The 144,179-nt window shown below is 42.5% G+C and overlaps 1 protein-coding gene across 1 annotated transcript; it reads left to right on the top strand.

Annotated features, from left to right (window-relative positions):
* Positions 1–43,628: 43,628 nt before the first annotated feature.
* Positions 43,629–131,966, top strand: LOC110486320 (heparan sulfate glucosamine 3-O-sulfotransferase 4-like). Its single transcript, XM_021557832.2, has 2 exons — positions 43,629–44,929; positions 129,752–131,966. Exons 1-2 carry the CDS (start codon positions 44,310–44,312, stop codon positions 130,404–130,406), a joined length of 1,275 nt encoding a protein of 424 aa, XP_021413507.2. The 5' UTR covers positions 43,629–44,309; the 3' UTR covers positions 130,407–131,966.
* The last annotated feature ends 12,213 nt before the right edge of the window (positions 131,967–144,179 follow it).

Raw genomic sequence — 144,179 nt, 5'->3', positions numbered from 1 at the left:
TCCGGGCTCTGACTGGGCCACTCAAGGACATTCAGAGACTTGTCCCAATGCCACTCCTGCGTTGAACTCTAGAGCTCTGTCAGAGTGACCATCAGGTTCTTGTTCACCTCCCTGACCAAGGCCCTTCTCCCCTGATTGCTCAGTTTGGCTGGCCGGCCAGCTCTAGGAAGAGTCTTGGTGGTTCCAAACTTTTTCCATTTAAGAATGATGGAGGCCACTGTGTTCTTGGGGACCTTCAATGCTGCAGAAATGTTTTGGTACCCTTCCACAGATCTGTGGTTCGACACAATTCTGTCTCGGAGCTCTATGGACAATTCCATCGACCTCATGGCTTGGTTTTTGCTCTGACATACACGGTCAATTGTGGGACCTTATATGGACAGATGTGTGCCTTTCTAAATCATGTCCAATAAAATGAATTTACCACAGGTGTAATCCAATCAAGTTGGAGAAACATCTCAAGGATGACAAAACAAAACAACGGAGATGATCGTGGACCTCAGGAAACAGCAGAGCGTGCACCCCCCATCTACATCGACAGGACCGCAGTGGAGAAGGTGGAAAGCTTCAAGTTCCTCGGCATACTGACTATCAAGGCACAAGGCAAGATCCAGATGCAGACACAGGAGGCAGATGGTTGGAGTCTTACAATGTTTATTAATCCAACGGGGTAGGCAAGAGAATGGTTGTGGACAGGGAAAAAGTTCAAAACCAGATCAGAGTCCAATAGGTACCGAAGGGCAAGCAGAATCAAGGTCAGAGCAGGCAGGATGATCAGGCAGACAGGAAAGTAGTCCAGAGTCAGGCAGGGGTCAGAACCGGGAGGACTAGAAAAAGAGACTAGAAAGTAGTACGGGAAAAACACGCTGGTTGACTTGACTAAACATACAAAACGAACTGGCACAGAGAGACAGGAAACACAGGGATAACTGGGGATAACATACACTGGGGAAAATAAGCGACCACTGGAGGGGGTGGAGACAATCACAGGAACAGGTGAAACAGATCAGGGCGTGACACTGACAAACTGAAATGGACCACCCACACAGACAGTGTGGTGAAGAAGGTGCAACAGAACCTCTTCAACCTCAGGAGGCTAACGAAATTTGGCTTGTCACCTAAAACCCTCACTAATTTTTACAGATCCACAATTGAAAGCATCCTGTCGGGCTGTATCACTGCCTGGTACGGCAACTGCACCCCCCGCAAACGCAAAGCTCTCCAGAGGGTGGTGCGGTCTGCCCAACGTATTTCCGGGGGCAAACTACCCGCCCTCCAGGACACCTACAGCACCTGTTGTCACAGGAAGGCCAAAAATATCATCAAGGACATCAACCACCCGAGCCGCTGCCTGTTCACCCCGCTATCATCCAGAAGGGGAGGTCAGTACAGGTGCATCAAAGCTGGGACCGAGAGACTGAAAAACAGCTTCTATCTCAAGGCCATCAGACTGTTACATAGCCATCGCTGGCAGATTAGAGGCTGCTGCCTATATGCATAGATTTGGAATCACAGGCCACGTTAAGGAATGGTACACTAGTCACTTTAATAATGTTTACATATCTGGCATTACTCATCTCATCTGTATATACTGTATTCTATACTACTCTACGGTATCTTAGTCTGTTCCGCTCTGACATTGCTCGTCCATATGTGTATATAGTCTTAATTCATTCCTACTTAGATTTGTGTGTATTGGGTATATGTTGTGTAATTTGTTAGATATTACTTGTTAGATATTACTGCACTGTCGTAGCTATAAGCACAAGCTACACCTGCAATAACATCTGCTAATCACGTGTATGTGACCAATACAATTTGATTTGATTTGATTTGGAAACAGGATGCACCTGAGCTCAATTTCGAGTCTCAAAGCAAAGGGTCTGAATAATTATGTAAATGTTTTTTTTATACATTTGCAAAAAATTCAAAAAAACTGTTTTTGCTTTGTCATTTTGAGGTATTGTGCGTAGATTTCTGAAGGAAAAAATAATTTAATCAATTTTAGAATAAGGCTGTAAGGTAACAAAATGTGGAAAAAGTCAAGGGGTCTGAATACTTTCCAAATGTACCGTAGATAGGTGGGACATCCACATATCACAGTCATACTAAGTCAATTTTTCCTCAATAAAGTAGCCATCAGCAAAATCAGATCTAGCAAGAGGGGGGAAAAGTAAAGTGCAAGTTTTAGTTCACCACTCATTTATTTGTAGTAATGTTTTCTCTGCTGATGCTCCACTGTAAGCCTCTTTTAACCAACATTTTGGTTAGAAGACCGTCAGGGTATTCGATTAGCCTATTAAGAAGCACTTAAGACAACTTTGTTTCTCAAATCAGTGTCCTGTCACTGTCATTACAGTATGGCAGGTAGTAGCATTCAGGTCTAGTGTTTCTTGGATATCACAGCTCTTTTTCAGACAGCACTCAGAAAGGTTGAGAAGGGAGACACTCAGTGGATAAAAACTGAACATAATCTTGCTGGATCAGAGGAAGAAGAAGAGAAAACAACCAGTAAAGGCCCTAAGCAGACATTTTTATGGGTAACAATTAAGTCCCTTACTGTAACAGTTTCCCATTAACTGTAACAGTTTTCCATTTTAGCAAAACTATTTCTCAATACAGATTTTTGCTAGGACTTTCTGGGAGTGGTCTGAGTGGCGAGGAAAACTGAAAATTATCTGTTATTGGTAGAGAAGTTAATGAACTCTCTTTCTGATTGGTCTATTAGCCTGGTGATGTCACCAGGTAAGATGAAACTCCACCCATGCAAAACCTGCTGATTAGAAGGCCCTATGTAGACTATGGTGAACTGTCATTACAATTGCTTCGTGGGAACTGGTCAAATTAAGTTTGTAGTGTGGCTAACCACTGGATGGATCTGAATGCACTGTGCATGCAGTCAAAGCTACAAAACACTTTTGGAGCTAACAACTGCTCTCAAATAGTTTGCTGATGTCGACAGCAGATGAGAGTTATATTCCTAATATAGCCAACGTAGATACATTTGGAGAAAACAAGTTATATTAACTAACTGGTAAGCTAGCTATCTAGCGTTAGCAACGTTTTCAATGAATGCTAGCAAACCAGCTAGCTAGCAAACAATGCAACAGTGTAATTTTGATTCAAAACACTCTCCAACAGTCTCTGTATGTCAGGTATCGTACCCCTGGTGTACTATTGAAAATATTTAGCCATTTAAACACTACATTTTTTTTATAAAAACATTGTTTTTGCCATTGCCTCATTGGGTTCCATTGGTTTGAGGTGTCAGACTCGTCGACAGTTGCTTTCCACCGAAGTGCTACAATTAGTTGCTCAAAACTCTGGGGCGGGGCTTAGCAAAGGGTCAATTGTTAGGTCTGAATCTTGCATATAATCATGGAAATGTGTCGTGCTATGCAGAGATTGCCTCCTTTCTGAGGCATGTGTTGCTAGGCATCCCCCTGTACATGCCCAGACAGGCCTGCGCCTCCCCTGGCTAAAACCAGTGTGAGAAACTTGCTAGCAAACGTTTGGCCTATGAAACTAAATAAATACTGCACTCTGAACCACAATACGCATTTGCTAGTTTCATTGTAGTGTTGTTAGACAAAGCAAGGAAAGTAAACTTCAAAACATTATGCAGTTTTATTGGGATTTGCAGCTGTTGTTGGTAAGTAATGCATCCTGAAATCTTCTAAAATAACTTACTCAACCTTTACCAGTGTTGCCAACAAATGTTCAGTGAAAATCACTATTGGCTCCTTGATTTATCGCTAGAAGTGGCTAGATGAAGTTGCGCACTTTTGCTTTGACTTCTGTTGCACAGACAGCTTCTCTCACTCTAGTTTATGGCAGAATTGATTGGAATTGATCAGTAATGCCCACAGCATGCCCTGCCGGCGAACGATGAACTGAAAACTCAAAAGAGTCATGATTCTACAAGCCTCTCGTTCACATCTCATTCACCATAGGCGGCAGGCAAGACCCCCTAACGGCGAACGATGAACTTAAACATCTAAATAGCCATTCTACAAGCCTCTAGCTCACATGTTGTTCACCATACGGGGTTTATTGAAGCTGGAATTTGTGACAGAGACTTGTAAAAGTGTGATTTAAACAATGGACATTTGTTGATTGCTAGGCATACAAATATGATCATTTTTTTAAATACATTTGAAACGAGGTCTAGTTGGGGCTGCAACCGGACTAGCTGCAGGATGACATTTCATGTTAATTAACCAGCTACCTGTCTCAGCTTGCACATTTAAATATATGGGCTCATGTTGATAGAGTTCCCCCTACAGACCAGCAGAGATATCACATCTTGAATCAGTGAAATGCTGACTAAAGGTATCAAACACTTCACATGTTGGTATAGTCGACAGGATTACTTTAGGAAAGTAAAATTGTAGTTGTATATGTAAATGTACATTATTTGAGTTTAAAATGATGCTATTCTGCTGAAGGTATGTTTAGAGCCCTAAACACTGCTAGAGGAGAAACCCCTTTGGATGAATGGTTATAGCCATCAACATATCTAGCATGCACTGCAAGTCCCTTAGTCTCCCTCTGAGTTCCACGGCATTGGTTTCTCTTGATGGAAGATGTCATGAAATCCCACACAACAGCACACTTTTGGATGAAGGATGGCAAATTGAATTTCTTCTCAATTTGCCGAATGCCCTTGGAAATGGATGCTTATTGACATCTGTACCGGAGAGCCCAAACGTCCAAACCTCAAGTCAAATCAATAATATCTATCAGCACGCCTATGCAACCAGTCTAGGTGAATTAATAATATAACCCAAACTAAATCTGTGCAAAAAAATAGATTTATTGTAAGTTCTTTGTCATATTACTTGACTCCCATTCATCTTTGTCCTTTCGACAACATTGTCTATCAATCAATAACTGTGGGCCATAGTAGTCAAGATGAACAATGCTCTAAATTTGGATTCCTAACTGTTATTGATTATGAATTTGTCCCTGTCCTTGAACTCATTCACTGGGCCTAAATGCTTTTATGTGAAGGGAGTGCTTCAATCTCTTTATTTGCCAACTTTTTTTAACAAACAATATCTATCCCTTGCCCATCATGTATACTGATATGCAGTTTGTTAACATTACTGTATGTGTAGTGTGAGATTCCTTAACATTGCCCTTCAGAACAGAGCGAGCCAGTATTGCTGATGAATCATGGCTGCAGTGGTTATCTGCATCTGATAACCTGGTAAGGGATGTAACTTGGAGAGTGCCAGAGAGAAAGGCCTGACAGCTGTGAAAATCAGCCCAGAATATTTCCCAGGAAACAGGCTTTGTTGCATCATGGCATGAGGCCTTGGCAAAGTACAAGCCAGAAACATGGAGTCTGAAATTATGTCTCTGTCTCTCTGGGTAAACAAGCCAGCACACATTCATTACACAGCTCTTGACTGGGCCTCAAATGTGTATTGAACAGCTGGGGGCAAATGGGAACAATTTCCTTCTATGAATTGAGCCCATTTGTTATATTTTAGGATTGATTATTTGTCATGGGAACCATCAATACCAGTATGTGGATGTGAAATACGAAATTATGTTATCTCAACAAAATGGATTCCCACAAAAATGTCATCTCTCTCTGACAGATTGAAAATCCTTATCAAGATGCCACCCAGTTGTGACCGTAAACATCAAAAGAATGTGGCTGTATTTTTTTAGACATAACATTTGCATTTTCATGCATTTAACAGTGTAGTCGTGAGCCTTGGCCTGTCCAGCAGCAACAGTCTTTGCCTCCCCCAATACCCTGTAGAGAGCTATCCAACAAAGCAACTCTGACATGGCATCAGTGTTACATGTAACTGATGTTTGAGAAGCCATTACCTTGGCACATAGTAGACAGCTTTATTTAATCTACAAGCTGCCAGGACTGTCACCTTCGCAGACTGGCACAGCAGGTGCTTGTTCCTCCAATCTGCAGGGGTTGGCACGAGCCAGGTCATTTTATTCAATCTGGGGGCGGGCTGGAAAATCAGGCAAGGAACAAAGTTCAAAGCTGACTTCCAGGTAAATGTATAATTATTGGTACCGACCATACGCTTTCAATCTTCCAGTATACACCAGACAGAGGACTGCAATGGAGTCAATTAAGAGTTCAAAATGAATGCATTGCTCTGGTGGAATTTTGGCCAAATGCAGCATTTGATATACCTGATTATGTATGTAAACCTTTTTTAATGTATTTTTTTCCCACATCTAAGCAAAGGAGGATTGACCAAGTTATAATAGATATGTGTAGATATTGAGATGGTAAAATACCTCCCATATTGAATAGGTATTCCCCATCTCTTTTTCATATCATCTAGATTCAGGATCAGGGGAGCATTGCCCAAGAAGACTGTCATTCAGAGTGGACAACTACCTCATCTCATACAGGGATCATTTTTTAAATTAGGGAGAGTAGGGCCAGGTGCTGAATGTAATGTTAAGCTGTCAGAGCCACAGTATGTCTGGGAGCAAAGGTCGGTGGGATCCTCTGTCTTCAGTCTGGAGTTTGGGATTACATGTGGAAAAATAGCTTCTCCCCAGGATCTACCAGGCCAGAGGGGTTAAAGGCACAGCTACAGGACTTGTCAGAGATGCCATGTTGGTGTCCCGATGTCAGGATTAGACCATGACCATGACATACATGTATGGTAGCTATGTACACTCAGGGAACTACTACCTTAGATACTTAAAGCAAAGGGGAGCTGTGGTCATGGTGGAAATTCGGGCCGAGCATTTGAGTCATATTTCATTGTGAAGTTAATTGTGCATAAATGGACTTTGTAGACACTTCCAATTGAATATGACTCATATATTCATGTAGCTCATACAAGTGGTTGTGTGCCCACAATCATTTTGGATAAAAGCATCAACATCACAGACATCAGAAACAGACCTTTTGTTGCACCTCAATGGAAACATTACCATTGGACAATCTGCTAACAAAGGTTGACATGTTTTGTTTTATTTCGTTTGACAAGGCCTTCATAGTATCATTGTTTCGTTAACCTCCCCCATGACATTCCACCCCCCCCCTCCCCCACACACACAGACACACACTTTTTAACAAAGCACATTTTATGTTCTTTTTACACAGCATTGTCTTTTATTTTCAAAAAACATTTTGTTCTAATTTTTTGTAAAGTTCAGTTATTCCGACTCATGTCTCCCTTTAGTGGTGCTGCACCTCTCCATTTCAATTGTTCTGATAGACAGAATATAAATTGAACATTTATATTGTCTTACATTTCTCATGACTCTTGAAGAAGAGAGGATGCGCCACTGTCATCTGCTATCTGAGCCTGTTAGTTTTTCCCAGATGAAATGTGATTTGTCCGCACCAAATCTCCGACCATTTAATGTGGGATGTGATCAAGTGTGCAGGCCGTATCTATAATGCATCACCGTGTTGCTCTGCACAAGGAAAGGCCTATAATAAGTCCTCTTTCACCACACCATTAGAGAGCATGTCTCTTTTCATTTCAGTGTACACTGATAATTTACACAGGGCCTGACACAGTAAATGAGAAAAACCGGGGTTATTTGTTGTTTTTACTCTCCTTTTCCAGTCTCATCAACATAATGGTGGTTAACGCTTTTCTTCTTCATATGCATGGTCTGAAAACGAGTTATTTTATTCTGTAATTGTTGAGCGGTAAACACAATGCTTGTTGACATTTGCAGAAAATAGGTGTTGATCACTGAGCTAGAGCAGATTCACAAAGCCAGGAATTGAATAGCGAGGAGTGCAGTGAGGGAGGGAAAGATGTGGCGAAGCCTGCTGTGAACAGCAGATGGCACTGGCGGAGCAGGAATGAGTGTGAGAGCTGAGCTTGGTCTATCTATGCTTTCCTCTCCTTGAGGCTGGCTGGTCCATCCACTCCACCCAAGGTGAATAATGACGGTGTATAACCCACCCGAACACTAGAGTAGCACTTTTTAATCTAGTTCAGATTTATGATGTCAACAGCGTGAAAATGCCCCCTGCTTCTTGTTCGGGATGAAATAGAATGTATGTGTGGGCATTTAATAAGAGGAGGGTGTTTTGAAAGGTGATAGAAAAAGGCCTTTGCCTCGGCTCTCACTGAAGTGAGTGGAGTTGTGAGTCATCTCTCAACCTTTTAGATGTGCGAGTGAGGAGGAAAAGCATGAGGTGAACTGATAACCAAGGACTACATCAGACAGGAATGAATTGAAAGACGAAGTGTAAATTGCAGCAACTCCAAGAGAGATGAAAGGCAGAAGCGAAGAATGTTGAAATTGGAACTCAAAACAGGGCCAGAAAAAAAAGATGATGAATAACAAATATAGATTGACTGTATCTAGTGCCTCATTCACCATGTGCACCCCTGTGGCAGAGTTCCTCATTTCCATAAAAGTCTACTTCCTCCGTCTGACAAGAGAGAAAACACTAGCTGCTGCTTTACAAGAACACTGGGCGTACCATTAAGAATTCTCCATTACATGGCGGTAAATGTACTGTGCGTCTAGGTACGCTTGTACTTCATTGATTTATTCATGAATTTATTAACTCACTCATTCATTTCCGAACGATACCCATGGTAGCAGTTCAATATGAAATCCAACACGAGAATATATGGAAATACAATGCAATGTTGCAATTGGGAGTATAATTTTGAGATACAGAGTAACTCTGCAATTGTCAACAATTAACAACAAAGAACGGATTCATTGTATTGCAAAGGATGTATGAACTGAAGACCCGATACTCCAACTCCAGCGACAAATAAGGGGTCAACCAACGAATAGACAGATTGCGAAATAAAAATTTACAAGCCAGAGTGCGAGATATTAATGTGATAGATCAATCTAAAAATGTATTTCTTCCCAGCCAAAGGTCTCCATTTCTGTCAAACGCCTCCTCACCATAGACACAGGGCCATATCATTATCTCCCTAAAATAATTGTTTTGTTGGCTGGCAAACAGATGACCTTAATTATCATGTGCCAGCAATGCTGGGTTTTAGGTTACTGAGTTACTTGAGCAGCCTGCTTCAGTAAAGTATGCTGCATGTTATATTGTGATTGTGTGGGCAGGAGCCGATAGCCCCTCTCCTTTCCCCTGTATGGAACCTGATGCCAGCACAGGGCACTCTGGGGAAGGTTTCAGCAGGACAAGGCATTCAGCCAAATAGCACTGCTGCTCCCACACAGGTCTACAATTTGTCTTGCTGCTCCCCTGGATACACCTCATGAAAACAGATGAACTCTCACCTGTGTTGCTACGGCAAGGAAGTACACAACGTTGTTAGTGACAACAATTCATTACCGAATGCTCGGGGTTATTATGGGATTGTTGAACGCCACCCCCTCAGGGTCCAGATGCCCTACTGTACGGCTGCAACTGAGATATGACTGTGGTGGAAATTGGATGGGGGAGAAATAAAAGTGAAGGATATTTAGTGACCTCAGTTGTCCGGTGATGTTTTGTCCAAAAGGGTTGCCAGGACTACATCAAAGACAAGAGCAGAGAGCAAGTGTAGAAAATTCAGTCCAGGGTCAGAGGTCATGTGCTGTATAAGCACTCCTGGTGAGGGAAGATCATAAACCATGGGGTGTTAAATCGATTTTCAGAGTTCCTGTGTGGCCCGTGGCTGAAACAGTGGGGGATAGAAATGTCCGTCATCTTTATGTGTACCTTTATAGTGCCTATGAGAAAGTGTGACCATCTAAACCTCGTATATCAATATATTTTAGACCAAGTAAAAATAGTACAGTAGTTGACTTTCAGTAGACTGAGCCTAATAACAACATTTTCTCCTTGCCATACAGCGATGAGAAAAATAAAGACAGTGATTGTAATGCACTGTAATCATGAAATAGATTTATGAAATTAATGAATATCTCAAATGAATCTTGTGTTTTACCGTCATAACAGAAGAATGATCAAGTAGATTATGGATCGTTGTGACATTGTCATCATGTTGGCTTAGTTTAATCACAGTGAAATCCAATGCCATAGCCGTACCCCAAATGACCTTTTCACATATGCTGAGACGTTCATTGGGTTGTGCTTCACATGAAGGTACAGAAAGGTCAGCGTGGGATCGAGGGTAAAACACGGTAATCCCTGATTTTATGGGATTTCAATGGAAATGAGCTTTGTCTTTCATCCCATAATCAAAATTATAGTGGATTTTTTTAAGCGATTGACTGGCTTCTGTGGCGCATCCTTCCAACCATGCATGAATGCCTCATTGTTTAGTAAGACAGAATGAGTTCAAGAATTCAAGCTCAGATTCGGGCTAATTGAGTTTGTGTATTCAAATAAATGCAGATAGTGGTCTTTGTAGACCAAGCCTATTGCCACTACTGCCCATGATTGACTTCAATTATAGGCTTTGGGGATTAGGTTGACCCAGGGTGGAAGTAAATCGTCTGGCTCTGCATATATACATGAGTGATTATCAATTCTTGATCTGTGGGTAGCATCCCAACGCAATACGCTGAGTGCGTCAATAGAAATGCTGTCCCTTTTATGGAGCTATTAAATGTTAGGATGTATTTTCCTGCCTTAGAGCCGAACCGTCAGACTGGGTTTCATACGCCACCGTTACTATGCCGTCATCGTTTTCCATCCGTCACCCCTACAAGTGTCCTCCTTTAATGCCCTTTCATAGCAAGACATCCGATGTTATATCATTAGAATCGTGTTCAGAAGTCAGTAGGATTGCCTGTGCATAGCGCTAAGTATAGGTATGAACCACATTGCCTCAGTGATCACACTGCTTGGACAGATTCCAAGACTCACTTGCTGCCTACTGAGCAGTCATGGATGTTTGCAGTGACCAAGGATTGGGTTTTACCCAGGACATATGCAACCTCTGACTGCAGGAAACCTCTTGCACTGCTGCTATTATGGACTTCTGAAACAGGTCTCAGTTCATTTGATATTTAACTTTTGATGTATACCTGAAAGAGGAAAGGATTAGCAGGCTTCAACGGATATAGATCTCTGTGTAAAGCTTTGATCCAAGACATAGACGTGAACATAATCTACGATTTGCAGATTCAACACAAAGATATGTTATCTGCCCTTTATGAGTCATTTGGAATGATTTGGACGTTCTCACTGGTACCTCATGTTCGAAGTCACCATTGGTTGGATCTCAGGTATCTCCACTAGAAGTGCACTTGTATACCATCTTAACCAGCAGGGAGGATAGACATGTTTGCAGGATCTCTGCACTAATTACACAAAGCCTGCATGTTGCATGCAGATATCCAGATGTCTTTATCTCCTCTCCATCAGAGCCTGAATGGAGTTATAAAATGCAGAGGAGCCAGTGCGGGGTCAGTGACAGCAAGTGCAGCTGCACATGTGTCATGAAGTTAATGGAGGCGCCACTGTAACAGATTACAGCAGCTCTGTCAGAGGAAGAGGGGAGGCAAGGCCTGCGGCACATCCATCACTGGGCCCTGTCTATGTGCAGCCTCAGTCTCCCTAAGCCGTGTGATAAAGGTGCATGTCAGCTCCCCTCTGCTGCTCAACTGCATCCAATCCCTGCAGAATCCACACAGAGGCTCAACACTGGATAGGCTGGTACTGTACTGTACCTGCAGCCTGCTATGTGCACAACAGGACAGTAACATATAGGCTTGAGCTCTCACCAGTGCTATTTCCTTCTTTCTTTGGTCCTTAGGATACCTCAGACTCAGACCCTCTGTCCAGATTCATTCCTGCATATTACACGGTTCTCACTGTTACCAAAGGCAATTATAAAGGGTTGAGCTTATTGTGTGGCAAATCCCCATTCGGCTTGTCTGCACAGGGGACTCTAGAATTAATCCTGTCTGAGGGAGAGAGGGAGAGTAGAGAGAGAAGAGAGAGAATAGCAATAGTAGAGAGAGTAAAGAGAGTGAGAGAGATAGAAGGCACACCGTGTTTTCATGTCATTAGTGTCATGCTAGCAATGTGTTAAGAATACTTTGTTCAGGTTGTCTCTCTCTGCTCAAGATTACAACATCAAACATTCTTTAGTCCATTAGCGGCACAAGCTTATGTTTCTTTTAGACATGCTTGTGTAGGCCGCTGAGAAGTTGATTCATTTCTCAATCATATCGTTTCATTTTATCGAGGAGGATAGTATGGAGTTGAAAAACACCAACAATACATTTTTGCTAATATTCCTTATGACACTACACTGTCTGGACCCTAATGACAGTCATTACCAGCTCAGATGTATGTTTATAGCACAAATACCAATAATGCTAGGGAATTCCACTGGTAATATTTCATACCTACTGTAGAGGCTAATGATGATACTCTGTGTTATGTAGATTGGTACAGTGGGCAGGCTTATAGACTCATCTGCACTGAACTCAGATGCCTCTGTAACACACCTCTGTATCACCATTCATTGTAAATGCACCAATGCAATAAGCATTTTGTACAGCTCACAACTCCTAACATTGTAGCAGCTTTTACAGTTCAACACATGATTACCAATACATTCACAATGCATTACAGGTGGTTTCTCTATGCCGTTACTTACCGATGCATTGAAAACACTCTCAAAAACAGATGACTTATTTCTCTCAAACTCTGCTTGTCAGGTATCACTAGTCTTCCTTGACTCCGGGAATACTACATTTATTTTCGCTTGCCTGGCATGGGTTTTTCTGAGAGAGGAGCACATGTTATTTTCTGAAATTCTCAAAGCAAATTGTTTAGTTCAGTGTGTAGGGGCGTAGATGGCACGCACTCTGTTTTAAGGAGTTAAGATCAATCATATTAAAAATCTGGCCTTCAAAAGTTTGTGTTCCTTCCACAATTAACAAAAAATATATATATTTCCTTTTTACATGAAATGGGAGGGACAGCTGGAGCTCTACCAAAGCTGTGTGCTGGGAAACGGACAGCAAACTTCACCAGTTCAATTAGACCTTGTCGCCGCCAATATCTATTGATAATGTGATGTGAACATGTATCACAAGGCATACCTTTGATCATCAGAAATGAAGGAGATAGCACATCTGCCAGTTACCATCAAACACGGCGTATCTTTAAAGAATAAAAGTTCCAACTGGGTCAGAGAGAAGCCTTTAGTATTCAGTAAGCCAACTACTCAGATGTTCGATGTGGACAGAACAAAGATGACAACTGCCAGGGCTGAATGTCAGCTACAAACATAAGAGCAGTCATAGATTTGAGCTTTTGTTGAATGAACTGCACCGACTTTACTGGGAAGCCTGATGGAAATCTCATAATCGGAAATAAACTGTGTTGCACATTCAAAATGGTGGTATTTGTACAGGAGGTTATAATATTGATATCGATCCATGTTTTATGATGGAATAATATTTTTTTTATGATGGTGAAATAGAAGAGGTTGTTTTGATTGACATTACTGTGGACGTGTGTCCAGCGGAGTTATTTATTTTCAGAGGGAATGTCGTACTGGACGTGTATGCATCTCAGTATCAGTCGGTCTGAATTTATATTCCGCGGATGTGTTTTATAAACAGCTTTATTGCATTAGGAAAAGTGTGGTTATAGGCAACAGATGTATGGTCATAAACAACATGGCGTCTGTATACTTTTTGGTGAATATGGATTTTATGTGGCCTCAACCTTATGGTTTTGTCTCTCTCAATAATCCCCAAATGATACATCTGAAGACTACAGCATTGCCACGAGGATATTAACATCCATCCATCCACTATCACGTACCTTCCCATGTATATTTACCTTCCTGACTGACTTAAAAGCCACAATAATTCAAGAATATGAGATGTACTGCAATTATCCATTTCCCCTGACAATTTGAATTCTATTCTGTTTTGATTAAATACGTAGAACACTAACCAATACAGTCATGATTTTCTGACTAAAAATGTAGTACTCTCAAATCTGAAGCATAATTTCCTCCGAGGTTTACAACAACCCGGGCCTCAATATAATACGAGATGACCAATGTGCTGCAAACCTTTTTCAGATAGCTTTTTAAATGCACCTATTTGTTTTAATCTCCAATCTCTGCCCTACCATTAGGGTTTCCCATTAAGCCCTGAAAGACAGGCAGGAACCTGGCACATCACAGGAGCAAGAGTCCTAAACAAACATCTGTGTGCCACTCAGCCATGCCTTAAATACAGCAAGGCCGTAAATACATGGAATTGAATTAGGTAACATAAAGAATGAAACTTTCCCTCGAATTGGATTAAGTGATGGATGCCCCACTAGCATAGGGACAGATGTATAAGAACATCACTGATTGTTTCCATGGATTTTAGCTGATGATAAGAGGAAGGCTGGGATATGGATTGGCTTTGTCTCATAATGCAACCTGGTCTCAGAGCATTTCTTATTATTCTATAGGTAAATTTGAGATACTCCATTTAGTATGATATCTAATGTTCGTATGATATGTATTCATTTGTGGATGTCCATCACCCGTTTTGTATGATATGTGAAAAATTACAATGCGTATGTGTTACAAATTTACAAATGCACAATATGTTACGAATTTGATAAACTTATGACGTGTACGAATTCTAGCTAAGTGGCTAACGTTAGCTAGGCCAGGGGTTAGGGTTAAGGTTAGGGTTAAGTTTAAATTCAGGAGTTGGGTTAAAGGGTTAAGGTTAGTGTTAGGTATGTGTTAGGAATGGTTAGTGTTAGGAATGGTTAGTTAAATGGGTTAAGGCTAGGGTTAGAGGAAGGGTTAGCTAACATGCTAAGTAGCTGAAAAGTAGCTAAAAAGTAGTAAGTAGTTGAAAAGTTGCTAAATAGCTAACATGCTCAAGATGTCCATGATGAGATTTGAACTCACAACCTTTGATTTTCGTTCTACAATCCATTTCGCTTCAATTCTTTGTCCTGGATCATCTGACCTTGAGGGTGTGTTAAGGGAAATGTTCCCTCAGAGCACCTAGGTGTTATGAAGTGAACCATGGTCAGGGCCTGGGCTCATTCTGCTAAGGCAGATCCCTCCTGAGCTCAATGACTTCACACAAGGAGGGTGCTCTCGGTAATAACACTGCTAGATGATATCTAATCCAGGTACTTGAAGTCTATCTGCACTCGCAATTGGTGTGTTTTTTTTCTCCATTTCCCATCTCCCAACAACACATGGGTCTACGAACTGCAGTACATATCAATGATAGCAAGGGCAATAGAAACATTATTAATGTGTTCATTTACAGGACAGGCGAGGTGTGCAGGGCTCAGGAGACTGCAGTTTTTGGGACCGAAGGGGATAAAGCTGGAGGAAACAATTTCTATGATGATGGGGATCAAATAGGAAATATGAATTATTAATCACAAGCGTTTTGTCCCTAATGCCCCCGAGGAAAGAGACTGCTGCTAACACAATCCCCCATGCCATTTATTTTTATGGAAAAGTTATTAAAGTATGTACTTGAGATCAAATGGTTAGCACAAGAGGAAACGATGAAAATAATGAATGTCATCGCCCGGGTCCGAACATTTGGAGGCTTTTAACAAGCAATCAGACATTTGCTGCCGTCCAGCAATAAATTATGACCTAGAGAAAACTTAAAACCTACCTAAGTATTTAGCTAAGAGTTCCTTTTCAGAAGACAACGGTTGGCTGCCAAGTGACCGGGACCTCTCTGAGGGATTAGGAGAGTACATACAAAATGATCCAGTCTATTTGGCCCTCATTAAACCAACCTGCCTCAGCTCAGCCATATTTTCAAGATAAACCTGGCCACACCCCGTTCGTCTCAATGTAACCAAATGTACAGTATTACAATATTCTGCTGCAAAGCATACACACCATAATGCATTATTTAAAACTCCCTAGCATAGAATTCCATTACAGAAAAATGATCGCTCTGCAGTGCCAAATGATAATTAACCTGCTTGAGTGCAACTTTGTCGACTCAGGGTTGTGCTTACAATGGTAATCACAGTAATCTTATGTGAAATATTAAGCAGCAGTAGAGAAATTCAATCAGTGTTGCCTATATAGCAAAAAAAAAAGCATGTGTCACATTGCATGGTTCAGAATACATCTCAAATCAAATACAATTTCCTTAATCACATGCGCCAATTACAACTGGTGTAGACTTTACAGTGAAATTGCTTATGAACCTTTCCCAACGATGCAGAGTTTAAACATAATAATACAAATAAAATAGGAACTAAGACAAAATACACGAGAATGGAGCTATACTCCATATAGGGAGTACCAGTACCAGATCAATGTGCGGAGGAGGTATGAGGTACTTGAAGTAGATTTGTACATGAATGCAGGGCAAAGTGACTAGGCATTCAGGTAGATAATAAGAGTCAAATAAAGAATACAGTAGTACCAGCAAATGATGATTGTAAAAGTGTGTGAGTGTGCGTCTGTGTATGTATGTGTGTTTGTCTTGTGTCGATATATGTATGTGCGTATATAGGGCTTGTGAATTTACGAGGGTTTTGTGTCAGTGTAACAGTGTAGTGTGTGTGAGTGAGTGAGTGTGTATAAGGTGTGTATATAAAGTCTAGTGAGTGTGTATATGGTGTGTATATAAATTCTAGTGTGCGTAGGGTCAGTGCAAATAGTTTGTGTACCATTAATTGACTATTTAGCAGTCTGGCTATTTAGCAGTCTTATGGCTTTGGGGACAAAGCTGTCTCGGAGCCTGTTGGTCCAAGAGCTGATGCTCTGGTACCATTTGCCGGACGGTAGCAGAGTGAGCATATTTGAGGGGGGACATTTTTCGGGCCTTCCTCTGACACCGCCTGATATAGAGGTCCTGAATGGAAGGGAGCTTGGCCCCAGTGATATACTGGGCTGTCCACACCACTCTTTGTAACACTTTGCGGTCAAGGGCGGTGCAATTGCCATATGATGCAGCCAGTCAAGTTGCTCTCCATGGTGCAGCTGTAGAACTTTTTGAGGATCTTAGGGCCCATGTCAAATCTTTTCAGCCTCCTGAGGGGGAAGAGGCGCTGCCGTGCCCTCTTCACGACTGCACGGTTGTGTGTGGACCATGTTAAGTCCTTAGTGGGCACCAAGGAACTTGAAGCTCTGGCCCCGTCCAGAACAGCTCCGTCAAGCTACCAGACAAAGTAAGTAACTTTTAGTTAATGTGTCTCTTGTAATTTTTCCCCCTAATTTCATAGCATACACTGAGTGTATGAAACATTAGGAACACCTGCTCTTTCCACAACATAGACTGACCAGGTGAAAGCTTTGATCCCTTATTGATGTCACCCGTTATGTTTTTTTTTAAACTTTGTTTAACTAGGCAAGTCAGTTAAGAACATATTCTTATTTTCAATGACATCCTAGGAACAGTGCCTTGTTCAGGGGCAGAATAACAGATGTTTACCTTGTCAGCTCGGGGATTCGATCTTGCAACCTTTCAGTTACCAGTCCAACGCTCTAACCACTAGGCTACGCTGCCACCCCTGTTAAACCCACTTCAATCAGTGTAGGTTGAAGGAGAGGAGAAAGGTTAAAGAATCATTTTTAAGCCTTGAGGCAATTGATACATGGATTGAATATATCTGTCATCCAGAGGGTGAATGGGCAAAATATTTAAGTGCCTTTGAACGAGGTATGGTAGTAGGTGCAAGGCCCACTGTTACGCACGCCTCTGTGAAGAGGGAACGCAACACCCTGCTGCAACTCAACTCTCCGTGAAAGGAAAGAGGTATGGACTGTAGGTGTGAGTAAGGATGACAAAAGGCAGAATGTGGTACCGTTTACAAGGACTTCATTCCTTTACACGGTAATATGGAAAAAGGGCTGGACGGAACCAAAGCAAAGAAAGTAAATATCAAAGCCCCCTCTCCTATCTTACCTGCCTAACCACTACTTACCTAATTTAGCACCACCTGGTGCCCTAACCAAAATACAGGGGGTTGTCCACCCAGGTCTTACCTAGTGGGCCTAGACAGTGAATATACTACAAGATCGCATAGCAGTTCAGACGTGTTTTGTCCTCGTCTTGTCGTGTCCTGTATATTTATATATTTACAACTTTTTTTCACATACATTTTATTTTTATTTTCCATCAACTCATCTTCAAAACACTCTCCTGCAACCAGCCTCACCAATTTATATTTATAAAAAAGTATTATTTACCTCAGATCTGTAATCCTCCAAGAAGCTAGCCAGAAACTCCAAGAAGCTAGCCAGAAGCTAGCCAGGAGCTAGCCCAGAAGCTAATCCAGAAGCTAATCAGAAGCTAGTTAGCTTCTTTACTGGCAAATCGTTAGTATTCAGCTAACCACGGTTTGTGGTCATCAGCTATCCTTTAGCTCGAAAATCTATCGAAAATCTATCGCCAGTTTTGTACGGCGCAGCGCGGCTCGGAACGGAACATACCGGACCAATTTTTCTCTCCATGTCCCTGGATTTCAACTGCTCTCTGGACATTCATACCCGGATCTCACAGCTAGCTAGCTGCTATCCGTGTGACAGTCGGCTTTCGTCGATTCCGGAGCAAACATCGATTGTTCCGGTGCTAGCCAGCTCCGTCAATCACTCCGGAGTTCCATCATTCACTCCTGGGCTGCAGTCACCTATCCGGACCCGTTTTACTGCCTACGCGGAGCCCCACCGGGCCTTCACAACTGGACTGCCGACGTTATCTACCTGAAGGAGATCCGGCTGGCTCCTCCGTCGCGACGTTACCTGAACGCCCATCTGCGGCCCGCTAACCGTTAGCTGTCTTACCGGCTGCTATCTGAATAGACAATCGGACAATTTATTTATTTTTATTATTATTATGTTTTCTTCTCGGACCTCTATAACTATATCTATTGTTCTTATTTTTGTTGTTGTTGTGTGATTTTGATTAATCCCCTCTACCACACGGAACCCCACTAATCTACTGACCGAACGCAAGAGGTGGCTAACAACAGACCTCCATTCTATGCTAGCTTGCTACCGATGGCCTGGCTAGCTGTCTAAATCGCCGTGACCCTCAACCAACCTCTCCACTCACTGGACCCTTTTGATCACTCGACTAAGCATGCCTCTCCTTAATGTCAATATGTCTTGTCCATTGCTGTTCTGGTTAGTGTTTATTGGCTTATTTCACTATAGAGCCTCTAGTCCTGCTCACTATACCTTATCCAACCTATTCGTTCCACCACCCACACATGCAATGACATCTCCTGGTTTCAATGATGTTTTTAGAGACAATATCTCTCTCTTCATCACTCAATACCTAGGTTTACCTCCACTGTATTCACATCCTACCTTACCTTTGTCTGTACATTATACCTTGATGCTATTTTATCGCCCCCAGAAACCTCCTTTTACTCTCTGTTCCAGACGTTCTAGACGACCAATTCTTATTGCTTTTAGCCGCACCCTTATTCTACTCCTCCTATGTTCCTCTGGCGATGTAGAGGTGAATCCAGGCCCTGCAGTGCCTAGCTCCACTCCTATTCCCCAGGCGCTCTCTTTTGACGACTTCTGTAACCGTAATAGCCTTGGTTTCATGCATGTTAACATTAGAAGCCTCCTCCCTAAGTTTGTTCTATTCACTGCTTTAGCACACTCTGCCAACCCGGATGTTCTAGCTGTGTCTGAATCCTGGCTTAGGAAGACCACCAAAAATTCAGACATTTTAATTCCAAACTACAAAATTTTCAGACAAGATAGAACTGCCAAAGGGGGCGGTGTTGCAATCTACTGCAAAGATAGCCTGCAGAGTTCTGTCTTACTATCCAGGTCTGTACCCAAACAATTTGAACTTCTACTTTTAATAATCCACCTCTCTAAAAACAAGTCTCTCACCGTTGCCGCCTGCTATAGACCACCCTCTGCCCCCAGCTGTGCTCTGGACACCATATGTGAACTGATTGCCCCCCATCTATCTTCAGAGCTCGTGCTGCTAGGCGACCTAAACTGGAACATGCTTAACACCCCAGCCATCCTACAATCTAAACTTGATGCCCTCAATCTCACACAAATTATCAATGAACCTACCAGGTACCTCCCCAAAGCCTTAAACACGGGCACCCTTATAGATATCATACTAACCAACTTCCCCTCTAAATACACCTCTGCTGTCTTCAACCAAGATCTCAGCGATCACTGCCTCATTGCCTGCATCCGTAATGGGTCAGCGGTCAAACGACCTCCTCTCATCACTGTAAAACGCTCCCTGAAACACTTCAGCGAGCAGGCCTTTCTAATCGACCTGGCCGGGGTATCCTGGAAGGATATTGACCTCATCCCGTCAGTAGAGGATGCCTGGATATTTTTTTTAAATGCCTTCCTAACCATCTTAAATAAACATGCCCCATTCAAGAAATTTAGAACCAGGAACAGATATAGCCCTTGGTTCTCCCCAGACCTGACTGCCCTTAACCAACACAAAAACATCCTATGGCGTTCTGCATTAGCATCGAACAGCCCCCGTGATATGCAGCTGTTCAGGGAAGCTAGAAACCATTATACACAGGCAGTTAGAAAAGCCAAGGCTAGCTTTTTCAAGCAGAAATTTGCTTCTTGCAACACTAACTCAAAAAAGTTCTGGGACACTGTAAAGTCCATGGAGAATAAGAACACCTCCTCCCAGCTGCCCACTGCACTGAAGATAGGAAACACTGCCACCACTGATAAATCCACCATAATTGAAAATTTCAATAAGCATTTTTCTACTGCTGGCCATGCTTTCCACCTGGCTACTCCTACCCCTGTCAACAGCACTGCACCCCCAACAGCAACTCGCCCAAGCCTTCCCCATTTCTCCTTCTCCCAAATCCATTCAGCTGATGTTCTGAAAGAGCTGCAAAATCTGGACCCCTACAAATCAGCCGGGCTAGACAATCTGGACCCTTTCTTTCTAAAATTATCTGCCGAAATTGTTGCCACCCCTATTACTAGCCTGTTCAACCTCTCTTTCGTGTCGTTTGAGATTCCCAAAGATTGGAAAGCAGCTGCGGTCATCCCCCTCTTCAAAGGGGGGGACACTCTTGACCCAAACTGCTACAGACCTATATCTATCCTACCATGCCTTTCTAAGGTCTTCGAAAGCCAAGTCAACAAACAGATTACCGACCATTTCGAATCTCACCATACCTTCTCTGCTATGCAATCTGGTTTCAGAGCTGGTCATGGGTGCACCTCAGCCACGCTCAAGGTCCTAAACAATATCTTAACCGCCATCGATAAGAAACATTACTGTGCAGCCGTATTCATTGATCTGGCCAAGGCTTTCGACTCTGTCAATCACCACATCCTCATCGGCAGACTCAACAGCCTTGGTTTCTCAAATGATTGCCTCGCCTGGTTCACCAACTACTTCTCTGATAGAGTTCAGTGTGTCAAATCGGAGGGTCTGTTGTCCGGACCTCTGGCAGTCTCTATGGGGGTGCCACAGGGTTCAATTCTTGGACCGACTCTCTTCTCTGTATACATCAATGAGGTCGCTCTTGCTGCTGGTGAGTCTCTGATCCACCTCTACGCAGACGACACCATTCTGTATACTTCCGGCCCTTCTTTGGACACTGTGTTAACAACCCTCCAGGCAAGCTTCAATGCCATACAACTCTCCTTCCGTGGCCTCCAATTGCTCTTAAATACAAGTAAAACTAAATGCATGCTCTTCAACCGATCGCTACCTGCACCTACCCGCCTGTCCAACATCACTACTCTGGACGGCTCTGACTTAGAATACGTGGACAACTACAAATACTTAGGTGTCTGGTTAGACTGTAAACTCTCCTTCCAGACCATATCAAACATCTCCAATCCAAAGTTAAATCTAGAATTGGCTTCCTATTTCGCAACAAAGCATCCTTCACTCATGCTGCCAAACATACCCTTGTAAAACTGACCATCCTACCAATCCTCGACTTTGGCGATGTCATTTACAAAATAGCCTCCAATACCCTACTCAACAAATTGGATGCAGTCTATCACAGTGCAATCCGTTTTGTCACCAAAGCCCCATATACTACCCACCATTGCGACCTGTACGCTCTCGTTGGCTGGCCCTCGCTTCATACTCGTCGCCAAACCCACTGGCTCCATGTCATCTACAAGACCCTGCTAGGTAAAGTCCCTCCTTATCTCAGCTCGCTGGTCACCATAGCATCTCCCACCTGTAGCACACGCTCCAGCAGGTATATCTCTCTAGTCACCCCCAAAACCAATTCTTTCTTTGGCCGCCTCTCTTTCCAGTTCTCTGCTGCCAATGACTGGAACGAGCTACAAAAATCTCTGAAACTGGAAACACTTATCTCCCTCATTAGCTTTAAGCACCAACTGTCAGAGCAGCTCACAGATTACTGCACCTGTACATAGCCCACCTATAATTTAGCCCAAACAACTACCTCTTTCCCAACTGTATTTAATTAATTAATTTATTTTGCTCCTTTGCACCCCATTATTTTTATTTCTACTTTGCACATTCTTCCATTGCAAAACTACCATTCCAGTGTTTTACTTGCTATATTGTATTTACCTTGCCACCATGGCCTTTTTTGCCTTTACCTCCCTTCTCACCTCATTTGCTCACATTGTATATAGACTTGTTGATACTGTATTATTGACTGTATGTTTGTTTTACTCCATGTGTAACTCTGTGTCGTTGTATCTGTTGAACTGCTTTGCTTTATCTTGGCCAGGTCGCAATTGTAAATGAGAACTTGTTCTCAACTTGCCTACCTGGTTAAATAAAGGTAAAATAAAAAAATACAAAAATAAATATGTATGCCCGCGGGCCTCTTGCCTAAGCACTCCCTAGGTGCCTTCCCCTTCCCCCCTGGGAACAAATAGTACAGGAGAACAAACAATTTCTCAAACAAACTAAGAAACAAAGGACATCAAATAAGCTATCTGAGCAACAAACTCACACAGAACATACCAACTGCTCCCAGCAACAACTAACACAATACATACCAACGACCAACATGCTATAACCCTCAGCCATCAACCTCCTCTCTCAGCAATGATCTATATCACAATCAATCTCTCCCCTGAACAACAGAACACTGGCTTTTATAGCTTCAGAAGGCATTGGAAATTGGAGACAGCTGTGCCCTGACAAGGGGGAGGGTTCAGCTCTCCAATTAATCGTGGAGTCGGCCAATCAGCAGCTGGGGGATTTCAAGAAGCCATCTCCTGAAACACACTCAAATACACAAACTACAACACGGAAACTGGGGAACGTAACACGCCCACCACAAAATTGCAAACATACAGTTTGTAATAACAAAAACCATATCGCATCCCCAGTTACTAAACTCGTGATAGAGCGTTGGCAACCACATTTGCAGAGCCCTTCACATAGGCTATCTTTACATTATATCCTTGTACAATCAGAGCCCACCGCATAAGGTGGCGGTTCTGGTTGTACATTTGCTTCAAGAACACCAATGGATTATGATCCGTGAAGACCATTACAGGCAAGGCACTGGAGCCCACATATACCTCAAAGAACTGTAAGGCTAGCAATAAAGCCAGCGTCTCTTGTTCAATTGTGGAGTACCTTGACTGACACGAGTTGAACTTACGGGAAACTGACAGACCGATCCACTCTGTCTTCATCTTCCTGTAAGTGAACCGCACCCACCCCCACTATACTAGCACCTACCTCCAACGTAAAAGGCTTGTCAAAGTTGGGGGCGGCAAGCACTGGGGCACTACAAAGTAGCGCTTTAGCGGACTCAAAAGCATAGTTACAGTCCTTGGACCACTTAAATGGTACCTTGGGACTAAGCAGAGATGAAAGGCGAGCTACTACCGTCAAGAAATTCTTACAGAATGTACGATAGTACCCTACCATCCCTAGGACTCTGCGCAACTGGCGGCGAGTCGTGGGAGCAGGAAAAGCAACAATTGCTTCAACTTTGCCAGATACTGGGCGCACTTGACCTTGTCCCACTGGTTTCCCTAAGTAAGTCACAGTAGCCTTCCCAAACTCACACTAGGCCAAATTGAGGGTTAAAGAAGCATTCTCCAACCGCTGAAACACACTTCTCAAAGTGGAGAGATGATCAGACCAAGTAGACGAATGTATAACCACTTCGTCAAGGTAAGCAGTACAATTTGGCACATCTGCCTACACAGTGTATTGTATGAAGTGTGTCAAGAACTGCACCTGATTCCCGTGTGTATCAAGAATGGTCCACCACCCAAAGGACAAAAGAGTCTGACACAAATTGTGCAGAGCAACAGACGGGCTACAGTTAGTCAACTGACAGGTCCAGTACAGCATTAGTGCCCAAAGACCTATAAAAGAATGAACTCGTCGAACCTTGACCTTACAGAGTTCCACTTCTTTCAGGAAGAAACTGCAGTTGCAGTGGGCTAAGGAACGAAAAACACTGGACACTGAAGAATTGGAAAAACATTGCCTGGTCTGGTGAATCCTGGTTCCTGCTGTTTCAAGCTGACAGGAGGACTAGGGTATGGAGAAAACCACATGAGTACATGCATCCATCATGTCACGTGTCAACATTGCAGGCTGGTGGTGATGGTGTGATGGTGTGGGGTTTGTTGTCACGACTCACATTGGGCTCCTTGATAAAAGTGGAGCAACGTTTGAATGCCACAGGATATCTGAACATCATTGCCAATCAGGTGCATCCCTTCATGGCAGCAGTGTATCTATCTGTGAATAGATTTTTTCAGCAGGATAAAGCCCCATGCCACAAGGCTAGGATTGTCCAGAATGGTTCCACAAACATTACTGTGAATTCAGCTTACTGCAGTGGCCTGCCTAGTCACCAGATCTCAATCCAATTGAGCATCTGTGGGATGAGATGGAATGAGCTATTTGAAGTAGAGATTCACTACCAGCCAACTTGACAACTGTGAGAAGCATTGGAGTCAACATGGGCCAGCATCCCTGCGGAACACTTTCAACACCTTGTAGAGTCCATGCCCCGACGAATTGAGGCTGTTCTGAGGGGAAAAAGGGGTGCAACTCAATATTAGGAAGGTGTTCCTAATGTTTTGTACACTCAGTGTATATTCATCATACTGCACGAGAACACAGTATTTCTTGAGGCAAAGATCGCTGAAACAAATCAATGTTTATTTGGGTCAGTGGAATCGAATCAATCACGTATAGTACTTTGGGCTGTGTCTGTGTTGACCAGGGTGTGCTCATCTGCAGTACGGATGTGATGTGGATGACTTCAGCTCTCAGCCTTCCTCTGTGGTTGTCCAGGGGAAGCTAGCTGATGAAGAAGTAGAGAGCCATGGCCACCTGCCAGCAGGGTTTATGACTAGTGTCAACACGCCCGACAGACTTCCCGGTGGATCATTTATACACTCTCACATCGAGCGGCACCTGCCCAGGGGGATGCGGATCGCCTGTGGAGGAACGGCGAATTGTTTCCCATGTTTCCTTCATGCCTAAGGAAGCTTGGCATGTATTATGAATGTGTAGAGAATGATGTTTCTTTCTGAATGTGCAACACATGAAACAACTTTGTACATATATTTTGGACCATGTTACTGTTGCTGGATTGTATTTACTGTGCTTTTCACTAAATCTCCATTGAGTTAACTTTCCATCCACCACCAAGGTAAATCTCCCACCAAAATGTGGCTCACCACATATCACAGTGGAGAGGTGAGGAATGATTGCACCAATTGAATTTGGAGATGATTAGATGACCATGAAAATTGGAGGAGCCAGGTTGGGCATTTAGCCAGCACACCAGAGTCAGCACCTTGATTTTTACAATAAGTGCCATGGTATTTTGTCACCACAGAGCCAGAACTGTGGATCAAATGTCCAATCTCATACAATCCCCTAGATCTCAACTCACATGTAATTTAATGGGTTGCCAACTAAACATTGACAGTGGGAATTCCATGGACGTATGAGGATACAGACCACTCTGGCTTAGATAAGGCTTACTTACTTACAATGCATTCGGAAAGTATTATGAGGTATTGTGCGTAGATTGATGAGGATTTATTTGATTGAATCCATGTTAGAATAAGACTGTAACGTAACAAAATGTGGAAAAAGTGAAGGGGTCTGAATACTTTCCGAATGCACAGTACCTACCTACTTACTTACCATGATGATGTCCAAAAATTAACACCGTGCTCTGAGATGGGTCTCTTTGTTTATTCATTAACTTTGCAAACTCACGTATTACCAAGCGTATTGGGGTAGATCTTTGTTTGAAAGTTTGAAGGACAGCACCCTTTTGCAGGGCAGTGTTCCAATCAGTGCCATTGGCCACTATGGCCTCCGATGTATGCTGCTTTCTAATGTATGTTACTTTAGAATGTACACCACTTTTCTTTCCCGATATTGCTGTTAATCATAAAAGGATGGAGGAACACACCTACAGGTCCCTGAGGCTTTGTGACAGAGCAGGATCATTTTCATTCATGAAAGCCATCTTTAATTGAAATCTTCGTTTGTCATTTGGAGTATCTTCCACAGTATAAAACAGTCTCTGACATAAGCAGTGCATTGGAATTATTATATCATTAGGAATTAAATAGGTAAGACACTCTGATCTTGACTCTGGGGACAGTTACATTCTCACATTTCTATCACATTTCTCTTTTGAATGACACATTTTTCTTCTTGCAAAGCACAGATAAGGCTAATTGGACAGTTGAGAGGCTCATGAATTGATGATATGGCTTGTGTTGCTTTCCATTCAGGACGTGGATGGAATGAATGAATGAAAGGTCTTTCTCAGGTTCCTTGAGTTCTGTGTGACCTTGGGGATGTTTGTGGAGTATTTCTTAGTTTTTTTTCTTCTCTTTTCCTTTTCTCCTTTTGACAATGACAAAAGGGGCTTTATATGCATACCAATCTGACGCGTGGATGGAATATGGTGACTCTCTGAATGTGAATTCTCTGAACGATTTGAGTCATCGCTAAAGTAGTCATTAGTGGTCAAATCAATGCCAATATAAAGACTGCAGTAAGAGGAAGCAGTACATTGGTCTTTAATAAGTCCCATCCTGTCTCTGCCATAATGATGCTTTCTAAAAGTATCAATCTTTTGTCATCCTTGAAAGCCTTGTCCAGACATGGAATGCAAGTTTTAATACATAGTGGATAAGCATTATGGAGGGTTTATTCTGTCATTAAAGTTGGCTGTTAATAAACTGTGTGTAGAACAGCTTGGCAATGCTGGTTCTATTTATGTTGTTGTGAACCAATGTTTCCATGAATCAATCAGCAGCTCACATTGCCAAAACGCCCAACTTGCTCTCACAGTCTCACGTCTGAATGAGATGTTTATCCATGTTTATCAAATGTCACATTTCTAAGTTGTTGGTTAAGTTTAGGCTTAAAACAAAAATCTCAAAAACAACTTGCATATAACTAGATTCAAACTTGCAACCTTTGGAATCAGAGGCATATGCTTATGCCCATCCACTATCCCAGTACACAATGCCATTGCAAAACCGAAACCTACTTGAAGGTGAAAGCGCTCACTGTTGCCCCTCGTGCCAGTTTCCACGTCATCTCCCAATGTCCTCAGACATGGATGGTCATCTCCCAACGTCCTCAGACATGGATGGTCATCTCCCAACGTCCTCAGACATGGATGGCCATCTCCCAACGTCTTCAGACATGGATGGTCATCTCCCAACGTCTTCAGACATGGATGGTCATCTCCCAACGTCTTCAGACATGGATGGTCATCTCCCAACGTCTTCAGACATGGATGGTCATCTCCCAACGTCCTCAGACATGGATGGTCATCTCCCAACGTCTTCAGACATGGATGGTCATCTCCCAACGTCCTCAGACATGGATGGTCATCTCCCAACGTCTTCAGACATGGATGGTCATCTCCCAACGTCTTCAGACATGGATGGTCATCTCCCAACGTCCTCAGACATGGATGGTCATCTCCCAACGTCCTCAGACATGGATGGTCATCTCCCAACGTCCTCAGACATGGATGGTCATCTCCCAACGTCCTCAGACATGGATGGTCATCTCCCAACGTCTTCAGACATGGATGGTCATCTCCCAACGTCCTCAGACATGGATGGTCATCTCCCAACGTCCTCAGACATGGATGGTCATCTCCCAACGTCCTCAGATATGGATGGTCATCTCCCAACGTCTTCAGACATGGATGGTCATCTCCCAACGTCTTCAGACATGGATGGTCATCTCCCAACGTCCTCAGACATGGATGGTCATCTCCCAACGTCCTCAACCATCTCCCAACGTCCTCAGACATGGATGGTCATCTCCCAACGTCCTCAGACATGGATGGTCATCTCCCAACGTCCTCAGACATGGATGGTCATCTCCCAACGTCCTCAGACATGGATGGCCATCTCCCAACGTCTTCAGACATGGATGGTCATCTCCCAACGTCTTCAGACATGGATGGTCATCTCCCAACGTCTTCAGACATGGATGGTCATCTCCCAACGTCTTCAGACATGGATGGTCATCTCCCAACGTCCTCAGACATGGATGGTCATCTCCCAACGTCTTCAGACATGGATGGTCATCTCCCAACGTCTTCAGACATGGATGGTCATCTCCCAACGTCCTCAGACATGGATGGTCATCTCCCAACGTCCTCAGACATGGATGGTCATCTCCCAACGTCCTCAGACATGGATGGTCATCTCCCAACGTCCTCAGACATGGATGGTCATCTCCCGACGTCTTCAGACATGGATGGTCATCTCCCAACGTCCTCAGACATGGATGGTCATCTCCCAACGTCCTCAGACATGGATGGTCATCTCCCAACGTCCTCAGATATGGATGGTCATCTCCCAACGTCTTCAGACATGGATGGTCATCTCCCAACGTCTTCAGACATGGATGGTCATCTCCCAACGTCCTCAGACATGGATGGTCATCTCCCAACGTCCTCAACCATCTCCCAACGTCCTCAGACATGGATGGTCATCTCCCAACGTCCTCAGACATGGATGGTCATCTCCCAACGTCCTCAGACATGGATGGTCATCTCCCAACGTCCTCAGACATGGATGGTCATCTCCCAACGTCCTCAGACATGGATGGTCATCTCCCAACGTCTTCAGACATGGATGGTCATCTCCCAACGTCCTTAGACATGGATGGTCATCTCCCAACGTCCTCAGACATGGATGGACGTCGAATACTGACTTGTATCACGGGTGACCTGGCTCAAAACGCTATGGTCCAGTATAGTATCACAGTCCCAACACAGTCTCCATTCTTCCATGCCATATCCAATGACCATCAGCAATAGGCTGTAACTCCTAAAGCAGAGCAATCAAAGGGAATCGACAGGCAGTGGAAGCATTATGCCACTTGTTATTGTGTTTCTTCTCAGTAAAGGGATTATGCCTGATGTTGTTGGCTAGAGGGAGGAGTGGGTGTTACCTGAACTGCTCAATAGGAAACTCTAATAATTGCTTATTTTTCAAAACAGAGATGTAGCTTTTTGAGTACTCACAATAGGATCACCAAAAAACATTATTTGAATAATCATAAATATAAAAGGGTTGTTTGGTTCCTGGATGCTGATTGGTAGGCAACAACTCCCACACAATATCATCATGTCCCGCAGCCCAGGCAGGAAATTCATCTCCCTCTGGAAAAAAACATCTACACATGATTTTTCAATGTTAGTATTTGGTTTGCAACAGTTGGGGGTTGTATAAACCTATATGTCTGCCTCTACAACCTGTGCAATAATGTATAAATTGACTAATGCGATCTCTCCCATACCAGCAAAGAAGAGGCAAGCACTGGCTGTCACCAACCAGCTCCAGGACCATGGACAGTTCTTACACTCATGTGCCATCAACGAAAACGTCACTTTTAACATCACGAACTAGCTTGGTTAGCTCTGACTCGCCAACCATTATAGTTGTTGCCTAATTAGGCCGATTTAGATATTTATACAATTATTATTTATTGAGGTTCGTGTCTCTCGTCTTCATTGAATCTCTGCTAGCCAGCGACATAATGATTTGTTTAGCAATGTCGAATGAATAGAATTAAGAATTATACAAATTAACGACTAGGACAAAAAATGAGAAAGTAGCTAACGGCCAGCCTGTCTGGGTAGCAACATCAGAAGGCAAAAACACATTTACTCATTAAAATCATATTTGTCATTAATATTTGTATAAATATGTTGGCAACCGTTTTATAAAAGCCCTCAGGCATTATTGCTTAAATAGTCTTTTATCTTTGTGTTTAGAAATAACTGTCTGGTCTTTGGTAAATTGGTTGCTAAAACCGTTTTTTCTTCATCACAAAATGTCACACTTCAACGATAAGAATGCAAAGTATTCTGGGTAGAACTGGAAAAACTAAAGCTTAATCTTTATATATTTTCTCGCAACACAGTGGATAAACTCACCACCTACGTCCATATGTTATCCAACTCCTGTGGGCAAGATCCTATTTCTTAGTTCGCCATCTGAAAATGTGTATCTTCCCACTCGCCTGGTATACAACGGCTCTATATGAAAAGGTACTGTCATGACGTTGGCCGTGGGTAAGGTTTATGACCCCCCCATAAATACCTTTCTCCCTTCCCTCTCTCTCTCTGACTCTACTGAAGGACTCTTGAACATAGAAAGTCTGGGAACATCAAACAAGTGGGGGCAAGGAACCATATTTCGGTAATAGAACCAGTTGAAAATATGCGTTGGTACTTAATGAATATGATGTCAGTTCGGTTGTCATCTGAGACATTATGACTAATGACAGGACGACATAAACTGTATCTGGGAAAGTCTACACATTCTAGTTAACAGATTCACATGGAATTGTTGTGCAATTTAAATGTTTAAATATGTCACTATTTGTGAAAAGATTAAATGTAATTTTAGCTTCCAAATGAGACATTTGGGTTTTCATAAAGTTAGAGCTCTGCTCAATCAGTGGTGCGCCCCTGTGGAAGAGACATGGGTCATATCCCTCCACTATGTATATAAGCCCTTGACGAAAATGTAACCTTCTGTTCCGAGGACGATAGGACGACAGTCCATACATTGAAAAGGACTAACATGTCAACTACAGAACTAAGCCAACCTCAGCGTGAGCTTTGGTTGTGAATGGTATGAACTTTGACCTCTTATTCACTAAATAAGTGAGACATCCTAGCCGTTGAGTTAGCAACAGCAGCTGTAAACGTGGGCTAGGAAAGGACGGACAACGTATTCAGTCTAACACACAAGGACGATACTACAACGTATCCAATTTACCACCAGTGACATTCATCCGAGGATAGGAAGATCTCTGTTGGCCAACATGGCCAGCATCTACGACCAACCTACCAAAGCGACGCTCAGAGTAAATATTTATTGCATTTTCCATTTTCAAATGGGCGGTAATTTAGAATGCATAAGATACTGTATTTACGATAGCAGAGCTTCTCCCTTTGTTTCTCAGTCTTCCCGCTCTTTCACTCAAAACCCCCCCAACCCCCTTTTCTTTGTGTAACCAGCTGTCATATCTGTTCTGTCCCCTAGGGCCGTTTTCCTTTATGACATAATTTGTAATCAAGGTATGATTCATTCTGTGTATATGTAATTATGTGTGATTAGTTAGGTATTTAGTAAATAAATAATTAAACCCAATTTTGTATTGCTGATTCAACTTGTTAGCCAGGGTTCGTGAAGATAACCAAGAATTCTACGATGTTCAGATGAGACTGAAATAAGGTGACGATTAATATTGACTGCTATTGATGTAAAATATTACCAGGTCTCTCAGAGTTTATTCGGAAGATAACAGCTCTATAAACACTCTTTCGTGGTGCCCCGACTTTCTAGTTAATTACATTTGCATGATTAGCTCAATCAGGTAATATTAATTACAGAGAAAGGATTTTATAGAATAGCATGTCATATCACTTAATCCGGGCAACCAAAGACACAACAGTACTTTATCTCTGAATGCTTAGTGTTTGATGAAAAGCCCCCTGTACATCACATGTCTTATCCATACTAAATACTTCAACAGGGACCACAATGTTCTGTTTCCCTGGAAGTCAAAGAGAATTACGCTCATGGAATTCTGTAGCATATGATACGTAATGCACTAAATCTGCGCCTGAACGCATCTGCTCTACTGAAGAAATAAAGCGCTCCATGTCTCGTTGTCATCGGGACCCTGCTGATCCCTTTAAGGTCTCAGAGATCATTCGCCTGTAAAAAAAATGGCTTAACACCGACTGCAAATGATCACTGCTAGAGAATGATAAAGCTGATGATCTCTGGTGTCGATTCTCTGGGTGGTTCAGGATGATAAATCTTCCTCACCAAGAACAACTTTTTCACCTTGTAGTTCTAAGATAACATGAGAAATTATAAAAAGGCCAGGTGGAACTCACCATTTTATAGGACTCTTAGCCTGGGGTCCTGAAAGGGCCACAGATGCCCAATGAATCATACAGCTCCATACATTCTGCAGCCCACTACTCCCCCTCTAAAAGAATGCTGTGGCCTACTGAGGCTGTGTAAATGACATAGACTGGAGAACCACATTGGACATGGCTCAGTGCTCCCTATCTGAGGGGAGAAACGAGACTGGCATCGTGTTTCTGATAAATAAGACACATTCAGAGAGGATGGTAGTTGTCAGAGGCCATGCTCTGGAAGTTCAAAGTGAAGCGCTTCATGGAGTTCTGCAAAGGGTCTGTTGGGAATATCGCCCGCAAAAAAAGATATTTCTCAGTGCCCTTATACCACACATACAGTGATGCATAGATATAAAGCATAGCCTCCAGACATTGGTGAATCTTTCAACTTCACACATACAAGCAGTACAAGTTCTGTAACATATGTAAATATGAAATTCTAGACACATGCTGCTCAGTTGCTATTTTTCCTCCTGCTACAAAGAGTCTTTGTAATAACATCACATGCATGAGATGTATACTACACGCATGTGATGGAAGATCATCTTTTTGGTGTATAGCTAATTGTAACAGCCAATTATCCCATGTTGTCATTATACTGGCTCGACAATTTGAGGGTCATATTCCGATTTTCCTGCTGCGTATGGAGAGAGCAAACAAGCTGTGATTTTTTGTTGTTGTGCAGTAGCATGCCAAGTTTTTGATGTGCGTATTTGTTTATGTCTTGGGGAAATATTGTGAGTATGTATATTTTTAATTGGTAGTGGGGGTGGTGGGAGGCAGGCAGGCAGGCAGGGGAAGCTGGTTTTATTCAGTTTTTCTGCTGTATGCTTGTTGTGTGTGGCTGCTGCTTTTCACTCCAGCTTGCTGTATGTTCACCCTGATATGCACCCTCAGGCAGTGTGCCTTTCATTATTTTTTTTGAAACTTTCATCTGAATTCTCAGAGGGATTAGCCCTCTTGATTCCTGACACAGTCAATGAAAAACAAGCCTCGTTCACTGGGAGGCTTACAGCCGGCAAAGCCGTGCTCAACCCTCCCTCCTTGCCTTCCCTGTGCTGTGTGTGTTGGAGCTGGGATGATTCACACAACGAGTGGATGCTCTTTTTCTCTGCTGTTTTGTTTCACGTCAAAACTGGGGTCATCTTCAGATTTCACTGAAATTCGTCAAAGCTTCAGAGCTAGAGGTCAATTCAGTGGAAAATATGAGCCATTTTCCATTTCATATGAAATAATAATCATTTGTACAAATCAGGATTTGTTGCAATAGCAGGTCCAACCCTCACCCTATGTTGTTGGTATATGAATCAACTCTCAATATGAAAATAATGAGGGGTGTTTGAAAGGATGGAATTGATGACGTTGAAGAAATAGATTTGGTGGCACTCACACCAAAATGTGACTAAATTAATGTAAGCCGATTGAATTGATCTTGAGTGAGAATTGAATGCAAGTAATTATCTGGGGGATTTGAATGTGAGTTGTCGGAATCGACCCTTACTTATCCCTCGTGATTAGTATTCAATTCGCATGTAGCTCTGAGCAACACTGTGCAATTGGTCTTTTGAGCACTGCCATGCTCCATTCTTCTTTAATGAGGGGTACCCATACAGGCTGCAGAGCACCTTGGAGATCTGTATGTGAGATACACTGTTCACTTCATGTCTGAGAATAATAATTAGCCTGTCTTACCTCCGGTGCTCCCAAACCAAGCATGTTCATTAAGAATAGACAGGGCGCTATGATCACCTTCTGCGCCTGCAAGAATAATGTTAAGCCTGTTTATGTGATATTCCTGGGAAAATGTTGCAGTCCAGATTCCTACTGCTGTACGGAGAGTCGGTGGATTATTAAATAGTGTCTGAATTCTTTGGGGTTTTAAATGTTGTGTGTTGTTGACACCCTCCCTCCTCCAAGTTCTCCTTTGTAACTCATCTTTGTCAGCAGTTTTATTACTTTGCAATGCGCTACTAAGCAGGTGGAGTTAATCTATCTCGTTTGCCCTTCAGTTATGGTTTACTGTCCGGGGGACTGGACACAAGTGTCTCCAATAATCCCTTAATTAGGCGATGATGGACTGTTCATTTAGTATGCAAAGCTGAAGATCTGCCTCTCCACTGATCGGGGAGTGCCTCTGCAGTGGTACGGCAGGCCAGCGCTAATGACCTCAGCAAGTGGCAGCAATCCATTGCAGCGCTGCAGCGAGGACACATTAATCTTGCAGGTGATCTGGTTGATGAATGACCCCGGCCCAGAAGCCCTGGCAGATCCCACCTTAATTATGCTGAGGGAGCCACATCTGGGAGGCACCGGGTCGCACAGCACCGTGGGGACGTCATGCAGATTCAGGGATGGCTGACTGGCTGGGACTCAGGAGGAGTGGAGCCATCGCAGCACCTTACAGGTTGTTCTCGTCTCACCACAGCATAATGCTGGACGAGGAAGTAGAAGCTCCAAAGCGCCCTGGAAGAGATGAGTGTTTCCTGATGCCACCACTCCAGGGAGGAGATGATGTGTGGGACATGATCCCCAGGTGGAACTTAGCGGAAAGGGCAAATAGAAAGTCATCAATCCCAGACGTCACAATGATAGGTCATTAGGAGCAAAGTGATTTCATGGGGTCTTCTCTCTGAATGTGAGACTCTTTGAAGGAGCTTTTTTTTTCTTGTGATGTGGCTTCGAACGGTGTGGTGAGTTTTCATCTGAACATTTCCAGATGAACCTTATTCCTCTGAAAATAATGTCAAGTGACACATGAAGTGGATCAACAGACCAAATGAGTCTAAAGATCTCTGGCCCATTGTCTCTTTCAACAGTCTTCTTGATCCTCTCCTGCTGTTTTACCAATGTGCCAGACCCTTAATACTGTAAAGGTATGCTTGTGTTTAGGGATGGTATTATGCTTATGTCTCTCAAAGACAGATTGACCACACAGAATGTATTGCAAATTGCCATGAAGTCTGTCAGGCAGAAACAATATGATAAAGTACAACCCATAGCATAGTCCTTAATGAAGCAAGAGCTGGGATAAAAGTTCTGACCCCCAAGGACCTGCTGATGTTGGCCCTATGGTGATCCAGTGGGAGAGGCCTAATACAAGTAACTGCCAAAATAAAGGAAACACTTGAGGGATACAAAGTATATTGAAAGCAAATGCTTCACACAGGCGTGGTTCCTGAGTTAATTAAGCAATTAAAATCCCATCATGCTTAGGGTCATGTATAAAAAGGCTGGACATTATTTTGGCTACCATTGCTATGCCCCCATAGGATGACATGTATAAAATGACCCAGTTGCCCATTAGTTTGGCTACCACGGCTAGAAGAAGTATTAGGCGGAGTGAAACAGGGGAACCCAAGAGCAGACTTGGATGAAACAGGGATGAATGAACCAAAATATTTATTGTTACACAGGGAGATATGGAGAGCAGATCCGGGGAAACTCGGATGAGTTGCAGAAAAAACGAATGTGGAGACTGAGGTTGGAGTTAGCTGAGTAGAACAGGGTAAACAGGTCCTGAGGGGAATCCAAGGTAGTGGTGGTAAAATCTAGAGCAAGGTAGTTGGGTGATGAGATGTGGAACAGGAGCCAGAGGCCGAGTGGTAACTGCAATGAGAGGATAAACGGTGTCAGGCAGAGTAACAGGATCTTGAATAATAATAAATGGCTAGAATCATGAACTGACTGAGCAGAGATTACGATCTGGCATAGTGGAAGTGGCAGGACTGAGTATTTGTAGAGGTCTTGATTATGGAACGAGTTGCAGCTGGTGGGGATCTGCTCTGACTCCAGCACACCTGTCTCCAACCACACAATCACACAGAGAGGGAAAGAGAGAGAGTGTACAGAGGGAGTAACAGCAGGTCAGGAAGACACAGGATGAACACCAGAGGGCATAGCAGGAGCAGATGTGACAAGAAGAGATCTCAATGACTTTGAAAGAGGGTTCTCAAAGTGTGTGTGTGTGTGTGTGTGTGTGTGTGCGCGCGTGTGTCTCAGTCACCAGATCTCAACTCAATTTAACACTTATGAGAGATTCTGGACACTTGTAGAATCTATACCAAGGTGCATTGAAGCTAGTTCTGGCTCTATTAAGACACTTTATGTTGGTGTTTCCTTTATTTTGGCAGTTACATGTACATCTCAACTCTGGTTCTTCGTGAGTATCAGACCGCCTCCGTCCTCCCTCTTGGTCTCTTGGTCTTCACTGGTTGCTATATCGAACATACAGTATGACCCATTCTGAGGTTATTGGATTATTTTTCCCAACAAACCCCACTGTGGATAATTTGTCCCTTTTCTTGCGGTCCTAGACGGTGACTTTTTTATCAGGGCAAATTTGTGAAACCTCATTATCTTGTGCGTTTGGAATGAGGATCAATAGAGATTTATCCTTTGTTGTATTTATTACAGTGGAATAGAGGAAAATACCCATTGTCCATTTTCCAACTGCTTTCCATGTAGGATGTTGCCTTATATTTACACATTTAATTGTTCTGCTGTCTTCCGTGGGCTTTTCAAGCACAGAGAGGCCACTCTTATCCGGCCACAACCTTGGAGCCAACTGCTGCATTGCAAACATCCAACAAATTGATTTAATTGCATTCACATACAATAAAGTGGGGATTTAAAAGGTCAGCAAGAAATGATGATCCAAAGCCCAAAGGAGGTTGTTTTAATGGGCCAGCTGAATTTAATTCACATCCATCACTTTTTATCATCTAATTAGTTCACAGAATGGCAGGCTGGTCAACATTATCGATCACATAAAGGCCTGATATCTATCACTTCACCTTCGCATTGACAGACTCCAGCCATTTCCTAACCATGGGAGTCTTATGTGGCTTCAGCAAAGTGTTCTGAGCATCTCACTGAAGTGGCGCTTAGCCAGACAGCATGTCTCTACATGCGGACATCCTCTTGTGATAGTTTACAATAAATACTGTGTTTACTGACATTAGCTAATTACTTATATCATCGATTGATTTCAATCAAAGAATGACCTTTGGTCTTGGACATGGCTGCTGTCATTGCATTTCTTTTGCATACTGCATCTGTGACTGTGTGACTATGTGGTGCTTTTGTGGTGCAACACATCAGCTCATTATGTCAGTGTGAGGCTAAAACATGCAGGGAGTTAATTAATGTAAACCACCTGTATCGATGGGAAATGATATAAATTCCAGTAAGCTCATAATGACTTCAAATAAGGATTTGCCACATCGATGAGTTGAGGTTACGACCCTGTACAGCAAGTATTTTTCTCTAATGAATGCATAGATACAATTTGGTAAGACAGGAACTAAAAATGAACTGTTAATTTTGAAATATGGACTCCATTTTATGCCAATTTTGAAGAATGCAATCCAAATGGATTTACTGTAAAAAAATCTCTCCCTAATCTTAAAACACAGACATTCTGAGACAGACTGTCTTCCTCCAGAAAAATAAAAAAACACCCAGGAGACAATGAGTCCTGGATATAGTGATCCCCTTAGGCCAGCTCCAACTACCTCCACATTCCACAACCCACACTGTAACCAAAGAACTTTGGAACGTTTCATGCACATCTCCTGTTGATGCCAATACATGCATTATGCAAAATGGATTATTTCAAGTTAGGTGTTATCAACCAGTTGTTATATATAATGTTGACTTACATTACCAATCAATAATTATTATGTCAACAGTTATTAGAACTTCTGGACAACCAAATGTCTCGTATGTGTGGACTGCAGGATCCCTGATACAGTACTTTAATGGCAGTGGATATACAGATGACTGACAAAATAAAAGAAACACCATCAATAGCGTCTCAATAGGGTGTTGGGACACCACAAGCCAGCACCCCTCATATCTCAGCCTCCAGTATTTATGCTGCAATAGTTTGTGTCGGTGGACTAGGGTTAGTCTGTTATATCTGGAGTATTCCTCCTGTCTTATCCGGTGTCCTGTGTGAATTTAAGTATTCTCTCTCTCTCTCTCTCTCTCTCTCTCTCTCTCTCTCTCTCTCTCTCTCTCTCTCCCTCTCTCTCTCTCTCTCTCTCACATTGTGCTTTCCATTTATTACAGTTTTTCTCATTCGCTTTGGTGCATTTCTTACATCAAAAGTGCAATTCTTGATACTACTTGTACAAATTCCAAATCATCTAGTCACTTGTGCACATCAATAAAGCAATTTCTTATTCCTTTGAACAAATTGCAATTGATAATGTACAAGTGTCAGCTTTTTTCCACATTATCAATTGCTCATGTCATGTTGATCAAAATATAGTAGATGGTTCTCTGTTGAATAGTCTTACCCCTCAAAACATCTAGGCATTAGTTCCTTGCATAAGCCATTACATGCAAAAATGTTGAACTATTTGTCATAAACTGTCAAGCATAGTTTTACACATTTCTATTAGACCTTTTGTACAAAAACGTGAATTGATGAATCGTGCAGGTGAAATTGACCCTCACTCATGATGGAATGTAAAGTGTTAATCAACCAGTTGTCTAAATTGCTCAAAGGTGCATCTCATGAAGAATCAATTGGCAAGCATATATAGACAGACCACAACACAGAGTTGCAATTTTCCAATAATGGATGTACCAGGAAACGAACAGGGTCAACAGCCAAGAGGAGGAAGAAGAGGAGCAAGGATGCGTGGTGGAAGGCAAAACAGAGGAAGAGGCAGAAGAGGACATAGGCGCATATCTGATGACATAAGGGCCACTATTGTAGACCATGTTGTCAATCATGGCCTTACAATGGCTGAGGCGGGTCGAAGGGTGCAGCCGAATATTGGGAGATCAACCGTGTCCTCAATAGTTCAAACGTTTCGAAGAGAGAACAGGTATGTCCACCAATGTACAGTGCACTGTTACTGTATATAAGCAGTATACTGTATACTTCCTACAATGCTTCATATTACAGTAGTCCACTTGTATTTCACAGCATACAGAAATATACTCTATGCACATACATACTGCATCTTACATGCACCCACCTGTATGTTTTACAGTAAAATGTGTGTTCGCATAGTTTTTGTCTATGTGAAAGTGTGCGATGCATCACTGCATTTTTCCACACATAGGACTGCAAGATTACCTCAAACCGGTGGCAGAGGACGCCTTTTCACACCTCAACAGGAGGAGGCTATTTGCACCATGGTCCGAGCAAACAATGCCATGAGACTCAGGGAAATACAAAGGACCATTATAGAAGACAACGATGTCTTTGAAAACATCCATACGGTTAGCATCTCAACCATCGACAGGGTGCTGCATAGAAACCAGATGAGTATGAAACAGCTGTACCGTGTACCATTCCAAAGGAATGAGGACAGAGTTAAGGAGCTACGGTACCCGTATGTACAGGTAAAACATATATCTATGTAACTACTTCACAGCAACATTTTATAGTGATACATAGGACAGTAAGCATAAACTGCACACATTTCCATTGCTGTGGAAGGAACATGCAATATATGTACATTTTATGTCACTCTTCCTTACCAAAACAAATTCAACTGTCTGTTCTGGGATATAGCGTATAATGGAGTTGGAATCAAGTGAACCCTCTCACAACTTTGTATACGTGGATGAGGCTGGCTTCAACCTGACCAAATGCAGAAGGCGGGGTCGGAATATCATCGTTCACAGCTACTGTGGATTTGCCAGGCCAACGGGGAGGAAATATCACCATGTGTGCTGCTATTTCGGAGCATGGTGTCCTAACCCATATCCCCCTTATAGGGCCATACAACACCCAGCATCTACTCAACTTTTTAGAGACTCTCTACAGGGCTCTCATCCCTGATGATGAGAGGGGTCTGTTTAGAGATAATTTGCCAAAGTATGTGGTCATTTGTGATAATGTGAGTTTCCATCGATCAAACATCATAAGGCAATGGTTTGTGACCCACCCGAGGATGCTCATAGAATTCCTCCCACCTTATTCACCATTCCTTAACCCAATTGAGGAGTTCTTTTCAGCATGGAGGTGGAAGGTGTACGATCATCAGCCACACACACAGATGACCCTGCTGGCTGCAATGGATGCAGCATGTGAGGACATCACAGTAGACGCCTGCAGAGGATGGATAAGGCATTCCAAAAGATTCTTTCCACGTTGCATTGGAAGGGAAAATATCCGGTGTGATGTGGATGAGAATATGTGGGCCGACAGAAAGGAACGTCTGAATGTGTAGAGACAGCACAACAGTGCTGCGGGCAAAGTTGTGCCTTAGGGGTGGTTTCCTGTGTTTCTTTCTAAATTTTGTTTTTCCTTTGTGCCCCTTGGGTTGTCCAGTCTTTTTCAATCAATAACCCACATACAGTAATATGTAAATAGTACTGTTGAAATTGATATATGCCATAGAAGTGCAGCCTTGTGCATTTTCAATACAGTAACTGTCATCCAAACTGCAGCCTAAGTTTACATCAGGTAATACTGTCAAAGTACACAGTTACATTGACAACATGCCTAAACATTTTGAAGACCTTGTTCGTGAACAATGACTCAATGACTTATCATTCTGATGACACTGACATGATCATTGGCATGAATATTCACTTTTGAGAGATGTACTAAGGACTTTTAGTGACTGACTAGCTTTAGAAACATATCTATTGTATATTGCAGTTTGTACAAATTGTTCTGAGAAATGCACTTATTATTTTGCACATGTTAGGGATGATGTGAAAAGTGCACCAAAGCGACTGAGAAAAACTGTAACAGTACTGACTGCTCAATAGATTTTGACTGGTTGCAGGTTCATATCAACAAAGAACAAGAATTACAGTATCACAGAGACAAAGGACAAGTTTGTGAGATGCAGGGTACAGTACTGTAAAAATAGGGGTACAAGGAGGAGGAAAAACAAAACACAAAATTGCAAAGAGCAAAACAGAGTAGTAATTTCTGATAAATTTTGAGCTACTAGGATAGAACATGTTTTCATTCATCAAAGACAATTACGGAAAAATATGAATATTTTTTTAGATTAAAAATGTACTTCTCCCTGAGAATTGTATGTTTTGAACAATGTGTTTTCTATTTTTCGGTGTCTTGTTTACTGACTGCTTGAGAGTGTATATCATTTTGATCACTTTGTTTATGATTTGAGAGCAGTGTTTGACTTTCAACACAGGTAAAGCTGTTTTGAGGCGAATGTTTCATTTTGCGAGAGGAGTCAGAGGTTATGTAAATAGTGCTTGAAGATTAGGTTTTGTGTTGAATGTTTTCAGGAAATGGAGCAATTTTCAGAAATTGTGTTTTAGCAATTGAGAAAAACTGTATTATCTGACCCTGCTGGTCATCTATGAACATTTGAACATCTTGGTCATGTTCTGTTATAATCTCCACCCGGCACAGCCAGAAGAGGACTGGCCACCCCTCATAGCCTGGTTCCTCTCTAGGTTTCCTCCTACGTTTTGACCTTTCTAGGGAGTTTTTCCCTAGCCACCGTGCTTCTAAACCTGCATTGCTTGCTGTTTGGGGTTTATGCTGGGTTTCTGTACAGCACTTTGTGACATCAGCTGATGTAAGAAGGGCTTTATAAATGAATTTGATTGATTGAATGAGAACAGTTTTAATGCTGCACCTTGGCATAGATTTTACATGTTTCTGGAACTTTATTGGAGGGACACCATTCTCTCACAATAAATTCCATAATTTGGTGTTTTGTTGAAAACAGTTTGAAAACGCTGTCCAAGGTGCTGCTCATACTCATCAAACCATTCAGTGGCCACTCGTACCCTGTGGATGGGGGCATTGTCATCCTATGGGGGCATAGCAATGGTAGCCAAAATAATGGCCAGTCCAGCGTTTTTATACATGACCCTAAGCATGATGGGATGTTAATTGCTTAATTAACTCAGGAACCACACCTGTGTGGAAGCACCTGCTTTCAATAGACTTTGTATCCCTCGTTTACTCAAGTGTTTCCATTATTTTTGGCAGTTACCTTTACATAACGATACTATAACAAAACATACTTGTATGCTGAAGTGGCTGTACAGTATGTACTACAGCTGCTAAGAAAAAAAAAGGAAGGGTGTGATTTATCTGCCTTTCTCTGTGTAAGAGATGTCCTATTGGATTGTTCAGCATTTCCTGTCCTGTGGGAGGCCATGGGTCTAACACAAAAGAGCCGTACTTTGATTTTTTTGTTCACTACTCCAGGATTATTGCGTTTTGGCAATAAAATATCTTTAGTCTAACCTTTTTTCCTCCTTGCTCAGTAATTTCAGCCACTGTTTGATTTGCCAAACTGCTGGTTACACGATCTTAGAGATGTGATGGGAAGAGAAATTTGGCCAAATAAGCATATTCTCTCATACTTCCAGATGCTGTAAAATGACCCCTGCCATTCTGCTTTGAGAGCGATGAGCCCTCCATTTATTGTTGTCCAGGCATTGCTGTGGCGCAGATATTTCTGGTGTGTTTGAGGAGTATGATGAATGAGACTCTCTAATAAAAGGAGACATATCTCAGTGGCTCACAATCTAGAATCTCTTACTTTACCTCCCAAAGGGGCATAAGTCAAATTTGTCAACATTTTTCAATTCAGAGAACAATACTGACTGTCACCTTGTGTAATAAATGTGGTATAGATATGTTCTCCCTACATAAGTATCTTCAATGCAAAATACCTCAGTAAGGCTACACAGCCTAGTGTCCATTCCAGCTCACTTACATTGCACTCTCTAGCACTGTCATCTAACCCTCCTTTGTATCAGGCCAGCATGCATGAGAAGCAACAACCTCTTTGATGTGAATTGGTGGAGTGAAAGGACGATTTTTATCACACATAATTTCCATCGAAAAAAATATTGATCTATTCTTCAACCACCCCTCCTACCTTCTTGTGTAAAATCTCCCAAGATCACGGTTACAATTATTGCAATGTTCCAGAGAACACCAGTAGGGAGCAGCCATGAGCTGCTTGAAGAATACTTATTTAGTAGTAGTTGTAGTAGTAGTAGTAGTCGTAGAATAATAATAATTATTATTATTATTATTATGACGCATTTTATTCAGTAAATCATTTGAGGCAAGTCAGATGTAGCCTACATTAGTTGGGCAAATTATCTTTAAGACGTATTCTTAAGTGCATACAGGGCACTACTTTTCCCTACTCACCCTTACATTCATCCAGCAATATCTTTGCTAATCATAAAGCATAGAAAAGGGAGGAGGAGGAATAGTCATCCCGCCTTCCCAATGCCATCTCAGTGCTATCTGGCTGTCGTATCTGACGTCTCATTGGGTTTCCTACACTCTGGCACCGATTGCGAAAAGTGGGTGTTCACTTATTGAGCTTGTGGTGCTCCTACTAATATAATAGTGCTTCGGTGCGGGAGAGCTCACACAGTTGATGCGCACATCGTATCTACCAATCAACAGAAGGCATTAGGACAGCAAGCAACATTCCTGGCCACTGAGAGAGCGCAGTCAATTAATATTTATGCAAAGGTTGTTCACTTTCTACTTCACAAAGTTAGCAGTGAGAGGTCCAATGTGTGGCAGTTTTTTCACCCTTGTTGGGAAGATCCACCGGATTTGTAATTGGCCGTCAGTGTGTCGGGATGAAGACGTGCTTTGCACACTACTTCAAACACTTTGGCGTTCCCTTTTTTCTTACCAAGACTTCGTCCATCACACTCTGCCCATTTCAAACCAGGCTGCTGGTTTCAAACCAGGCTGCTCATTTGGAAGGACGCCAGACCGCAGGCTTTCTAATCTGCAAATTCAGTCCAATAAACGGTGACATTGGCTGTCAGCGTTGGAATAAGAAATCGATAGGCTACTCAAAAAAGGGACGCGATATTCTTTCGGAATTTTAACGATCTATTTCCTGTATCCTTATAACCATGCGAATTGGGGGTATGCTGGAGTGGTTCAACTACTCACATTTTCAAATGGAGCAATGCTGATAGTGACAGATTATTGTTGTTGAGTGTCCATGCAAGTATTGGAGTGGAAACATGTCTGGCCACTTCTTTGAGAGGATCACTGCTATCAGAGATGGCATTTTGGTCCAGCACTTCGGTTTTTACCTCTAAAGTGCCCAGGAAAATTTTATTCATGTTCACCCTCTCCCTTTCTGTCACCTACTTGTTCTATAGCTTGATGAGCTGTTACAACTCGTTACAGTTCCCCTTGCAAGAGAACTACGTGTACCAAGGGAGGCTGGTCACGGAGGAGACAACTTTCGTAACATTAAGGGAGAAACTTTATTCCACCTCACCCCAGGGCTATTTGGATGAGGAGTTGATAGAGGTTACTGCCGCCGCCGCCGAGCAAACGGTTGCAATTTCCACTGTCAAAGATAATGTGGAGACCGAGCAAAGAACATTGGATTGGGTTAGGAATCAGGCGGCTCCGACTAAAACTGCCGCGGTGTATCAATCTCCCGCTCTGGAGAGGGAGCACCAGGAATTCAGCACCACGGACAACGAACTCAGGGTGAACTGCACCTCGGATTATGGGGTGAAAAAATTACCCCAAGCCATTATAATTGGGGTGAAGAAAGGAGGCACCAGGGCTCTGCTCGAAGCTTTGAGGGTCCATCCCGATATCAGAGCCGTTGGGAATGAGCCGCATTTCTTCGACAGGAACTACGAGAAAGGGCTGGATTGGTACAGGTGCGCGCATCCACGCTCACTTAATAACCCTATCTGGTTCAGAGGTCTCATTACCCCATATAACATAAACCATGTGTTGGTAGATAGTCTAGATTTGTTCATATTTCAAATCCATTAGATTACCACTAATAATAATACGTCGGCCTATACCACTATCAATGTCATTATTCATTATAATCATAATAATCCTAATCATAATAAAAATAACAACTGCTTAAAAAATTGCCTACCTATTAGATTGGATATCTGCCAAGTAATTCGGCTTAAAAATGTTTATAGTCTAGTAAAATATCCCCCACTTGTTTTACATCCAACAATACAAAACAGTTGATCAGTGCTTCTGAAGTACGGTGAACCTAGTTTTACAATAATATACAATGTTTTATCACAGTATGCATGTATATGAACATAGCATGCAGCAATAGGCAAACTATTCAGTCGACCAGGTGTTCATGCGAGTGCATTCGTTGGAACAATACTCAGATCCCACCTACAGTTGTGGTATTACCTTTCTATAGTGTTCAGAACTGCCCCTGTGCAACAGGCCTGGTACTTTAGCAGTGTACTCTGGGTTTGGGATGTGATGTCGAGTTAGTATTCATACTGTACCACATGTTCTGATAGTGTCACAAATATAGACAATCTTGTCTCATTTAGACAAAATGTATTTCCAAGTGTATTTCCATCTGATAATCGCTAGTTCCCAACTATGTAATATTGAGTTTATTTAGCAAATGCTTTGTAATATCCACCATTTCCCCCCCCCCACCATTGCAGAAAAAAAGTCCCGTAGCTTGATAACAAAATGAAAACATTCTGCGCTCACCAAGATCCATATCTGATTCAGAATATATTGGAGGAATTGTGAAAAAGAAGTCATTTTAAAGCTATTTAATCTGACACAGAGCTGAAACCAAATGCATGTAGCTAAAGGCCTATTTAAGTCTATCTATCTAAAAGCCATATTGCCAGGCGTTTGCTCTATGACTGCATGGGGGTAGAGAGATCATCATTTTGATCAACTAATCCAGATGTTTTTCTACTGATCCTGAGTGTTGTGCCATCCATGTCTTCTCACATGCAATACATTCAAGGTAAAGATTCCCCCAGTCAGGTTCATCACCCAGTCAGGTTCATCACCCAGTCAGGTTCATCACCCAGTCAGGTTCATCACCCAGTCAGGTTCATCACCCAGTCAGGTTCATCACCCAGTCAGGTTTTTTTCTATTTGTTTTCCGACACTGCACATCTCACGGCATCCATTGTGATTTTTTTCTTCCTGTTTTTAAAAGATAAACAATCATGGCATTAAACCACAGTCTGTTTGAGGGTTCGTCCGTCCCTCCGTTTGACAGTGGCACTCGCTCAATAAAGTGCCAGCATCTAGCAAGATGATGGTCTGACCAACCAGGGGGATGCTGGATTTCAAATGGACTCGGTGAGCAGATAATGAAAAGGAAGCCAACCAGTAGTACACAGAGTCCCTGACTCCATGCTTGTGCCCAGAGGGATGAGGTGCTGTGCCGCCTGTGAACCCAGTCTAGTACAGTGGCTTGGGGCTTTGGGTATACAGGGGACCATCTGCCTCAACTCATTGCAGTGTGGATGGGAGCTATGCTCTCCTCTGTCCTCGGCTGTTGGCTGTTCATTTAGCCCGTGTTAATGTGAGACGTTTCATTACGCTTTCGGTGTCAGGCTCATTAGACGACAAGATGACAGGCTTACATAAATAACACCAAAGTGTGCTTGTGTGTTTTAGTGCCCCTGAGCCAACCAAATCCCTTAAGCGCTCTCAACATTTATTTCCGCGTTTCATCCTCTGAGTAATGTTAACCTCAGGATGACGTATGCAGAAATGTAAGTATCGGGTAGCAGTGTTTTTTACACCCATGGGGACGATATAGAAATGTGTCTATTCTGTCTGCCAAATTTGAACAGTGTTGTAGTGTGACAAGGGAGAAAAAAAGTTACACTCAGAGCTATGTGATCTGCCCACGTCCTGATGCTACAGACAAAGCATGTCATTTTTGTGGATTTTTTTCTGTGTGCAGGCCTACTGTGTAGGCTGTGTGCAGGCCTACTGTGTAGGCTGTGTGCCTAATCCTATGACTGAAATCATGATCACAACCATTTAACGTTGGCTTCCGAGGTTGAGTCTGATAATGTCATCACATGCGCTGAATCAATTTGGTTGTGCAGCGGTGGCCAGTTTCATACTTTGTGATGGCTTGAAGAGTTAGACACTGGCAGAGGATGAATGTGGTACCGTTGTAAAAGACTTAAAAGAATCCAGTACAAATGCACAGCCTGAAGAGGTGTGCACTGCGAGAGCTATTCTGTGCTTGCCACAGTTATACGGTGCTCCAGAATCCCGGTACGCATACAGAATTCATCTGGTAGAAAATATCAAGTGAAAACATATTTTTTATACCCCATCCGCTGGGCATATATTTCACAGGGAGTAAGTTCATCTTCTTGTTCATGAAATATGATGCAGCACCTCGGTGACATCTGTTTTTACCTGGGTTACACATCTGGTTACACAATGTTTAAAAGGCTTGCCGGTGGAGGACCTTATGCCTTGTTAAACTCCTTACCGCTTGTGAAGGGAAGCTATAGTCTTTAACCAGCAGGTCATTCTTTCTGTGTGTCGGGTCATAATAGCTATACCATCATTAGAAGAATCACGCCGTTGCCTGGAAGCCTAACTCGGGTTTAAATGGGTGCTGCAAAACAGCAGACGATTCATTGAGCTGGTATTTAGGAACAACTCTATTGCTTGTGATGCAATTGATTTCCCCAGGAAGATTATCTGGGTTGTACTACTATGCTGATCATATTGTGTGAGTTGTCAATGAGATGCATAGCTCTGAAGCGGCTCTGAGGTCTCCGAGCACTTTATCATTGTGTCGGGAGAATGATACTTGGACCTTGTAAGCGATAAAAGCTGAGGCAATGGGACTGTAAATCTTTTCAGCTGTTTTGTACCTTTGCAAGGATATGGCCCTGTGTTGCACAAGATGACAAACAATAATGTGAAATTACAGGGGTGCTTATAACGTGCAGAATGGTGTTTTGAATGTGCTCTCCTTCCCCAAGCTATTTCACCTCAGGCGGAGGTCTTGGTTGCTGCCTGCTGGCTTTTATATGAGGTGGCCTTTAAAAAAGATGCCAAAGAATCAGCCTTGCCATCACCAAGGACTTTCTCTCTTTGTGTGAGTTGTAATGCATTCTGATCAATAGGGACCTACACAGCTCAGAAGCCCACACAGTGCAGGCTCTACGCTCTGCCAAGGCCTTGCAATGAAGTGCTCTCATTCTTTTATCTACTTTTTCATCGAGGCTCTGTTTCCCAATGAATGGTGGACAAAGCTTAACGAAAGAATTTCCAGTTTGCTGCTTCTTCTTTTTCAGTAAATACGAAATGCTAGTAGTGTAGAGACCATGTCAGAGCACCATGTCTTTGCACTGCTGCAGGCCCGGGGGGACTCTGAGGAGAATAGCATGAATTCCAGCCCCAGCTTTATCCGCACCCTTCAGTGTAGTAAGACAGGACCCTCTGACAGGAAGTGTGTGTCGGAGACAGCGATCTACTGCTGAGAGTAGCATCAGAGAGTCTAAATCCTGTGTTTATCCCTTGTTTACCCCTCCGCTCCCACCTCAGCATGCCGCTCCACGGCTCAGCTCCCTGAGTCTTGCCACCAGACTAGGGGCCCGTGACTCCAGTCAGCGGGGAGATGGGATGGAGGGAGGTGGGCCTGATCCCTGAGCAGCAGGCTGGATGCCATCCCTCCATCTTCCAGCTGGGCCTGTGTTGCTGCTCCTGCAGCGCCTTCACGTCCTCCGCTCCTCCCCGGCAAGCCGGAATCTGTCTATGCCTGATAAGATGGCGCCAAGGCTCGCAAGGACGCACCTCTGGGTACTTGGATGCCAACGCGGCAGTCGTGGAATTAAACTTTTTAATTAATAGCATGCCCCAGTGCCTGTCAAGAGAGTGGACCGCTGCAGTCAGGTTGGTCTCAACATCCCCCCTCCCCTTTTCCACTTGATTAAACTCCCAAGCACCACAGAGCGCAGAGATTCCACCAGTGTCCTCAACAGAAACATATTTATTTCCCATTCCAATAACTTTGACTGGATGCAGACATGGCACAGCGCTATGACACAGACGGTACCTTCCCGCCAGAAAGCCTTTGTGTCATCTCTGTCTGGCTGTTAAACATGAGTTTATGAAGGAGAATAATCAGAACCTTCAGATTGCTGCACCACCAATTACTGTCAGTCTGTATAAATATGGATACTGGATGACACTTAAAAAGCCAAATGTAACTCACTCTGTAGCAAGTTCCTGCAACTGTGAATGGCAGGTTTGTGTAGCCATTTACTCGTGTATAATCACATGCACGATACAGTTGAAGTCGGAAGTTTACATACACTCATTAAAAGTCATTTTTCAACCACGCCAAAACTATAGTTTGTTAACAAGAAATTTGTGGAAAGTCGGTTAGGACATCTACATCATTTTTCAAAAATGTTTTACAGACAGATTATTTCACTTATAATTAATTCACTGTATCACAATTCCAATGGGCCAGAAGTTTACATACACTAATTTCATTGTGCCTTTAAACAGTTTGGAAAATTCCAGAAAATGATGTCATGGCTTTAGAAGCTTCTAATAGGCTCATTGACATCATTTGAGTCAATTGGAGGTGTACCTGTGGATGTATTTCAAGGCCTACCTTCAAACTCAGTGATCTTTGCTTAACATCATGGGAAAATCAAAAGAAATCAGCCAAGATCTCAGAAAAAAAATGTAGACTTCCACAAGTCTGGTTCATCCTTGGGAACAATTTCCAAACGACTGAAGGTACCACATCTGTAGTACGCAAGTATAAACACCATGGGACCACGCAGCCGTCATACCGCTCAGGAAGGAGACGCATTCTGTCTCCTAGAGATGAACGTACTTTGGTGAGAAAAGTGCAAAATCAATCCCAGAACAATAGCAAAGGACCTTGTGAAGATGCTGGAGGAAACAAGTACAAAAGTATCTATATCCACAGTAAAATGAGTCCTATATCGACATAACCTGAAAGGCTGCTCAGCAAGGAAGAAGCCACTGCTCCAAAACCACCATGAAAAAGCCAGACTAGGGTTAGTAACTGCACATGGGGACAAAGATTGTACTTTTTGGAGAAATATCCTCTGGTGTGATGAAACAAAAATAGAACTGTTCGGCCATAATGACCATCGTTATGTTTGGAGGAGAATGGGGGAGGCTTGCAAGCCGAAGAACACCATCCCAACCTTGAAGCACGGGGTGGCAGCATCATGTTGTGGGGGTGCTTTGCCGCAGGAGGGACTGGTGCACTTCACAAAATAGATGGCATCATGAGGTAGGAAAATTATGTGGATAAATTGAAGCAACATCTCAAGACATCAGTCAGGAAGTTAAAGCCTGGTCACAAAGGGGTCTTCCAAATAGACAATGACCCAAAGCATACTTCCAAAGTTGTGGCAAAATGGCTTAAGGACAGCAAAGACCTCAATCCTATTGAAAATGTGTGGGCAGAACTGAAAAATCCTGTGTGAGCAAGGAGGCCTACAAACCTGACTCAGTTACACCAGCTCTGTCAGGAGGAATGGGACAAAATTCACCCAACTTATTGTGGGAAGCTTGTGGAAGGCTACACAAAACGTTTGACCAAATTTAAACAATTTAAAGGCAATGCTACCAAGTACTATTTGAATGTATGCAAACTTCTGAACCACTGGGAATGTGATGAAAGAAATAAAAGCTGAAATAAATAATTCTCTCAACTATTATTCTGACATTTCACATTCTTAAAATAAAATGGTGATCCTAACTAACCTAAGACAGGGCATTTTTACTAGGATTAAATGTCAGGAATTGTGAAAAACTGAGTTTAAATGTATTTGGCTAAGGTGTATGTAAACTTCCGACTTCAACTGTACCTGAGGTGTGAGCTAGGTAGCTAGCTAGCTAAATGTCTACTAGCTAGATATTTAGGTGTGTATAGCTATCTTATGTGTATGTCTTTACAGCGGAACTGTGGGAACAATTCACAACACTTTATCTTTCCAGTTAAACAATATCAGCAGGTATTATCAAAATAAGTTTAGTCATGAACTCCATCCACACAGTATTGCACTGCCTGGGATTTTTTATTCTGCAATGGAATCAGTGTTTTCTGTTGGGAGAATGTGGATTAAATTTGTTTTGTGTTACTCTAGGGTCAGCCTTGGGGGGTTATCTGGGTCTATTTCTATTGTGACACTATAATTATGAAAGAAGTAATACTGCTGCATCCTTTGTGGCTTAGAGAGAGGACAAATCACTCTGGCAGTGGGTTGGTGCAGACATTTTCATTCTACCCCAGCTTCTTCTTGCTATTCACATGCAATACCTTACCCTCTCTCTTTGACATTCATTTCCTATTCCGTGTCATGGACAAAGCTACAACCAAACACCTAAAGTGATCATTCTCCAATTCCAGTAAAGTTGACTTTACTTGAGCTTAGAATTTAATTTGCTGATTCAATTTGCCAACACAATGAATTGGCATTGGGGCATGGTTGCCATCAAGGCTCAGCCTCCCTTTAGGTTTGTGTCTGTCAAAACAGAACTGGATGGAATTCTTCCTTGCGTTCTTTTCCATTCCATCGCCAATGGGAAAACAGGGAATTCTTAGACCCCTATTTCAGTTCCATGTCATAGATGGATTGCCTGAAAATGACAGCCCCAGTCTCGCCTGTTAAATGATTTATTTTGGACCAAAAATAAAGTATAAGCACAAGTCATTTTAAGCTTGAAAGGATTCCTATCTCCCAGGGATTATTTACTTGCCGCAGAATTGCCGTGATGTGCTTCTAGTCAGAAGGAACAATGATTCCATTCGGCAAGAATGCTGCTTTACAGCCGTCTTTAAATCTCTCTGAATAAGACTTCCTTTTGGGACAAATAAGCATGTCAATCATACTGGTCAAGATTCCAATTTTCCTTTCGCCTCTCCTGGAGCACTTGGTGCTGTGCATACATGCCCCTTATCGGTTGTGAGTGATGCAGTCTCATGACACAAACCCAAAAGCAAGCTGATGCATTGGTTCAGTCAGAGCAGGGTTCTCTCTGACAGGGCTGGCCATGGAGCCAAGACGTCACGCAAGGGCTGTTGGGAGCATGTTTCAAATATGTGGCCGTGACCTGACATGTACTCCAGGAGTGTGTTAAGCTGAGGGATGTGGGGAGAGTGGAAATCATAACTTCTCCCTCCATGCTCCACCAGTAGCATTATTCCGCCTGCATGCCCATGACATGTTACACACAGAGCTTATTCATCGGAAATACAGCAGCTTGGCCGTATCAAGATGTAGGAATTACCTTTGAGATATAGTCTGGGATGACATGGAAAGCAATTGTCTTTTTTTTTTCAAGGACTTGCTAAAGAACAGAGCAGAATGAAAAGGCAGTTCTAGCTATAGAAATATACAGGTGTCCTGTGAGCCCACGTGCACCTCGCGCCACTGACGCCATCCACAGCTCACAACAATCTTGACAGGCTTAATTCAATTATGGCAGTGCGATGTGCTGAGACTCCGGAGGTGTGAGCTAATTCCTCTGTTTACACCCCTGAGTCACTGTCACAAACAAAGACAAACACATTCATTGGCTTCCAGGAGCTTGTTTGCTGCGATTGCCCCATTGCCTTTGAAGTTTCTCATCGCTTTATGTTGTTTATTTATTCATGCTCTTTCTTTGCCTGAAATCACCATGGGGTATTCCGCTAGAATATTTTAGCACAGTGTGAAACAATGAAGGAGCTGAGTATTAGACGTGTAAACTACGCACAACACAGTCCTTACATTGAGATGGTATTCTGATTCAGAGGGGATGGGTTAAATGGGGAAGACACATTTCAGTTGAATGCATTCAGTTGTACAACTGACTAGATATCCCCCTTTCCCTTTCCATGTTGATTGGGACTTTCAAGTAGGACATCTTCATTGGGAGTTGTGTTTATAGAAACCCTTTTATAAGTATTTAGGTTTTTCGAGTTTCAACCATCTGTATCAAGAAGACTTTATCAAGCAGACCTCCACCATGAGAATGCTGTCCTCTATTCTCTGTATAGGCTGGTGGAAGTGATTTTAATATAGAGGCTGTGGCATTGTGCCAAGCTCCTTTGAGACTTGGTCTAAGCCGATGAAATGCAAAAGGCTGCTTTTAGGGATTATGCTAATTACTAATTGGTGTATCAGAAGGTGATTGTTTTTCCTGGATAATTTGGATTATTGGGATTAGAGATTTAGTTGCAAGTTAACGTGCTCTTCCTGTTTTAATGGGGCAATTAGCTCCTTCCAACCATGTGAAGCCAACTCTTAGCTAATGTGGCTGAGAGTTTTTCTTTATGCCTGTAACATGCTCAGCCACACACGTGTGCAGGGCAACACACGAGGAAATGTGTTTCAGTGAAATCACGTTTGAAGATGCTTGTGTGTTTAAAAGAAAACGTATCCCATAATCCTTTATGTATGGGGGGTACAAAGGGGTACACAGTCAGATATCACAGGTACAATTACATTTCCCCATGGCCTTGTTTGTCTGTTGAATGTCAGGATTTAGCTTTGTATTTAGCTTTGTATCGTTCCAAAAAAAGATAGATGCCAAACTGTAGTTACAGTATATATTTTTTTAAAAATTTTAATTTCACTTTTATTTAACCAGGTAGGCTAGTTGAGAACAAGTTCTCATTTGCAACTGCGACCTGGCCAAGATAAAGCATAGCAGTGTGAACAGACAACACAGAGTTACACATGGAGTAAACAATTAACAAGTCAATAACACAGTAGAAAAAAAAGAGAGTCTATATACATTGTGTGCAAAAGGCATGAGGAGGTAGGCGAATAATTACAATTTTGCAGATTAACACTGGAGTGATAAATGATCAGATGGTCATGTACAGGTAGAGATATTGGTGTGCAAAAGAGCAGAAAAGTAAATAAACAAAAACAGTATGGGGATGAGGTAGGTAAAATTGGGTGGGCTATTTACCGATAGACTATGCACAGCTGCAGCGATCGGTTAGCTATTCACAAGATATGTTTCAGAGCAGGAAGAAAAGATAGGAGTGAAAACATGCCTACCCAGGGCTATAGCAGGATTAGACTCTCTTTTTGTCTGAGGTTTATCTTTGGATATGTGAGCTACACTTGGTTATTCATCCCGATCATTTTCAGTATGCCTGGGATGACTCTACTCACGGTCTCCTTCCACTCCCATCGACCTCCAGTTTGTTTCACATCTGCATGACTCGAGGAGGGAGAATGTTAAGTATGAATTGATTTTTAAATAAGCATACATTTACTTTCATATTGGTCTCGTCCTGTATTGCAAAACAGGCTATTTTAATTGATTTTTTGTGATGAACATTGAGGACAGACCACCCTGTCTTTGCAGTCAAGGTGACTTTGGCATCACAATCCTATACCGAGTCCCTTGTTTTTTTTCATGATGGGACAACTTACCATGAAAGCGCATCTGGGCAGAGGTGAGAAGGTAACAGTGCTGTAACTAATGGGTTTATTTTATTTAATTTACTGGCTGTGGCCCCCAGGTCATTGGAGGCATGCTGGCCACAGTGAGATTTGAGGTTCCAGTGGGAAAGAAAGAAAGATTAACCCTCTTTTCAAAAGGGCAAATTTCACTCATGTCATGCTGGATTTTCTTGCCGAGATAGCAGGCCAGTATAAATCTGCAGAACTAAATGAATACAGGTTTGCGGTGAAATGGGCCTCTCAAGCTTATTTTGTACAAGCCACCTAATCAACGTCACGCTGGGGCCATGCTCGCTGGGCTGGGGAATCGGTCATAAATGAAAGCTTTGTCAACATGTCCTCAGATGGATGCAAGGGTGCATTTGCAATAACAATTGCTTCTTGATTCGAAACGTTGACGTGCCAACGGAAGGTTAATTGGGCATATCTAACCCGACTGAAGTTTATTTGGGGGGATAGTTGTGAGGGCTAGTATTTTCCTAATGATTAAAGGTATATAATTCTGTAGAACAGCATGGTAGGGTTGTTGCTGTCATCACTAACACCGGCTTTTAGCTAAATATTATCTTTGATGCCATTGTTGTAGTCACATGTCTCTCCGTATCTATTTCTGGCCACATTGTCTCCAATTAACAGTCTCACAATTTTCTGATGCAATCAGTGGAATATAAATGAAGCAATCCCAGCAGCCTCTGGCTCTGCGTCGTCTCAGCCTCACGCTGAATCACTCGCTGTTAGATCTGTGCTGTAATAAACCCACTTTTTACAGGGCTAAACACGTACTCACTGCACCTTGGGTAAACTCAACAAACGCTTCAGGGTTTCAAAATTAATGTTGCATAATAATTAGTTAACCAACAGTGCGATGCAAGAGGAAGGAATTTACACCTTGTGTTTAATAACAGATAGTTAAATTTGTCTTGCTACTAATGTTGCATGTGTTTCTTCATGCTATTTAATAGTTGGGACTCACTTAGCTGGCTCCTTCCCTCCACACAGATGGATCGACACAAACACACCCATTTGATGTTTTTCCTTTCAGTAGATTTTTGGTTTGTGGTGGCAAGACAGTGTAAAACACTGAAAACTGCCTACAAACCACTGATGGTTGCTCATGGCAGTATCCGATCAAAACAAAGACGCTGTGTTTGGTTAGTTCACTCAGCCAGCCATTGGCTGCTTGATGGGTCGATCTGCATTCTAGCGGATGTTATTGAAGTACATTTTTTAGAACTGAGGCATTTTCTCTTATAGGCTACTCCAGGTGTAATATGATCACTCTCCTTCTCGCCTGTCTGTTGGGCTAACCCAATTCTAAAGCTGCGAGAGGGGTGTGTGTTGTTGTGCGTTCGAGACGAGTGAATGTCCAAAGTCAAACTAAAAAGGCGATAGACATCCCACGGTACCACCCATAGATGAAGAGACTAACACTCTTAAAAGCCTAGTGCAGTCAAAAGTGTGATTTTACAGTGTTTTATATACACTGCTCAAAAAAATAAAGGGAACACTTAAACAACACAATGTAACTCCAAGTCAATCACACTTCTGTGGAATCAAACTGTCCACTTAGGAAGCAACACTGATTGACAATAAATTTCACATGCAAATGGAATAGACAACAGGTGGAAATTAGCAAGACACCCCCAATAAAGGAGTGGTTCTGCAGGTGGTAACCACAGGCCACTTCTCAGTTCCTATGCTTCCTGGCTGATGTTTTGGTCACTTTTGAATGCTGGCGGTGCTTTCACTCTAGTGGTAGCATGAGACGGAGTCTACAACCCACACAAGTGGCTCAGGTAGTGCAGCTCATCCAGGATGGCACATCAATGCGAGCTGTGGCAAGAAGGTTTGCTGTGTCTGTCAGCATAGTGTCCAGAGCATGGAGACGCTACCAGGAGACAGGCCAGTACATCTGGAGACGTGGAGGAGGCCGTAGGAGGGCAACAACCCAGCAGCAAGACCGCTACCTCCGCCTTTGTGCAAGGAGGAGCAGGAGGAGCACTGCCAGAGCCCTGCAAAATGACCTCCAGCAGGCCACAAATGTGCATGTGTCTGCTCAAACGGTCAGAAACAGACTCCATGAGGGTGGTACGAGGGCCCGACATCCACAGGTGGGGGTTGTGCTTACAGCCCAACACCGTGCAGGACGTTTGGCATTTGCCAGAGAACACCAAGATTGGCAAATTTGCCACGGGCGCCTTGTGCTCTTCACAGATGAAAGCAGGTTCACACTGAGCACATGTGACAGACGTGACAGAGTCTGGAGACGCCGTGGAGAACGTTCTGCTGCCTGCAACATCCTCCAGCATGACTGGTTTGGCGGTGGGTCAGTCATGGTGTGGGGTGGCATTTCTTTGGGGGGGCCGCACAGCCCTCCCTGTGCTCGCCAGAGGTAGCTTGACTGCCATTAGGTGCCGAGATGAGATCCTCAGACCCCTTGTGAGACCATATGCTGGTGCGGTTGGCCCTGGGCTCGCTCCATCCACCAACGCCACGTTGCACCACAGACTGTCCAGCAGTTGGCGGATGCTTTAGTCCAGGTCTGGGGGAGATCCCTCAGGAGACCACCCGCCACCTCATCAGGAGCATGCCCAGGCGTTGTAGGGAGGTCATACAGGCACATGGAGGCCACACACACTACTGAGCCTCATTTTGACTTGTTTTAAGGACATTACATCAAAGTTGGATCAGCCTGTAGTGTGGTTTTCCACTTTAATTTTGAGTGTCACTCCAAATCCAAACCTCCATGGGTTGATAAATTTGATTTCCATTGATAATTTTTGTGTGATTTTGTTGTCAGCACATTCAACTATGTAAAGAAAAAAGTATTTAATAAGAATATTTCATTCAGATCTAGGATGTGTTATTTTAGTGTTCCCTTTATTTTTTGGAGCAGTGTATATTACCACACTATGAGTGACTTTAAAAAAATTATAACTAATTATTTTCCCTTTCATGCGATATAGACAGTGGTTTGCATCATCTCTTGTTTTGTAGCTTTTTTTGTGCGCTTTCCTATAAATATTGTGAAACGGAAAATGTCTTTGTAGATCTCATTAAATGTTCCATGAATTTTCCATACAGTATGGCATTTGGTTAAACTTGAATGATAACTGCATTTGTTCCCCAATTGTCTTCATTCTACTACGTTCTAGTTATCCGTATTCAAGTGTTTCATCATCAGTGCATGATGGGAATTTTTTCGTTTGTAGTTTTAACGTAACTGCTCCGTTGGACTACAGCTCGCACCGGGAGCCTTCACACTCAGATTAGCCGCACCGTGTTTCTAAATTGTTGTGACAGGTGATTTGCCCATAGTCTTTTGATGAGTTGTTCACATTCTGCTATAGCAAAGTTTCTGTGCATAAAAATTCCACCGTAAATGCGATTCACAATTGAATCATAGATGTCTTTCCTTGACTGAGTGCACCAGTTTATTTGTAAATGTCTCAAATGTTGGTATAATCACCTTAGGTGTGGTTGAAATACTGGATGCTGCTTCTTGCTCCCAAACCAGTTCACTCAGGCCACCGTCAGACTGCAGCTGAAGTGTAGGTTGAGTTTAGGTTATTGTAGTGTAAGTCAAAATGATCTGTCCGCCGTATCCTCACGAGTTTGAACAGGAAAAGAGAAGGTAGGTTAATGTAACGTTTTCATATTGCGACAGCGTCTTTAGAAAGGCAAAATTCAAAAACTAGCCCTAGTAATACAGGAGTATGGTAATGAATATCAGTGAAAAACAGTATAGTGTTCAGACAAACCTTGACATTGAAAGGGCATGCCCCCCCCCCCCCCCCCCCCCCCACTCAAATAAATGGTGCCCCACAGAGCCAGACATGGCCCTGGCATTTCCCGATTTTAGTTCCTTTTGTTTCACGAGTCAAGGGCCTTTTTCTATCAGACTTGTCCATTATCTGAGTCTGAAAGACACAGCAAAATCCACCACATGGTCTGTCAATGTGTGAACCTCACCAGAGCAGTCCTGGTGTGATAATGAATGTAATTTCTTTTCTTCTATGGCACAGACCCAATTATTTAAAATGCAGTCAGGCCTGTGGACCTGTGCATGTGGGGAAGTGTAAGATACACCAAATAGTCGTCTTCGCCCACTCCTAGATGAAAATAATTGTCAATGATAATATATTTATTTATTATAAGGAAAGTTAATGTTTTAATACAGAAACACGTTCCAATAGGGCTTCAATAGGGACAGGAATATTTCCTAATAATGTCACGTGGCTAGGAAAACTCCTGGCCCCAGCATCAACCATGCATTTCTTAACATTCTACAATGCTGCCCGCTGTGCTGGTTCATCTATTTGGCTTGCACCCGAACAGAACTGACAACCCACTGGATTGACTGACTGTCACCAAGGCACCCCCTATAAAACCGTATCAGCCCAACCTGAGGTTGTGATCCCAGCCTCGTGTTGTGTCTGGCTAGGGCATGTTTGTTTTGGAGAGAGCACTCTGCCTTCCTTGGCTGTCCTCTTTATTGCAGCGGCCCCTAATAGCTTGATTTAATGCACTCTCAGAGGTCAGATATTGCGCTGGCAGCCACAGACCACTTCCTTCCTCACTGCCCCATTAATAGCAGCAAACAAATCAGAGATGCACTGTAAATTCTCTCCCTGGCATATTGGAGCTGTTTGGATGGGAGACGTGGACAGATTTATTATGGGGAAGAAGGATATCTCTAGAAAAGACTAGCCAGGTTTTTTCCCCCCCTCTCTCTCGAAAACATAGGCTGTGTGAACACTAATTAAATGTATTATTCCCAGTAGGATAGCTTAGCTAGTGTTCTGTCACATATCCTCTGATCCTTATGGTATGTCTGTGCAAGATGCGTACTGTATGTAGAGTCATGTGCAGGGTCACACATCAACTTCTTCAGTGACCTCATGAAGACTTGTAGTAAAGCCTGTTTAACCTGACCTGCTTTTCACAGGACTACTTCCCCCAAAGAAGAAGCTCGCTCTCAAGTGCTTTCGTTCGTCAGTGAGGTTCGATAATTGTGCCTTGTAAAAAGACCAGATGTGACAGTCAGAAGCATATCAGTCCAGAATCTTTGACATTGTGCATCTTGGCTTTGTAAAGTCATGTGTTGTGTTTTCATGGACTATCACCTAAATATTCACTACCGGTCAAAAGTTTTAGAACACCTACTCATTCAAGGGTTTTTCTTTATTTATACTATTTTCTACATTGTGGAATAACAGTGAAGACATCAAAACTATGAATTAACACATATGGAATCATGTAAACTGCCCCTTTTTCAGGACCATGTCTTTCAAAAGTAATTCATAAAAATCTAAATAACTTCACAGATCTTCATTGTAAAGGGTTTAAACCCTTTTTCCCATGCTTGTTCAATTAACCATAAAAAATTAATGAACATGCACCTGTGGAACGGTCTTTAAGTAGGCAATTGTCACAGTTATGAAAACTTAGGACACTAAAGAGGCCTTTCTACTGACTCTGAAAAACACAAAAAGAAAGATGCCCGGGGTCCCTGCACATCTGCGTGAACCTGCCCCAGGCATGCTGCAAGGAAGCATGAGGACTGCAGATGTGGCCAGGACAATAAATTGCAATGTCCGTACTGTGAGACGCCTAAGACAGCGCTACAGGGAGACAGGACAGACAGCTGATCGTCCTCACAGTGACAGACCATGTGTAACAACACCTGCACAGGATCGGTACATCCGAACATCACACCTGTGGGATAGGTACAGGATGGCAACAACAACTGCCTGTGTTACACCAGGAACGCACAATCCCTCCATAAGTGCTCAGACTGTCCGCAATAGGCTGAGAGAGGCTGGACTGAGGGCTTATAGGCCTGTTGTAAGGCAGGTCCTCACCAGACATCACCGGTACAACGTCGCCTATGGGCACAAACCCACCGTCGCTGGACCAGACAGGACTGGAAAAAAGTGCTCCTCACTGATGAGTCGCAGTTTTGTTTCACCGGGGGTGATTGTCGGATTTGCGTTTATCGTCGAAGGAATGAGTATTACACGAGGCCTGTATTCTGGAGCGGGATCGATTTGGAGGTGGAGGGTCCGTCATGGTCTGGGGAGGTGTGTCACAGCGTCATTGGACCGAGCTTGTTGTCATTGCAGGCAATCTCAATGCTGTGCATTACTGGGGAGACACCCTCCTCCCTCATGTGGTACCCTTCCTGCAGGCTCATCCTGACATGACTCTCCAGCATGACAATGCCACCAGCCATACTGCTTGTTCTGGGCGGGATTTCCTGCAAGACAGGAATGTCAATGTTCTGCCATGGCCAGCGAAGAGCCCGGATCTCAATCCCATTGAGCACATCTGGGACCTGTTGGATTGGAAGGTGAGGGCTAGGGCCATTCTCCCCAGAAATGGCTGGGAACTTGCAGGTGCCTTGGTGGAAGAGTGGGGTAACATCTAACAGCCTGAACTGACAAATCTGGTGCAGTCCATGAGGAGGAGATGCACTGCAGTACTTAATGCAGCTGGTGGCCACACCAGATACTGACTGTTGTTTTTGATTTTGATCCACCCTTTGTTCAGGGACACATTATTCCATTTCTACTAGTCACATGTCTGTGGAAATCGTTCAGTTTATGTCTCAGTTGTTGTTGAATCTGGTTATGTTCATACAAATATTTACACGTCAAGTTTGCTGAAAATAAACGCAGTTGACAGTGTGAGAACGTTTCTTTTTTTGCTGAGTTTAGTAGCCAAAAAATTATTAAACAAATCAAAATATATTTGAGATTTGAGATAATTCAAATAACCACCCTTTGCCTTGATGACACCTTTGCACACTATTGGCATTCTCTTAACCAGCATTATGAGGTAGTCACCTGGAATGCATTTAAATTAACAGGTGTGCCTTCTTAAGTTAAGTTGTGCGTTTGAACCAGTCAGTTGTTGTGACAAGGTAGGGGTGGTATACAGACGATAGCCCTATTTGGTAAAAGACCAAGTCCATATTAGGCAAGATTAGCTCAAATAAGCAAAGAGAAACGACAGTCCATCTTTACTTTAAGACATGAAGGTCAGTCAAGAACTTTGAAAGTTTCTTTAAGTGCAGTCACAAAAACCATCAACCGCTATGGTGAAACTGGCTCTCATGAGGACCGCCACAGGAATGGAAGACCAACAGTTACCTCTGCAGCAGAGGATAAGTTCATTAGAGTTGCCAGCCCAAATAAATACTTCACAGAGTTCAATTATCAGACACATCTCAACATCAACTGTTCAGAGGAGTCTGTGTGAATCAGGCCTTCATGGTCAAATTGCTGCAAAGACACCACTACTAAAGGACACCAATAAGAAGAAGAGACTTGCTTGGCCCATTAAACATGAGCAATGGACAATATACCAGTGGAAAGCCCAAATTAGACATTTTTGGTTCCAACCGCTGTGTCTTTGTGAGATGTGGTGTGGATGAATGGATGATCTCTGCATGTGTATTTCGCACTGGAAAGCATGGAGGAGGAGGTGTGATGGTGTGGGGGTGTTTTGCTAGTGACATTCAGTGATTTATTTAGAATTTAAGGCACACTTAACCAGCATGGCTACCACAACATTCTGCAGCAATACGCTATCCCATCTGGTTTGCCCTTAGTGGGACTATCATTTGTTTTTCAACAGGACCCAACACACCTCCAGGCTGTGTAAAAGCTATTTTCCGTAGAAGGAGAGTGATGGAGTGCTGCGTCAGATGACCTGGCCTCCACAATACTCCGACCTCAACCAAATTGAGATGGTTTGGAATGAGTCGGACCGCAGAGGGAATGAAAAGCAGCCAACAAGTGCTCAGCATATGTGGGAACTCCTTCAAAACTGTTGTAAAAGCATTCCAGGTAAAGCTGGTTGAGAGAATGCCAAGAGTGTGCAAAGCTGTCATCAAGGCAAAGGGTGGCTACTTTGAAGAATCTAAAATATATTTTGATTTGTTTAACACTTTTTTTGTTACTACATGATTCCATATGTGTTATTTCATTGTTTTGATGTCATCGCTATTAATCTACAATGTATAAAATAGTAAAAATAAAGAAAAACCCTCGTATGCGTAGGTGTTCTGAAACTTTATACCGGTAGTGTATACCCGATATGAAGACATAAATTGGAAATAACCTATTCTCAGACAGCCCTTTCCTTCCAATCACATCTCGGCTTTGTAGCGGTATGATGAAATATTTCCTTTCATCAAATGATGCATATTTGGTCAGACAGGATAATTATTATTCTTGTCAGCATGTGTTTATCTTGATGTAGCCCTCAATAATCAACTAGATCCAACAAGCACATTTCATTCAGGTGCCACTGGAGTCAAAGCCCTTGCATTTCTAAGGAGCACTGCACAACATCATTTTCAACAATAGTGGTAAAATGAGTTCCTTACACAATGTTAAACATTTTACTTATATTTCACGCGTAAATATAGCACACGGGTGTATACAGTGGGGCAAAAAAGTATTTAGTCAGCCACCAATTGTGCAAGTTCTCCCACTTAAAAAGATGAGAGAGGCCTGTAATTTTCATCATAGGTACACTTCAACTATGACAGACAAAAGGATCAAAAAAATTATCCAGAAAATCACATTGTAGGATTTTTAATGAATGTATTTGCAAATTATGGTGGAAAATAAGTATTTGGTCAATAACAAAAGTTTATCTCAATACTTTGTTATATACCCTTTGTTGGCAATGACAGAAGTCAAACGTTTTCTGTAAGTCTTCACAAGGTTTTCACACACTGTTGCTGGTATTTTGGCCCATTCCTCCATGCAGATCTCCTCTAGGGCAGTGATGTTTTGGGGCTGTTGCTGGGCAACACAGACTTTCAACTCCCTCCAAAGATTTTCTATGGGGTTGAGATCTGGAGACTGGCTAGGCCACTCCAGGACCTTGAAATGCTTCTTACGAAGCCACTCCTTCGTTGCCCGGGCGGTGTGTTTGGGATCATTGTCATGCTGAAAGACCCAGCCACGTTTCATCTTCAATGCCCTTGCTGATGGAAGAAGGTTTTCACCCAAAATCTCACGATACATGGCCCAATTCATTCTTTCCTTTACACAGAGCAGTCGTCCTGGTCCCTTTGCAGAAAAACAGCCCCAAAGCATGATGTTTCTACCCCCATGCTTCACAGTAGGTATGGTGTTCTTTAGATGCAACTCAGCATTCTTTCTCCTCCAAACACGACGAGTTGAGTTTTTACCAAAAAGTTATATTTTGGTTTCATCTGACCATATGACATTCTCCCAATCTTCTTCTGGATCATTCAAATGCTGTCTAGCAAACTTCAGATGGGCCTGGACATGTACTGGCTTAAGCAGGGGGACACGTCTGGCACTGCGGGATTTGAGTGCCTGGCGGCGTAGTGTGTTACTGATGGTATATTCACTAGTTATTCTAGGTTATTCACTAGTTCCCCCCGTGTGGTTCTGGGATTTTTGCTCACCGTTCTTGTGATCATATTGACCCCACGGGGTGAGATCTTGCGTGGAGCCCCAGATCGAGGGAGATTATCAGTGGTCTTGTATGTCTTCCATTGCCTAATAATTGCTCCCACAGTTGATTTCTTCAAACCAAGCTGCTTACCTATTGCAAATTCAGTCATCCCAGCCTGGTGCAGGTCTACAATTGTGTTTCTGGTGTCCTTTGGTCTTGGCCATAGTGGAGTTTGGAGTGTGACTGTTTGAGGTTGTGGACAGGTGTCTTTTATACTGATAACAAGTTCAAACAGGTGCCATTAATACAGGTAACGAGTGGAGGACAGAGGAGCCTCTTAAATATGAAGTTACAGGTCTGTGAGAGCCAGAAATCTTGCTTGAAAATTACAGGCCTCTCTCATCTTTTTAAGTGGGAGAACTTGCACAATTGGTGGCTGACTAAATACTTTTTTGCCCCACTGTATATCAGAGCCTTCATTGTTCAATATTTTTATTGTCATGACTACATTTGAGAATCATCAACTATGTTTCCTAGGATAAATGGAACAAAGTCAAACATGTGGTTTCCATATATTTGATGTATTTAATACCGTTCCATTTATTCCATTCCAGTCATTTTTTAAATTTATTCATTATTTTACCAGGTAAGTTGACTGAGAACACGTTCTCATTTGCAGCAACAACCTGGGGAATAGTTACAGGGGAGAGGAGGGGGATGAATGAGCCAATTGTAAACTGGGGATTATTAGGTGACCATGATGGTTTGAGGGCCAGATTGCAAATTTAGCCAGGACACCATGGTTAACACCCCTACGATAAGTGCCATGGGATCTCTAATGACCTCAGAGAGTCAGGACACCCGTTTAACGTCCCATCCGAAAGACGGCACCCTACACAGGGCAGTGTCCCCAATCACTGCCCTTGGGTATTGGGATATTTTTTTAGACCAGAGGAAAGAGTGACTCCTACTGGCCCTCCAACACCATCTGGTCTCCCATCCAGGAACTGACCAGTACCAACCCTGTTTAGCTTCAGAAGCAAGCCAGCAGTGGTATGCAGGGTGGTATGCTGCTGGCATACAATGAGCCCGTCCCCCTATAGCTCCTCCATCCAGCTTGCTCTGATCCCAGGGTGCCTTTACTGTAAAGTCATGACTGTATTTGAAGCGTTTCTCAGAAGCCTTTCATAACCAACCTTCCCTGTAGATGTGACACGAGCACAGCTGCTTTGAAAAAATTACCCAGAAACCCTTTTTTTAATAAAATTATTGGGAATTGGCCACTACACTTGTCAACAATCGCTTAGAGAGACATGGAAAAGCTACATAACTGTCAACCCTTCTGTAGCTTATCTTTAAAGGCCTTCATTATGGGTTAGAGCCATATACTTAGGGTTTTATAAAATGTATGAAACCAACTGGCCGGTGATCGTAAATGAATCATGTTGTGGTGTATAAACCCGGGACGGTAGTGATTTTTAGGCAGAAAGAGCTCCAGTAATGCTGAATCACTGAGGCAGATGTCTGTATTTAGACAGGACAGGTAGCATATTTGAGCAACAGATACTCTAGGGAGTAAAAAACCTTTCAGCAAGCTCTCTGTTTGAGCTTGTGATTTACAGTGTTTCTGACAATTACAAAACTTGCCTTGGAAACGCACAGTCCTCTTCTTATACTCTTCTCCATATTGTTCCTACACCAATCTCCCACTGCATTCTCACCTTCGCTTTCCTTATGAAGCATAAACTGCCTTGGGGCTACTCTCATGCAACAATGGTTCACACTGTCCATAACACAGAAAAGCATTCACCTTACTCACAGGAGACCATGACTATTTCAACAGTGTGGACCTCTTGTCGCAGAAGAGCAGGAGCGAGGGAGGACGGTATTGTATGCGATTGAAAAGTAGAGATTTTGCCCGTCCCTGTATCACTTGATTATGTTGTGGAGAAAGAAAACTTCACAAGGAGTGGAATATCAATTTTCTCTCCTGTTCTAAAAATGGCAGTAATCAAAGACTTGGTATTAATTACACACATAAACAAAGGAGCCTTTTTAATGGTGATCAACATCAAAGGTAGTGGCGGACTCAACAAAAAATAGTCCTTGGAGAATTGTGTGTGTGTGTGTGTGTGCGTGTGTGTGTGTGCACGCGTGCACGTGCGTGTGCATGCGCGCGTGCGTGTGTGTGTGTGTGTGCATGCATTATGTTTTGTGTCAGCCTGTCAGTCTGTCTGTGTGTTTTTGTTTGTGCTGAATGAGAATATTTTCAATTTGGAAAGTCTATGATGATTCATACTTTACTCAAGGAAAAAGGCAACATGTTGGTCTGCCCCACTAAATAACCAACATCATTATGAATTCTATTTCTCTCCCCTCGCTATTAAAAATGAACAGGCCCGCTATGGCTGCAAAACTTGGCAGCAGGGACTTGGTCTTGATTTGCGGGGGAACCAATAAAACGGCTTGGCGGGGGCGGCCATTCTCAGATGTTAAGACATATGAATTATGCAGAAACCAGCTGTTCCAATATTTATCACTATGTGTGAATATTCTTTAATGCATATGGGGGAAGCCAAAGTCATTATATCTGTTACATATTTAGGCATACATTTGGTTGATGGATGCTAAAGGATGAAATATGAGGGTATTAAGAATTGCACTTCATGCAAATCCTTAAATACGGTTTGCAGTGTTCGGTATTGTGCTAGCATAACAATATCCCAAATAAAATGTCCTCAGCTGCTCAATGGTAAGTGATCTCATTATTTAGAATTGGGCTTTATAGTCAACAGCAAGGAATTTTGAGGCAACCAGGAGAGTGAAAGGATCTCATGTTTCCTTTCTTTTTTTTTAACACCCTATCTAAATTATGCACCATAGCATTGTTTATGCGTCAAACCAGGCCTCGTTCCAGAATCCTCACAAAGAAGCTCAGTATTAATTGGCAACAACAGAATGGAGACACAGCAAACAGACACCTTTCTCACTCGGTCCACGATGCAAATCATATTCAGTATGGGAAAAGCAGAGCCAGCTGTCTTTTAAGTTTCATCCCCTCAGTTCTAATGCCAAATTCAGTTGAGTTGTGCAGTGTTTAACCTCTCCACCTCCGGATCCCCAAGTCTCCGAAAGGAATATCCTGACCAAAATGAATTCAGGGGTAGACGGCGATTGGAGAGGTGAATGAGGGATTGTGAATGACGCTGAGATAATTGGGGTCTGCTGCAGCTCTCTATCCCCCTCTCAGATCCAGGGACAGCCAATGGAAGGGGAGACAGGGGGGAGAAGAGGTCAAAAAGACTTACTCAGCAGTGGAACACATTTGAGGTGGGCATGCACACACCCTCTAATTCCTTGTACTCTCATAGTGGCCCCTTTAGTACACAGGGAGTGAGTTAGGTAGATAGATTGCGTGCATCTCATCTATATTGAGAGTTACTCCTCAGCGGTGCTATCAGCGGCCCCGGTGAAGAGTGCTGACCACGCTTGAGGGGGAATTGGGGGAGTGGCTAAGTGGTGCACCTTGGCGAGGGCTGGGTGTACCCGCGAGACACTCGCAACACTGACACATGCTTTCACTTTTGCTAATAAATCATTGAAGGTCTGATGTGCACCGATGGGGATGCAGTGTCAGTTTTGATACTTGATTAGCATTTCTGTCACTTCGCTTTATGCTTAACATAACTCCAGCTGTGCAACCAATTCCCACTGCCCATCGGCATGACAATGGCGAGCCATTCCTCAAAGTGACAGGCCGTCATGACAACATGTCCACTAAAGGGGAATTGCACTGAACGTCCAGAACACACCTGCAAAAAAAAAATGTTTTTCTTAGAGACGTTACACGTCTCAAGTGTCACAGTATTAGACTGTGTTGGTATCTGTGTGTAGAACACTGCCAACGGATTGGGGAGTCATGATAACTGCACAACATGAATACAGATTTATGGTTTACTAGGTCCTTTACTGTAGTTTAGTTCTATACTGTGAATGCTCACTCACACTCCTTCCTATTGGACGGAGAAGCTGATGCCGCGTCACACACAACTCACCAGCACTAAAATCTCTGACTACCGGTGGAAAACATGGATATAAACTTTATATGAGTGTGACTTATTAATTTATCAGTCCCAGTTGTAAAGCCTACTCTACTGGAAACTTCTCCGCTCAGGGATGGATCTGCAGAGCACAGGCCAAGTAGCATGTCATCCTTGTTTGATTGCTACCGTTTTAATGGTGATCATGACTCTGCTCATTAAAAAATGTCATTGTCTAATATTATCTCATTAGATTGATTTAGATTCAGTGTGGAAGATCAGGCTTTGACTCTGACCTTGGGCACCCACCTTGCTCTGGTCTGTGGCAGTTGCTTAGTCTAGGTCTTAACACACACTCTTAGTATGGTAATGAGCGATGTTAATATTCCCTGCCTGACTTCCTGGTTCACCATTGGTATGTTGAAATCTGTCAGTCGGCTGCATCATTTCTGATAGCACCCAGTCAATCTGCTCTGACCGTTCCCTGTCAACTAGGAGATAGTTGCGTTGCTCTTTAAAACCGCGCTGGCTAGAAATAGATGATTATACTTAAATGTATTACTGTGGACTTTACAGGACAATGTTACATTTAAATTAATCAAGCTCTTTTGATTTTATGGTTCACTGCTGTATTGGGGATATAATTCAACTTGAAACAATAAAAAGATTGCTGTGCCTTATTGTTTAACAATAAATTGCATTTCTCTTGGAATTGTTAAAAACCCTTCTACTACACAGTAAATAAAAATGAAACAATAACTGAAGCGTCATTTTCCATCTCTGCACAGATGAGTAGCGTCAAAAAATAGAAATACTCTGAAAAATAGTTGTTACATAACAGCCTAATGTAATTGTGACTTTTTAAATGGTTTTGTTTGTTTTATTACTGCGCGTCTTTAACAATGTATAACAAGGCCAAGCTGTTCTCTGTGGGTTTGGTGGGTACTCTCTGATTCTCTTCCAGAGCATGACCATAGTATCTATCCACTGTGGGGCCTGACCCTTGCTTGAAGGCGCATGGCCTACATCGTACTGAATATAGTAAGTCCTCTTTGTCTTCTCCTCAGAGGGCCTCTGATTCAAGAACATAAAGGGATAAAGAAACACATGGTTTAGAGAAAGAAAATACACTCTAGGGTATGTTGCTATTCTTGGGCTGGTTTTGCCTGTCCATTATGATTCAATTTTACCATGTCTTTATGCTGTGGAAATGTAAATAGCTAGCTACAAAGTATTACGCGTTATGCTATTAACATTCAGCTCTGTGCATATCTTGGGAAAAGCAGTGTTCCACTTTCAGATAAGATATTGGAGATAGCTTGACAGTACGATACTTAGCTTTCAGAAGTCATTTCGCCCTTCAAATGACAACAGACCTGAAGTCATTACATTCTTCCTGTATCCTCTATCCACTATGAAGGTCTGGACTGGAGAGCAGATCATGGTTAGCATCAGCAACAGAACGATGATGAAAGCCTTTCTAAAACTTGTGTGACCTGACTAACCTGCACAATGACTTTGACTAATTAGATGTCATGGAGCGTAGTGCGCTGGTTCAGAATGCTAAGCCTGCAAATTAATATTCCATCATGTTGTGCTTAACAAGATAATTAAATGCTAATATACGCTAACAAGCAACTCTGTTTGTATAATTGGTGCTGGTGGCATTGTGCTGTATGTGAAAATGATTTGGATGGAGGGTGAAGATTGTAGGATTTAAAACATGAAATAATTCTAAGGAAAGTCAAGTTTAATACGTATCAAAGCATTTGTTGTGACAAGAAACCTGTTCAGATTATGGTCTGTCTTTAGACTAATTGATAAACAATAGATATAGATTCAACCTATTGTTTGGCTTGATAAGTAAGGGGGTGTTTTTGTTTTCTACTTCCAGACAAGATGAGCGTAAGTACAGTAAATTATTGAATCTAATTCTAGTTTTGTTTGACATGGATTGCAGTATATCATTATGCATCGTTTCTGTCGCTGTATATTTTCCCATCACATCTTGGCTGTCACTCTGGGTGCATCCCTGCCTCTCACTCCATCATATTTGTTGCTGTACATATTTGAGTTTCACAGTAGCACCAGTAATAGCCTTTTAGTGCTGGCAGCTGTACATCTGCAGTGCTATTACACGTCCTGACAGCTTTAGTGGCACAGCTGCATTAACCCAACACTAAGGGAAAGAACTGAGAGTCTACCATGCCAGTCCCTCCTGATCTCACCCGATGCCATTTATCCGAGTTGAGCTCACACCTGCCGAAACGCCACACATTAATCTGTCAGAAGTGAGTTCCGTCATAAGTCTTGTCTGCAAATGCGTGACAATGGAATAGTTTTTTCCGCCACACGGTAGGTTAAGTTAGGAACGTACATGTTGTTTTCAACTGGTCCAACTGACTAAGGAAATGTTTTCTGGTTGGCATGTTTCTAGGTTGTTGAATTTGTTCATTGCATGGGAGCTATGATTTTTCCTCCCTGAATGGTTTCATTGGAGTCATTAATTTTTGGATGAAAACCAAATTGTTCCTTTAGAATCATTAGTCAAGGTTAAAGACAAATATTTCGTGTTTGCCTTGGATGTTGGCCCATGTTTTCAATATTAATTGGCACGGCAGCCTTGGTTCTGGCCAAAGACTGTTATTCGGGAGTCAAATCAGAATCAATTTAGACATCTATGCACCGAAAGTAATGGTGGGTCTAGAATGTTACTAGTGATTTAAAATATGCAAATTCTCTGCCCTTTAATGCACCATACCAATATTACTACAATTGGCAATGTACTGATTGTTTGCTTTAGACTAGAGTACACTAAATACACATGGTGATTAAAGTACACTGTAAGAGCGCATTCCCACAGAGACATGCCGATGCAGTCAGTGACACCCGGTCAAGCACTCATAGCCTGTTCTATTTAACCTTAGACGCCTTGCCAAGACATGATTTTTAGCTCCAAATGAACAGGTTTGCTGGCAATTCCGAACTGAACTTTTCTAAATTGAAAAAGTCCTTATTCTTCATTGTTAATCTCAGCTGTAGCCGTATCTTACTATGCTCTATATACAGTTGAAGTCGAAACAATAGTACGCAAGTATAAACACCATGTGACCACGCAGCCGTCATACCGCTCAGGAAGGTCTCCTAGAGATTAACATTCTTTGGTGCGAAAAGTGCAAATCAATCCCAGAACAACAGCAAAGGACCTTGTGAAGAAGCTGGAGGAAACAGGTACAAAAGTATCTATATCTATAAAACGAGCCTAATATCGATATAACCTGAAATGCCGCTCAGCAAGGAAGAAGCCACTGCTCTAAAACCGCCATAAAAAAAGCCAGACAATGGTTTGCAACTGCACATAGGGACAAAGATTGTACTTTTTGGAGAAATATCCTCTGGTCTGATGAAACAAAAATAGAACTGTTCGGTCATAATGACCATTGTTATGTTTGGAGGAGAAAGGGGGAGGCTTGCAAGCCGAAGAACACCATCCCAACCGTGAAGCACCGGGGTGGCAGGATCATGTTGTGGGGGTGCTTTACTGCAGGAGGGACTGGTGCACTTCACAAAATAGATGGCATCATGAGGTAGGAAAATGATGTGGATAAATTGAAGCAACATCTCAAGACATCAGTCAAGAAGTTAAAGCTTGGTCGCAAATGGGTCTTCCAAATGGACAATGACCCCAAGCATACTTCCAAAGTTGTGGCAAAATGGCTTAAGGACAACAAAGTCAAGGTATTGGAGTGGCTATCACAAAACCTCAATCCTATAGACAATTTGTGGGCAGAACTGAAAAAGCGTGTGCGAGCAAGGAGGCCTACAAACCTGACTCAGTTACACCAGCTGTGTCAGGAGGAATGGGCCAAAATTCACCCAGCTTATGTGGGAAGCTTGTTGAAGGTTACCAGAAACGTTTGACCCAAGTTAAACAATTTAAAAGCAATGCTACCAAATACTAATTGAGTGTATGTAAACGTCTGACCCACTGGGAATGTGATGAAAGAAATAAAAGCTGAAATAAATAATTCTCTACTATTATTCTGATATTTCATTCTTAAAATAAAGTAGTGACCCTAACTGACCTAAGAAAGGGAATTTTTACCAGGATTAAATGCCAGGAATTGTGAAATACTGAGTTTAAATATATTTGGCTAAGGTGTATGTATACTTCAGTCTTCAACTGTAGTTTGATATAACACGATTGTTTTCTGTTAATGGGTTTCACACCTGTCATTAAAACAGAAGGTCAACTATTAGAAATGAGTGTTATTCAAATCCTCTGTAATTGAATAGTTGAATGGCCAATTAAAATCCCTGTTGTAGGGTGAGATAAGGGAAATTAGCCTTCCTTTATGCACCTGCTCTGAATATGCCTCTCCTTTTCCCTTTCCATTCCTTTCTATGTCGCAATAGAACGATTCCTTTTCCTGGTCTGTCACGCTGGTTTAATAAAAGATAGCCTGGAATTAGATGAAGACAATACCCAGTGTTTGCACCCCCCCCCCCCCCCCCCCCCCGAAGTAATGGCCTGGGGAGCCTGATTAAATACCACAAGAACCTCTAGCCAACCAGCTCGCTCCGCTCCATCCCATAAACTTCTATATGTGGGTGAAGCATCACCATTCCGTAGTGTTCACACCCGCCCATAGAAAATAATGAAATTAGCCACACATCCCACATATTCCAGGAAAAACTCCTCCTGCACGCTTTATCTTTAGATCCCGAAGTCTCTTTTCTTTCTATCCTTCTGTTTTTTTCTATCGCAAGCAATCAAGTCATCGAATGTATTTTGTCTTTTGTCTTAACGCTGCATGTTGGAGTATTTATAGAAGTGCAGTTAACAGTAGCACAGAGTTGGGGGGTGAAAAAAAACCTCTGAATGCGTCAGCTTCTGCAGCTCGTATCAGCTCTGTGAATCCAGTCCCCTTGTGGGATCCATGGAAAGACGGGGGAAATTTGCGCATCTGAAAATAATTTTGCTTGCTGTGAAACTAAACAGATTTTCAACTCCCACTAGTCCCGACTGAGGTCTCACTCAAGTTGCAGGAATCGTGATGACAGTAATGTGTCTTTATTCATTTGATGTGTGCCAACCTAAGACATCTCAGTGACTAACGATTAAGCATACATCCATTTAGCCATGAAGAAAGGCAAAGTAAACTGATGTTATAATGGCATGGTTACCATGATTGATTGATTCATTGGCCACTACTTGCCATTGGATTTATTGGGCAACCTCCCTTTTTACACGGTCAATGAGAAGGCAGCAGTAATTCAGGATGATTTAAAGAGAACAATGCTTACAGCACACACATGTAGCAGATGATGCAATTCCTTTTGGTAAGATCTCAGCTAGATTTCACACTGGGAGAGCTGTTTAGCCAACTTCCAATTATTGCCAATGGATGATATTCAAATGATAAGATCAAAGTGGGCCATAATCTGTAGCACTGCGGAGCATAAAATGGCAGCCTCAAAGTGAGAGGAGTTCAAACACACAATGTCATACGTTCCCTCACTTTCATATACAACCGCATACATCTACCTTACAGTCAGTTGAGCTTCATTTTATGGAATGCAATCCTGGTGAATATTGTGTCATATGCACTGTATAAAAACAGGGATTAGCCTTGGACTAGTCAGTAAAAAAAATAGCATTTCAGAGATCACTGTTTGATGTGTGTCCCAGTACTCTGGTACTGATGTACCATTCCAACGTGTGCCCGTGCTGTGGAAACTGCCAGAAAGCTCCGGTTGATTCTCTCTCATTTCAGTGCACTCAGCACGTTGGGCCCATAATGCCTTGAGTGCTTGCCTGAGCCACATGACATCACTCTGTGTAGCCACTCTCTCTGATTCTAGTTTGTCCTCCATTATCCAGGGTAACAAGAGCAGAGATAGGGTGGGGGGTGGGGGGGGGGTTGGGTTCCCGACAGAGTCCCAGAGCAGCCTCTCATGCAGAAGGCAAAAAGCTCGCCCGGGGCATGATACACCAGAGAGCTGTCTGGCTGCACGCTAATCTCGCCAGCCACCAACCAGCTCTGACCCGTGTTTCCAGTGTCAGTAGCAGACTTCAGGATAAGCCCACCCCTCCATCACTGTCAGAGCCAGGCCTAAAGAGTGCCAGGGGGCACAGGGTCAATGACTAAGCTGATTTGCCTACTGATACGCCGTCACCAGGAGACACAGCAGTAAGGAGCAGGAAAAGGAGACTTCTCTGCTGTGTCTAGGCTTGGTTTCTCGCGTTACAATGGGTCATGTGGTTTCCCATTACCTGGGCTGGCGGTGGATGTCTACACTGATCATCCAACTCCCCCTCACAATATACGCATGACCTACTGCAGAAAATCTCAGGGACACCTGGAACAGACTGTGAGAATCCAATGCTAGTGCTAAGAGCACAATATATATAAATGAGGATGAGCACAAAGGGGGATTAACTCAAAGAATACCCCTTATAACATCCATTGCAGAGTTTGTAATAAATGTCAGATATTTCCTTCTCAACCTCAAAAGAGCCACATTTTGTCTTCCAGGCTGCATGATACATTAATGACTTAACACTTTTATGTCTACCTGATCTGTTGTTATTCTTAATGCTGCAATAAGTGATGTGAGACTGAAACTTCTCCTCTGTGATTTTAAGAATGCCATTCAAATATGTCCGCGATTATATCCTCCGAGCTAATTTACATGTGATTATGCAGCTGTTTCTGTGGAAGAAAAAAAAGACTGGATGGCTGTAATTGTCTAACTTTTAGCATGTAATTATACAGCAATTTGCCCACTGTAGTCTTAGATGCTATGGTAAATGCCGTGTGGCAGAATTAATTGCAGAAAATGGATGCATGTTGTCTCAATTTACACTTTCCTTTTTGTTCACTTTTCATTGTCCCTCATATTCAGTTTTTAATAACGATCACCTGGCCCTACTTTCTCTGTGGAAAAGTTCCTTTGTGTGGTAGAGACACAGGCTGTATGAACTCTGTTTCATTTCTTGAAGTATACGCAAGTATCAGGCTCCTACACTGTGTGTAAACCCACATCTAACATAGCAGAGGACAAAAAGTGATGAACAATTATCCCCATACCTTCTCCTCCTTGTGTTGCATGGATAGCTCCTTATCAGCCGGTCACTTTGCCAGCTTATCTCCCATCTCCCTTTTAACTTCACTGAAAGCGCCATTGAGCTGCTGATTACTTGAATCTATTGGAAATGAGGCCTATATTTAACAGTGGAGCTCAGAGCATATGACATTTCAGGCTACCAGGGCTTATCCTCTGTCAGTCAGCGGTTGGATCCATCTGCTGGCCATGCCTCTCTGTCTGGGGGAGGTAGGCTTGGTAATTCTAGATACACACTTGATGCCTTTATTTTGGCATGGCCTTCCACGTCTGACTCTTGATAGGGAGTATTGGCAGTTCTGAGGAAGACTGGCAGCAGGCGTAATCAATCGGGCCATCCTGTGTCAGGGGGAGACAGCTGAGCCTAGAGGCTGGCTATCCATCAGGGAGAGCAGGCAGAGCCGGCCTCCACGAGTACCTGTATCTCCACCGGACTTGTAAAAGTTCAACAGCCGTGTGCATAAATAAAAAGGTTGTTTTAATTAGGTAGTGCACTGTTGAAGTTTATTCAATCCTCTGTGCCTCCTAAGTGCCATTAAGATGTGGTTAAATAATGCATCAGGTAGAACCGTGAAAGGTAGATTTTTCACCTTCTCCACTCCGTGGATTTGAAAAACATTGTTACTCTCTGAGACGTCAGGGGAGTGATTTGGCCTCTTAGCCGCCCCCACTAGAGGCTTGAGTTGTGCGCGTGGGAGTTGATGCTCCGAGGACAGGTACAGCAGTTCTCTTAGCTGCTGGAGACGAAGGACTCAAGAATGGTGTAGAACTGACCACTGACCTTCAGTTCTACACAATTCTGTGGATATTCAAACTGAACTTTACAGTGTGAGGGTGAAAGAGTTCAGTTGGAGGTTCTCTCTATGTCTTACTTGGTCTGAGTAAGACACCGATATATAGCGGGCAAAGTTTGGTGAGATTGATTTCTGCTTCCACTTTTGTATTCTATCTATTTGTTAAGTACTTGCCTGCAGTGGGCATGGTATTTGTTTGTCCACCTTCCCACGGTGTGAGTCACTCTCCACTAGTAGAGCCATAGGGGCTCGGGCACAGTGTCTGCTGCCCCACAGAGTGTGCCCCTGCCTGGCCTGACTCTGACTGTTGTATGGCCGGAGGGGGCAGAGTGCCAGGCTCAGGCAGCTTACTGAGGTGACATTTGTAGTAAGTGATCCGGCACCACAGTAGAGGGACATTAGCAGAGTATCAGTCAGCGTCAGCCTTCCCTCTAACCCTTGCATCCTGCCCCCTGCTATGACCATGATACAGGCAGGTACACTGACATCAGTGAATCATAGGACATGACCCCAGTGCTCCCAAGTGCATAGGTCAGATCAACCCACCCTTTTGTACTGCGTGGGAAGTCATGTGGAAAATTGTTTATCATTAAAAAAGGACACATTTTCATGATGAAGATCGAAGCAACGATTCCATCCGCCATAAACATTAAACAACAACAGACCCTGCCAAATAACCATTATCATCATCGCCCCCACCAAACAACACTCATTAAGAACAGAGCTTTCAGTGACACTCTAACCCTGTGACTAATGCGCTCCTACTGTGTGAGAGCCATAATGGTGAATTAAGGCTCTGGTTGCACAAACTGTACATTGTGAACGCCAGCCGCTGTGAGTTCAGTAATCAGTGTTTGCATTTTTGTGTGCGAGGCTTAAACATTGATGCAATGTTTACTCAGGACCCACTGTGCTCATCCCTGACAGCTGATGAGGTTTATTAATACAGGGACATGTAATTACAGGGTAAAATTAGACTGGATAAAGTCATTTGAATGGATGCAGTACATTCTTTGAACAACAACAAAAGAGAGATACCAGTACCACTGTCTCCCCCACTGTTCTTCAAAGCATGGAACTGATGCTATTAGCATCTATGAAGTATGATTTTCTCGAGTCATAGCAAGAAACATGTTTAATGCCCTTAAAATAATGTGTATTTTTTTTCCCCCTGCTGCATAATAGGGATGCAACTGCAAGTGCTTTCATGTTCTTCCCCGTGGCCAAATGTGTCAGCGTCACTTCTAATATGCTTTATTTAGATCAGTCATTTCAATTATGTCATGCAATACATCCTGGAAAGAAAGTCATGATAGAACTTATGACGGAAGCAAGCGTTATCTCTCTACGTGTGTAAATAAATACCACCCTCCTCTATTCATGCAGGCTAATAAAAGCTGTGTTGAGTATAATCCTGCCAAAAGGTCCAGCAATACTAATTACCTGCTGTTTACTGGGCTCTATACAGTCCACCTTTCTCGGGACAATCGATGACTACACACAAAGGCCGGAGGAATCAAATCATCGCTGATAACCATTAGAATGAAATTGGATGTTGGAAGTTCATTAGTGATTCCTAGGGCATACTCTGGTCTGCAATATTGGAGAGACAACCCTCCCCTCCTATCCTTTGGTCTTTTGTTCTCGCCCTGTGTGGAAAGCATACAAGTCGGGACTTCTAAGACAATTAATTAAACTCGCAGACGATAGGCAACCTCATGCACTGCCTGCCTCACAGCAATCTGCAGGAAGATTAGCTGAATTTGATTCTCAATGTTTTTCCTGCTGTTTGGTTATTTGCACACGCTGTCTCCAGTGTTTGTCATCTGGCATGACTGCACTGATGTTGCCGTCCCATCGCTGTGTGTGTTGTTCAGCAGCGTCTTCATGGGTTGGTCTAGAACAGCCTCCTCTCTGTCAAGGCGCAGTCTTAAGTCCCTCGCCCACCATGGCACAAGCAGCACGTTGGGTTGAAATCGCTGCCAGAGATGTTTAAAGAGAGCAGATTTTTTTTGTCAACAATGTGGCACCATGATGTGTTTTGGTCTAATTATTATTTATACATTTTTTGTGAAGTGTGTTGCGTAATCTGGTAATTGCTAGGTTCGATCCATTCTTTGGCGACTCTGTTATCAGAGGAAAAATAACATGATGTGTTACTCTCAGACGATCACAATAGCTTTGGGATTATGAAAGATGCCATCTGGCCAAAATGTCAGACTTGTATCATCAATTAAGCATCAGTAGAGTTTGCACGCAGATAGTGTCTAGCAAGTGTAAAAGTGTTTTAGTACGTTTAGTACGTTTAAGCTGGGAGAAACAAAGTTTGCTCTACTGTGAAGTCTTGAATTCCTCTAAAAGTACTTCTGCAACCTGCACACAGTGAGGTCACTGCAAGGTTTACAGATAATCTTTTCCAACCTTTACCAAAGCAGAGATTGTGCGGTTGGTTGGTTGCACTGATGCTTTTTATGATCAGATGTATGTGCTGCTTATAGTTCACAGTTCTGCTGTATAGTACACTGCACTGTATAATACTGTACATCCCTGGCATATCCAAATAATTACCTTATATTTACTGTGGAGGGCTATTTGCATGTGCTGAATATTTATAATGAATGGTAATGTATTAAAATCCTGTGATTTTAGTTTTTTACTAATTTAAGTAATTATATGCGCAAGCTACTTATTAAACCATGTCAACTGCAAGGCTTGACAGAAACACAATTAAGAGACAATCTGTGTACCTTTGAATCGGTTCTCTTACAGTGCCTATTTTCACTTGAAATGGGTGGAGAAATTAGACTGCACTCTTAACTACACCAGCACAGAACACAAACCGTAATACTCTCAATTACACTGCATCATTTTGAGCAATGAACATGTGTTATGACTTGTGCATTATACACTACTTCATTCTGCCTCTCCTTCATCTCACTATTGCATTTGGAACAAGTAGCTGTACGAGGTAGATTAGTGTAATCCACACAATACTCTGGCTTCCATGATTTTAAGACAATTCATTTCTCCATTGGACCCTCAGATTAGATGAGTTGTATTGGATAGAGTGGCCCCTAACCTATGGCTTTTGCCTTCATCACAAAATGTATTAACTCACATGGCCTATCTAATTAAGCATGCGACAGAGCATCGAGCCAACAAGAGTGAAGCGGGAACAATAGATTGGGGCAATATCAGCTAGGGATACGCTGTGGATGTTTATTGTATAAAAGCCCTCTACAGCTCTCACTGGTCTTTCGAGCCAGATAGGAACGATTGTCCTGGAACATTAATTTGGTCTTTCTGTTTAGATGTTGACTCATTTGTATTTTCACATGGAAGGCCTATTGTACTGAAGTCCACCTTTACCAAGATGGAAAGGAGCATTGTGGGTATCTGTATGCTCTAACCCAGGCTCCCTACACCTCAAATATTCAAGAGGTGTCCGGAGGCCATTCTTAGCAGGTTTAGTCCAAGTGCATCACCTGTCAAACTGTATCGATTCAGCCTCTGACTCAGCTGAAATAAAAACAGAGACACATGTGTACCTAAGCACTGCTACTTTCCACGTACACGTGCTCACTACTCCAGGAAGGGAGCATTACGCGATGTGGCCAAGCCATTTGCTCTGCCTATAAAATGCTTGGCTGGTTTTCTCTTTCTCTCCCCTTTTACTTTGGTGAACGTATTGGAAACCACAGTCCGTATAAACTGTTAAATGCAAGGAGTGTGGAGCATGTCAGGGAGAAGATAGGGCAAACTTTATTTATCACAGGAAAGGCCTTCTCACCTCTGAATACTCACTTTGAAACCATTGTGTGTATTGATTTTAGCAGTCATCGAAGGTCTCGTGCAGTATCTCCTTTTTTATATACAACTTTTTAAAACCAATACTCAATTCATCATCAATAATGCAGGTAGTGGTTAGAGCGTGTTGGGCCAGTAACTGAAAGGTCACTGGTTTGAATCCCTGAGCCGACAAGAAAAATCTGTCAACGTGCCCTTGAGCAAGGCACTTAACCCTAATTGCTCTAGGGTTGCCGTTGATAATGGCTGACCCTGGCGGTGACCGCACTCTTCGTGGGAGTGGGATATGTGGAGAAAAAAAACACATTTCCAATTCACACATGAAGATTGTGGAGAAATGTAAGCAACTCACCTAATAATGGTTGTTAACAGTTGAAGTCGGAAGTTGACATACACTTAGGTTGGAGTCATCAAAACTCATTTTTCAACCACTCCATAAATTTCTTGTTAGCAAACTATAGTCGATTAGGACATCTACTTTGTGCATGACACAAGTAATTTTTCCAAAAATTGTTTACAGACAGATTATTTCACTTATAATTCACTGTATCACAATTCCAGTGGGTCAGAAGTTTACTTACACTAAGTTGACTGTGCCTTTCAATAGCTTGGAAAATTCCAGAAAATTATGTCATGGCTTTAGAAGCTTCTGATGGGCTAATTGACATAATTTGAGTCAATTGGAGGTGTACCTGTGGATGTATTTCAAAGCCTACCTTCAAACGCAGTGCCTCTTTGCTTGACATCATAGGAAAATCAAAAGAAACCAGCCAAGACCTCAGAGAAAAAATTGTAGACCTCCACAAGTCTGGTTCATCCTTGGGAGAAATTTCAAATGCCTGAAGGTACCACCTTCATCTGTACAAACAGTAGTATGCAAGTATAAACACCATGTGACCACGTAGCCGTCATACCGCTCAGGAAGGTCTCCTAGAGATGAATGTACTTTAGTGCGAAAAGTGCAAATCAATCCCAGAACAACAGAACAACCTTGTGAAGAAGCTGGAGGAAACAGGTACAAAAGTATCTATATCCACAGTAAAACGAGTCCTATATCGACATAACCTGAAAGGCTGCTCAGCAAGGAAGAAGCCACTGCTCAAAAAACGTCATAAAAAATCCAGAATACAGTTTGCAACTGCACATGGAGACAGATTGTACTTTTTGGAGAAATATCCTCTGGTCTGATGAAACAAAAATAGAACTGTTCGGCCATAATGACCATTGTTATGTTAGGAGGAGAAAGGGGGAGGCTTGCAAACCGAAGAACACCATCCCAACCGTGAAGCACAGGGATGGCAGGATCATGTTGTGGGGGTGCTTTGCTGCAGGAGGGACTGGTGCACTTCACAAAATAGATGGCATCATGAAGTAGGAAAATGATGTGGATAAATTGAAGCAACATCTCAAGACATCAGTCAGGAAGTTATTAATTAAAGCTTGGTCACAAATGGGTCTTCCAAATGGACAATGACCCCAAGCATACAATGGCAAAATGGCTTAAGGACAACAAAGTCAAGGTATTGGAGTGGCCATCACAAAACCATACCTCAAGCCTATAGACAATTTGTGAGCAGAACTGAAAAAGCGTGTGTGAGCAAGGAGGCCTACAAACCTGACTCCGTTACACCAGCTCTGTCAGGAGGAATGGGCCAAAATTCACCCAACTTATAAGCTTGTGGAAGGTTATCCGACACGTTTGACCCAAATTAAACAATTTAAAGGCAATGCTACCAAATACTAATTGAGTGTATGTAAACTTCTGACCCACTGGGAATGTGATGAAAGAAATAAAAGATGAAATAAATGATTCTCTACTATTATTCTGACATGTCACATTCTTAAAATAAAGTGGTGATCCTAACTGACCTAAGACAGGGAATTTTTACTTGAATTAAATGTCAGGAATTGTGAAACTGAATTTTAACATATTTGGCGGTGTATGTATGTAAACTTCCGACCTCAACTGTATTTACAAATTGAGAATCTCTTTTTTATATTTTTTTTACATTCGTAGTACTAAAATGTATGTATGTTAATGGAAATATGTCTGAAGTGCAGGTTTGAAGGCCATCATATGGGCTGTTATTGACATATAAACACTCAATGTTCGTATCCCTTCTCAGCTTCTCTCACCACAGGTTTCTTTTAACTGTGCTATGTGTCACAGATGTCCAACTTGCCCCCCAAAGGGGATTTTGGTGGTTCTAGTTCTACGTATCTTTTTCAGTAAGAAGGATTATTTACTGTGTGCCGGGGGAAACCTTACTTCACTCTTGTAAATGTACATCTTTCAAGTTTCTTCTCTGCAGTCGGTGCTCTAAATCAAATGAGCACAGACCTCTTTTTTCCTCCCCCATCTCCTGAGAGATATTTTGTTTCAGGGTTCAGAAAATAAAACAGTTTAGTCAGGGTTTGAGGGCATTGTTTACTGCATTAGCAACACTCCTTGGAAAGAATTCTGACATCTTATGATTTGAAACAGAAGGTGGTTTGTTTTGTTGCCTCTTGTCTCTTGTACATTTACTGCCATGTCACCCTGCTGTGTCTCTCTGTGTACAAAGTGTTTGCTAGGGGAGTTATCTTTGATAGAGATCTGTGAAGACCACTGATAACCTTTTAACATGCTTGTCCATGTCTGGTTGGGTGCTTGATGAAAAGAGAAGAGTGTCTCAAACAGAGGATAGGCGAAAGTGCTGCCTATGCCCTTCCAGTGACATTATCTCAAGTGCGACACTACTGGGGAGCGAGTGGACTGGAGTGCAGGGAACGTCTCAGAAAAAACTAAAGATGACATTGATCAAGGAGACAAATAGGATGCCTCCACAGAGCCATTCATCATTAGCTTTCGCTAATACTAGAACCCCTGTACGTTTCAAAAACATGCTAGTCAGATACAGTAGAAATAGAACGCATGAACTAAGAAGTGCACACTACAGATTGCAGCTCAAAATAGTGGAATACAACAACCCTCTTTCATGAGATAAGAAGCTAGCGATGAAACTGTGGACTTTAAAGCTGCATCGATCAGGTCAGGATGGATGGAATACTGGTCGTCTGGAAAGGGATAAAGAGAGTTTGTGACCTTGTTAATAATTCCTTCCCAAACCACTGGAGACCCTCCACCATTACCAACACAAACACCCTAAAGAAACAACGGCCATAGCCTTACTTGTTTCCATGCCATTAGGTATATACTGGTGCAGGCATAAGCTTTGAGCAAACCTTAGCTTATTGCCTTTTCACCCAGGGCATATTGCTTACATGGCGGAACACAGTATTTCCATAAGAAATGCCCAGGCTTATTCATCGGAGTGTTTCAGGCCATTATGAGAAGTGCCCTGTGTGAAGATGTTTCCTGTCCTCTAACAACTAAAACAGCACAAGGAATAAGTCAAAACCGTATGTCTGGTATATCCCCGGCCTGCAGTGAAATCACTGGTAGTTTCACTTCTAAGGAAAAGACAAGTGTATGAACATCCCTCTTGCTTCTGGGGTGGGGGTGTTTGCTTTAGGACATACTGAAGCCCCAGCTAAAATGTTTTTCTCAATTCCATCCACTGTTTATCCATCAGGCTTTTCCCTCCCACTCGGATTAGTTAGAGATCCATGCGCCAGTTTAGAGGGGTTAGCCTACTTGACGGCAATTGCCATCAATGAATCTGGAGGGTATATCCGTACTGTTTGGCTTGCAGTTCTTTCAGGTAATTAAGAGGGGAAGCCAACCGCCTCCCCAATGTCTAACGGATTTCACTATCAGCTTTGCAAAGAGCTAAAATGAAATTAGTAGGCTACCGGCGGTTAAGTCTAGTCTATCTCCTTCTTCAGACACTGTCCTGCATTGCATTTTTAGACAGGGGGTGCTGTCCCGTGTCGGGGACGCGATCATTAGAAGGTCAGCGGCACACAAAAGAGGACAGCTTGCACAGCCACCTCTCAACGGGACTCATCTAATCTCGTTTACAGCACAGTGGGTTCTCCGCTCTGCTCACAGGGCGCTATGCTAGCTAAGGAATGTGACGTGGCTAATACTGACAACTACTGGAAACTAAATACATAAATAAATAAATAAAACACCTCCAGACGAACGACAGAGTGGCCTGCCTGTGTTTTGAGATGCAAATGTGTCATTAAGGATGAGCTTGTCACCTTGCGCTCCTTGTACCGTTGTCACATGGCCGACTGCTGCTGTCTGAACATTCAGTTTAATGATACCACCGGTAATGAGGCAGCTTTTGATGAGAAGCTATTGCGCCGATGTTGATGTCCACTGGATGTAAACGGGGTTACATCTACCTTGAGTAATGTAATCAATGCTGTGCTTCTATACCACTTAGCCTGCTTTGAGGGATCGGAAAGTTGTCATGAACGAGATACGCTATGTCGCTACCTGTGCTGTTGTGCTGCAATGGAACGGTTCATTAAAATGGGGTTGAGCTTTGTGCTGCATGCTATGTTGGCTATGTCATGTCACTGACCCCCAACTGATTCCAATGATTCAAGGTTATTATGTTTCACACTAACGCTAACACCTCGACTTACTGTCTTGCACAAGTTATAACAGGATCATACATGTAATTCCTTTATATTATCGGTAAACTAATATAGTTGACCTTTTTAATAAGCTTTTGCTCATTGTAAATCTAAGCTTAAACGATTTTTCCAATTGTCTTAAATTAGTTTTCCAAGCTCCATAGTACCATTGGTGTGTTGTTGCCTGCTGGACATGAATACAGAGCCCATTGTGATCACTATATGTGTGTACAGTAATGTGTGTGCCTCACAGGCAGCTCTAAACGGATGGCTGTGATTGACATGACAGCTGCCACAGGGCTCTGGATCTCAATTATGACTCACGCCCCATCCCTATGTGAAGCACACACACCCACAGACTCTCCTCTCTGAAGCACACACACAAACCCCCGACACACACACACTCACACCCTACGTAAAGAAAACGCATCCACAGTGTCTCTCCCCCGTGAAACACACATATCCACAGCCTTCTGTCATACACTGTGTCTGACTGCACATCAAATAGCAGGGTAGTCTCCAAAATGTTGCTAATTCTAACTCACTAAAACGCTAGCAATACATTCTTCATCCACAGCTTTGGGGAGCGTATTTAGTGACCGAGTATTTAATTACAGCAGTTGTACACTGCAAGGCAGTTAGTTATTCACAGTGCTGCTTGTCAGTTTTAGCGCAATGTCCAGGCTATGAAGAGACACTTTTTATGGTGCTTTTTGTTCGGGGCACTAAGGGCAAGCATTCTGGGAATGTCTATGTTCTTTTAGCCATCCATTTTTCATCCATTTTTCATACTTTCATACTTTTAGCTTTTAACTGGAGAGAGAGGAAGTTGCCTACTGATTTGCTAGATTTATACAACGCAAAATGTGTAAAATGTATGACCTACTTTATATTTCTGGAATAAGATGGGTGGGAAAAATTAATTGAAACAATTTGACCACCCTCATCTCCTCCTTTTCGAGTGCTTAATTTTTCCCTCTTCCTCTCTCTCTCCCACTATATTACCTTCTTGCGTTCTCTCTTTTTCTTCTTCTAGCTTTGTATGTAAACCTTGCTTTTTCACTCCCCCTCTTGTTCAGCTTTTAAACATTGATAATACCTGCAGAGAACATGGAGGCCCATGTAGGGAGAGTGTTGGTGACCTCAGGTGTTGCGGAACACCTGCCTCTGAGGAGATGTGTGAGGAACAGCTATGCTTCTCTCCTTTGCACTCCGAAAGGACTCGTACAGACCCTCTTTTTCTGACTGATGATAGAGTTCTCTTTCCTGGTTGCCAGTCCCAGATGTGCCTTTGATCGCTGTGTCTATTTTTAGAGCCTTTCATTGTCGCCAAGGAGTGAAATTTATAGAACAAATATATCGTTAGAACAAATACAGCATTGTGCAGCATTCAAAATATGTATGTCTCATTTTTCGTACCCGAAGACACATCTCAGATGTTTGACAGCAGGCGCTAAATTAGCGACACATGTGTTTTCATTACTGGATCTTCCTTGTGATTGGTTGTGGCTCTAGCTGTTTGAAGTTGAACACCAGGCACAGCATCCATAGTAATGAAGAGGATGGGCCTACACAACTCGCACCTAATTTACAATTCCTATTTTAGCACCACATGTTTAAGCATCATAGATTTTTTTCCCCTGGCACCCAGTTTTGCACTGATTTCTGTGTTTATGGAACTGACACGGAGCAGCATGTATATTATCGGATGTGGTGTGCAATGTCATGCCTCTCTTTGCTTGCCCTAGTAAATGGAGCTTTCTATTTCCAAGGAGACGTTTAGTCATAGCTCATTTGGTTTGAGGATACTCATCACGCTCAATTAGTTAAGTGTATGCTTTTGCTGTCACCCCTTTTAATAATAATTATTGTCTGTTTTTATGGTCAAATCAAATCATGACTGCTCGCTGTAGAGAGCTAGCCTCGCTGTAGAACTAGCCTCTCTGTGGAGCTAGCCTCTCTGTGGAGCTAGCCCCTCTGTGGAGCTAGCCTCTCTGTGGAGCTAGCCTCTCTGTGGAGCTAGCCCCTCTGTGGAGCTAGCCCCTCTGTGGAGCTAGCTTCTCTGTGGAGCTAGCCCCTCTGTGGAGCTAGCCCCTCTGTGGAGCTAGCCCCTCTGTGGAGCTAGCTTCTCTGTGGAGCTAGCCCCTCTGTGGAGCTAGCCCCTCTGTGGAGCTAGCCCCTCTGTGGAGCTAGCCTCTCTGTGAAGCTAGCCCCTCTGTGGAGCTAGCCCCTCTGTGGAGCTAGCCCCTCTGTGGAGCTAGCCCCTCTGTGGAGCTAGCCTCTCTGTGGAGCTAGCCTCTCTGTGAAGCTAGTCCCTCTGTGGAGCTAGCCCCTCTGTGGAGCTAGCCTCTACACTAATGTTTAGACAAAATATTACGCCTGTATAGAGAGAGGTCTCTAGTGAATTAACTGGTGTAGTTGCACAATGTCAACGAGTACAGATTTAACCACACATCACCTGCTGGTCTGCATTGATCTATGGAACTGGGATTTACTGTAGATGCTAAGAGCACTGTTGGACCATAATGCTTTGTAAAAGCAGAAATATACAGACAAATAGTGGATGAAAGTGGTCGTGCTTGGCGATTATTGTCCTAAATTCCCTGAAATGTGTGGATTTTAGAGGATTAATAGAATAGAGCTGTTGTGCGCAACCATTTCCAGATGTTGCAGCTGTAATGATTGATGCTTACTGCCTCCTAGTCAGTGGGTGGTTTTAACTTTTTATTTCACTTTATCTATGGAAATGTTCTTTCCTAGGGAGTTGAATTGGAAGCTCGTCAATGTCCATGACGGTACATCACCGCCAAACTGCTTTGATAATGCACTAAAAAGGGATGTCTGTCTTACCTGGGACTTGTGACGACATGTCTTGAGATAAAACAATTTCCCAAGCTGACAATCTGGCAATGACTGAGAAACGTCCTATTCTAATTGTTAGTGCCATGTAAATGTTTTTGTCTTTATCCTATTATCTTTACACCCCGCTTAATGGAAGAACCTACAGTGACTTTAAGGGTCAAATAAAATAATGTCCACATGAAAATCACATTGAATATAAAAATTGCATATCCTGTACATACACAAAACATATAAATATATACACATACTGAGATGCTTCACATACACGATATACACACATATATAAACATATATAAGCATATATAAATAAAATAAATGCCCCTTTTTCAGGACCCATTCTTTCAAAGAAAATTCTTAAAAATCCAAATTACTTCACAGATCTTCATTGTAAAGGGTTTAAACACTGTTTCCCATTCTTGTTCAATGAACCATAAACAATTAATGAACATGCACCTGTGGAACGGTCGTTAAGACACTAACAGCTTACAGACGGAAGGCAATTAAGGTCACAGTTATGAAAACTTAGGACACTAAAGAGGCCTTTTTACTGACTCTGAAAAACACAAAAAGAAGGATGCCCAGCGTCCCTGCTCATCTTCGTGAATGTGCCTTAGGCATGCTGCAAGGAAGCATGAGGACTGCAGATGTGGCCAGGGCAATAAATTGCAATGTCCGTACTGTGAGATGCCTAAGACAGCTCTACATGGAGACGGGACAGACAGCTGATCGTCCTCGCCGTGGCAGACCACTTGTAACAACACCTGCACAGGATCGGTACATCCGAAAATCACACCTGCGGGACAGGTAAAGGATGGCAACAACAACTGCCCGAGTTACACCAGGAATGCACAATCCTTCCATTGGTGCTCAGACTGTCCACAATAAGCTGAGAGAGGCTGGACTGAGGGCTTGTAGGCCTGTTGTAAGGCAGGTCCTCACCAGACATCACCGGCAACAACGTCGCCTATGGTCACAACCCCACTGTCGCTGGACCAGACAGGACTGGAAAAATGTGTTCTTCACTGACGAGTCACGGTTTTGCCTTACAAGGGGTGATGGTCAGATTCGCGTTTATCGTCGAAGGAATGAGCGTTGCATCGAGGCCTGTATTCTGGAGCAGGATCGATTTGGAGGTTCAGGGTCCGTCATGGTCTGGGGCGGTGTGTCACAGCATCATCGGACTGAGCTTGTCATTGCAGGCAATCTCAATGCTGTGCGTTACAGGGAAGACATCCTCCTCCTTCATGTGGTACCCTTCCTGCAGGCTCATCCTGACATGACCCTCCAGCATGATAATGCCACTAGCCATACTGCTCGTTCTGTGCGTGATTTCTTGCAAGACAGGAATCCCGAATCTCAATCCCATTAAGCACATCTGGGACCTGTTGGATCGGAGGGTGAGGGCTAGGGCCATTCCCACCAGAAATGTCAGGGAACTTGGAGGTGTCTTGGTGGAGTGGGGTAACATCTCACAGCAAGAACTGGCAAACCTGGTGCAGTCCATGAGGAGGAGGTGCACTGCAGTACTTAATGCAGCTGGTGGCCACACCAGATACTGACTGTTACTTTTCATTTTGATCCCCCCCCCCCCTTTGTTCAGGGACACATTATTTAATTTCTGTTAGTCACACGTCTGTGATACTTGTTCAGTTTATGTCCCAGTTGTTGAATCTTGTTATATTCGTACAAATATTTACACTTTAAGTTTGTTGAACATAGACGCAGTTGACAGTGAGAGGACGTTTCTTTTTTTGCTGAGTTTAGTATGAACATCAGTACTCATATCTTAGACAGTCAGTGAGTATGGTTACACGATTATTGTGAATAGTCAGATACATTTTATAGTTTGATTTACATGTTTACATGCTTTGCAAGAAGGACAATTTCCCTAATAATCCTGTTGACATGGGCACATCTGAAATCAGGCTTCCCTAATGGACTTTGAGAAATGCAGAAAAACAATCGAAATAAACATTCTACCACAGCGACTATGTTATCTTTGGGAAGCCTAGTTCGGACATATAACGTTTGTATGTGAAAACTATTTCTAAGATGCATACTTTTTTTTCTCCAAACTTGACATAAGAGGGAGGTTGCTGGTGGCACATGCGCAGGACAAACACACTGCTGGAACTCTGAACTGTTTTACATGTCTTAATAATATGAAAGATTGCTCAGAAAACCAGGCGTTTTAATCTGTGTTTCGATGATGACCTTATGCTGTTAAGCTAAGCAGAGCAAGGTGTTTACATGACTAATGCTGTGTTGGGCCTACTGCCCTAATCAGTTTAATAGTGAATGATTAGTGTGCATGTAAACATACTAGTTTATTATGTATACTTATGATGTGTACGGTATGAGGGTAACTCGTCAGCTGAATGCCAGCTGAATGACATGTGTTCGTTGCTTTAAACCTCCCAAACATGCAAGTGGAAAAGGATTACAGCCATTTCAGTTGGATTTAGGAGAAAATATGAGCTATAACAAATCTTGCGCTATGCCCTGCCTAGTCCTTGACATAGAATCTGATAAGATGTACCACATGCAATCCTTTATATTCTATTGGCTGTACAGTAAAATCATTAACTACTGGAGGTGAAATTGATTAACACTAATCTAATCCCCATTGGTGCCAGAAGAAATGGCAGCAGTTTTACGGGCGCCTAACCAATTGTGCTATTATGTGTTTTTTCTCACGTTATTTGTAACTTATTTTGTACATAATGTTTCTGTCACTGTATCTTATGGCAAAAAAAGAGCTTCTGGATATCAGGACAGCGATCACTCACCTTGGATTAGACAGGATGTACTTCGAACACCCGACAAAGCCAACATCTCCGTCATTGGCAAGAGAAAGAGATGCAGGGACAGACGACACACAGCGTTGTGCCTCGTAAGGGTCTGCAGACGGCGAGTGGGAAAGCTGCCGTTACCGTCAGTATTACTTGCCAACTGACAATCATTGGGCAATAAATTAGACGAGGTACTATCACGAATATCCTACCAACCGGACATCAGAAACTGGATATTCAGCTAGTGGGATATACGCTGCACCAGCTAGATAGAACAGCACACTGGTAAGACGAGGGGGGGGGGGGGTCTGTGCATATTTGTAAACAACAACTGGTGCACGAAAGCTAAGGAAGTCTCTAGATTTTGCTCGCCTGAAGTAGAGTGTCTTATTATTAGCATCTATACTTTTCGTGGCTGTTTATTTACCACTACAGAGAGATGCTGGCACTAAGACCGCTTTCAGTCAGCTGTAAAAGGAAATAAGCAAACAGAAAACCACTCACCCAGAGGCGACGCTCCTAGTGGCCGGGGACTTTAATGCAGGGAAACTTAAGTCAGTTTTACCTAATTTCTCTCAACATGTTAAATGTGCAACCAGAGGGAAAAAAAATATAGATCACCTGTATTCCACACACAGAGACGCATACAAGCTCTCCCTCGCCCTCCATTTGGGTAAATCTGACCACAATGCTACACTCCTGATTCCTGCTTACAAACAAAAATTAAAGCAGGAAGCACCAGTGACTCGGTCTATAAAAAAAAGTGGTCAGATGAAGCAGATGCTAAACTACAGGACTGTTTTGCTAGCACAGACTGGAACACGTTGTGGGATTGTTCTGATGGAATTGAGGAGTACACATCAGTCGCTGGCTTTATCAATAAGTGCATCGAAGATGTCGTCCCCACAGTGACTGTATGTAAAAAGGTTGCAAAGGTTTTCACCCCTCTTGACATTTTGTTGCCTTACAACCTGGAATTAAAATGGATTTTGGGGTGGTATGTATCATTTGATTTACATAACATGCCTACCACTTTGAAGATGCAGAATATTTTTATTGTGAAACAAACAAGAAATAAGACAACAACAAAAAACTTGAATGTGCATAACTTTTCACCCCCCTCCAAAGTCAATACTTTGGGGTATGTCTCTATAAGCTAGCCACTGGGATTTTTGCCCATTCTTCAAGAGAAAACTGCTCCAGCTCCTTCAAGTTGGATGGGTTCCGCTGGTGTTCAGCAATCTTTAAGTCATACCACAGATTCTCAATTGGATTGAAGTTTGGGCTTTGACTAGGCCATTCCAAGACATTTAAATGTTTCCCCTTAAACCACTCGAGTGTTGCTTTAGCAGTATGCTTAGGGTCATTGTCCTGCTGGAAAGTGAACCTCCGCCCCAGTCTCAAGTCTCTGGAAGACTGAAACAGGTTTCCCTCAAGAATGTCCCTGTATTTAGCGCCATCCGTCATTCCTTCAATTCTGACCAGTTTCCCAGTCCCTGCTGATGGAAAACATCTACACAGCATGATGCTGCCACCACCATGCTTCACTGTGGGTACGGTGTTCTCGGAGTGATGAGAGATGTTGGGTTTGCGCCAGACATAGCGTTTTTTTTAGTCTCATCTGACCAAAGTACCTTCTTCCATATTTTTGGGGAGTCTTCCACATGCCTTTTGGCGACACCAAACATGTTTGCTTATTTTTTTCTAGCCACTCTTCCGTAAAGCCCAGCTCTGTGGAGTGTATGGCTTAAACTGGGCCTATGGACAGATACTCCAAGTTTGGAAAGCTCCTTGGTCTTCATGGTGCCGCTTGCTTGGTGGTGCCCCTTGCTTAGTGGTGTTTCATACTCTGGGGCCTTTCAGAACAGGTGTATATATACTGAGATCATGTGACAGATCATGTGACATTTAGATTGCACACAGGTGGACTTTATTTAACTAGTACTGTCGTGTCTTTGGCTATGCCGGATTAAGTGATATGACATGCTATTCTATATAATCCTTTCTCTTTTAATTAACTAGAAAGTCGGGGCACCACAAAATAATATTTATAGAGCTGTTATCTTCCGTGTAAACTCTTAAAGACCGGGTAATATTTTACATCAATAGCATTTATTATTAATCATCACCTTATTTCAGTCTCATCTGAAAGTTGTAAATTCTTCACGAACCCTGGCTAACGAGTTGAATCAGCAATACAAAATTGGGTTGAATCATTTATTGACTAAATACTTAACTAGTCACACAGAATGACATGTACACAGAATTAATCATACCTTGATTACAAATGATGTCATAAAGGAAAACGTCCCTAGCGGACGGAACAGCTATGACAACTGGTTACACAAAGAAAGTGGGTTGGGTTTGAGTGAAAGAGCGGGAAGACTGAGGAATAAAGGGAGAAGCTGTGCTATCGTAAATACAGTATCCTATGCATTCTAAATTACCGCCCATTTGGAAAAGGAAAATGCAATAACTATTTACTCTGAGCTGTGCTTCAATAGGTTGGTGGTAGATGGAACTTAGTCCTTTGAAGAGTGTATCTGGTGGTGAACGGGATACGTTGTAGTGCCAAGTCTAGGACAAAAAGGCTTCTCAACAGCTTTTACCCCCAAGCCATAAGATTCCTGAACAGGTAATCAAATGGCTACCCGGACTATTCGCATTGTGTACCCCCCCCCCCCCCCCCCCCCCCTCCTCCCCCCCAAGCCCTCTTTTACGCTGCTGCTACTCTCTGTTTATCAAATATGCATAGTCACGTTAACCATACCTACATGTACATACTACCTCAATTGGCCCGACTAACTGGTGCCTGTACATAGCATATAGCCTCGTCACTGTTATAGCCTTTCTACGATTATAGCCTCATTACTGTTATATCTTCGCTACTGTATATAACCTTGCTACTGTTATAGCCATGAACTGTTATAGCCTCGCTACTGTATATAGCCTTGCTACTGTTTATTTTTCACTGTCGGCCCACGTGACAAATCAACTTGGAATGTTTCAAATCAAATCAGACTGTATATGGTTTGTTTTATTAACGGCTGAAACAGTTTTCTTTGTACATACTCAGAATGCATGCTGAAGAATAGCTACTGTATTCCAGGAGATATGAATCACTTGTTTTGACCAGTTGAAATCTTCTTGAGAGTTAAGAGTCTCTTCATTTTGAGTTGTGGTCCTCGGTAACTCAAAGCATATGACATGTCTGCCGTGGAGACAGTTTTATTTAAATAACTCGAGTGCATGAATTAAAAGGGATCTGATGTGTTCAGCGAGCTAACTTTTAATTAGCGTCAGCTGTACAAGTTGAGCCGAACAAACCCCTGCTATACTGAGCTTAATTAGACGCTGACTTGTTTTTTATTTATTTACAAAGCCTCGCATAGACACTCAACTCCCCTGCTGACGACTCATTGTGACCAACGGGAACTCACTCACTCAGTGCTTTGCCTGCTGGGGGGGCCTGGGGGTCGGCATTCTCATCCTCATATCAGCCATGCGTGGAAACAGCAGAACTCATGCCTGAAAGAGCTTTTTCCATTCCTCTAAGCGTTTTGCCTTTTGACACATTAGTCATTTGGTTTGTGGGGTCCAGATTAAGTCAGCACACTATCATCCAAATGAGGCAGGAGAGATAAGTAATCTAATTTACATTTGTTGTTCTGCTTTAAGCATAAACAGCCAGATGCTCTATTTATGAGACTGTCACAATTAGCAAATAAACATTTTCACATTAAACCTGATTCAAATTCATAGTAGGACATTGGATATTCAATCAAATGTAAGGTGAGGAGCCTCCCGGGTGGCGCAGTGGTTAAGGGCGCTGTACTGCAACGCCAGCTGTGCCCCCAGAGACTCTGGGTTCGCGCCCAGGCTCTGTCGTAACCGGCCGTGACCGGTTGGCCTAGCGTTGTCTGGGTTAGGAAGAGTTTGGCCGGTAGGGATATCCTTGTGACACACTCCTGTGTCGTGCTGGGTGCAGTGCACGGTGTTTCCTCTGACACATTGGTGCGGCTGGCTTCCGGGTTGGATGCGCGCTGTGTTAAGAAGCAGTGCGGCTTGGTTGGGTTGTGTATCGGAGGACGCATGACTTTCAACCTTCGTCTCTCCCGAGCCCGTACGGGAGTTGTAGCGATGAGACAAGATGGTAGCTACTAACAATTGGATACCATGAAATTGTGGAGAAAAAAAAGTAAGAGGCACTTAGCTGTAGCCCGATACTAAGGCATTCTATTCAAATTTTAGGAATAACCTGTTCATTCTAGTAAGGCCAGATCTGTAATCAATAGGGTTGATGGCAAAGAAAGCACACTTACATAACCCACAAACCCGTCTATGGTCATTGTAAGCCACGTTGCTTCAAACTGAAACTAAAATAACTTATAGGAAGCATCGTTTTTGGATGACGTAAACTTATTTTAGTTTCAGTTTGAAGCAACGTGGCTTACAATGACCATAGACGGGTTTGTGGGTTATGTAAGTGTGCTTTCTTTGCCATCAACCCTATTGATTACAGATAGAGTACTAGAATTTAAGAGCCAGTCCATGTGACCTGTTGATAAAAGCTCAAGATGTGACCAGTACAGTCTGATTATATGTTAGTGAAATTGATTGAAATACTGTACTTCAAACACTGCTAAAAAAAATATGTTATTCTAATTATTATGAGCTTGAGTAGCGTTGGTGCAATGCCAGAAATGGTATATAATTTGCACAGCTCTCAGATCCCTCCATTTAGAATGTTCAGGACTATGCGTCATTGCAGATATGTCTGTTAGTTGGTAATATTCATAGGATGCCATTGTAGTCGCCCACCTTTTTCTAATACATTTCATTTTCTACAGATTACAATAGTTAGAAACCTTCTACAGTTCATACATTCTACAGTTCATACATGGTACAGTATGTACATTCTACAGTTTATACATGGTACAGTATGTACATTCTACAGTTCATACATGGTACAGTATGTACATTCTACAGTTCATACATGGTACAGTATGTACATTCTACAGTTCATACATTCTACAGTTCATACATGGTACAGTATGTACATTCTACAGTTTATACATGGTACAGTATGTACATTCTACAGTTCATACATGGTACAGTATGTACATTCTACAGTTCATACATGGTACAGTATGTACATTCTACAGTTCATACATGGTACAGTATGTACATTCTACAGTTCATACATGGTACATAATGTACATGCTACAGTTCATACATGGTACAGTATGTACATGCTACAGTTCATATATGGTACAGTATGTACATTCTACAGTTCATACATGGTACAGTATGTACATTCTACAGTTCATACATGGTACAGTATGTACATTCTACAGTTCATACATGGTACAGTATGTACATTCTACAGTTCATACATGGTACAGTATGTACATACTGACAGCATGTTTGCACAACTGGCCTATGCTTCCCTTTTCAATACAGATTTGATACTTCTATTGAATCTAATTCACCCACACACCACCCGACTTTAACCACAGTATTCAGAAAAACACATTCAAAACCACGATTATTGCGTGGTCATTGTCCTACCATTTCGTATTTAATTGATTCCTCACATTTCACATTTGCTTTCCCCATGGTTTGGTGATTACTTTTGAGTCCACTTTATTAAGTTCTTCCAATATCCCGGTCAATTTTTTTGTGTGACGTGAGCCTCTCCTTGTCGTTACCATGGTAACCACTCTGAGCAGATGAAAGTTTGCCGTAAACATGCCCCCCACAATAGCTCTGTGTCTCCCATTAGAGATGAGGCTTTAAATACGGGGAAAAAAACGAGTATACTGTATATTGTTCATTTTTAAACATTAGCTGACTCCAAGGCCACACTTGTCAAGGGAAATGTCAGTGTGCTCCTCAGCCTTTTATCATGCTCGCCGCTGCTGTCATAATGAAGCGCCATTTCATTTCTCTTCCCCCAGATGAAGTGATAAGAGTTGAAAAGTGGTTTTGACATGTAGATGATGGAGGAGAGAAGTAAATAAGTCCCACAGCTCTGTGGAGCTCTGCTCTGTACACTTCAGACAGTGTCTGGAAGCAGGATTGCACAAGGGTTATGTCTCCTCCGGAGATGAAAGAAAGCAGGCTTGATTTTGTCTGGGAAACACGTTATATAAAAGCCATATAGCGTGCAACTGCAAAATGTTGATCAAGAAATAAGGAGACAAAACTAATTGAGACAAGGTTGTTTTCTGTCAAGCTTGTTAAAGATGACATGAAGAGGAAGAATATTTTTAACTGCAGTTGATGGGAAAACACAACAAGCATGTCTCATTATTATACATCAAATTGGAGAACACAGAAGACGGCCGAAGTAGCTACTACTGGATGGTAGCTACTAACTCCTATGGGATGATAGTGAGGTTTAGTTCTATGTACTATCATTAATAATGATGAAGGTGATGATGATGATGATGATGATGACAATTATGATTCGTAACGGCTGACAAATCTAGCATTAATGGATATGAGATATTGTTGGCTATACATACTCAATAAATACGCACTAAATAAACAATCCTCTTCAAAGAAAAGCCTGTGCTGCCCACTGACATTAAAGGATGTGCCTAGTGCTCAGCAACTCTTGTGCCAGTGAGGAGGAAGGCCACGACAGTTAGCTACGGCATTATGTAGAGAGGATTAAATTGCAAAGCAACTGTAATTGATTAACCATTCAAGAGTTGACTGCCTTCAAAGCAGGAAAATTGAATTCTGACCTCAATGATGTAGCATTTCAAATGACCTGGCTTATAGAAGTGGCTTTGAATGTGTGCTGTGCGAATTGCGTCGGAGAGGCCCAGTTTTGTGCCTGTGGTTTGTGCACAGAATCTCAGATTAGTTCTCAGAAATGTAGACTTGATAAAACTGCATAGCTAATATTCCAGGTGAATTCTTTTGACATTACATTTCCCCAGACTAAATGAAGCCCACTGACTAAAAGGTCTTCTCATTTCATGTTTTCATCAACCGTTTCCATTTTTTGTTTTTTACTTTCTGATACACTGTAAAAGTATGCCTGTGTTGTAGTAAAGGCTTAAAATGCATTTGTAGCTCTCCTTCAGTCGCAACTCTCCCAGGGCTTGTGTATTCCTTCCCTGTGCATTGTTTCTCTTTAATAGCCCTGTCTCTATGTCTCTCTGGATTACCATGTAAAGGAACCATTTACTTGGTCAAATACTGTATGTTAGAAGAAAAGACAATCATGCATTTTTAATGATATTGTTTGTTTCTGTCTCTCCTTTTTCTCCCGAGTGCCATCCACCCTGAGCCAGGGTAGTTCTGGCGTCAGTTCATCCAACATCAAGTGCATTTTTCATGGGGCAATCTGTGTGATTCTTTTCATGTGAGCAATTCCTGCCCCCCCCCCCCCCCCCCCCCCCCCCACCAGCCTGCTTCTCTGTGCCTAAGCAATGTGGCATATGAAAGGGACTCATCAGAAAGGAATTGTTTTGTGTGCAGGAGAAAAGAGGTGAGAGGAATAACAGTGTCTGCAGGTCAATTTAGATGTCCATGGCAAGGCCTCAGAAAGGTCATCTGTGGCATTTCTTTATTTTGCCAGTTTATAAAGGGCATGTGTTGTAGGGCATGAAGGGAAGCAATGAGCAAGGGGGATCGTGACTGGCAGATTGGCACATTGGTTCAACCCCTACCCATGACATGTGCTCACTACAATTATATTAAGGACTCTGTCAGAACAACCCAGCAATATTGGAGGTAGCAAAGGTCATGGACATTGATTCCAACTAACTGATTTCATGTTACAGGTCTGTGGAACTCTTCACATGAAGCTGAACTGCTCAGCAGTCGGAGAAGCTCCCAGTCTTCTGCAAACTAATTGCTGTAAAATGGAAGTGCCCTGAACCGGATGGCTCTCATATCAATCCATGGCATATTTATCTTTAATTGGGCGCAAGAAAGTTTTAGGGCCCTGATCCATGCCATTTTTCAGATGACATTTAACTGCTTTTGACTGCCATTTTATTCACAATTTTACCAAGACACCCATCAAAACACTTCTGCCTACAGTATGTGGGTAATAGTTTTTTTCCCCCTGGCAGTAGTCTTTTTTGTGCAAGTTTTAGAAATGGCTGTACAATAATTTGCAACAGACAGTAGGCAAAGATAACATGGTATTGAGAGTAGAATGATCAAATCAAAGTTTATTTGTCATGTGCGCCGAACAAGTGTAGACCTTACAGTGAAATGCTTACTTACAGGCTCTAACCAATAGGGCAAAAAAGGTATTAGGTGAACAATAGGTAGGTAAAGAAATAAAGCAACAGTAAAAAGACAGGCTATATACAGTAGCAAGGCTATAAAAGTAGCGAGGCTCCATAAAGACACCGGTTAGTCAGGCTGACTGAGGTAGTATGCTCATGTAGATATGGTTAAAGTGACTATGCATATATGATGAACAGAGAGTAGCAGTAGCGTAAAAGAGGGATTGGCGGGTGGTGGGTGGGACACAATGCAGATAGCCCGGTTAGCCAATGTGCGGGAGCACTGGTTGGTCGGCCCAATTGAGGTAGTATGTACATGAATGTATAGTTTCAAGTGACTATGCATATATGATAAACAGAGAGTAGCAGCAACATAAAAAGAGGTGTTGAGGGGGGGGGGGGGGGGGGGGGGGTACACAATGCAAATAGTCCGGGTAGCCATTTGATTACCTCTTCAGGAGTCTTTTGGCTTGGGGGTAAAAACTGTTGAGAAGCCTTTTTGTCCTAGACTTGGCACTCCGGTACCGCTTGCCATGCAGTAGTAGAGAGAACAGTCCATGACTGGGGTGGCTGGGGTCTTTGACAATTTTTAGAGCCTTCCTCAGATACTGCCTGGTGTAGAGCTCCTGGATGGCAGGCAGCTTAAGCCCAGTGATGTACTGGGCCGTACACATTACCCTCTGTAGTGCCTTGCAGTCAGAGGCCGAGCAATTGCCGTACCAGGAAGTGATGCAACCAGTCAGAATGCTCTCAATGTTGCAGCTGTAGAACCTTTTGAGGATCTGAGGACCCATGCCAAATCTTTTTAGTTTCCTGAGGGGGAATAGGTTTTGTTGTGCCTTCTTCACAACTGTCTTGGTGTGTTTGGACCATTTAGTTTGTTGTTGATGTGGACACCAAGGAACTTGAAGTTCTCAATCTGCTCCACTACAGCCCCATCGATGAGAATGGGGGCATGCTCGGTCCTCCTTTTCCTGTAGTCCACAACCATCTCCTTAGTCTTGGTTGCGTTGAGGGATAGGTTGTTATTCTGGCACTACCCGGCCAGGTCTCTGATGATGGTGTTGGAGTCGTGCCGGGCCATGCAGTCGTGGGTGAACAGTAGTCCAAATAGTCCAGGCGACATGTGCCAAATTGAACTTTTTCATAAAAGCATGAAACTTGTACAGTTTGGGGCGGCCATTTTCCATTCCACCATAACCAAATTATGTATTTTGTGTTATACCGTAGCTACTGAACCAAACATAATAACCCTGAAAAGGTGATGTCTAGAGGTGTTACTTCCGGCGCCGACAGAGATGGCCGCCTCGCTTCGCATTCCTAGGAAACTATGCAGTATTTTGTTTTTTTATGTGTTATATCTTACATTATTAGCCCAGGAAATATTAGGTTTTATTACATACAGTCGGGAGGAACTATTGGATATAAGAGCAACATCAACTCACCAACATTACGACCAGGAATACGACTTTCCCGAAGCGGATCCTCTGTTTGGTCCGCCACCCAGGACAATGGATCGGATCCCAGCCGGCAACCCAAAACAACGGCGCCGCAGAAGGGGCAGACGGAGCAGTCTTCTGGTCAGGGTTGGTCACCACCTCTTCTGGTCACCTGACCTAGAATTCCTTACAATCAAATGCCGACCACATTATCTACCAAGAGAATTCTCTTCAATCATAATCACAGTCGTGTATATCCCGCCCCAATCAGACACATTGATGACCTTGAAAGAACTTAATTTGACTCTATGTAAACTGGAAACCACATATCCTGAGGCTGCATTGATTGTAGTTGGGAATTTTAACAAGGCTAATCTGAAAACAAGGCTCCCTAAATTCTATCAGCATATCGAATGTGCGACCCGGGCTTGCAAAACCCTGGATCATCGTTATTCTAACTTCCGCAACACATATAAAGCCCTCCCCCGCCCTCCTTTTGGAAAATCTGACCACGACTCCATTTTGTTGCTCCCAGCCTATAAACAGAAACTAAAACAGGAAGCGCCCGTGCTCAGCTCTGTTCAACGCTGGTCCGACCAATACGATTCCACGCTTCAAGATTGCTTCGATCACGTGGACTGGGATATGTTCCGCATAGAGTCGGACAATAACATTGATGAATACGCTGATTCGGTGAGCGAGTTTATTAGCAAGTGCATCGGTGATGTTGTACCCACAGCGTCTATTAAAACATTCCCCAACCAGAAACTGTGGATTGATGGCAGCATTCGCGCAAAACTAAAAGCGCGAATCACTACTTTTAGTCAGGGCAAGGTGACCGGAAACTTGACCAAATACAAACAGTGTAGCTATTCCCTCCGCAAGGCAATCAAACAAGTTAAGCGTCAGTATAGAGAGAAAGTAGAGTAGTAATTCAATGGCTCAGACACGAGAGGTATGTGGCAGGGTCTACAGTCAGTCACGGACTACAAAAGAAAAACCAGCACCGTCGCGGACTACGATGTCTTGTTCCCAGACAAACTAAACAACTTCTTTGCTCACTTTGAGGACAAAACAGTGCCACTGACACGGCCCGCTACCAAAACCTGTGGGCTCTCCTTCGCTACCAAAACCTGCGGCCTCTCCTTCGAGACCCTGGGTCTCGACCCCGCCCTGTGCAACTGGGTCCTGGACTTCCGGACGGGCCTCCCCCCAGCTGGTGAGGGTAGGTAACAACTTCTCCATTCCGCTGATCCTCAACACTGCGGCCCCACAATCCACAGTTTCTGGTTGGGGAATGTTTTAATAGACGCTGCGGCCCCACAAGGGTGCGTTCTCAGCCCTCTCCTGTACTCCCTGTTCACCTATGACTGCGTGGCCTCCAACTTTTGTTTGCAGACGACACTACAGTGGTAGGCTTGATTACCAACAACGACGAGACGGCCTACAGGGAGGAGGTGAGGGACCTCGGAGTGTGGTGTCAGGAAAATAACCTCACACTCAATGTCAATGAAACAAAGGAGATGATCGTGGACTTCAGGAAACAGCAGAGGGAGCAGCCCCCTATCCACATCGACGGGACAGCAGTGGAGAAGGTGGAAAGTATTAAGTTCCTCGGTGTACACTTCACGGACAAACTGAAATGGTCCACCCACACAGACAGTGTGGTGAAGAAGGCATAGCAGCGCCTCTTCAACCTCAGGAGGCTGAAGAAATTTGGCTTGTCACCAAAAGCACTCACAAACTTTTACTGATGCACAATTGAGAGCATCCTGTCGGGCTGTATCACTGCCTGGTACGGCAACTGCTTCGCCCACAACCGTAAGGCTCTCCAGAGGGTAGTGAGGTTTGCACAACGCATCACCTGGGGCAAACTACCTGCCCTCCAGGACACCTACACCACCCGATGTCACAGGAAGGACATTAAGATCATCAAGGACAACAACCACCGAGCCACTGCCTGTTCACCCCACTATCATCCAGAAGGCGAGGTCAGTACAGGTGCATCTAAGCAGGGATCGAGAAACTTATTTTTTTTTTATATCTCAAGGCCATCAGACTGTTAAACAGCCATCACTAACATTGAGTGGCTGCTGCCAACACACTGACTCATCTCTAGCTACTTTAATAATGAAAAATTGATGTAATAAATGAATCACTAGCTACTTTAAACAATGCCACTTTATAAAATGTTTACATACCCTACATTACTCATCTCATATGTATAGACTATACTTTATACCATCTACTGCATCTTGCCCATGCCGTCGGCCATCGCTCATTCATATATTTTTATGTACATATTCTTATTCATTCCTTTACACTTGTGTGTATAAGGTAGTTGTTGTGAAATTGTAAGGTTAGATTACTTGTTAGATACTACTGCATGGTCGGAACTAGAAGCACAAGCATTTAGCTACACTCGCACTAACATCTGCTAACCATGTGTATGTGACCAAAAAAATTTGATTTGATTTGTCTATATGTTTCGATGGTCAAGGATTACAATGATGCCATGCACAACATCAAAAAAGACTCCAGACAGCCGTGGCGGACATTTTGCTATTCAGCCATAAACGTACAATGTATTTTTCGTCATATCTGTAGAACCAACCATGATAACATAGAAAAGCTGATGTTTATACCTCTGCTTTGATGGTCAATGATTACAACAGTGACATGTGCAACATCACAAGCAGGTTAGATGATTATATAATGGTGGCCTGCCAAGTTAAGCCATGGGATGAAATTCAATAAAATAGTTGTTTCTGACAGCGTGCCCTATTGAATATTATTTATGTGGCACACAGAGCCACACAGTTGTCTACTGCTGTCGTCTTGTCCCTGGTTGTGAATGTGGATACTGTGTGACACTGTGTAAATTCATGGAACACAAGGGAGGTTTTAGAAATGGTCTGGACCCAGGTATTTGGTGATTTCATGGGCACATATGTACCTCAAGTGCTTGTCGGTCCCAAGTGCGGCCCACCACTCCTCAAGTAATATTTCTGAAGAGAACATTTCCATTTTTGAGCACTTCACAATTGTCCTTTTACGCACACGCCATAACCGGACAATGTATTTTCCATCATATCTGCTGAACTAAACATGACAACAAAAATATGATGTCTACCCCCATGTTTTGATGGTAAGATATTAAAATGGTACCATGTACAACACCATAAACAGTTCTGATTATTATATGGCAAGAAATCCAATGAAATCGGCGTTTCTGACAACCTACCAAATATAATATTATTTCTGATGTTGATTAGAAAGTTGTATTACATTATTTTTTTTACATAATGCTTGAAAGTGAAGCTCAAGGGGAATACCACAGAGGCTTCAAACCCAGAGTTACAAGTGGCCAATACTACTGGGAACGTCTCAAGAAGCAGACTCAACAGACCAGACGGGTTTGGGGAGTCTATGGGAGAAGTGAAAATGTCTTCCTTACTAGTTACTTTTCTTTGAAGGCACAACCTAGATTCAAGCCAATGTCTCAAATAGCTGAACATGTAATTACTACAACCTCATAAAAGTGACAAACTGACACGTTTGAATTTGAGTCAAAAACAACTTTTTTTCAAAGGAGTGCCTTTGATTTGATGGCCTGCACATACGTAGACCGGCGGGACACTGACCTGATTATGTGTTTCTGTGCATGAGCTTAGTTAGCCAATGTCACGATGACATTGCCCACAAGCATGATGAAGGATTTCTATTAGAGAAGCAGTTTCTGGACCTCTTTATGTATATTCTCTTTGGCAGTACCCTCTAAGTGATTCCCTGTACAGTCTGAAGTAAGACAGGCCCGGGGTCACTCATCTCTCCTATCCTCTTTCTTATTAACATTGACTCGATCATGACCAAAACCAATCTTATAAACCCAGTGGTATTGAGTGTTCTCCCAGCTGGAAGATCTCTAGACAACAATCTCTCATTGAGCATTTGCCAAACTCGTCCCATTTGAATTTCTTAGCAGAACAGCCTCAAAACAAATATCCATCTAGAATAGAACAGCTCTGTCAAATCTGTTTTGTTGTATGGTTTGGAGTGTTGCCGTGTTGTCAAGAACATGAGAAGGGTGGAGTCTTTTAGCAGTGGTTGTCTCGAGAATCTGCTGCGTCTTCTGGACGAATAAAATGCACTACAGTAAGCTATACAAGACCAGTTGTCAAAATGTCACAGCATGACTCTGATGGCTTGACCACATTCTCAGAATGCCCAGATATAGACTCATTATGGACTTATGTCCCAATGGGGATGAAGTGGATTGAGCGGATTGAGGCCTATTTAGGATATGAGATGTTTGTCGGCCTATGTGGACAACTCTCTGGTTAAAGTGTCTTGTACACTCTGATCTACTATGGTCATTCATTCATGGCGTGAATATTGCGTAAATGAACAACTGGTTAATGGTCACTTTACATGTACTCTGTCTAAATTGACAATTTGTCTGGCCTAGATGGTCATATGCACTCTAACCTTTGCTGCTGCGTGCTCTTTGTTCGTCTAGACCAGGTTGTTGTAAAACACTGACAGTCGTTGTGAAAAGGACTATACAAATAACTTTTGTATTCATCGATTTTAATGTGCTGCACCAAAGTATAATTTGAGGGAAGATCTGCACATTTTCTCATCCTTTCTTCATGAACATCGCAAAATTAGCTTTAATAGTAGAGAGACTTATTTCAGCTTTTATTTCTTTCATTACATTCCCAGTGGGTCAGATGTGTACATACACTCAATTAGTATTGCCTTTAAATCCTCAGTTTTCACCTATCAAAGCCATTAAACTCTAACAGTTTTAGTCACAAATGGCATCATGTTGAAATCCCTGAGCTGTTTCCTTCCTCTCCGGCAACTGAGTTAGGAAGGACGCCTCTATCTTTGTTGTGACTGCATGTATTAATAATCCATCCAAAGTGTAATTAATAACTTCACCAAGCCCAAATGGATATTCAATGTCTGCTTTTTTTTATTTTTATCTACCAATAGGTGCACTTTTTTGCTAGCCATTGGAAAACCTCCCTGATCTTTGCGGTTGAATTTGTGTTTGACCTTACAGATAATTGTATGTGTGGGGTACAGAGATGAGGTAGTCATTCAAAAATCATGTTAAACACTATTATTGCACAGAGAGCCCATGCAACTTATTACGTGACTTGTTAAGCAAAATATTTTAACTAACTTATTTAGGCTGTAATAGTACATGCAGTCACAACAAAGATAGAGGCGTCCTTCCTAACTCAGTTGCCGGAGAGGAAGGAAACAGCTCAGGGATTTCAACATGATGCCATTTATGACTTTAAATCAGTTACAGTTCCTCCTATTCGTCTGAAGAGGAGGTGTAGCAGGGATCGGACCAAAACGCAGCATGGTAAGTGTCCATATAATTTATTATAAAACATAAACTGAACACTAAGAACTACAAAACAATAAATGTGAACATGAACGAAAACCAAACTGAACAGTCCCGTGTGGTGACAGATACGGAAACAAACACCCACAAACCAACAGTGAAACCCAGGCTACCTAAGTATGATTCTCAATCAGAGACAACTAACGACACCTGCCTCTGATTGAGAACCATACTAGGCCGAAACAGAAACCTAAACATAGAAACACAGAACCTAGACTGCCCACCCCAACTCACGCCCTGACCATACTAAATAAAGACAAAACAAAGGAAAATAAAGGTCAGAACGTGACATACAGAGATTTAATGGCTTTGATAGGTGAAAACTGAGGATTTAAAGGCAATGCAACAAAAAATTGAATCTAGTTGATGATCCCTGCTTTACATACAGCTAGTTAAGTCTAGGGTCGTTAAAATTGCTAGAGTGTACAACACACAGCTTGGCATAGCTTGACAGGTATTCAGAAACTCCCCATACCTCTTTTTTAGACAGCCAGGAGTTGCTCCCAGGGCCTTCCAACATAGCTCATCCCACATGAGATGGACTGTCACAGTCTGAGGCAGCAGAATCAGTGCAGGGGAAATGTGTGAGCTGCCTGCAGCCTTATGCCTCTCTGTCATCGTCAGGGCCAGTGACAGCCAGGCAGGCAGACAGGAGCTAGGGGTTTCTGAGACTCAGCTTTCAGTGTCAGGATCAGGAACCCAAAGGGCTCTGTGCTGTGTTATCTCATATGGGAGTGGGAAGACAGGGAGGAGGGAGGAGAGGGAGGGTGAGATGGGGAGCTTTGGTCAATGATGAGCAAACTGCCCATGGCTAGTTTATGCAATATGCATGCAAGCTGTCAGATCAGAAATGTCACTGTGAGTGAAGCTGTTGAATGAGAATATTATTTAAGTGATAAAATGTTGGGGAAATTGAAAGTGGGGCTGTTTTTTTTTCCTTTTTATTATTTTTTTTTTTTAGCAGAACATGTGTTTTGTGATTTAGAATGAGTACGAAATCAGTTCTATGTAGGCTACAGATCTTAATTTGAGCCAGTTTGCTACAGCAGGACGATAATCCTGTAGCAACAGGAAATGTGAATTATTATGTGGATTATAATTAATTGATATTTTTGTAGGGGTAGATACATTTGGGGGTGGGGGTGCTGCAAAAATAGGTTTGTCCGCGCTACAGATGGCTATATCGGTTCACTAATACTAGTAAAGGCCCAGGGCAATACTTTTGTGATGTAGATATATGTATATATATGTAATTTTTTGTAACATATTGTTGTATTGTTCAGATTTTTCAGGGGGTGCTGCATCACCCTCAGCACCCCTGTTTCCCACGGCAATGTAAAATACACTACAAGTTTAAAATGTCCTGTATTGCAGGAAAATTCTTCTGCAACAGGGTGATACAATGAAGATCCAACATCTGTACAGGATATTTTTGTCAGTCCTGCTCTTGAGTCTGGACTGACTGGTAAATGGAATGTTTAGGCTAAACAGGTGCTTGAAGAAAATAGAAGGTGTCCCAAAATTGTTTCTTTCAATCAGTTTCTCTCTTTTTGGATCTCATCTCAAGCAGCAATTTCAAGTCCATTGTATTCACTATAAAGGAGAAACTAAATACCCAAGTCACTGACTTTCTCTCTGAAGCAAGTTCCACCTAACAAATGATTCCAATGTCTGGTTCAGAGCACTTAAGCAGCATGAATAATTACACTCTGTGGTAGGATGGGGCGACAACAGCTTGTATGTGTGCATGCTGTAGGGATGACCAGGGATGTTTTCTTGGTAAGTCTGTATTGGACCATTTTCTTGTCCTGCTAGGCATTCACAATAAGGAGTACTTTTGGTTGTCAGAGAAAATGTATGGAGTAAAAAGTACAACATTTTCTTTAGGAATGTAGTGAAGTAAAAGTAAAAGTTGTCAAAAATATAAATAGTAAAGTAAAGTACAGTGCCCGGTTGCATAAAACATTGAAAGTGTTTCCCTTAAGGGTTTACCTTAATAAATAATGTTCCCTTACCTAAGGGAATTGTTTAAGGGCGTTGCATAGAGCCCCTCAAATATTTCCTTAGTTAAGGGCATACTTAAGGGGTTTTACGGTAGTTTGAAGGCATGTATGGCAGAAAGAGTATCTGGCTACCATGGAGATGGACTGATTCACTGACTAAACGTCTCCTCAAAGAGATCCCTTTCGTTTTGTGAGATTGGAAAAAAAATAACGTCTACAATCAAGACAGGACAACCAAATTGCTTCAGAAGATAGTAAACCATGTTTCATGCCACTTTTTTTTTAAACCAACTTGTTTATATTACTTTCTAGTACGTCAAGCTAGCTTACAGAGTAGCTACAGTATAGCTAACCTATAGGCAACCTTAACTTTTCCCTTCATTTAAGGGGGAAATTCACCTTAAAGTGTTTTATGCAACGGGGCCCTGATACCCACAGAAACTACTTAAGTAGTACTTTAAAGTATTTTTAACTTAAGTACATTACACCACTGTGTGTGTGAAAACAGCATCACTAGTGAGTGTGTGAGGTCTGACTGTGTGTGACTGTCACCAGCTGCACATTAGGGCAATGTGATTTCAGCACTGTCCAACTGGGGCTGTTGTCACATCAATAATGAAAGGCAGATTCAGACCTCCCATTGAGCTTGTACCGTGCTGCTCTAGTAATGTCTTTAAGGCCATCGAACCCGCATTGCAGTATTCTTGTTGTAATGGTCAAAGAGAATCACAGAATGGCTTTGGGTACCGTACAAACAAGAGGAGGCTAGTGGGAGGCGCTATAGGAGGACAGGCTCATTGTAATGGCTGGAATGGAATAAATAGAACCGAGTTAAACATGGTTTCCATATGTTTGATGTGTTTGATAACGTACCATTAATACCTTTCCAGCCATTACAATGAGCCTGTCCTGATATAGCTCCTCTCACTAGACCTCCTCTGGTACAAACGTACTAAGAAGACCAGGGCCGGCTCCAGGCATAAGCCAAAAACCTACCGTTGAGAGAGAATAATCGAATTACAGGGGGGACCAAGGTGCAAGTTCGATATTTGGCTGTGCATCAGCAATTTTTTACATTTTTTGGTTAGTCATTCGCACTGATATCATTTTTATAAAATTCTAATAAAAGTTTCTCTGGCCTGTGTAGAATAGGTAGAATTACAGGGGGGACCAACCAAATCTCGGTTAGGGCCCCCAAAAGGCTAGAGCCGGCCCTGAATAAGACACCTGAATAAACATTGCTGTGAATCCGAACTCCTCCTCAATACAACCACAGATTCAGACACTATATTGGTGTAGATTGCAGCACTGATGCACTGAGAGATAATCCTTCCAAGGAAAGTAATGTATTGCTGAGTGTGAAACTGACGTCAGTGTGCTGATAACAGTTTAGCTTCCTCCACTGTCCCTGTCCACATACTGCACTCAAACCAGTGTTGCTGTGCTCGCAGACACACGTGACTGCCCTCCTTGACAACGTACCAACTTTTTGAGCTATCGAATTATATCAAATATCTAATTCGATAGCTCCTTCGGTGACATTTCAAGCTATCCGTGGAGTGAGCTTAACTCCGTTACACATGGTCATTGGGTATAATGGTGTGAAAGAATTCCAAGCTGCGTGATGCTAATTTCAATCCTAACCATGCTGTGGACATGCGAGGAGGCAGGACACTTGGGAGGACTGTGAGATGCCGGCGTCCTTTGCTCAAGGAAATAATGAACAGTTAAAGGGATAAAATAAGCTCGTAATAGCTCACTGCCTGTGTGAGGCAAGAATTAATGTAGAAACCATTTATAATGAGTCCATCAGGAGCTTGGACCTCATCATAATACCCTTCTGCTCATTTGGTGGACAGCAAAGCCATTTACTCACAAACCTTGCATGGACGTGTCATGCCCCTACCCTCTGAACTGAATTGTTCACCATAGTTTTGGATAGTCAATATACACATTATTCAAGCTTATAGTGCTCTGTGTATGTTGATTCCACCTTGAACGGTGCAAACAACATACCACTCGTATACAGCACATGATATTTCTGCCTGTAGTTTTGAATCTGCTCATTTGAGACGTGATCATGTGAAATAAGCAAGCAGGGAATTAATTGCCTGGAAAATTCCTTCGACAAGCTTTTAACTGCTGTGCTCAAATATAAAAACGGTCTATTAAAAACAATAATAACTCCAATGTTATTCATCAGTAGATGTGAATGCTTGAGATCTGTTTTCAATGCAAGATGAGTCAAGACAGAATTAATGAAGCCAATGTTGAAGAAAAATGTACACACTTTCACTTTGATTACATGGAAAGTGAATATCCATGCAGGTGTGTCACAATTGCTAAATGGTTGTGAAACTAACTGTACACAACCATAGCTAGCTAGCTAACCATCTTAGCTAACTGTGGGGTTGAATAATTCACTTGTGTGTGTGTGTGTGTGCACTTATTTGCTGTTAGCTGCACACCACTCTTTGCTAGCAAACAAAAGCAGTCTAGTCAATCAATATACAAAGTTGTGTGCTATGCAGATGTCCTTTAACTTTCTTGTTGGTCCACCTTTTCAGTTGCTTCTGTGAGGCATTATGGATCGATGGCCCTAACCAAATTATTCAAAGCAACTATTCATTCCTCTCCTAGCAGGAATTCATCCAACACACCACCTGTGTCAGATGCAGCCTTCAGTAGGAGTTCAGGGGCCGGTCATCTTACCGCTGATGGCTGTTGCTTTTAGATGATAGTTTCTACTAGATGATAAATCAGTAAAAAGCCCAGCAGTTAATGACGTATACAGATGGACCACTTACTGTAGTGTTGATGAAGACATGGGGCATTGTTGTAGTGAGTGTGTTTCATTTTCAGCCACATAGACATTGAAGCCATTTTCACGGGGAGTTTCGGGATTAGTAGCTCTGTTTCAGGTAGAGTAGCTCTATCCATGTGTCTTATAGATTTAAAAGCAACCAGACAAATGTATACCCAGTCATGCTGACAGTCTAGACCAGAATCCAAATGTATTCTGAACTAAAGTCTGCAAGTTCTCAGACAGGTGAAAATAAAAAAACATGTATCCTCAATATAGGTTGACTCCACTCCCTCCTTCCTCCCTCATTATAAAGAGTCTTCTCTTTGAAATAACATCTGTTTCGGATTCCTCGCAGCAGGGGAGACGCCAAAAAGCCGCAATGCAGTTTGCTGTGTCAAATCATCAGATCACAGTACTTAATTGAATGTTGTTCAAGAACCAGGCAGCAAGGAATAGCCAGCCGGCTAAATTCAAAGTAATTCAAATATACAGTTCAGTTCATAGCAAATTATTTTGATCAATTTACCCTTTAAACCTCTGTACCGCTGCGTATAAGCACTTTGTGACAGCTGCTGATGTAAAAAAGGGCTTTATGAAATAAATGTGATTGATAGATAGATGGTAGATTCTGTGGTCTCAGAAACAGGGGCTTATTATAACAATAGTGTAGATGGGGAACATGTTCCTGATGAGTGGAGTACCCTCCACTTAAGTGCTCTCCGGTAACCAAGCTGGAGCACGGGTAGCAGTCCCCATGAGCTTTCCAGGGCTTTACTGGGATGTTTTATCCTTTTGTACCCTGTCTCACTCAACTTAATGGGGCCCAGGGACAGTCTCTGGCACTGGGGTGACTGAGGTTATAGGAAGTTCTCAGGTATCAAGTGTAAGGTATAAAGCTGCTAGTGAACCTTCCTTGCTCCCCATGATTCAGAAGTGCTTTGGAAGGGGTTTATCTGATCAGCAGAATGATTCCTGCCAAGGCGGTATTATGTGATTATACATATTCAGTACCACAAGTAGACAATGTAATGAACAAGAAAAAAAGTCCGCAATTCCTGGATAGGTTTTTTAAAAACTTGTAAAGTCGTGAAATTCTCTGTAATGTTTGATCACATTAAACAATCTTTGGTCAGATATGAGATCTGTTATTATATTCAGTGATTCTGACACTCGGGTTAATTGACAGGCAGTGGATCGTCCTTAAACAAAAGAGACTCTCACAGCAGTTGAGGAAAACTAAAGTGGGTCATGAGGGAGTTGTTTGAGGGTCGAGTGTTAAAATGAGGCTGATGGAACTACAATGGTGCATAAGAGGGAGGCTGTACTATTACATGGAATATATCTGCATGTATTATAGGAGGGGAAATCAGCCTCAGTGGAAATGATGCCAAAGGCCATCATTTCATTACCACACAAGTAAGATGACTTTCCCCTCCTAATATGTCTTCATTCATTTAAAAGGATGTCTTATTTTGCCAAATATTTGCAGGGTTTGGTTGCTAAACTGTTATCTTGTTCCGTATATATCAGGAGAAGACATGGACTGACACTCTACAGATGATAAGTACAGACATTCAGTTGCATCATGAAATCGGTGAAACACATTTACTCAAACAGTTTATAAGGTAACAAAAAATCAAATCTGCAGAAGCGGAATATAGGCCAATAAAATAGAAATTGTGTAATGTACTGTAGCTAGCTGAGGAAAATAAACAAAACACCAAATTCATACTCGTTTGTAGAAAAAACGGGTGCCTCTCTTTTATACCATCCCTAGATGAATCCAGCCTTTCAAGGAGCTAACTGTCATGGAAAATTGTAAATTGTACCATTTCACTTCTCTTCAAAGTATTTTTATTTTTTTATTCTCCTGAGCTACTGTAGAAAATATAGTCTAACTGAAGCAGTATATGGATAAAAGTGGGGACAGTAAACTCTCCAAGAGGTTATTCATCGGCCAGACACCTTTTAGTCCACATCCTTGCCATTTCTGAAGTGGAGCCTGCCTTCTTTGTGGCAAGCTTCAAAGGCTCTGACTGTGCTGCATACCGTCCCAGGTCAATCACTCCATCACACAGGCACAGAGCCAGAGATATGCCCCTGCTTTAACTGATCAGGACCATCACCGCCCACAAAGTCATGCAATCATAACAGTTCGCATTTAGTATTGGACATTTGTAATTTTGTATTTGTGTGTATTTCTGCAACTACTTTGGGATGAAAGATAACAAACTGAGTAAGTACAGAAGGCCACCTGAAGTTTCTGTTTCACTGCAGTGCTCCACCCAGTAAAATGTATTTTGTTGACATTTTTGAGGGGATGTAAGCTGTTGTTTAGCAGTAAAATGTTTTATATCGCCCTGCCTGCTAAATGACATTTTTTTCAAGGTTGGCTGTGCAGCTGGGGATCGAAGGACAGGATCCTCCATCAGTGTCTGAAGATGTATCTTATTTCCAGTTAGGAAATGCTCACTGATACTGGAACACTCTTTCATCCTGCAAAATCCTCTTGGCTGGGTTATCTTCACTCACTTCACTTGCTTGAAACGCCAATATTTGGTGAAAAAGGCACATTTAGGCACAACTCAAATCCATAAAAAGGCCTTTAGAATAATAGTCCGACATCTCAGACTGTAAAACTGCTGCTGATGATGGTGAATAAGTCAGTTTAACCTCGGCAGTGTGAGCCAGCCCACTGACATTCTGGAAAAGATTTACCCTAGCACTCATTTTTCTCCATATAACCTTGGTGAATAGTACTGTTAAATAGTTTATTTCAGCTGTGGTCAGAGAAACACCGCTTATACTTAGCGCTGTTATAACCCCGGAATCACAGTCATTTGTCACCATGGACACTGTTGGTAAAGTCAGTAAAGTTCTTCAACTATTCATTTTTAACCCTCTTGTTCAGCAAAGGGAGATTCTCAGTTCTCTTGAGAGGGAGAAGATTTGTCAGTGATCTTGCAGATACTCCTAGAAGAGAAAAACATTTCAGATTAGAGCAACAAGAGAAAAAAAAAGCCCCCGGAGCTGAGATGAGGGTTTAATATTTGGGTTTTATTTTGTCCATAAACGTTTGATACGTTCCTTTTTAAGCTCCCCCTTTGGCAGCGAGGATTACACGACTTAATCTGTATATCTGTAAAACACTATCCTGCATTTGCAATGTGTGTTTATGGCAGATTCACTCACAGTGTCAGACTACCTCTGCTGAGGAGATTAAGGATGTGTACAGTGGTTTATTGGAAGTGCTGCTCATTGGCTCAAAGCTGGCCTCAGAGGGATGCACTGAGATCTATTCCAGGATAACAAACCTATCGCCCCCCATCTTTAGCATTGCAAGCCAGTGAGTCTGCTCAATGACTTGGGATGGCCATTTCACAACTGACATGTTCCCTGTCCCTTTTCCCAAAGATAAAGAAGGACTTTATATTGAGTTGGCTCAGCATACTGTTGAGGAGACATAATGCTAAACTTCAACAATCAATCTGTACTGAGTGGTCTACCAATGTGGACTATTGTCTAAGATTCTCTTTATAACATGGTTGCAAGTGGGGTACTTGGGCACAGTTCAATTGGACTGCAGGTGCTAGGCTTTGAGAATCATAAAATATACAGTGCCTAGTGAAAGTCTACACACCCCTTGTAGATTCGTCACATTTTACTGACTTAAAATTACATCTAAAAAAGGATTACATTGAGGGTTTTAATATAGAGCTACAAAACCTACTCCACATTTTCAAAGTATAAATTATGATTATGTATTTCAATTATGATGTCTTGATTGTGTATGTCTTCACACCTAATAATACAGTGCATTGGGAAAGTATTCAGACCCCTTGACTTTTTCCACATTTTGTTACGTTACAGCCTTATTCTAAAATGGATTATATCATTTTTCCCCCTCATCAATCTACACACAATACCCCATAATGAAAAGGTTTTTAGAAATTTCTGCAAATGTATAAATAAATAACAACTGAAAACAGACCGTTTACTCACTACTTTGTTGAAGCCATGGCAGCGATTACAGCCTCGAGTCTTCTTGGGTATGACGCTGCAAGCTTAACACACCTGTATTTGGGGAGTTTCTCCCATTCTTCTCTGCATATCCTCTCAAGCTCTGTCAGGTTGGATGGGGCTGCACAGCTATTTCAGTTCTCTCCAGAGATGTTTGATTGGCTTCAAGTCCGTGCTCTGGCTGGGCCACTCAAGGACATTCATAGACTTGTCCCAAAGCCACTCCTACGTTGTGTTGGCTGTGTGCTTAGGGTCGTTGTTCTGTTGGAAGGTGAACCTTCACCCCAGTCTGAGTTCCTGAGCGCTCTGGAGCAGGTTTCCATCAAGGATCTTGCTGTACTTTGCTCTGTTCATCTTTCACTCGATCCTGACTACTATCCCATTCCCTGCTGCTGAAAAACATCTCCACAACATGATGCTGCCACTACCATTCTTCACTATAGGGATTGTGCCAGGTTTCCTCCAGATGTGACGCTTGGGATTCAGGCCAAAGAGTTCATTCTTGGTTTCATCAGACCAGAGAATATTGTTTCTCATGGTCTGAGAGTCCTTTAGGCGCCTTTTGGCAAACTCCAAGGGGGCTGTCATGTGTATTTTACTGAGGAGTTGCTACCGCCTGGCCACTGTACCATAAATGACTAATTGGTGGAGTGCTGCAGAGATGGTTGTCCTTCTGGAAGGTTCTCCCATCTCCACAGGGGAACTCTGGAGCTCTGTCAGAGTAACCATTGGGTTCTTGGTAACCGCGCAGACCAAGGCCCTTCTCCCCGATTGCTCAGTTTGGCCAAGCGGCCAGCTCTAGGAAGGGTCTTGGTGGTTCCAAACTTCTTCCATTTAAGAATGATGGAGGTCACTGTGTTCTTGGGGACCTTCAATGCTGCAGACATTTCTTGGTACCCTTCCCCAGATCTGTGCCTCGACACAATCCTGTCTCAGAGCTCTATGGACAATTCCTTCGAACTCATGGCTTGGTTTTTGCTTTGACATGCACTGTCAACTGTGGGACCTTATATAGACAGGTGTGTGCCTTTCTAAATCATATCTAATCAGTTGAATTTAGCACAGATTTTCTCCAATCAAGTTGGAGAAACATCTCAAGGATGATCAATGGAAACAGGATGCACTTGAGCTAAATATCGAGTCTCATATCAAAGGGTCTGAATACTTATGTAAGTAAGGTATTAGTTAAAAAAATTAATTTTTTAAAAAATCCAACAATTTCTAAAAACCTGTTTTTGCTTTGTCATTATGGGGTATTGTGTGTAGATTGATGAGGAAAAATAATATTTAATCAATTTTAGAATAAGGCTGTAACGTAGCAAAATGTTGAAAACGTCAAGGGGTCTGAATACTTCCCGAATGCACTATAATTACTTGGTCGAAGCACCTTTGGATGCCATTACAGCTATGAATCATTTTGAATAAGGTTCTACCAACTTTGCACAGCTGTTAGGGAAACATATATCAATCGTTTTTGTCAAAATTGCTCAAGCTCAGTAAATTCTGTTTGGAGTCATTGATAGACAGCAATATCGTCTCTGATTTTCAAGAAAATTTAAGTCAGGACTGAGACAAGACCACTCAGGAACCCTCAACACCTCTTGGAAAGCTATTCTGGTGTCTTTGGCATTAAAATGTGTGTATTTGTCCCGCTGAAAAATAAAACTCTATCCCAGGGTAATGTTTTCCAAAGACTGGTATGGATTTTCCTCTCTTTTTACCTAGGCTTTGCTCCTTTCATATTTATTTTGATCCTGATCAACTCCCCAGTCTCTGCCAGTGACAAGCATACCCATAACATTATGTCAAAATGTGAAGACCTTCACTAGGCACTGTACATGAAAATATAACCTAGAATGAAAAAAAGGCTCTGTGTTACGTGAACCCTGTCCAGCGCAGAGAGCGACATTAAATCGAGTGGTCTGGCCATAGCATTTTTTTTCTCTTGAGTTGTTTATTTTGACAGTGTTGTTAACCCTCTTGCCCTTATGTTGTCGAACAAGGGTCCCTCCCTTAGAGATTCTGGATCAGAAACAGGGCACACTATGGGGATTCCTTTAGAAGCAATATTTTTAGATTAAGTTGTTCTCTGGTGTTTTTGTGAGATCAGATTGCAATTAATTATATTATATCAACAGCAAATTCAAGTAGCCAGTGGCATGTTCACTCAAATGTACTCAAACTGAACACTGCATCAACCCATCCATAAAGAGCCAGGCTTGCATAAACCAACCCACATAGAGTAATGGTAATAAGACTATTCCCTGAAGACAGGCCAGAACTCAGTACAACAACACATCTGCCCATACATATTGAATGATTTTAAACCCATTTCAAACCATTTTGTCAGACATTACCAGGGAAAACAATCCCTGCACTAACCAGATGTAAGTAAACATAGTTGTCATTCTTATATAAGCATGCATTTCCTGTCCTTCACCTACTCTACTATCGTGCCTGTGAAAAGGTCTGTCGCTCAATACATCCATGTGTGATGTAACTATACCACAGCTGTGGAAGAACTATGAAATGTCCAAATGATAGCATGCTAAATTTCATAGATACAGTCAAATCCCAAATTATTGACACCCTTGATAAAGATGAGCAATAAATAATACAAATACTAAATTCTATTATTTTATACTAATACAGTTCAGAAACACACATTTTGTTTAACAAGTAATACTTTTTTCTCACTGTTTTTGTCTCCTTGTTTCTCTATAGAACTTTCAGATCTTGTTATGATGAGAAATCAGGTCTGTGCGCACGGTAGAAAAATGAACTCTGTAGCTGATTGGCCGATTTATGGGCAATTGAGAAATAGATGCACTTCCTCAATCAAGAAAGCTAAATCAGGCTACTTTCTAAGTTCTATCTCAGACTCTCCTGGTGATCCGTCAACATTTTGTAAAACAGTTAAGGCACTGAAGCATGGACATTCCTCTCTTTCCCTGCCTAAGCGAGTTGTGTCAGACTTGGGCATCATTACTGAGAAAAACTTGATAAGTGATGCTTGTAATCAACATTTGATATCGGCAGGCTTTTTATTTGAAAGAAATGGTGGTTTAATTTACCCTGGTCAGACAATCGACTGACTGCCCTTCTCTCAGCCTCTAGCTGGCTCGATGTAAGTTTTGTTAAACTTCTAGTGAATCTTTGTTTTCATTTCAATAGTTGATACTTCTTTTCCAAATCACTTTGTATGGTGCCCTCATTGATTGTGTCCCCGCATATACTGTAAATACCTGGGAATCCGGATTCAAGAAAAGCTATCTGTAATGCAGGCGCTGGGAGTCAGGAAGCAAGTACAGGGGGTGAATTTAATAATACAAAAAACATGGCGCAAAACAAGAGTAGTGTCTGGACATGAGAAACATAACTAATACTGCCTGGGGAAAGAACCAAGGGGTGTGACAGTTATAGGGGAGGTAATCACAGAAGCGATGGAGTCCAGGTGAGTCTCATGGGGCGCAGGTGCGGGTAGTAATTAGTAAACTAGCGACAATGAGTGCCAAAGAGGGTAGACAGTAGACATGACACTGTCTTTCAATGAAGCAGATTGATGACTTAGTTAAGAAATTAAGAATTAAAATATAGGAATTCCTATAGAATTATTCTATAGGAACAGGTTATGTCTTTCGTGAAATAGCTGAAAACAAATCATTCAGTCGACATTCATTCCCATTATTGACTATGGCGATATTGTCTATATGAATGCGGCTGCCACTGTATTGAAAACATTTGAACGCATTTTATAATAGAGCATTGCATCCTTATTTCGACGCCAATCCCCACTACTGATGTGCGTGGCCTAAGAGCTTTATTTTCATGTCATCCAACAAATGTAAATGCCTGGAGTTTGCTAAATGCCATTGGTACTTGGATTGGAACCGGTGTTATGTTCAGATGACATGAAAATAGAGCTCTTTGGCCACGCACACCAGTGTTGGGTTTGGCATCAAAATAAGGATGCTTAAGCAGAAAGGAACCCCATACTTACTGTAAAATAAGTTGGTGTATCTTTGATGTTGTTATTTTGCTTCCACTGGTCCTGGGGCCCTTGTCACCGGCTTCATTAACTTTATCCAGTATAAGAACATTTTAGCCAAAAATCTGGTTGCCTCTACCAGGAGGTTGACACTTGTGCACAAGTGGATCTTCCAGCAAGACAATGACCCCAAACACACATCAAAATCCACTAAGAAATGGTTAATTGACCACAAAATCAATATTTTGCAATAGGCTTGGCCAGTATTCAGATTTTCATAACATCACACCGTTCCTCTGCCATCCCGGGATTTACGGTATTACCGCTGGACACCACACAAGGTGGCGCAAAGAAAACACAAAAAAAAGCCCATTGTGGGTCTACTATTAACCACAATGCTAACAAAATCAGCACAAGTAATAGCGAAATCACATAGACGCTGTTAGCTAAATGCTAACGTGCGAAAGCGAACATAAACTAATTGCAAAGACAGGTGAATCCAGTTCATAAGGTTATACAAGCATAGCTAGGCACTACCGGATGTCATTTTCGATGAGTGTCGACATTTACAAGCGAAGGTGTACGAGAGAAATTGTGCAAATGAACAAAACATGCTGTTTCTGAAGGAAGAGCCTCGTGTGTACACGGAGCAGAGGGGGGAAGAACAGAGGAGAAAAACGCACAGGGGGAAAAATGGCAGCTGTACAGATAATTCACCTAAACTTCTCACGGCAGAAAGCCGTTATAAGATAGCTTATGGCAAACATGTAGCAGTGAATTGCATACAAGTGTAGCTTCATGAACTCATATGTGCAGCACAACAGAGACTCGCCGGTACATACTGTATAGAACGCTATGGACTCACTAGCTCCTGCTTTCTCCAGCTGTTCTATTTACAAACAAACACGCGACCCGGTATATGGTTCAGTATACCGTCCAAGCCTATTTTGCAATGGCCATCTCAGTCTCCAGACTTGAAACCGATTTGAAAACCTGTTGTTTGAATTGAAGAGAGGAGTCCATAAGCGCATACGAAGTATATCAGTGCAATGTGTTCTTCAATCTCATAAAACATTTTTTATTTAATTTTTTTACCCCCTTTTTCAAGGTATCCAATTGTTAGTAGCTACTATCTTGTCTCATCGCTACAACTCCCGTACAACTCCCCCGGGAGAGACAAAGGTTGAAAGTCATGCTTCCTCCGATACACATCCCAACCAAGCCACACTGCTTCTTAACACAGCGCGCATCCAACCCGGAAGCCAGCCGCACCAATGTGTCGGAAGAAACACCATGCACCTGGCAACCTTGGTTAGCGTGCACTGCACCCAGCCCGCCACAGGAGTTGCTGGTGCGCAATGAGACAAGGATATCCTTACCGGCCAAGCCCTCCCTAACCCAGGCGACGCTAGGCCAATTGTGCATTGCCCCACAGACCTCCCTGTCACAGCCGGTTATGACAGACCCTGGGTGCGAACCCAGAGTCTCTGGTGGCACAGCTAGCACTGCAGTACAGCGCCCTTAACCACTGCGGCACCCGGGAGGCCTCATAAAACATTTTAGGAAAAGGCTCAGTGCCGTTATCCTCGCAAGGTGAGGTATTGAAAACAGGGGTGGCAATAATTTATATAGAAAAAAATATTGCTTCTAATTAGTATAATTAGTATTAGTATAAAATAATTTTCAATTTGTTTAGCATACAACATAACTCAGTATTTGTATTATTTGTGGCAGTCTTTTTGCTCATCTTTAAAAGGGTGCCAATAATTCTGAAAATGACTATAGATATCATCAAATGAACATTTGTATGTCAAAAGAAAAAAGACTGCCCTTTGTGTACAGAGATAATCGAAAGGATAACTATTTGCATAAATGGCTATAGCCGTTCACGAACCTGGTCCACCATTTCAGAGTATTTTCAGCTCACTGGTTGAATTGAGCAATCTGTGCCAGCTAGAGCACAATTTGGATTAGCAAAGGTTCCACTGATAGGTCAGCTTAGTCCTTAATGGAGCGGCTTAGGCCTTCTGTACATGATTATAACGTTCTTAGAGCCTATTTTCTTGTAGCCAGATGTTCCGGAATAAACACCAGGGTGTAATCATGTTGCTTTTCCCCTTAAACCCAGACCTGGTGTGCTCTTTTTTTGTGACAGGGAAACTAAGCCGTGCATACAGATGTCTAAGTAACTTTCTTAATACAAATAATATAGGAAGAATCTACTGAAATAGGTGGGCAGGTTAAGCACAGACATTGCGATTTAGCTACTGAACAGTGCTGACATGTTTTGACACTGCAACAGAAGTGCATTATAAAAACTCATTATCTTCTGACCAAGGTTCACCCCTCTTCCTCTCAGGACTGCTTAAGAAACAAATACCTTCCATTCATATATTTAATTTAGTCAAACGTATATTTTTGAAGCGCCTCCTGCATATGAAGAGCTTCTGTGAGTGGCATAGGATTTTGAAATATTATTCAGATTCCTTAATGAATGTGGACACACAGCTGACATCTTCAGATTGCAGCAAATAGCTTTCATTCTAAGTGACCACCTACTACTGCATGTTTAAAGGCTTTCTGGCAGCCCTTTGCTGAGTAACTTTATAAATAGTTGCAGAAAAGAGCTCAAGATTTTGAAGGGAAGGCTATAGCCTACCACACTTAGAAATGATGTATACAAAACTCAGGGATTTCATTTTTTTTTATGACATGCTATAATAGAGTAAAGAGACAGCTAGTGTCATTCTGAGCTCTATTGAACTGATCATGCTGGTTTAATGGAGCAGATTGATAGGTGAGTGAATTATCTCCACATTCTTTGCACAGGTATTTACTCTACGTGATCTTTTTGTGTCTACAAACCTCCGTGTGGTTTCACCCAGACACCAAAAAGGGAAGAGTATTGTGAACTCTCCCATGTGCGTGATTCCATTAATGACTCCATATCCTGGGGGTAATTAATAAACCGACAACAGAAAGAGACCAGAGGCGAACTGAAGGTTCAATATCATGATTGGAGTGTGATTGTACAATTTGAGTCAGATTAGGGGTAAACCAGGTTAAACTGACAAAAATTAGGTGAAATTCTGACCCCCAATTAAATTGATCTCGAATGAAAGGAATCTACAGTAGCTTCTCTAACTTGACGTGTCCTGATTTCACAACTTCAACGTCAAAATCATGCCTCAGCAACACGGTAAATGTCTGAGGGTTCCTGCAGGCCAGTTCTTTTCTCACAGATGAAGAAAGTACATTGAATCATGAGCTCATTTGAAGACTGGGGGAACAATTGACAAGTCAGAAATACATTTAATGGAGATTCATTGGTGGGTTTATTCACAGCAATGCAACCTCTATATTGTAAGCACTCATCAACACCCACTACAACATAATACAAAAGGAGGGAAGAAAAACAGTACAGTATATTGGAGGCCGATGATTAAGGCCGATGATTAAGGCAATTCCAAAACGTATAACTATAGAATTATCTGCAACTTGGAGCAGATGCTGTCAGGGATATCATCAGCATTATTTGTATTAAATCCATACACTATGAACAGTAAACAAGTGTTTAATATTAAGTTTGTGGGCGAGAGGATATATCACATCAGTCATATTACACCAACAAATTGACAGTCACAGAACGTGAGTTGAATCTTGGCCAACTCCAAATTCTAGTTTGGACAAAGCAGTGCTGTGGACAATTATAGTTCTGGCGAGGATTGCTGACTCAAACCAATAGCGGTTTCCATGGAGTAGTGGGGGATATCGTGGGTTTGGCATCTCAACCTTCCTGAGAGAATTGCACAAGCTATTAGGGGCTCCCGAGTGGCGCAGTGGTTTAAGGCATTGTATTTAAGTTCTAGAGGCACCACTACAGACCCTGGTTCAATTCTAGGCTGTATCACAACCAGCTGTAATTGGGAGTCCCACAGGGCAGTGCACAATTGGCTCAGTGTAAGAATTTGTTCTTAACTGACTTGCCTAGTTAAATAAAAATCTATACATAAAATATTCTTATATTCTACAATCTAAAAGACATTCAGCCTTTGCTTTTCGGGAGCCACTACAGACCCTGGTTCAATTCTAGGCTGACTTTTTCCTACTGGCACTGACTTTGCTGATGGATACTTTATTGATGAAAAAATACTTACTATGACTGAGATGTGGTTGTCCCACCTAGGGCTGTTACGGTGACCTCAGTACCGCCACACCGGCGGTCACGAGTCATGATGGCAGTCAAATTCCATGTGACCATTTAGTCAAGGTAATTAGGCTTCTCCAAGCTCTGGTGCAGCTGATGGTCATTAGTAGCCTACCAAACGTGCTAACTGCCTGGTACTCCGCACTCTATTGTCCCTGTAATCACTCTGAGATCAATGCAAATGTAGTCGAAAATTTAATCAAACACTTCATGAGAGCACAAGAGCTCATGTTGCCTACTATATTTATTTCTCAACTGTCCTAATATTAAGCACATCACTTCTCTTTGATACAGGAGTATAACCTACCTGGCTGGCATGAAAATTAACCAAGGGAAAAGCGTCCTCATTCGCTATTTAAGTGCATAGATGGGGCGGCATGGTAGCCTAGTGGTTAGAGTGTTGGACTAGTAACCGGAAGGTTGCGAGTTCAAACACCTGAGCTGACAAGGTACAAATCTGTTGTTCTGCCCCTGAACAGGCAGTTAACCCACTGTTCCCAGGCTGTCATTGAAAATAAGAATTTGTTCTTAACTGACTTGCCTGGTTAAATAAAGGTAAAAAAAAAAATAGATTACATGTATTTTTTTCCCACTATCCCTGTTTCGAGAAAGCTGCATAATATAATGGTCCATTCTAAATCAAAACAAATTTCTCACACATATTATTTAGTATATGTAAAGACAAGATGAAATCAAGAATAGTGTGATGGGTGACAATATTAGCCTATCACTTGTAAATTATGTATTGCCACTTGTGAATGATGCCCAGCTAAAGGCAAACAACACATTCTTTTTTTTGCAGCTTTTTCAAATCATAGTCGCACACCTCATGTAGCCTATCCCATAGGCCTATATGTTTTGATAAGGTTTGTAATCACAATTAAATTGGCCAAATAACTTCTTAAAAGGAAACACATTTAGAGCCTATCTGGCGTGAGTTTCAAATTTGGGGAAGACAATTTTCACCATAAAAATGCACATTTATAATAAAAGCATGACATGAATAATCGCATTTGTGGTCACTTTTAAGAATCGTGACTTTCTGCTAATGGAACATTTGCGCTTATAGCCTACTACCATGTGCGCAATAGCCTAATAGTTTATCAACATTTTAAGCTAAACGTTCTCATCTGTTGTGTCAGGTTCATTGCTTAAAACAGGTTTTTTGATACTAGTGGTTGTATTAACTGTTCCGGACTATGTTTGGAATATTTATTTCTCGCACAGAATAGAATAGGTCAACTTTTGTGCTAAGGGGGATAGTAGATTGACATAGGCTAGTGCTTTTGCTGCTCGTTAGGCCTACTTATCTTGTTGGCTGACGAAAAGTAAATGTGAACGTTCTTTCAATATGTGTCTCGGAATTAGATAAGGACGCGCGCAGTTGCGTCCCCGAATGTGTCTGTCTTCACTTGTAGCCTGTGAGAAAGACCTGATCACGTGACTGAGTGCCATGTGAGTGAGAGGTGGTTCAGAACACAGCGGGGAGAAGGGAATTTTAATGATTGTATCCAGCCCAAGGGCACAACGGCCACTGGCCGCATAAGGCATGGTTTTTGGGGGAGTATGGCCACACAAAGGGGATTCAGCCGGGAAATTTGAGGCATCAAGTGCTTGTTAAATTGTGAACAAGTGACTGATGAAGTGTGTACAGCCTGTTCAAAAAAACAAAGCGGAGCTCATGCCTTTCATGCAACTTTAAAAATAATCATCATTAGAGTCGCATCATGCAGCCTTAGAATGTATTAAAAAACAAAACATACAGCCCAACATTTGTATCACAACTAAATATCTCTAAATGAAGCATATAGGAGTACCTGTTTCTTTGTTAACTGCTCAACACAGAATAGCCACATGTGCGCACTCCCTCAAATCGTTTGGAGAAAATGTCCTTTCTATTTTATTCAGCTATGTTCAATTGTATTCTTCATACTATAAAATAACAGAAAATGATGCCACGGAATTCTAAGCAAATCTTGTCTGCTAAATGAACTAGTGTAGCCCACAGCCATATGGCACAGCCAGATCAGGACCTAACATAAGGACAGCTCAGAGTATGCTATTCTGTTCTTCTGAAATATACTACATTCTCTTCATATCATGATTCTTTAGACCTGTCTAAAATAAATAATGGATGTATTAAGATGGTGTAGGCTATATTACATGGATTTATTAGACTTGTTCAAATGTAGATGTTCCAAACGTCTGCATCAGTGTCGTGTAGGCTATGCGTGGAAGCCAGGAGATGCTAAATGTGTTTATGTTAATTACAGTTAATTACCGTGAGACTGGCAGTTATTACCTTGACGATCACCCGGCTGACAAAATTTCATGACCGCTACAGCCCTAGTCCCACCTGGCTACAGTATTTTAAGATTAATGCACAAACTGTAAAATCACAAAAATGTCCAATTCAGAATCTAAAGCCATTTGAGTTATTAAGTCAAACATATATTTTAGTTTTTTTGCTTTTTGGATTCCATGATTCCTGGATCAAGAATTCAACTTAAAACTTACAATGACAGTATGCACTGTACTGTCTAACAGCACTCTGGGTTGATGACAATGTCTTACAAAATGGGTAAACCATGTTGAACGTCATCCATGGATGGTTTTATGTCACTTTATTCGGACGGTGGTGTGAGCCGTATGGGGCTTTCTCTGATGTGAAGTGGTTTTCTATATTTTACGCTCACATGCTTATCCACGCACTAATAGATGTCCTTCACTCATCACTCATGCAAAGGCCATAGTATGAGAGAGATGTGTGGAGTTTCTTACATCCATGATCAGCTGCAGCCGAATCTCCTAAGTGGCCAGATGAGTGTTCCTAGCTGTTATTCCAATGCAGGATAGGAAATCTATCAAGTTCAATCTGTCATATTGTTAATTGGTTCTGCATAACTGAACCAGATCTGCAAAAATGCCCTGAATACACATTTTACTCTTTGCTTCTGGTATACTCAGGTGTGACCAGCAATTACTGTCTGGGCTTTTATTTTATTCCAATATATTCTTGACTGTGTTTGGGTAAGGTAAATAAATGACATTGAGAGACAATGAGGGTGACTGATAATTTGTACTTGTCTATTCACTGCGGTGCTCTGAAGCAGAATTACAGGCCATCACATCTGCTTGTTGTTGTAATTGCAACACCAATCGTATAATATAGAGGGCTATTGTGAGCAAATTGTATGTGTGTAGCCTGAAGCACTCTCATCAGTTCATCCAAATGCACATAAACAAACACAAGCGAGGAACATTTAGAAGTAACAGCATATATATTCAAATGAGTGGCATGTTCCTAGTATTGTAGACCTGTGCATTTGAGTGCTGATAAAAACAGTAATGTTTGAAAATATTTTTTTCTTAGGGATGGATCTGCAGAGTACAGTTTCGGTTCTGATCTAAGCCACTGAACTTAAAAGAGTGACACAGAAAATGAACTTGAAAGCTGCCGATAATATCTTTAGAATCCTTGAAATGCGATTGCTCCTATTCTCCTCCTCTGGCTTTAATGTGAAAAATAGGCAAATTTACTGGCCAATGTATAATAATAATGACCTAATCATGCAGTTTATTATGATATTCCAAGGGTCCATAAAGTTTTTTTCCCCCCTTGCCTTTGTTTTATTTCACGATGTTCTATGTCCAAAGAGAATGTGAACATTGCTTCAGATCTCAGCGCGCCAGTCTGCTGTTGTGGGTAGAGAAAGTGCCTGGCTCCCCCACTGTTGGAAGTGGAATGGTCTTCAGGGGATCTCAAGAAGAGAGCGGGAAAAAGGTTTTGATCAGGACCAGCTGTCAGTTCTCTCCTTAACTGTTCCATTGAAGCACACAGTTCATCTGCAGTATAATGGGCTTATTTACAGCGGGGAGGCTGTGTCATGTTTTAATTCAACTCACCTCTCCCTCTTTTCGCACTAGCAAAATGTACACCAATGTTGTGCTCATTACACATACCAAGTAACATGGCAAAGCTGGGAGACGGAAGTGTGCCAGCACACAGCTGCTACAAGTGTTTTGCAACATAACCCGCTTTTCTTCTCAAAATAATGCCTTCATCCACTAACAAAGACTGAATAAGTCCATTTACAGTATTCCTCATGACAAAAAAACAAATGTTGTTTTCTCGCTGGATAGGACCCACTGTGTGTGGACTGCTCAAGGATTGTACAAATGCCATTGACATGATATGGCTTTGTGAGTTCGATTCAGTACCAGTGCCACGATGAAGCCAAATGAGAGATTGGAGCAGCTTTTATTACTGTGCCAGTGTTTTATTAGAAATGACCAAGTCTCTCAGCAGCAATGTTTTCTATGCTCCAAGAAACAGCTTGGCCTTATTAGTGTCTGGGATGCAAATGAATATTTTCCCCAACTCGTCATGCCTCAACATTTTCTTCTTTAATGGTTTTGACAGGGCGTAATGAAACATATTCATTGAGGGAAATGCATGGGCATGTTCCAGAGCCCACTCATAGTGAGTGTAGCAGAAGACTTCCTCAGTAGGCGTTTAAGAGATGGTCATGAAATGGCACTGTTGGTAGTCTGCGTGTTGAAAGAAAATATGCATTTCCTGAATCTTTTGTAACCACTCCAGACGTGTGAATTTAGCATTCATTTTTGTCTCTATGTGAAATGGTTCAAAGCTGTGATGGTCGGTGGAGTGAACCTATACCCAGTTCACAGTGCACAGTGCACAGATAGTGGCACCCAATCTGGCGGAGCAACTATATTATAATAGGTGTTTGTCTGAGTCTGGGCCAACATCTGTAGCTATCCATTGGTTGGATGATTCAAAGGACATTCCATTTGCATGAGTTTGAAACACCTGGCAGAAATGATCAGTGCTGTCATCCTCCTCTTTTTTCCTCTGCATATTAGAAATCATGAAGAGAAGGAATTGCAATTGCTTTTAACTTCAAAGCAGCAAATGAAAATGCATTTTAAAGATCACTTTTTCCTGTTTACATTGTACTACTTCAGAAAAGCATGTACTTATTGAAATGACCTTTTCTACCCTCTCATGTTGAGAACTGCAGCTTTGTCGTCATACTATGTAGTAGTCACACAGTTTTTTCTCCTGTCTCTAAGTTGGTACAAGAACGACCACCATGTACTCTGTCGTACAACCACTGCATCCCCATATGCTTCAGGAGCAGGACGTGAGTGACTCACTTGTCTTCCAGGAAACGGGAAGTCCTTACACTTATGTTAGATAGGACTGGATTCAATCCGTATTGCCGAAGTTCCGCGTTGTAGCCCTATTGTCATGGAGCGGAGACTGCATTAAACGGTAAACGCTGCAGATGTTGGCTCAATCAGATGTTACATTTACATTTCAAGCGAGCTTATCGCTGAACGACAGCGATAGGGATTGAATCCAGCCCTTAGTGTATACATTAGAGGGTCTGCTGTTATGGTACAAGAGCTAAATGTTAAGAGATGTGTTATGTGGTCTGACTGAGTAAACAGCAGATGGTTCGCCGGGCCTCTTTAGCGTTCTGTGTTTTATTTACTTACCCACCTGAATGACCCACGTTGAGCTCAACAGCTGATGGGTAGAGATATGAGAGTTAACTCTTTGCTGTTGTTTACTTCAGTTTCGCCAGAGTGCAAGGCCAGAGGAGCAATCTGCCTGGCGCATGCAGGACAATTAGCTTGTTTATCAGCATTGTGATTTCTGTTCCGCCTCCCTGTTCCACTGACATTTTCGATGTACACGATCCATGACGGATTCCTTCTCAATCAAAATGAGTTCGACCTCTATCAGAGATGAAGGTATCGCGCGCTTGTTCAACCTCTATTTTTTTTAATGAAGCCTGATGAGGACAATAGCTTATGATGTGGCTGACGTAAATAGAAGAGGTCACCTTGAGAATCATTTATCTGTCCTGTCAATGGGATGTTTGCGTCAAAGAGGCATGACTCATTACTGTTGAGACATGCTATTTTGTGCTTATGGTTCTATATAGGATGTGCAGTACATAGGTTGTTTCAAGGCGATTCATTGTGGTGTGTTTTATTGAGTTTCCTCTCTCTGTGCTTTAGTTCTCATACACAGTGATGGCACACCCTCGCTACCATCTAACATGCTTTAGACTTGACTTTAAATAGCCATCAGCTGAAGACCTTGAAGGGAGAAAAAAATCTTTAGCCATTCATTACCCCACTGAGGAAGTGTGGAACATTGATGGAATGTAATGAAAACTAATACTCCTTCCAGTCACTATGCAATCTGTAGGTATGTTTTAAATCCAATTACAGCCTAAGAAATAGCCACAGCCTCTATAGTATCTTGAGCCAAACAGAATCCAGGGGGAAATTACCCATCAGGAGTGCAATATTGTTACAGAAATGACATCACCAGGCCACTTGTGTGTCTTGAGGGCCAGTGTCCATGTGTGTGTTTATGTGGTGTGAGGGGGGGGGGGGGGGGGTCAATATGTATGTACATAACACTTGATTTGTTTCTCCCAGTAAATTGGATTATTTGCAAAGAGAACAGTCCCTATAGAATGTGTCCAGGATGCAAACGATTGATGTGGCTACATTGTGCCATCTTTAAGTCTATGCTGATGACAATCTAAATTGAGAAAACATTGTACTCTCTGTATCTGTGAAAGTGGAATCATTTGTTTTGAAGGAATGGAGTAGTTACGAGATGTGGATTTCACAAATATTCAAAGAAAATATAGCATGACTAAAAATAGAATGACTTTTATACAGCAAGGAGATTGTAAAACATGATCAAAGCAGTAGCATTTATTACAGTGTTCATACATTTGTAATGTATTTCATGTTTCTATTTGGTGTAAGTACATAAAGGCTACACCATTCACAGCTTTTAATGTGGCCAATTTAGACTGTAATCATGTCTAAACATGGATGGCAATGAAAAACAATGTAAGCATTTAATATCGATTTGCTTGAGGTACACATAATGCTTCATTATCCATAGAGGAAAACAGAGAAACTGTAGGAACTAATCTCTCTTTCGTATGTATGAATTACATTTGCTTCCACATTGATTTATCCCCCAACTTAGTCCCAGAGACAAAGTTGAACATAATATTTGCGGCACTGGCAAATGGTTTCCTGTTATCCCTGAGATAAATCTCTCAAGGCAGGGGCATTTCTGGTCTACTACAAATGATCACAAGGAATCGTATAATGAATCACTATTCCCTTCAATGAACAGCCTCCAACCTTAAGAAAGAAAAGGAATGAGTGTGTTGCACATAACGCAGAAGTGGGAGTGAATGCTAAGGAATGGAACTCAAGGCAGGCACACAGTGTGGAGCACACAAAATAAATGTATGACAAAACAATACCCCAGGCACCAGCAGTATTAATGATATGCAGTGAACTCATTATTAAAGTTCCAAAACAGCTCCTGGAGTAACACAGATGGAGCCAATTAGGCAATGAGCATGCTTGCTCACTTGCCGTTACATCTTCCGTTTCTTTTATCTTGCCCATATTACTCCACGGATGAAATAAGCTGTATGTTTCTCCCCGCTACATAATATCCAGTGATAATAACAGTTATTTTCACTTGTAATTTCAAATAATTTATTGCTCCATAAATACCAAATGTTCTTTTACCCTTTCCTTGAGTACCTCATTTGTGTTGCAGTAGGTGCAGAGAGTTCAGTATTAACAGAGCTGAGCTAACTGCTGCTTTGTGTTCACAGAGACCTGATGCCTTCGACGCTGGAGGGACAAATCACCATGGAGAAGACACCCAGCTACTTTGTGACTAGCCACGCCCCCAAACGCATCCACACGATGGCCAGGGACATCAAGTTAATCATTGTGGTTCGCAACCCTGTCACCAGGGCTATTTCAGACTACACACAGACTCTGTCCAAGAAACCTGAGATCCCAACCTTTGAGGTTTTGGCCTTTAAGAACCGGACGCTGGGCCTAATAGATGCGTCGTGGAGTGCTCTACGTATAGGGATCTACGCGCTCCACTTGGAGACGTGGATGCAGTACTTCCCTCTCGCCCAGATGCACTTTGTCAGTGGAGAGAGGCTTATTGTTGATCCCGCTGGCGAGATGGGCAAGGTACAGGACTTTCTTGGGCTCAAGCGGATCGTCACGGATAAACACTTTTACTTCAACAAAACGAAGGGATTTCCTTGTCTCAAGAAGCCAGAGGACAGCAGCACCCCGAGATGTCTCGGCAAATCTAAGGGGAGAACTCACCCTAAAATTGACCCGGACGTTATCCGCCGACTGCACAAGTTCTTCAAACCCTTTAACATGATGTTCTACCAAATGACTGGCCAGAACTTTGAGTGGGAGCTGGAGGAGGGCAGTGACTCTCGGGGCTCTCAGAACTAACAGACTGTTGCCCCACGTCACAGCCACAGCTACACCACCAGCCTTTCTCAATAACACATCCACTGTCTGTCCCTACCGCTTCATCCTCTGCGAGAGTGCTTGAGTACGTCAATCAATCATGGCTGTCTTTGAGAAGGTGTCTGTATCCATAGGGAAAAAAGAGTTTACCGATATGCTTCTATTCTCGCCCTCAAAACTAAAACATTATTGTACATACTATACATAAAATTATATTTATATTTGTGAAGAGGAGATGATTTTATTCCTTTTGTTTTAAAAACATAGAGCTGATACATGAATCATGTCGACTATGACGATGCATGCGATAAGTTAAGTGTCCTTACCTCCTGAGCCCTAAGGGTGTATTCTGCCTGCTTCTTCTCCTTTTACTTTCCGTGCAGTTTGTTGCCCTTTCACCCACACCCACCAGCGTACAGTACAAAACAGTCATACTACTCAGATGACGGAGGCCATGAAGTATTCTGGATGATTTATTTCAACACTCTGTAGAGAGATAAAAAAATAAAAAATAAATGAATCTTACAGTACAATTATCCCTTGACGTGACCCTCATGTCGTATTTGAGGTTGTCCGTATATGTATTATAAATGGAGACAATCCCTTCTTTGTCAATCCAAGTTTACCAAAGCAGAGCTTTCATTTCGTCAGAGTCAATATTTTTGTTGACCTGCACTCGTAGGTAACATGTTTTAAACAAATGTACAGTACATATATTTCTAATTGTTTTTGCATATCATCCTTTGTGAGGCTGGAATTGGCATATGGTGTATCAACTAGAATGTATTTCTCACACACATCAAGGGGATTACTGTAAATGTCACACCCATGCAAAGTATCCTATGCCCAGTAATCTGAAGTAACAGTATTTGAGGTGTGCACAAAGTATATTATAAATGGAGGAAAACTATTCTAAAAACTATTTTATATAGAGCTATTTAATGATAAATGTGACAGAACTACTGCGAAAACAAAATTTGCAGTGAGATTTGCGAGCCAATGGGGTTCTCCTGTTATTGTTAAGGCGATGAGGTGAAGAACAACAGAGGAGGACCCAACAGAAGGGAGTTAACAAACATCTGGTGCCACGCAGTCTTCTGTCATGAAGAGATAAATGGGTTAATTAAGTAAGCCTGGAACATCATTGTCAATGTCAAATTGAGGATTTGCTGCAGACAAAATGTTAATATGCACAGGTTTACCCAGTAAATCTCCCACATTGGTTTGACAGTATCATGTATCTGACTGGAATATGTCTACTTGTTGAGGAAACATAATGTTCATCATCGCATTGCAACCCACTTGTGCTCATCTTCATCCAGGTTTGTATACATGGCACGGATTATAATAACAAGAGTTTTACAGTCCTTTTCTGCTTTTCTATAAATGTTACTTTATGTTTCACTCCATGAAATAAGAACCGTCATCCTTTTTGCATAGCTTGCTGTGCTTCTGTCTGCTGTCTTACTACTGTCTCTGGACTTTTCATCAATTGAGACAATCAATACAGTCAATGAGTCAATAAATGCAGTCTTCTACACATCAATGGTCGCCCACAGCTATGATGCATTACACTGTTCATCTTCCCTGTTTTCTGGTCGGCCATGACAGGCTGGATTGGTTCACTCTCTGCCGGCCTCCCTGTCACCCAGGGGAGGCTGGGTGCAGCAGCTCGTTACACAGAGCAATTGATTCAATCAAGGTAAGAACTCTACTACCCGTTCGAGCACTGAGCATGAACACTTACCTCAGAGCCTCAGTTTCCCAGTCACACCTTCCACTGAGGCTTCCCTGTGCCGATATCCCCTGGTGTCTTCCTCTGAACCTCTGTCTCTCTCTCCGTCCCCGGAGCACACTCTCTCATTCCTCACATGATTCTCTCTGTCTAGCACTACTCTCTTTGTTCAGTTTAGAACAGAGATGCGGGGACATAAATAAGATTGTTTATAGTTTGACTACTTTGGGGAAAATGGTAGGTCGCATCAAATCATCAAATTTGAATGGGATTCTGCTGCCTGTTTTAATAGTGTGTTTGTTTTACTCCGATGAAGAAGCTGCATTGAATGCATATGCTTAGAGGTGGAGAAATGGGATTTCTTGCAAAAAGAATACTTTCCATTTGCCAAATAAACACAAACAAAATATTCTAGCTAGCGAATCACTATATTGCACACAAAAGCTATTCTTTTTCTGGCAACTCATTTAAACATTTTCCATTCTAAATATGTAGCAAACCTTCAGATATTGCTTGCAGAAGTTCTTCCCTTTTAATTAGGGTCCATGCTATTAAGTTTTTTTTTTAATTCTGCTGAGTCAGTGTGCTTGAGAAACTAAGGCTGCACAACTAAGAGATTAAACAAGAGGTTTGAAAGGAAAAACATAATATCAATCCTACTTTTAGGGAACAGCTACTTGGTTTCTCAGTAAAACCAAATCTAATAAAAAGATGTAAACACTGGATTTGACAAAGTGGCAACAACAACTTTGGTATATGTAGAAGTACATACAGATGTAGGATCCTAATTTGAGCCAGTTTCTACAGAAGGATAACAATCCTGCCGCAACAGTGACATTTTTTGTAGGGAAGTTTTAAATGTCCTGATTTTCAAGGAAGTTATCATGCAACAGGGTGATCAAAGATCGATCCAACATTTGTGTGCCTCAAATTCCCCTCAAACATTGTTCAGAGATGCCACATGGAAGGACAAAGGTACCTAAAGTGTCATGAAAACAGATATAAATGTTAACAAAGCATGTAAGTATCTTCTCTTTGTGCACCAAAGTACAGTCCACAGTCGGTGGAGTAGTGTAGTGCTTTGAGACGCCTTGCGAGAGTTCCATTGTATGAAAGGCATGCAAAGCTGTCCTCCACATGATTCTCCCTATGGGGGTCGTGGGGTGTTTTTGGCTCGGCACGGCGGTGGTGTGAGGAGATAGAGGAGCTCTACTTAGACAATGGGAGGAGCCTCGCCCACTCATCACAACCACTATTGTTACGCTGTCATCATGCTCCCCGAATGTACAAATGAAAATGAATGTCTGTCACTCAATACCTGTAAGGAGATAAAAGAGACCATGTATAATTTCCTCGCAAGTGGCATCCGCAGTACTTCACAGTAGCCTACTGTCCAATGAAAAAAGCTCTTTATACATATAGCCTAGCTCGCAGAATGACGGAGAAGAACATTAAGGCATGAACGTAAACAACAATGATGCAAATCTACCCTTGGAAAAACAATAAACTAAGGGCTGGATATCAAATCAAATCAAATGTATTTATATAGCCCTTCTTACATCAGCTGATATCTCAAAGTGCTGTACAGAAACCCAGCCTAAAACCCCAAACAGCAAGCAATGCAGTTGTAGAAGCACGTAGATACAATCCGGAGAGTGGAAGATCCGAGTTATAGTGAAATTGAAATGTAAAGGTAATTTCTGACAACATTCTGTATGCAGTTTTTCGAAGACGTACTCTGTTTGTATATATTTTGAATCATGCATCGATGCAAGCTTTAACAGAAAGTATGCAAAGACATATGCCGCAGCCACTTAAAAAAATTACCAAAATGTTATTGAAATCAATGGCGGCCATTATTTGAGTTGAAGAGAGAAAATACACTCTGACTTTGAAATGTTGCCTATTCACATCTCATATGTTGCCTGACTACAATATTTTATCTTGATGCGTTAATGAATACATGCTGTGTTCAGTTTAGATGTTTACCTGCCTTCGTACCGTAGAGCGCAAGCCCATAATAAGTCAATAGGGCTAACTGGCGAGCTACTACTGTTACAATAGCTAGCCATGGGTCTAAATAGGTAAACTGTTGTTGTAGAGGAGGGGAAGGGGTGAGCTTGTTTTTCATCCTCGTCTCCGAGTATCAATTACAACACCATTTATAGTGCATGAAGGCCTGTATTGTCTGGGATCACCCTTCTGATGCCAGCAGGACAGCAGGACAAAGTGTTGTCTATATAAAAAGCATTATTTATCCAATCAATATCTCTCTGCATCCAATATGCTCCTCGTCCTAAAGGAGACTAATTTCTTGATCCATCATTGGTAATGGGCTCATTAATACACTGTTGATTCTGAGTGGATATTAACCTTTTGCCAGCAATCATTAATTATGTTTGTCAGAGGTGTGGTCAGTATGTATTGTGAATTAGATTCTTGGAGGCCACATAAACAAACCTGTTAAAGAGCGACTGAACACATTGATTCTGCATGTGTTTCTCTGTTGCTCATTAAGAAAAAAAGGGATTTCATTTTTGGGGATGTGGTTCGATGTGGCTGTTACTGATTTTTGTCCCCAATGAGACAGTATTACTTCCTCAAAATAGTCAGCATAAATCTAATATAACTCAAGAAATCTGTAATGAATGTTGATGTGTTTTGCCAAGGGTTTAGTCGTACAATTTCATGTCTAGCTAAGATGTTTATTGCAATATTTGTTATGTTTTTTTTTTTGCAATTAATCGTTTTATGTAAACAAAGTCAGATCCAATATCCTGATGGGCAGGTCTGTCTCACTGTCTGTGTGTTCTGAGGAAGGAATGGAGAGAGTGCAATCATTTCAGCTGTGTATAGTGCTAAGCCTGTCGCATGCTTCCCAGTCAAAACAGTTCGCACATATATTATGCCAACATTTTGTGACATTTTTGTTGGTTTTGGTGTGTGGCAGGTTTTTTTCTGTCTGTTCGAGCACATTTTTTTTTTTTTTCTTAAGGCAACTCGAAGTTCGGTAGCCGAAGTCTACGCCCCTTCATCGATGATTGGTCAGCAGTACTACTCCTAGTAGGAGTGGGAACTATGGATGGGATTCTTCAATGATGTGTTTGTTGTCATTCAGTGAGAGATGACTAGTTTTCATGCAAAAAAATTCACCTGAGAAATACTGCACCAAACATTTTAGTTCGATGTAAAATTGCGCGTCTAAGACCTCTGCAAAAAAAGTCCAAATGATTTATTAATTATGACTATTTTGAGGAAGTTGTTGGCCATCTCAACGGTCATTTTGTTGCTTTTTTTTCTCGTTTTTCAAGCGAAGGTTTTTTAAAGGAGTATGCAAGGCACAGATGTTCGTTTCGCCTAGCTTAATTCTGCTGGGAGCAAACCGAATCTAGAATGCCGTGCCTTTAAGGGCAAGTGAGCATTGTCGGAATCAAAACCCAACCCTCAAGTAAGTCATGAAGAACTCACTTACAAAACTGTTTTGGATGAGACTAACTTTATGAACGATATTATCCTTTACACTTTGTAGTCAATAAATGTTTCTGACTAATATCGATGCCACATAGGCCGTTTTCTATCCAATAAATTGAGCTTCAGTTGCGCTTTAAAATGGAAATATTACAGTTCACTGCATTTACTGTCTGTTGATTTCAGTTGCCATACCGATAGTCTCGCTACTCTCTCCCTGTTCATGTTCTGTTTTCCTTTGTACACAATCATGTAAGTTTGCCCTGAAAGTGGCAACAGTGGTCCCTCACGTTGCTTTGTTCAGTGATGCATGCCTTCGGGGGCAATTATTATGCTCTGAAAAATCTAAAACTCGTGGTACAGTAGGTGATCTAAATGCCTGGCCCGATGCATCTGATAACTGCTTCATGTAAGGGGATAGGGTAATGTTAGGTTTAGACATGCTAGCGATTGGTCAATGTAAGGGTTTGAGGAAGCCTGGGGTGTTAAAACTCTGCAACTGGAATGTAAACCACTTAAGTTCTGAAAATAACTTTTCACCAATTATACGCTCACTAGATATCACATACGATGCTGCACTTCTTTCTTTTCTTAATTAGGCTTAGTGCCCATCCATCAATAACTCCTATTCTCCTATGAGGGTTTGGTCTCCACTCTCATTTGTCAGCAAAGTAAAAGATTCTCAGCCTAATTAGAAGGTATGTTTTTCATGAGAGTATTGAGGGTAACAATTATCAATGTTTGTTGATTTTTAAAGAAAGACATCTTGCTCGCTACAAGACACTCACTCCGACGTCATTGCAATGACATGGAAGGCCACAGTTGGGTGAGTTGTACAAGGTTGTTCATCTTTTATCAGATGTGTTATATGAATGACTTAATTATTGCATCTGAGCTCCTAGAGTGTGCGGCTCTCCTTTTGTTTTTCATGTGAATGACCTAAAACTGATTCACTATTCCGACAGCATTATTTCAATGAGTTTATGATCCATTTGTGCCATGGGGGAATGTCGCTAATGAGAGACCTACATCACGTTGTTCCTTGAATCATCTATTGTCTATGAAAAATAAAATTGTATTTTTATATGTTGTTTGACTATACACCTCTGACTGTAACCTAAGTGATACATTTATTCATGTATTTTTTCACCAATCTATAATGTATACATTTGCGTTGTGATTACTATCAAAAGCTTGCAATTTCCTCTCTATTTTTCTCTTGCATGCAATGAAAAGAAAAGACATCTCTGGAGAATTGTCTACATAATCTTCATATTCTGTGAGGTACGGCAATTTTGCATGAACAATAAACCCTAAGTAGGAGATGAATTAGTCCTGTGTAAGAGAGGAATTGTAATGTAGTCTGTGTGTAGCTGGTGTAGAGGAGTCAGGCGCAGGACAGCAGATATGAGTAAATAAACGTATTTTACTCAAAATAGCCAAATACAATACAAAATATGTGAGCCCACAATAAACAGACCGTTTACATTAAAACAATCACTCACAAACAAACATGGGGGAACAGAGGGTTAAATAATTAACAAGTAATTGGGGGATTGAAACCAGGTGTGTAAGACAAAGACAAAACAAATGGAAAAAGAAAAGTGGATCGGCGATGGCTAGAAGGCCGGTGACGTCGACCGCTGAACGCCGCCCGAACAAGGAGAGGGACCGACTTCAGCGGAAGTCGTGACGGGAAACTAAGTAGGAGATGAATCTGTTCCCACTAGGCCAAGTCAACCTGTCTCACTTGGAGGTAACTGTACAGTACCAGCTTCCTTCAAGTCACATGTAAAGACCAGCTTTCATTAGATTTGTCTAATCTCCCAACAGTTTCATTTACATGTAATCAGCTATCATCATTCACAAAAAAAGTCTGAGGAATTAACTTTTGATAAAGGTTGGACAATTTCCATGTATCAGGTATGCATATTGTTTTGTATAGCCTTTTAATTTGAATGCTTATTGGGTTCGGGATTGCTGGTGTGTGGTTTGTAACATAAACATATAGCACACAGTCAAGTATGCACAGTAGAATGGATTTTGTGTATTGGGAGGAGTTATCTGCCAGAATGTAACTATGGTCTGCTTTATGTAGTTAGTCATCCAAGCTCCCCCTCTTAGTGCAGATCATGCATTAAATTATTTGGAAAGCCTCCATTATTAAACAGCCTCCTGTCCTATTTCTGAAAGTGTTACTTGAAATGAACAATGGTAATGGAAACGCTTACCCTCATGGTTAACATTTATTTAGAATTGCCCCAGGTATTATTTGAATAATTGATCAAACTTTTCTGGGGGGTTTTATGCAGTTGTTAATCATAACACATACATATTTGCTCAACATTGTTATGATTCTCCATTACCAGTGATACAACATGTGTTGATTTAGCTAGTTACTTACATTTTAAGACAATTCAATGCACAGGATTTACCACGATCATTGGGTTAGAAATCTCTGGTTGGCATTTCAGCGCATTTGCAGAAAAGGCATGTCACTCTGGACGTTTCCAATGCATATGTATTCCACGTGTTTTGCAAGTGACAGAGTGAGAAGTCTTCAAGAACCTCATTTCGAAAGCCTACAGGCAATACAAGAGCTGACACGAGCTGAGGTGCACAGGCAAAGTTTAAACGTATTAGAGCTCTAGTCAATCTGTTAAACTGACACAAAAGCTGAGGTACACAGGCAAAGTTTAAACGTATTAGGGCTCTATACAATCTGTTAAGCTGACACAAACTGAGGTACACAGGCAAAGTTTAAACGTATTAAGGCTCTAGTCAATCTGTAAAGCTGAAGCATTACAGATTCCGCGATAGAAATTTCAAAGGTAATTTCAGATTGAGCCAACATATGCAGAGTTTACTGTGAATGCAGTCTCCACTAAAGCGGGAACATTGACTTTAAATTTCAATCACGCTGTAAAGCTGAACTTCCACGATGCGGATTGAATGGAGAGATAACCTGACAGAAGGCATGATGCCAAAAGGTGCACCAGGTTTTCTCATGTTTGGACATTGGACTGTTGTTCTGTTCCACCCTAACTCTGACACTACATAAATGATGCAAAAATAAAGTAATGTCAGTTCTCTGAGGGAAGTGTGCATAATGCATGCATACTTGACAATCCCCACACACCTGGCACAAACAAACAAGGTAAGAAGTGTTGTCAGTGAACAACAGAATCTGCGACCGCGTCTTACCATCTCAACATTGGTGGCTGTCATCTATGTTTGTTGATCCACATTTTACCAGTCATTATTATATTTTCCTTGTTAGCTCAACAGCTTTGAAGATTTACATGCAAACTGTCATACATTTGTATGAATGGCATAACAGGAAAACCTTGAGACCGTGAGTGGCATGGGCAAATGTGTGGCTGAAGGACCCTTCAGCACCATGGACAGGGCCACAAGCTTTTCTTCCTGGAGTCCGACACATAACGAACAATACATTACAGACAAAAATACTTTACAATTTACATACATGTATTACATTAGCAAAGACACTACAGACTTATATATATAAAAAACTAAAGACACAAACACACACACAAAATAATAATAATGTGTGGATGTGTGTGTGCATCCATCAGTTACACATACACTACATGACCAAAGGTCATGCTCATCAAACATCTCATTCCAAAATCATGGGCATTAATATGGCGTTGGTCTGCTATTGGCTGCTATTGGCTGCTATTCTAGGAAGGCTTTCCAATAAAGGTTGTAACATTGCTGCGTGGACTTGCTTCTTGTTACGGTGAGTGAATGAGGACCCAAAAGCGAATTAACTTAAACAGAGCTTCTTTAATAACCAAACATAGGTAGGCTCAGATAGACCGGCAGATTCCGACAGGACAGGACAAGGTTACAGCAAACATGACGATAGTCTGGCGATAGTCAATAGGCGATAGTCAACAAACAAGAATCCGACAAAGACAGGAGCAGAAACAGAGAGAGATATAGGGACCTAATCAGAGGGAAAAAGGGAACAGGTGGGAAAAGGGGTGGATGAGGTAGTCAGAGGAGACAAGGAACAGCTGGGGGAAAGCGGGGGAGAAAAGGTAACCTAATACGACCAGCAGAGGGAGACAGGGTGAAAGGAAAGGACAGAAAGACACAACATGACAATACATGACAGTACCCCCCCACTCACCGAGCGCCTCCTGGCGCACTCGAGGAGGAAACCTGGCGGCAACGGAGGAAATCCTCGATCAGCGCACGGTCCAGCACGTCCCGAGAGGGAACCCAACTCCTCTCCTCAGGACCGTACCCCTCCCAATCTACGAGGTACTGGTGACCACGGCCCCGAGGACGCATGTCCAAAATCCTGCGGACCCTGTAGATGGGTGCGCCCTCGACAAGGATGGGGGGGGGGGGGGGGGGAAGACGAGCGGGGGCGCGAAGAACGGGCTTGATACAGGAGACATGGAAGACCGGGTGGACGCGACGAAGGTATCGCGGAAGAAGAAGTCGAACTGCGACAGGATTAATGACCCGAGAAATACGGAACGGTCCAATGAACCGCGGGGTCAACTTGCGAGAAGCCGTCTTAAGGGGAAGGTTCTAAATGGAGAGCCAAACTCTCTGACCGCGACAATATCTAGGACTCTTAGTTCTACGCTTATTAGCAGCCCTCACAGTCTGCGTCCTATAACGGCAAAGTGCAGACCTGACCCTCTTCCAGGTGCGCTCGCAACGTAGGACAAAAGCCTGAGCGGAGGGGACGCTGGACTCCGCGAACTGAGATGAGAACAGCGGAGGCTGGTACCCGAGGCTACTCTGAAAAGGAGATAGCCCGGTCGCAGACGAAGGAAGCGAGTTGTGGGCGTATTCTGCCCAGGGGAGCTGTTCTGACCAAGACGCAGGGTTGCGAAAAGAAAGACTGCGTAAGATGCGACCAATAGTCTGATTGGCCCGTTCTGCTTGACCGTTAGACTGGGGGTGAAAGCCGGAAGAGAGACTGACGGAAGCCCCAATCAAAGGAGGAGAGTTACCGGACTTAGTCTGCGCGCAGACCGAACAAGCAGCCACGAAACGACGCGTGTCATGCTCCCGGGTGGGCCACCAAAAACGCTGGCGAATGGAAGCAAGCGTACCCCGAACGCCAGGGTGGCCGGCTAACTTGGCAGAGTGAGCCCACTGAAGAACGGCCAGACGAGTAGGAACGGGAACGAAAAGAAGGTTCCTAGGACAAGCGCGCGGCGACGGAGTGTGAGTGAGCGCTTGCTTTACCTGCCTCTCAATTCCCCAGACAGTCAACCCGACAACACGCCCCTCAGGGAGAATCCCCTCGGGGTCAGTGGAGGCTACTGAAGAACTGAAGAGACGAGATAAAGCATCAGGCTTGGTGTTCTTAGAGCCCGGACGATAAGAAATCACGAACTCGAAACGAGCGAAAAACAGCGCCCAACGCGCCTGACGCGCATTAAGTCGTTTGGCAGAACGGATGTACTCAAGGTTCCTATGGTCAGTCCAAACGACAAAAGGAACGGTCGCCCCCTCCAACCACTGTCGCCATTCGCCTAGGGCTAACCGGATGGCGAGCAGTTCGCGGTTTCCCACATCATAGTTACGTTCCGACGGCGACAGGCGATGAGAAAAATACGCGCATGGGTGGACCTTGTCGTCAGAGAGGGAGCGCTGAGAAAGAATGGCTCCCACGCCCACCTCTGACGCGTCAACCTCGACAACGAACTGTCTAGAGACGTCAGGTGTAACAAGGATAGGAGCGGATGTAAAACGATTCTTGAGGAGATCAAAAGCTCCCTGGGCGGAAACGGACCACTTAAAGCACGTCTTGACAGAAGTAAGGGCTGTGAGAGGAGCTGCCACCTGACCGAAATTACGGATGAAACGACGATAGAAGTTCGCGAAGCCGAGAAAGCGCTGCAGCTCGATGCGTGACTTAGGGGCGGGCCAATCAATGACAGCTTGGACCTTAGCGGGATCCATCTTAATGCCTTCAGCGGAAATAACAGAACCGAGAAATGTGACGGAGGAGGCATGAAAAGTGCACTTCTCAGCCTTCACAAAAAGACAATTCTCTAAAAGGCGCTGGAGGACACGTCGAACGTGCTGAACATGAATCTGGAGTGACGGTGAAAAAATCAGGATATCGTCAAGGTAAACGAAAACAAAGATGTTCAGCATGTCTCTCAGGACATCATTGACTAATGCCTGAAAGACAGCTGGAGCGTTAGCGAGGCCGAAAGGAAGAACCCGGTATTCAAAGTGCCCTAACGGAGTGTTAAACGCCGTCTTCCACTCGTCCCCCTCCCTGATGCGCACGAGATGGTAAGCGTTACGAAGGTCCAACTTAGTGAAAAACCTGGCTCCCTGCAGGATCTCGAAGGCTGAAGACATAAGAGGAAGCGGATAACGATTCTTCACTGTTATGTCATTCAGCCCTCGATAATCTATGCAGGGGCGCAGAGACCCGTCCTTCTTCTTGACAAAAAAAAACCCCGCTCCGGCGGGAGAGGAGGAGGGGACTATGGTACCGGCGTCAAGAGCTACAGACAAATAATCCTCGAGAGCCTTACGTTCGGGAGCCGACAGAGAGTATAGTCTACCCCGGGGGGGAGTGGTTCCCGGAAGGAGATCAATACTACAATCATACGACCGGTGTGGAGGAAGAGAGGTGGCCCTGGACCGACTGAACACCGTGCGCAGATCGTGATATTCCTCCGGCACCCCTGTCAAATCACCAGGCTCCTCCTGTGAAGAAGAGACAGAGGAAACAGGAGGGATAGCAGACATTAAACATTTCACATGACAAGAGACGTTCCAGGAGAGGATAGAATTACTAGACCAATTAATGGAAGGATTATGACAAACTAGCCAGGGATGGCCCAAAACAACAGGTGTAAAAGGTGAACGAAAAATTAAAAAAGAAATGGTTTCGCTATGATTACCAGAAACAGTGAGGGTTAAAGGTAGCGTCTCACGCTGAATCCTGGGGAGAGGACTACCATCCAGGGCGAACAAGGCCGTGGACTCCCTTAACTGTCTGAGAGGAATGTCATGTTCCCGAGCCCAGGTCTCGTCCATAAAACAGCCCTCCGCCCCAGAGTCTATTAAGGCACTGCAGGAAGCTGACGAACCGGTCCAGCGTAGATGGACCGACAAGGTAGTGCAGGATCTTGAAGGAGAGACAGGAGTAGTAGCGCTCACCAGTAGCCCTCCGCTTACTGATGAGCTCTGGCTTTTACTGGACACGAAGTGACAAAATGACCAGCAGAACCGCAATAGAGACAGAGGCGGTTGGTGATTCTCCGTTCCCTCTCCTTAGTCGAGATGCGGATACCTCCCAGCTGCATAGGCTCAGCTCCCGAGCCGGCAGAGGAAGATGGTAGTGATGCGGAGAGGGGGGCAACGGGGAGCGCGAGCTCCTTTCCACGAGCTCGGTGACGAAGATCAACCCGTCGCTCAATGCGAATAGCGAGTTCAATCAAGGAATCCACGCTGGAAGGAACCTCCCGGGAGAGAATCTCATCCTTTACCTCTGCGCGGAGACCCTCCAGAAGACGAGCGAGCAAGGCCGGCTCGTTCCAGCCACTGGAGGCAGCAAGAGTGCGAAACTCAATAGAGTAGTCTGTTATGGATCGATTGCCTTGACATAGGGAAGAAGCCTGGAAGCCTCCTCCCCAAAAACAGATCGATCAAAAACCCGTATCATCTCCTCCTTAAAGTCCTGATACTGGTTAGTACACTCAGCCCTTGCCTCCCAGATTGCCGTGCCCCACTCACGAGCCCGTCCAGTAAGGAGAGATATGACGTAGGCGACACGAGCAGTGCTCCTGGCGTAAGTGTTGGGCTGGAGAGAAAACACAATATCACACTGGGTGAGGAACGAGCGGCATTCAGTGGGCTCCCCAGAGTAACACGGCGGGTTATTGATTCTGGGCTCCGGAGATTCGAAAGCCCTGGAAGTGGCCGGTGGATCGAGGCGGAGATGGTGAACCTGTTCTGTGAGGTTGGAGACTTGGGTGGCCAGGGTCTCAACGGCATGTCGAGCAGCAGACAATTCCTGCTCGTGTCTGCCTAGCATCGCTCCCTGGATCCCGACGGCTGAGTGGAGAGGATCCGAAGTCGCTGGGTCCATTCTTGGTCGGATTCTTCTGTTACGGTGAGTGAATGAGGACCCAAAAGCGAATTAACTTAAACAGAGCTTCTTTAATAACCAAACATAGGTAGGCTCAGATAGACCGGCAGATTCCGACAGGACAGGACAAGGTTACAGCAAACATGACGATAGTCTGGTTCAGGCATGAAACACAACAAACAAGAATCCGACAAAGACAGGAGCAGAAACAGAGAGAGATATAGGGACCTAATCAGAGGGAAAAAGGGAACAGGTGGGAAAAGGGGTGGATGAGGTAGTCAGAGGAGACAAGGAACAGCTGGGGGAAAGCGGGGGAGAAAAGGTAACCTAATACGACCAGCAGAGGGAGACAGGGTGAAAGGAAAGGACAGAAAGACACAACATGACAATACATGACACTTCTATTCAGCCACAAGAACATTAGTGAGGTCGGGCACTGATG

The sequence above is a fragment of the Oncorhynchus mykiss genome, chromosome 13 (assembly GCF_013265735.2).
Source record: "Oncorhynchus mykiss isolate Arlee chromosome 13, USDA_OmykA_1.1, whole genome shotgun sequence".
Taxonomy (NCBI): Eukaryota; Metazoa; Chordata; class Actinopteri; order Salmoniformes; family Salmonidae; genus Oncorhynchus; species Oncorhynchus mykiss.
This window is presented reverse-complemented; position numbering and strand designations above follow the sequence as displayed.

Bases quoted from the DNA above. Each gene is read 5' to 3' on its own strand.
- LOC110486320 (XM_021557832.2), top strand. From the start codon at position 44,310: ATGGCATTTTGGTCCAGCACTTCGGTTTTTACCTCTAAAGTGCCCAGG. The intron at 44,930-129,751 runs GTGCGCGCATCC...TTGTGTTCACAG, and splicing joins AAAGGGCTGGATTGGTACAG to AGACCTGATGCCTTCGACGC.